At 46.6% G+C, this 144179-nt stretch overlaps 3 protein-coding genes across 3 annotated transcripts; 1 reads left to right on the top strand and 2 right to left on the bottom strand.

Moving 5' to 3' along the window:
• Positions 1-32786: 32786 nt before the first annotated feature.
• LOC119461862 (histone-lysine N-methyltransferase SETMAR) lies at positions 32787-34193 on the bottom strand. Its single transcript, XM_037723232.2, has 2 exons — positions 33827-34193; positions 32787-33560 (listed from the first exon to the last, which is right to left on the bottom strand). The coding sequence occupies exons 1-2, from the start codon at positions 33923-33925 to the stop codon at positions 32889-32891; spliced, it is 771 nt and encodes a 256-aa protein (XP_037579160.1). The 5' UTR covers positions 33926-34193; the 3' UTR covers positions 32787-32888.
• Positions 34194-36635: 2442 nt separating this feature from the next.
• On the top strand, positions 36636-46504 carry LOC119462591 (mucin-17). Its single transcript, XM_037723925.2, has 2 exons — positions 36636-36809; positions 38983-46504. Exon 2 carries the CDS (start codon positions 39061-39063, stop codon positions 42619-42621), a length of 3561 nt encoding a protein of 1186 aa, XP_037579853.1. The 5' UTR covers positions 36636-36809; positions 38983-39060; the 3' UTR covers positions 42622-46504.
• A 33292-nt stretch (positions 46505-79796) lies between these two features.
• On the bottom strand, positions 79797-131761 carry LOC119461859 (THO complex subunit 7 homolog). Its single transcript, XM_037723231.2, has 6 exons — positions 131527-131761; positions 128048-128171; positions 124812-124939; positions 114281-114367; positions 105377-105571; positions 79797-79995 (listed from the first exon to the last, which is right to left on the bottom strand). Exons 1-6 carry the CDS (start codon positions 131543-131545, stop codon positions 79949-79951), a joined length of 600 nt encoding a protein of 199 aa, XP_037579159.1. The 5' UTR covers positions 131546-131761; the 3' UTR covers positions 79797-79948.
• Positions 131762-144179: the final 12418 nt, after the last annotated feature.

The raw sequence follows: 144179 nt of genomic DNA, 5'->3' as shown, positions 1-144179 counted from the left end.
GTTATCTAAACGATCGTTTAAGAGAGCATGCCTATAGCCTTCGCTCCGGTACTGGCAGCAACTTGGCCTTACACTATAGTGGATGTGATGTGTGCCGTACTCCGGCACTTGACTTTTCACAGTCGCAATCCGCAAACGCTACAATGACGCTTGTGCACTGGTAATCTTTGAGGCTGCTGCTATCGCAAGGAATGGTGTGTCCTTCGTCCGTCTTTGACCTTGTCTGTGAGGCAGAGCTAACATATCTTAACAACCAGACTTGAAGAAAAAAGTAGCGCAAAAGAGATGAGGACGAAAAGAAGACAGGCGCTAACTTCGGAGGTTAGCGCCTGTCTTCTTTTTGTCCTCGTCTCTTTGGCGCTACTTTTCTTCAAGTATGTTACACCAACTCGCCCACATAAAGCTCCTGCTGCTTCAGGTTAACAACCACAATAATTCGGGGGAAATCTAATCGGTGTCTCACCTTTCTTTTCTTTAGGTATATAATTGTGTCTTCTAAATAAAGAGTTCAGTCGTCAGTCAGCGCTTGTGTGTGTCTCCCTTCTTGTCTTTCATGGTTTTTTGCGCTGTTCCCCCTGTCGAGAAGAAATGAACCTTTACCAACTCAGTTCAACTTAGTCATTTACAGTGGCATCAAGAAATGTCACTTTGGTGAGCCCACTGTTGAATGGAAGCAGGCCCTTCTGAGACGGCAGACTGCAAACACTGCTAGCATGTGTGCGTCATAAAAATAAAAATTTTTAATCTGAAAATTGGATGCTGCTAACTCCATTGCCCCAATAATCTCTACAATGGCTTGGTCTGCACATTTTCACAAGATAATACAGGCTCACAGCTGTAGTCTACACCAAAATGACTCGACACATAGCTGAATACACAAGGTGTTTTATGTTCTTGGTGTATTTCGGTAGACCTCATCGTATTTGATCTGATCATCGTATCTTGCCCATATTGGAGAAACTACACAATGCTCTCAACACAGCCCACATTCATGTGTTTCCCTGTGTATCATTTTTTGTGAAGCACTGATTTGCACGGTCAAGATTTCCAAGGCATAAGAAAACCCAGATGCAATCTAAGGCAAGACAACATGTGCAGCAGTGCAGATTTTTCTTGTCAGACCACTCTCTGAAGTGAGTGCGCTTTCAATGATGGATAAAGGAAAGCAGCACAGACAAGCAGTGGGACAACTTGCCAAGCGTCTGAGAGGCTCGTACTTGTGACATATGCACTGCTTAATAAGGCACATTGGTAACCTCTCTTAAAACACTGGCACCTTGTCCGGCTCTTGCCAATGTGCTGGAAAGCAGTAGTTACAGATCTCACCGTGGGGTCCTGTTGGTGTGGCTCAAGAGCAAATCATCTACTCCCCCAGTACTCCCTCCCCTCCCAGATACAAAAGAAGCCAACTGTGATAATATATTGCACGAGGGAGTGGCAAACAAACATATGAAAACAGTGTGCCGTGCGGTGGCGAAGAGGACACCGACTCTTGGCCAATACCCATAAGTGGGTATGTACTTTAAGGTCGTCATCATCATCATCGACACCCATTGGTGAGCGTCGACAGTGGCGCCTCGAAAAGCGTGGCTCGAGAGAGGGTGGCCCGTGGCGTGAGCAAAGGTTCGGCGTTCGATGGCAGAGCTTCCTCGCTGGGCGTCCGGCCCATAGGAGCTATCGCCACCCGCGCCGCTACGTCTGCACCACAATCAAAGCTGTCACCAGCTGAGGGGCCACCTCGTCCAGTTCTTGCGCTGGGCAACTGGTCCAGGAGGGCTGGCGGTCCTGAGCCTGGCTGATCGAGCGTTCGGGTGAGCGGTCACAGGGCTACCTCGTCCAGTTCTTCCGCTGGGCAACTGGTCCAGGAGGGCTGGCGGTCCTGAACCTGGCTGATCGAGCGTTCGGGTGAGCAGTCACAGGGCTACCTCGTCCAGTTCTTCCGCTGGGCAACTGGTCCAGGAGGGCTGGCGGTCCTGAGCCTGGCTGATCGAGCGTTCGGGTGAGCGGTCACAGGGCTACCTCGTCCAGTTCTTCCGCTGGGCAACTGGTCCAGGAGGGCTGGCGGTCCTGAACCTGGCTGATCGAGCGTTCGGGTGAGCAGTCACAGGGCTAACTCGTCCAGTTCTTCCGCTGGGCAACTGGTCCAGGAGGGCTGGCGGTCCTGAACCTGGCTGATCGAGCGTTCGGGTGAGCGGCCACAGGGCTACCTCGCCAGCTGTGGACGTGATCCGGTGGGCTGCTGCAGTGTGCTCCGGGGCGCAAACCCCGCCATCGGGTAACCGGGCACGCGGAGGCTCCGGTACATCAACTGTGGCACAGGGCCACCTGAGTTCCACGAGGTGATCCAACCCTGTTGTCCGACACTGCTGTTCGACACCGGCTCCTCGACGTCTCTGACATGGCGACACCTGTTTCGACATGAACTGTAGGCAGACTGCATTTAACTAGCCTATATATATATGCATGTCTTCTAGCGCGCATTTTGGGGAACTGTTACGTGTGTACCGCTTCAATGTATTATGGGGGGACGCGGCTTTCGGTACCAACTTTCTTGTTTCTTGGTGGATGTCAATGAAAATTGGTACATAGAATAAGAATGGCTCTATGATGCTTTCATAAAAATTTCAAAGCGGTACCATGAAAACTTTTTGCTAGACAAATTATTTCTTTCTTGAACCTCGTGGAGGGACTGGAGGATTTACGAAATCAAGTGAAAAGTTTGTTAAATACTGTATGCACAGCCAAATGTATGCAGAAGGGGATAGCGTTCTCGAAATAATTTTTTTTCAACACTAAAATTTGTAGTTTATGTTTTCTCCAGTCCCACTGCAGTGAGCACGCTTACACTGCAAACAAGGAACCCTACTACAAATTTTTAAAACACTAGGATAAAAAATTAAAGAAGAGCGCTATCCCCTAAAGTACAGTTCAGTGAGTCTGACAAAACAAACGCAATCAAAATGTGTAAAGTAGTTACCAAGATATCTGCTCCACGAGCTGAGCAACATGCCAAAAAAACTGTACTGAGAAAACAAGGTTCAAAGTTGTCAAAATTTAATAGGCACCAGGGTTATAGTCCTTTGTGTCCTTTGCGATGCGGCATCGCTTGACCATCTGACCTGATGGTCTGATGAGCTTTTGCAGCTTTCTTTTTCCGCATTGCATCTTTTTCGGCTGGGTTCCTGAACAGTTTCACCAATACGCGCGGACGATATTCCATCCGTGCTTGAGGTGCTCAGCTGCACGTCCGCGTCGCGCTGCATGCCACCGTCATTGTCACTGCTGAAGTCGCCGGAGCAAACCTTGTTTTAGAGATCGGTGGCTTCGACTTACGAGCACCAAATTGATGCGCAGTCTTGCGTTTCTTCTTGAACAATCGCCGGCCCATGATAACAGACGAGAGCCGTTCTCCAAGCTAAGAAGGGCTGAGCTTGACAACGTTTTTCGTTTCTCTAACAAGCGAGCGCCGGTCCGTTATCATAAGTGAGATACAATCTCTAAACCACGCCGCGACGACTTGAAAGAAAAGACGCGAAATCGGCTCCTCAGCGCCGTCAGCGCGGCGATTCTAGCCACCGTAGCGGCGAGCAGACGACCTTTCCGCCGGTTGCTAAGGGCAACCGCCCGGGAGACCAATCCGGAGCCGCGTACAGTCACGTGGCGCGCGCTGCCGATCAGAAACCGCCGCGAGACCTTGAAACTTTTGCTTGCTGTGCGCTTGCTCTTGCCTGGTGCAGCTGGCCGAGGCGCCAGATTTGAAGACGGAGAATCGCGCTATCCATAGAGACCAAGATGGCGGCGCTAGGTTACGCGGTTGCAGAGATATCGCGGCTTGAAAAATGCCGTTTTTTCGCTATTTTCGAGAAACTCCTCGCCACCTTAGCTTCGATAAACATTTTTTACATCATTTCCGCGCGATTTTCCGTGACGAAATTTTGAAATAAAATAGAAAAGAAGTCATACAAACTGAAAATGTGATTTTCAAAAAATCGGTTTTTTGGCCAAATATCGCGATGCGAAAGCCGCGTCCCCCCTTATGTGTCCAATACAAGTCTGATGAGTGCTTGTGCTTCTGCGTGCTGCTTCTATCTCTTTCTGGAGTGATCCTGCACCCAATAACATAACACCAACCTCAAGTACAGCAAAAGCAGTGCCAAAACACCCCCTACAATTACCCCAAATTTTCATTTAAAAAGAATAACATCGATAGCAATGTACCAGACAGGCCCATGCTTTGAGTGTATAAGTACCCTTGTATAAACTTTGTATTTCCAATGAAATCCCCCCTTCCTGTAATGCCTTAATGGCAATGCAGGTACTGAATAAATAAATAAAATATCCACTTCCGTAGTGACAAAAAGTTGTCCCACCAGATGTGTCAAGCAATGCACTGATAAACAATGGCATCTCGCACGAGCCACCACAGTGCGAGCTGACAGACCAGCGGATCACATGTCGCAATCATATGCATGGCACAGGACATGTGATGACTGAAGTGAAGCGGCTCAAAGAGCAAAGCACCAATTGTCTGGTGTTTTAATGCGAAGCATTCTTTGCCAACTTTAGACACTTGCACCACTGTGATGCTGTTATGGTCGTTTCTTTAACTGGATAGTATATATCAAGATATGCAGTATGACATGACATGAACGACATGGCATGACATGCATGACAAGCATGTCATGACATATGACGTGAATCCCATGACATGTATATCCTGACATGAATGACATGGCATGACATGCATACCATGACATGAATAATGTAACATGCAGTCATGTGCACTTCCCATCATGTCATGACATGATGTCTTGCTTCTATTGTCACACACAGAGGCTCGCGCACAAGTATGTTCACCTATCTGGCAACTCTTTGAAGAGCCCCAAACAACGCTGGATAGCCAGCTGCCTGCGAAATGCTTCGCACAACATCGATTCTCACAGTGCATAGGATCGGCATAATGTTTTTGTAGTTTGCCCAGATTAAATTAGTTACTGTGGAAACAGCTGCTACATCGGTTTGTTGTGTCTCTGGTTAAGGATGATTCCAATCTCCACTAACATCATAAAATGTAACCTCAATGATTGGAATCGGTGTAATTAACACCAGCACCCCTAGTTAGGCCCTCTTGATTTGTCCAGACAGTTAGTGTGGACACCACTGCATTGGCCACCAAGGGCTGGTGTATTCCCCGAGGATGCCCTGCCACGGTGACACATTCATGGACCGGCTTTGAGTGCATCGGCAGATTTAACACAAAGACATCTACGTCACGCTGAAGGAGTCGGTCACATATCAAGTTGAGCACAATGCCAGCAGGTGGAGAAAAGAAAAGGAACATGATGAGGAACAAAGCCAGTAGGCCGGTTGGCTTTGGGAGCCGACGGTAAAACCTCAAACGAAGCAGTGAAGGGTGACATGGGTTGGGCCTCTTTTTGAAGTCAGAGAAGTGCAGAGCAAAGTTAGTTTTGAAGAAAGACTCAGAAACACGGAACAAAAGAAATGGGCGGCTAAAGTGCACAAGTTTCTGTACCTGAAAAACGTGGACGCAGAAGGGAAGAAGAGGTCAAGAAAGTTGGCAACCAAGTACAGGGTAATTAATTGAAAGTGTAAATAGACAACCAGGAGTGATCAGAAAGAAAGTGAGAGAAACGGAGATAGTAAAGCGGATGCAAAGAATGGAAACAAGAGAAGACCATGGAAATTTAAAAGAATGGGAAGAAAGAAATTAGAAAATTTGTACAATAACACAAAGCCTTGCTATTTGATAAGATTCTGTGCAACTTCCACGGCGATCTACCACGAGGCTCGTAGATTCCTGCCCCCACGAGCAGAACACAAGGTCTGTGCTTTGCAGAGGACACCCCTTTCCCAATGCATCCTCAATGGAAAACTCTGTTCCATCCATCTCCGATCCAGTGCTCAACTCCCATCATGATTTGCTTCGCTCATCAACTCGCCTCTTCAAGCATGCCATGGTGAAGTCTCTTGACTAAACCACACTTTACTATTGGCTTTCTTGCATACTATTACATACTTGTTATCTGTCATGAATGTTCACTGTTCATTTAACAGTCTCTTACTAAGTGTCTAGTTCCCTTCTTTTTGTGTGTGTGTGCGCATTAAATGTTTTGTGTGGCAGGTGTTGAAACACCTTTGTCCTCTTTTGGGCGCTCTGAGGTTTTGCCTAAATGACACGTTCCAAGACAACCTGCATCACAGAGTGCACAAATGCTCCCTGTATGGCAGAGTGCAGCACTTGTGCAGACGCTGCTGTTAGGCATCAGACCTTGCGGTACACTGGAAGCAAGAATGCATAAAAGCGATGCATGGTGCACTGCAGACTGGCTTAGTGAGACTGCACTTGAAACAGTGAGAACCTTTACGAAACTGGAAAGCCTTCAGCAGCATGACTGGTTGCCTCGCCCATTTCTCTGAGACGTCGTCTGCCAAGCCCGAGTCAAGAATAGCGATCTGCGGAGGCAAGGCCCAGATAACTAAAGGCCTCCCACAAGATGAGGGCAGTGACAACAAGACGTTCCAACTAGAGTGTACTAGAATACGGCTGAGTGGGACGAGCATGCTTTGCAGTGAGGTGCCCGACGTGGACGATTAGGCCGCACCGTCGGAAACTTTATTTATTTACATATACTGCCACCTTGCATATTGCAGGAGTGAGTGCATATATATGTCAATCAATTGAAGAATACATTTTAGTGGCAAAAAATAAAAACACAATATAGAAAAATCAAGTTGATTAATGAACATAATTAGGAAGTAGGTCGGCAAATTTATCACTCGATAGCTCACGCAAGCACCCCTCAAGGCCGTTCCAAATCGCAATTGTATGTGGAAAAAAGGAAAACCTAAAACAATCAATCGATGAGTTCAAAGGAACAATGTTAAGACGATGACTTCTTCTGGTGGGCCGAGAAGAAGGTTTTGTGAAAACAATAGGTGCATTGACATAAGTTTTCCCATGAGCAATTTCATGTAGTCAACACGGTCACAAGTACGTCTATGTGCCAGAGGTTTTAGTAGCAGCTTACTAGCATGTGATGTCGGTGAGAAATAACGATTATACATAAATCTTATGGCTTTTTTTTTTCTGAATAGACTCAAGCATATCTATATCTTTGGAATGATTTGGTGATCACACTACCAACGCGTACTCAAGTAGAGGCCTTATTAGTGATCTGTATACCGTTAATTTACATTCTTTAGTTGCATCTCTTATGTTTCTTTTAAGAAAACCCAATTTTCTCAACGCCTTGTTGGTTATAGATTTTATGTGAGCATGCCATTTCAGATCAGGGGAGTAAGTAACACCAAGGTATTTGAACGTGTGGACGCTTGCAAGCTTGTGCGCTTCATTAAAATATGTAAATCGTAATGGTTGTTTTTTATTTGAAAAAGTCATTGAAACGGTTTTCTTAAAATTAATACCTCTGTCACAAGAGCATGCAAAAACTCTTTTACACAAGCGGTCTTTTACCAAGTTGAAAGACTTTTGAATGAAGAGGTGTTGCGCAGCAGACACACGGCGCCGACGATCTCATTTTAGTGTTTCCTTCTGGACAAGCTTCCGAAAGCGGGGCGCTAGCGTTCGAAACAATATCGGCAAAAAAAAAAAATTATTTATCTCAAAATATAAAGTGAAAACTTATTGTTTACACGTCTTACAAATAAATTTAACATAAGAAACGTTAATATAAAGATTTATTGTAGTTTAAAGAGCGTCATCACGTGACATCCCCAGCCCCTTCGAACTGCTTACGGGAGTATACAGAAGAAAATGAGCATCACTGGGTTTACTACACTTCCTGCGAGACATAAATTATTTTTTACGATGACCTTACGCGGCAGAAAATTACACATTTGCTTATTTTCTTTAATATATTATAATTTCTGGTGCCCACTGGTTTTGAGGCTACTCCTTTTCGGCCCGTAAAGGAGATCGGCGAACTTCTCTTCCAGAAAAGACTGCTTCTGAAAAAGAGATCGCTGCCTGTCGTGTGTCTGCGGGCGAAACTCTTTTTTGGGAGAAGTCTTTTTGCTCAAAAGACTTTCGAGTGCCCGTGTGACAGGGGTATAAGTGACATTTGCCATGTTCTGCTCCATTCGCAAAAACGGGCGAAGACTTCATTCAACTCTGACTGATCATGATTACTGGTTATAGTAGAATAAAGGACGCAGTCATCAGCATATAGTCTTATTTTGACAGAAGTGCCCATAATTACTTCAACGACATCATTTACATAGACAATAAACAGCAAAGGACCCAAAGGACCCCCGTGGTACACCGGATGTAACATTGACAGGAGATGAGAGAACATGGTTAAATGCAACAAACTGGGTTCTTGTACTGTATCCAACCTAGCCCTGTATCCAACCTAGTAGTTTATAATCATGAATTAAAGCCTTGAGTTTAACGAGAAGTTTTTTGACACACTGTATCAAAAGCTTTCCTGTAATCAATGAAAATGGCATCAAGCTGTCCTCTAAGGTTAAGCGTGGTTGCAATATCATGGGAGAATTCTAGAAGTTGTGTTACCGTCGAGAATCCAGAAGGGAAGCCATGTTGAGCATGCGAGAGAACATTATGTTCAGATAAGTACTCAATGATATATTTATGAATAATGTATTCCAATAGTCTGCAAGATGTCGATATTAAAGAAATAAATCTGTAGTTAGACATTAACTGCTTATTAACGTCTTTGTGTATGGGAACAACCTTAGCACATTTCCAGAGTATTGGAACAGTAGATGATTCTACAGACTTTGAAAAAATTAGGGATTAATACCGTGAGCTCCGTTCAGAATATCGCCGTAAAAACATATCTGGTATATTGTCTGGCCCAGTACTTTTCATAATATCGATCTTGAGTATAAGGTTATGTACACCAGCTGAAGTGATTACCATACTAGGAAAAGGTGATGCTCAAGGAACAGTGCAAAGCTTGGGGGTGCGTCCATCATCACAGGTGAACACTGATTTAAAGTAATTATCAAAGGCTTCAGTGATGCTAAGATTATCTGCGCATGGTTGGTTGGCAATAATGAACGAAGGAGAGCTCTGGCTTGGTGTACTGATGGTTCGCCAGAACTTTGATGGTTTGTTTTTAATGAAGGATGACAAAGTGCTATTGCGAAACTACTGGCAATACTGCTCAGCAGGGTCATTCGTACTACTTCACACGCTGGTATTGGCATTCAGACCGCTCAAATGGTGTTCATAATTGCATATGACATGTATTTATGCCTTAAGAATAAACTTCTTTCTTTGTCTTCTTTATTTCATATTATTTTTAATGCCGCTCGGTGATTGCGCATGCATTGCGGCCGCAGTGTCGGCTTTCATTCTACTATATTATTGAACGGTTCCCTTTGGAGAACAAATATTTTTCTCGTTCTTCAAGCAGCATGTATCTCTCGTGTGTATTGTTGCGCATATAGTTTTCCATCGGTGGGTCTTGCGAAACGTAGACGATGAAACATATGTAACCTTACTGCTTGCCGCTCCAAGCAAGTAAAGCATATCTGCTCCATTCGGCGCGTTGTACTCAGATTTACGGGAAGCATTGTCATAGATAAAAGAAGAGTAAACTGCAGCGCAACATTCCATTCAAGTTTCCGCCTTCCTCGTGTAACAGAATGCGGAGTAATTGGTACAGGATCATTTATTGCGGTCAGACCTTGAGCACCGAAAACGGTTTTAGTTAGTCATTCTATATACTATAATCATTGGCCGTAAGCCGTACGTGGAATTTTTTTCCAGTTGATACTTCAAAAAAGAAAAAAAATTACACCATCTTCCCGAGGGGAACCATGGGCTGATGCGGAGCATCGCGGTCGTTATAACGGCGTTAATTACGTTGTTATTACGGTGTTATTAAGGTTGTTCACTTGGTGTTATTACGTTTTTATAACGTGTTAACTTGCGTTGGTCACCATCACATCGCGTGAACGCCGTGTTGCTGCTCGACATTCTCGAACCGACGCTGCTTCCCGTTGCCGAAGCTCAGGATCCGCTGCTCGACGTTCACGAACCAATGCGGTTTCACGTTCTCGAAGGTCGGGTTACGCCGCTCCCTTCGTACGTTTACGTTGAACTTCACGGTCCCGAACCTCAGGTTCTGCTGCTCGACGTTCACGAACCAATGCGGCTTCCTGTTCTCGAAGGTCGGGTTCCGCCGCTCGCTTCGTACGTTTACGTTGAACTTCACGGTCCCGAACCTCAGGCTCTGCTGCTCGACGTACACGAACCAACGCGACTTCCCGTTCTCGAAGCTCAGGATTCGCTGCTCATTGTTGACGTTTCAAAGCGGCTTCGCGTTCTCAAAGTGTGGAATCCGCTGCTCGACGCTGACGTTTCGAAGCGGCTTTGCGTTGGCAAACTGAATCTGGATTCGCTGCGCGTCGCCGACGTTTACGTTCTGCGTCGCGAGCTCTTCTCTGCGCAGCCTTGTCTTCAGAGGTGCTCGCGGTTCTGTTAATGAACTGGCTGCTGCTGTTTGAAGATGTGCCAAACAGTTCGTTGACAGATTCGTTGGCGTCCATTCAGCGCATTGGACAGCGCAGCGTGACTAAACCGAAGCAGCAACTGAGGCAGCGGCACATGCACCGGGTTTATATAAGCAGCTGGCGCGGAGAGGAGGAGGAGAGAGAGAGGCGCGCATGCGCGCAATATCGCACAGGTGGCGGATGAAGACACGGAGGGAGAAGCGCGTTATCGAACAGATGGCGTGGAGAGGGAGAGAGGAGGAGAGGCGTTATCGCACAGCTGGCGTGGACAGAATGAGGATAGGTGCGGACGGACGCCGACGCCAACGACGCCGCGGGACAGGCCACCGCTATAAGATGCTCCGCATCTAAAAAAACAAGAAAGAAAGCCTGCGCGGTAGCCTCATTAGTGGCTATATAGTAGATACGGCGTTGCGCTGCTAAACTGGAGCTCACGGGTTCAATCCAGGTCGCGGAATTCAATGGGAACGAAATGGAAAAAGACTCGTCTACTTCTATATAACAGTACGTTAAAGAACCTCAGGTGGTGAAAACTAAACCGGGTGCCTCATAATCATATCGTGCTTTTCTACGTACGTAAAACCGAAGAATTTGTTTAAATTAAAAATAAATAAAAACGCAGGTGGCTGGGTTCTTCGGCTTTTTCTAGGGGTGTAAACAAAACAAATTATTCTCGAGTCTCATTTTCGAGAAAAACATGTTACGCTTATCCTATATTTCATACATAAATGTAATGCCGTTCCCAAATGCATGACCGCTCAACTCAGCAGCTTGTATATTATAAACGGCTGCTTTGAGTTATACGGTGCACTATCATAACGACCATAAAGAAGCAATTAAAGGAACAGCATGTCTCACATACACTTAGATATATGTGCACCTTTGTTGCATTCGTTGAAGAAGATGAACATTGTGAGACTCAAAAAAACTTTCCTTCTCTGAATCAAGTTAGCAGATTTACAGGCTGCCACAAAACAGGACGTTTATATTGAATGAGAGCTAGGAACTGGTTAAGCAGGACTTATTAACACCCGTGCGTTAATTCTCTCAGGAACTGCACCTCTGCTCAACAGCCGCGAGTCTCTGGCAGCACAATCATTCCGAATAAAAGACCTCACTTGTATCGGTCACTCACCTTTGAGACTTCCATAGTGCGTTACATTCGAACGGAAATGACTATTCTGCGTCGTACAGTGTATTAATAACACTTGCATATATATATTGCGATGTAGCGTTAACACGACCTTTAATACGCTGCGAAGTCGTGGCGGACCGATCACACTCAAGGCACAGATCAGTCTCAAGATGAATCCCCACAAGCGATGAAGACGAAGAAGCCGATATGATGATAAACATGTGCAGCCAACGAAGAAGTGACTGAGAAAGGCCCACACTAATTTCCCCCGCATGCGAGCGGCCAGCCTGGCCGCAACTTAAAGGGACGGCGAACGCCTTGTGAAAGACTTCATGTGAGAGACGTGGACAATCTCGGCAGCGCGACAGCGGCGGTCAGTGGGAACCACAATAGGTTGGACGAGATAATTAACGGGAGAAGTCTGCTCCAAGACTCTGTATGGGCCTATGAACTGAAACTGAAACTTGTCGCACAAGCCAGGAGTGTGAACTGGTGTCCGGAGTAGCACTTCATCGCCCGGGCGGAAGAACACTACGTGATGGGATGCGTCATAGAGGTCCTTGCGGTCCTGTTGCCGTGCTTCAGTGTTGATGTGGGCGAGCTAGCGACAGTGGAGGAGGCGTGATATATATTGTTCACAAGAGGATGCAGCTGGAGTGACAGGGGTGGACAAGAAGGAGACGTCAAGAAAATAAGAGGGCAAACGGCCATAGACGAGGTAGAATGGTGAGTAACCAGTTGTGTGTTGTACGGCGGTATTGTACACAAAAGTCACGAATGGCAAAATTGCGTCCCAATTTGTGTGCTCTGGTTGAATATACATGGCTATCATGTCAGAGAGCGTGCGATGAAAGCGCTCAGTTAGTCCGTTGGTTTGAGGGCGGTAACTCGAGGTTGTCTTGTGGGTGGTGCCGGAGGCTCGGAGCGATTCGGCTACGATTTGTGAAAGGAATGCCTTTCCACGGTCGCTCAGGATGACACGAGGAGCACCGTGACGCAGGATTAATGCTTGAAGTATAAATGCAGCCACTTCAGAAGCCGACGCCGAAGTCACGCAAGCTGTTTCGGCGTAACGTGTCAAGTGGTCGACGGCTGTCACTATCCATCAATTGCCGGTGAGAGTCATGGGAAGGGGACCATACAGATCAATACCAATGACTTCGAATGGTGCCGACGGACATGGGACTGGTTAGAGCTCTCCACTTTGACCTGATGTTGGAAGCTTTCGGAACTGGCAAATGGCGCAGGAAGCGACGTACCGCACTACACTAGTGGATAAGCCAGGCCAATAGAAGCGACCTTTGATGCGGTCGTATGTTTTCTGAAAACCAAGATGACCAGCAGTCATGTCGTCGTGATAGGCCTTAAGAACATCAGCGCGAAGAGAGCGAGGCAGAACAGGCACCCAGCGTTGATCATCAGGGTGATAAATATGGTGGTACAGGCCGTAGTTGTCGAGTTTGAATTGCGTGAGCTGTCGACGAAGGCGAGCGTTGGGCGGGCGCGAAGTTCCCTGAATGCGGTCTATGATGCGTCGACAGTAGGGGTCAGCGAGTTGGTGAGATATGAGCAATCCATGGTCATCAGAAGGAATCTGGTCAATAGCGGTTAAGGACAACACATGCGGGGAAAGATGGTACGAAAGCTTGACACGGAAGGCAGGAGCGGAACCATGGCATGACATCGTAGGAAGCGGGCAGCGAGAAAGCGCGTCTGCGTCCTGATGCTTTTTACCACACTTGTAGATAATAGTGAAGTCGTATTCTTGCAGACGGATAATCCAGCGACCAAGGCGTCCGGTCAAGTTCTTGAGCATGGAAAGCCAACATAAGGCATGGTGGTCCTTAACGACGGTAAAATGGCGGCCGTGGAGATATGGTCGGAATTTCTGTACCGACCAAACGACAGCTAGGCACTCCTGCTCAGTGATGGTATAATTCTTCTCGGTGTTCGTCAGTACGCGGCTTGCGTAAGCGACGACCCTCTCACATGAAGACTCATCTCGCTGTAGGAGAATACCACCGATGCCATGACCTCTAGCGTCCGTATGCAGGAGCGTGGGTGCGGTTTCATCGAAATGGCGAAGTACTGGTTCAGATGTGAGGGCGTTTTTCAGATGGGTAAACGCTGATTCGCATTCGGGAGACCACTCAAAGGCAACACCAGAACCGAGTAATTTGTGCAACGGTGAAGCTATTGAGGTGAAGTCACGTATAAAGCAGCGAAAATAAGAAGTGAGGCCAAGGAAACTGCGCAAATCTTTGGCCCTTTCGGGGCGAGGGAAGTGAAGAACCGCTGAAACTTTATCGGGATCTGGACGAATGCCATCCTTGCTCACAATGTGACCCATGACCTTAATTGTCTTGCTGGCAAAACGGCACTTTTTCGTGTTCAGCTGTAGGCCAGCGTTGGCAAGGCACGTGAGAACTTCGGCCAGGCATTGCAGGTGTTGAGAGAAGGTGGAAGAGAAAACAACAATGTCGTCCAGATAGCACACGCAAGTCTTCCACTTCAGGCCACGCAGAACGGTGTCAATCATGCGTTCGAATGTTGCGGGTACATTGCAGAGGCCGAATGGCATTACATTGAACTCGTATAGCCCATCTGGTGTTGAAAACGCTTTTTTCTTTATCGTCCTCATGCATAGGTATTTGCCAGTAGCCCGAACGCAAATCAAGACTCGAGAAGTACTGGGCATTCTGCAGTGAATCCAAGGCATCGTCTATGCGAGGCATAGGGTATACATCCTTACGCGTGATCTTATCGAGTGCCCGGTAATCAATGCAAAACCGCACAGAGCAGTCTTTTTTCCGAACTAGAATGACGGGGGATGATCAAGGACTAGCGGAGGGGTGTATTATCTTCCGTTGCAGCATGTCGTCGACGTTTTCTTCAATGACTTTCCGCTCGGCAAGAGAGACGCGATATGGTCGACGGCGAACAATGGACCCGCCATCTGTCTCTATCCGATGCGTGATGACGGAAGTCTGTCCCAATGAAGAGGCATGCGCGTCAAACGAAGCTTCATACTTTTTCAGCAAAGCAAGCAACTGTTGTGACTGTGAAGGGGTCAGGTCGGAACTGATGGCAGCTTCAAGGGCAGAGAAAGATGCGGAACGCCCAACAGAAGGAGCTTCAGAGGAAGCCGCTTCAATAGAAACAACAGAGAGATGCTCGGATTTAGTGACGCAAGCCAACGTAGTGCCCTTAGGGATCAGAAGTTTTTCGGATGTCGGGTTGGTAGCGCAGACGAATGCGGAGCCATTCTCAAACCGGACCAGTCCTGACGCAAAGACTATCTCTCTTATGAGACAGTGCGCAGATGGTTGTACGAACACGTCACCATGGTCAATGACATCCGACGCGATTGCAACAATTCTCTGACGGCAAGGAAGTAGCTCGGTGTCTTCTGCAGCAAGCAAGCGAAGCGGTGAGTCATCTGTATGAAGTGAATGGGCGGTGTCGGTCATGTGGAGAACATGTTTCCGACAGCAGATGGAAGCGGACGCCGTAGAAAGAAAATCCCATCCTAATATCAGCTGCTGGGTACACGAACTTAGCACTGCGAATTGTATATAATGCAGAATTCCATCAATGTAGACACGAACAGTGCACATGGCGGCAGGTCGAATGGCGTTCCCTTGAGCAGCGAGTAGCATAGGTCCATCATAAGGAGTGGTGACTTTCCTGAGGCGCGAACACAAATCACGGTGAATAATTGACAAACTAGCACCAGTGTCTATTAAAGCTTTCACGTGCACTCCTTCAACGAAAACAGATAGCATATTATGCGGACGCGCTGGGAGAATTTCTGTCCTGTCGAGCAATGCAGCTTTTCCTCCAAAAGCTGCATAATTTAGTTTTCCGGGTGACGATTGGCGAATGGAGAAGCTGGTCGAAGTGGAGCCATCACGGAGGTTGCAGGTGGCGATGGAGAGCGGTCGGAATGCGGAGCATAAGGAAGGCGTTGGAAAGAGGCCCCAGCAGAAAAGTCGTCCCGTTCGTAGGTGTCAAATCCGCGACGCTTGTCTTGCTGCCACTTGTGACAGAAACGTGCGATGTGGCCACGATATCCACGGTAGTAACATATAGGTCGGGTTGGACACCATGGTGGAAAGTAAGGTTGGTGAGGTGTGCTGGTAGACATCGAAGCCAAGTGTGTCTGCGTTGGTTTGGGAGGCATCGATGGCACGAGGGCTGGGGTAACTGCGGCTACCTGCGCGTACGTTGGTGGGGGCCTAGGGACTAAAGGGTCCGTATACGCAGTACCCGCCATAGACGCCAACTCCTCCTTGACAACGTCACGCAAAGTGGTATTGGGGGTGTGGGCAGGAATGGGACCTGCCGAGAACCCAAGAGACTACAGCTCTTCTCATATGATTGCGCGGACCATTGCGCGCAACGAGGGATCGGCGGTAGGGTTGTTGTCAGAGGTGTCCGGGGGTGGCAATCTGACAGATTCGAGTTCGTCGAGGCGCTGGCACGTAGCTACAATGTCAGCGACGGTAGCCGGGTCCTTGATGGCCAACGCATTGGAGGCGAGAGGTCCAATGCCTTTGAGTATGTGGCGTACTCTGTCTGATTCGGCCATGGAAGCGTTGACGCGACGACAGAGAGCGAGGGCATCCTCTATATACGAGGTATATGACTCGCCGAGTTGTTGTTTGCGAGTGTCGAGTGTCTTCTTCGCGATAGCAGAACGAACAGCCGGAGTACCAAAAACTTGTCGGAGCTGCTGTTTGAAACTACTCCAGTCGGTGAGGTCGATCTCGTGGTTGAAAAACCAAGTCTTCGCTATGCCCGTGAGATAGAAGGAGACATGGCGTAGCTTCGTCACCTCGTCCTAGTGGTTAGCAGAACTCACCCGGTTGTAGTTGTCAAGCCAATCCTCCACATCTTCACCACGAAAGCCAGCAAACAGATGGGGGTCGCACTGGGGCCCACTGACGATCCAAGATGGAGAGGCTGCGGCAGGTGGATCCGAGATTGTAGAAGTGCCAGAGTGCTCGTCCTGCGGCATGTTGGCGGACAGCTGGCGCAAACGGCGACCTGAGCGAAGCTCCAGGAGGTAGAGCGGGCGAGCAGAGGACGGGGGACCGAGGAGAAACCTCCACCACTTGCGACGTAGAGTTAACACAACCTTTAATACGCCGTGAAGACGCGGCGGACCGATCACACTCAAGGCACAGATCAGTCTCAAGCTGAGTCCCCACAAGCGATGAAGACGAAGAAGCTGATATGATGATGAACATGTGCAGCCAACAAAGAAGTGACTGAGAAATGCCCACAATATATATATATAAAAGATGCTTTTGCCTGCTATGAATATTATTTCTGCGAATGAGAGTTTTATGTGCAGTATTTACAAGTAAGTGTGTTTGTTACTGCAAGCACGTGCGCGTATTCCCCCCCCCCCCCCCCCCCTGGTCGGGAGTTCTAACTTTTTCAAGTAGTGCATTTAAAATATTTGTTATTTTTTTCCTTACTTATATATCGTGAATATATATGTCTATGTACCCTTTGATTTATTTACCTAGAAATACATTCGTCATTCTTTGCGCCACGCAGTTAATAAACCTGGTTTATTTCACTCTAATATTGTTTTGTTCGATCATTGTCCCTGATCAATGTCCACCAACAAGAAGCGCGCGTAAAATGACAAGATATCAATAATAAAATGCTCTTACGTAGCTTCATGTTGCAGAGATACCAGTTAGTTTTAGAAGACAGTGGTAAAAACAGCAGTTCACCTGGCTAAAACTACATTTGGTACCGGCCGTCAAGAGTCATGGGCGCACCAAAGCAAGTAAAACATTAAAAAAATGTACTGCACAGACGTTCTGCGAGAAAAACTGGGTGTCCGCCAGCGTCCGCGTAGCGAATGCGCACTCGCTAGCAGACGACGCACTTGACAACGACAGCGAAATTGAAGATGTCGCATTGCATAATCCATGCCTCAAATATATATGTTTGGCAAAATGGTGTAAACATAAATTTGCAGTTGAAATAAATCACTAGTTTAAGAGCGTACTATGCACAATCGGCCTCGGCGCCCGCAGCGAAAGTACGTTGAATATGCCGCGGAGCAAGTCACCACCCCAATCCAGTTCGCTCGCAGCACTCTCGCACAATTTTTCCACACACGGCGCCTCAGCGGGAGAGTACCGTTCGGCCCACTCGACCATTGTCTCATCATCATCATCATCAGCCTATATTTATGTCCACTGCAGGACGAAGGCCTCTCCCTGCGATCTCCAATTACCCCTGTCTTGTACCCCTGTCTTTAGAGTGTACTAGACCATTGTCTAGTACACTCTAATGTTGCTCCAAAATTGCGAGTCATCATCAATGAATTTAAAGCAACTACATTGGCAGACACTGGTGCAGGCAATTTACGCACAACTTGCCTCTAGCAATACACAAAAGACAGGTCAGTAAATTAGGTGCCCACGACATAAACAATAAGGTGCACGGATAACTGCCGCTCTTTTAGGCAAAAGTCTGTGGTTCTCAATGTCAGTTGTTCAAGACTTTCTGTGGTAACCTTTAGTGTGCCTCAGGGATCTTTATTGGGTCGCCGTTTGTTTTTTAGTGCATAAAAATGATATCACTAGGGGTGTTACATCGCAGCTTAGAATGTTCACAGAAAACTGTGTGGTGAATAGAATTGTAAATAATGCAGCTGATTTCGTCAGCCGTCAAAGTGACTAGGAAATTTATTTATTTAATTAATTTATTGAATAAATAAGTGACCACAAACATCTTGGCGCCTTTAGTGTGGTGCACTACAGCACAAATTGAATGGTGTATGTAGCAGCAAAAAAGCACTATAAACACATAAAAAACACACATAAAGCATAATGAATGCAATGCATGGAGAAAAACAAAGGAAAACACAACGACAGCATTTCACTGGCACAAGCCCATGACATAATGCATACATGTGAACAACTGCACCACGCAAGGACATTTAAAGGGAAAGAATGGTAGAAAGAGAGAGGGGTTGCATGTGGTGAATAGAATTGTAAATAATGCAGCTGATTTCGTCAGCCGTCAGAGTGACTAGAAAATTTATTTATTTAATTTATTTATTGACTAAATAAGTGACCACAAACATCTCGGCGCCTTTAGTGTGGTGCACTACAGAGCTCAACACTGGCATGAGCATAACAGAAGTGTTTAAATGACATGTCAAGGAGGCTGCACACGATTTGCCTGCAGTTCAACGGGTTCTTGCGGAGGTTGTGGGACGCTTAGCAGTCTATGGCCCCATGCACTAGCTTGTGCAGGAAGCACATGTCATGGACAAGTTGCCTCTGCTATAGCAAACCATAATCTTCTTATACCTAAAATATACACATCGGTGCAGGTACTGATTGTAATATATACCGATGAATTTCCTTTGAATGCGAAGAGAGATACTGAGGCCAGATAAGAGAACTACTCTAGCTTAGAGCCCACTAGTGCACGGTAAGGTAGCAAGCTGGTTTGTTCAAGCCTTTGGTGATGCAAGTAATTAAGTCTTCAGAGCACTGTTGGTAGTAACTTAGCGAGTCATCCATATACGCCTCCAGGTCACGGATCACTGATGCCCTGGCAATACCCAGGCTATTTACCATATACAATTGATAAAGCAAGCTGTGACGGCAACTGAATGATATGACACAGGTCTCAGACAGGTTGTCTGATCTCATCTCCATCTCACCACGATGATCAGTGGAGCGATTGCTACGAAACAACTTAATCTCATCAGCAAAGAGTAACACTTCACAGTATTTGACATGCAAGACTAAGTCATTGATAAAAATTAAGAAGAGTAGAGGGCCGAGATTGCTGCTGGAGGGAGGTGCCGGCACCTATGGTTGCTTAGCTTACCATGGCTGGTCGAAAATTGCGGCGGCGTGCAATGGGGAGTTGAAAATGGCGCTAGAACGGATCCTCAGCGAAGAAGAGCTGGCAGAACGATGTCGTATACGTGCCAAAAGGGCTTGACAATGCTATACTTTCACAGTAAAATTTTAGTATACGCAGAAAAATCGATTCTCCCTAAGAGCCAATGACAGAGCGATCGGCGAGCAGCCATCTTTTATTCCTTTCACAACGGGGCAGTCTATGGTTATTGAAAAAAGAAAGCAGTTTTGTTTGCCATATAAATGCATCTTAGTGCGCACACATCATTTTGTTGTGGTGAGTTTTTGCAGTTTTGTGACGTCACATGGCAGACGGGCAAAGTGGGCGCAGCTCGAAAAATTTTGACAATAGGCTAATGGCAAAAGAGGTGTAGAATCGAAAATAATTCCTTTTCGTTTGTTTGGCCTAATCATGTGTGGCAATTTGGCCTAATCAGTGTGTACACATCCTATCAGTTCGGGAGTTATTCCAGTTTCCGTGGCGTCTCACGAGAGATAGGCGAAGTGAGGGTGGCCCAAAACGTATTTGACCAATCGTGGAGGGCTAGTGGCAGAAATGGATTAGAAACTGATGGGAATAGCTTTACGTTAGAGCGCCCCAACGTGCACTAACTGGTGACAGCATGCAGCTGTTCTCGGAGCCGAATATAGTTCATGATTGAGGCTACTAGATATGGGTTTATTCAACAGACTTATCAAACAGCAGTAAATGTAAGAATGCAAAGAATGTGGAAAAAGTATATCGATTCTAGTCTGAGATATTGCTTCTATTAGTGAAATCGTCACTATGTCCTCGAATATCTCGTCCACCAAGTATATCGATGCAAAACTGCTTAGGGGACAGGGTCCTCTGTCAGGCTACGTGCCCATGCTTACGAGTCCTCTTACGAGTGCATGAAGAATCAATAAATCACATCAAATATAATATGGGGTCTGCAGTGTTCCAAGAGCTAATGACAACAGCGATGAGGAACACATGAAGGAAGAAAGCATTAGTCTAGCTTGCATAGGTCTTTTAAAGGCTGTGGAAAGAAAAAATGCCCACAAAAGCAAACATTCTAAAGGCTCTGGGCTAGATATTAGGGCTGCCAATAAGTCCCTCAAGGATGACATCATCAAATTCTAAATGAACTTGTACGTCGACGGAACTGCAAGAAATATGTGGCATTTTTTGCACCTCTTTTGTTCTTTTAATGGTGCAATTTGGACGCCTTTCTGTGTGGTCACAAAATATAGTACTCATTGCAGCAAGGCTTTTACCATATACATGATATGCAGCAAATTCCGTTTCTAAAATTACAACTATAAGTTGTAAACTGAGGTTTGTTTGGGCATATATGCCTAAACAAAGGCTTGTCCAACTTTTTCACAAAGAAATGACAATTCACACATGGCTCGTCTCAGCCATGGAGATGAGCTGCTTGATCATCCTTTTGTAGCAGCCAGCTAATGTGAGCAACTTACCAGAGCCACCTTCTCGGTCTCCCATTGTCCACATTTGCCGTTGTGTCCCACAGCGGCCTGTACCCAACGTTGTGTACCTGAGGTGACAATTGGAACCCACTGTGGTCCTAACTAAACACAAGCTGTGGGTTCCGGATCACAGCTTTGATTGCGGGGACTGCCGTGCTGGAAAGTGACTGCTGCACGGCTGGCCCGGTGTGATCCAGAGAAGGGGCACATTGCACACCACCTTAGAAGTCACTGTGTATAAGAGCCACTGAAGCTATTTGTGCTGGCGCTTTATGAATCCTCAACTACCTATGGCACACTTTAAGTGCAACGCTTTGAGCCCAATCGTCCAGATCGTACAACAGCAATTCCCCCACTACATGCACAGCTATCTGGAAGGCGCAATCGTTCACCACGCGCAAACGCTACCCACCAGCACAATGCCATCCACCTGTGGTGGACACATGCCGCACATGCATTCGAAACTGCGCTCACCTTGGTCTGGCAGACCAAGCAAGTGCTGATTACACTAACACAGCTGTGGTGCATCCAGCTAGCCGGATCCTGGTCTGAGCAACATCGCATTCTCTCCCTGGGGCTGCCTGTCTATCTATGTTTGTATCTCACCGTTTTCCCGCCACTGTGGGTCGAATGGTTAGGGGCTGCCCCTGCGCTGGAACAAAGTTCGGACACCAACCGACCGAGTGTGTGCCAATGTGCTGCTCTCCAGCGAACATGCGGGACAGGGTATGTACAGCTCTTCAATGACTGGGTATGTGTGACTCAGTCTGTGCTGGTCTTGGTGCATAACGAATTACATGTAATTATTACTTCTAATCAATTACATTTATTGGTAATCTGTAATTCAACGATTACACTGTTTACTCGAAAGGGTCTGAAGGCGAGCTCATTGGTATGCATTCATGGTGTAAAAAACAGCGCTAAAAACACGGACACAAGCACGGGAAACTTCGGAAACCTTCGCGATGATGCGCATTATGCGCGTTATGCGTCAGCTCCTCTTCACTCGTTCTCACCGACAAGGAATACAGTTATCTACTTGACTAATCCTGCAATGTTTGTTAGTTTTAGCTTCAGACCAAGTGCCACTGGCATCTAAACCACTCCGCCCTCCACTCTTTTTTCTTTCTTTTTTTTGTCTCCCTTTCTCCCTGCCATTTCAAGCTATATATTTGTGCACGCACAATAAAGCAATCATTGGCACTCAGTGTTCGTCCTATATTCTTCCATCTGTCCGTGTTTTTAGCGCTGTTTTTTACACCACGATTGTTTACTCAGTAATGCTCACTGTAATTTAATAACCTTTTTTCAGTAATCAATTACATTCTGACGAAACAAGCTCTGATAGACGACGCTGCCTTGAGCACTTTAATTTGGCGGGAACAACAGAGTCCAATGGGATGAAAACATGTACATAGGTTACCTCCTTCCCAAAATCAGCATCTTGTGGCTATGACCGAGTCACCTGAAAATGGCAGACTCTGAGACGTCTGAGCTTTTCTCTTATAATATCCCCTTCAGGTGCCGTGACCACAAACGTGGACACCAACTTTGCATTCGCGTAGTTACAAACACAGATTGAAAAATGCGATTTGAAAAGCGCGGGAACGAACGCACCTTTCCTTTCTCTATTTGACAAGTGGCGCCATCATTCTGAAGACATACGAAATAATGATCAGAAAGCGCGGCAAAATTCAAGCTTCTACGGTGCGAAGCATAAGTAGCTCTTCGTTTTCATGGTATTAAAGTTATTAGAAACACCCAAAAGCCATTTAATTATAAAAGGCAATGCTTCGTGATTGTCAATTACTACCTTTTCTTGGAGTAACAAGTGTAAGAGTGCCGCACGCAACTAGCGAAAGTTAGTGTCCACGTTTGTGACAGCGCCCCTCAAAGCCGCCTTTCCGAGCGAACTGCCTTGTATAGCACATGACGCCCCTTCGCTACAATAATCAATACCGCTTTTTTTTCAGCTATTTCTAAGCATGCGGTAGAGAGAAAGAATGTCGATGACCAGATTGTCGACGAACTTTTAGCGAGAATTCAAAATGGCGGCGTATACGATGCAGATCTCTCGGATGATGAGTGCGCGAAGCAAACGATGTCTCGTGAAGGTGACTTGTCATTTTCTGTGTTTTGCGCTGAGCAACAGCTGGTTAGAGTACCTGAGGAACGCAAGCGCTGAGAAGCTCCTACAGAGAAACACCACGGACATGATAGCGTTCCAAACAGACACTGCGTACAGCCTGATCACTTGCAACAAAAACACTCCAAAAAAGCGCGGTAGGCCAATCAATAACAGCTCTAAGCTCGTTGTCAAGAAGGCCACACCGCAGTCACTTCGGACCGCTGCGATTAGGTATGACAGGTACAATCACTGGCCGGAGCACGTGCACAGACCAAATGCACAGCGTTGCCGCCGTGAGGGAATGCGCAGCGAAGAGCCAAATTCGCTGCCGCAAATGCCACGCGTTTTTGTGCCTGTTGGCTCAGAATGATTACTTTCAACTTTACCACACAAGGTAGATTGCAAATGTTTAGTTAATCAAGGAAGAATCACAGAGAAAATGTTTTACCCCACTTACCAGCTAAGCGAACTAGAAAATACAGTGCAACATTTTTTCCAGGGTTAAGGCGCCCTTGTCCACAAATGTGGACACCACAGCAGAAAACTATGATAAAATAAAATTTATACTTCCGTCTTTTAATTAAGTAATTAATTAAATTATGGGGTTTTACGTGCCAAAACCACGATCTGATATGAGGTAGTGGGGGACTCGGGAAAATTTGGACCACCTGGGGTTCTTAATGTGCACCTAAATCTAAGTACACGGGTGTTTTCGCATTTCACCCCCATCGAAATGTGGCCGCCGTGGCTGGGTCCATCGTTTAATGATTCTTTTATTGAAGCATGGAGAGCCGAAAATGATGTTAAGATAATTTTTTTCATTGCCAGATTTAATTCGCGCCTGAAGGGGATAAACTTATCTCCCTCTCTTCGGGAAGCGTTTAGAGGCAGCATTTACACGTGGTAAGAGCTGCTGTTCAATTCTTCGCTTAATGCAATCTACGACTTTTCTGATATAAAAAAGAAAGAAACATTTTGGCCATACAACTCTATCGTTTCTATCCTTTTGATATTACGCGACTTATACACACCGATTCTGTGGATTGTAACACAGAAACAGTATTTCTAGGGCTGAATAGCATGCATCATCGTAATGAATTACATTACAAATTTGGCCAATTTTTCAAGAAATGTTTGCTGCCGCCCATTACAATTAGTATTTCAAGTCTAAATGGCTAATGAGTGAAGGGCGCCCCAAGAGGAGGTCCACCAGATGACGGCAGTCAAATTAAAACAGCGCTTGTACGGCTATTTTCGACATTCATGATCACCGAATACAATTTTCACTGGCCCTGTCGGGAGTGCCTTCGTTTAGCCCCGGCAACATCGAAGTTCTGTGCTTCCTAACAACTTAGGAGACTCGAGCATCGCGGCATTGAGTAACCACAATCGTTCGAGCGAGGCGTTTGTATGTTACTACACAGCCTTTCTCTCCAGTGCACTCATTGAGCAAGTTTCAGTGTCTGCAGATGTCCTCACAAGAAAACGAGGGAAGATTACCGGATAAAGCTTTGACAAACAATACTTGGTGAAGATAAACAACGCATGAGGGGCCCCAGAGGACGTATTGAAAGGGCCAGGCCAGCTCGTTCTTTTTGCTGCACATGTGCAACGGTAATAAAAAGGAAAGTACCGTAATGGATGCCTTTTTAGTAACTGCTCAGTTACTTTCTTGGGGCAGTAATCGGTAAATTTTTTTCTTTAAGTTTGGTAAATGGGTATGTGCCACAGGGAATGAGGAAAAAGATGCTTTAAATTTCTCCTACGATAGGTTCCTCAAGGACCCGATGCATTCGCAGGCACAAAGGAGTTCAGTCACGCCAACGCTTCAGCGAGAAGGAGCTCTTCAATGAACCAACTTGGGTGTGCGGGGCAAGCGAGGGAACGCACGCAGCGGTGCGCCCCGCATTCAGATCTTTGCAAGCACCATGCATTTCGGAGACCAGGTGCGACCTAGATATGGCACCGAGTGTTCTTAGAGAAGCGCGAAAGAGGAATCCTGCTATATAGTACACACCTCACACATTACTCGTTTCAACAGTAGCAATACCTTGTGTCACTATCTTGATTTAATGCTAAATGCATTACCGTCGACAGTCATCGTGAGATGAGTCGTTTTTGTATGTAAAAAAAAAGGAGTTTCCTACTACTACTACTTAGTTATCGTAAAATACCCTCAAGGTAGGTATAGTGCATTATAGGGGGGAAGGGCAAAAACATAATGATACAACATAAAAAACATAGTATTGGAAGAAGATACAAAATTAGAAGGCTACGATAAAAGACACAAGAAGCTTAAACATCTACCACTATTACTATTATAATAAAATGGCATACCAGGCACGTACAACAGGCTGAATATGCTTCTCCCATCTGGCATACTGCAAAAGCACACTTGGTCTGAGATCTAGAAGCTGTGCAAGACTGTGTTGTTCACTTTATGGCTTCCAAATGCTCAAGACACACCAGTGTCACCAAGCCCTGCTGCATCATCACCACCACACATCCCGTCCTTTTCACTCCTTCCACACACAATCAAGACGTACTGCTGCAAGTATCATCATGCATGCTTTCTTGCATTAGCCAGGAACACACCATTGCACATGCAAGTGACCATACAAGGAAACGCCCTTACCAACCATGCTCTGGCCACAAGCACAATTCACATTAAATAATACTTGTAGAAAATTCTGACTGCACCCTATGCTGGGGTGTGACTAGTAAAACATTTCCTGCTTGCTTGAAAAATAAACTTGTACATTAAATATTGTCAAACCTCAACATAACGAAGTTGTACTTGCAGTAAAAAACTTGGTTAAATTGCGAATTTCGTTAATTCAAAGTTTTGAAGTTTCAGCATTATGAACAACTTCACAAATTCCCAGAGCATTCCCGGTGTTGTTAATAAGCACTTTTATAAACAAATCGCAAGGTCGGTCTATAATAGCGTGGTTAGGAGTGCGTGCCGTGCAGATCGCGCTGAGAGCAATGCATCGACAAGGCTCACGGCGTCCGAGATTTGCGTGCGTGTGCTGCGTTGCGTGGCGCCGTGTACGCCATGGCTGACTGCGCCTTTAATGCGGAAGGACACTTGAAGTAACTTTTGCCTCGGCCGACATTTTTACAGTTGTTTGCTAGATTTACTAACCACACAGGCTCCAAGTACATGCATGAAATGGCCGAAAACTTCAATAAATCGAAACAGTGTCACGAAATTACTTCATTAAATTGCCAAAAAGAATGCATAGTTTTCAATGCAACTAAGATTTGAAAATGAAAATAGTTTGTTACATCGCTAATTTTGTTAAATTGAGGTTCGTTATATCAAGGTTTGACTGTACTTCTATTTAACTTTATTTGTTACCGGGTCTTTATACTACCTTGTTTTCATTTCTACTTGTACTTTTGTGCTCCTTGAATCCTGTGACAACCAACCCCTTTATATGCACCCCCCCTCCCGTTCTACCACTTGCAAGGCCCAAACCACATCATGCCTGCATCTTTTCCCAAAATAAAAATACTTAAATTGCACTTAAATGCAGTTGTGTGTGAAGTTATAACAACCAAAATCCATTTCGCATCATTTGCACCAGGATTAAAATTGTAGGCATGTTACAAAAAAACTGAAAGGGGCATCTACTGCGAAACAATTAGGGGGTGCAAATATTTGAAATTTTGAACACATATTTAATATCTTTGCTATTGGATTTGTATTCACGATTGAACTATTGAAAGTTGTCAAACATTTCTTTGTATAGAACACTAAAGGGATAATAAGTTGTTGGAGTGTATAGAGAAAAATATCAATGGTAGTGGATACTTTCTTTAATGATTTTGCTGCAGAGAAGCGGTGGTCGCAGTGCAGAGGCAACCCTTGCTGGATCAAGGAGGTCACTTCTACACAATAGTTACCAGCTGTTGAGTAAGCATGTCTCAACTTAGGTGGCCTATGAATTCAATGTCTCGATTTAGACAAATTAGGAATTAATCGTTTGGCCAAGCTCACCATGTTTGGATTCCTTTAAAACAAGAGTAGTATCCTTCAATGAACATAACATTCTACTAGGTGCACATAATGACATTTGTCTCGTTGCTATTGGTGTCACAGAGCACCAGACACAATCAGTTTCCAGTTGTTCCTCATTTACAGGCTCTCTTGTCTTATTTTATTCAAGGAATATACCCACGAGGGCGTTACAGCTACAAATAAAACAATTTCATTCACACACAGTGCACTTGCTCTTAAAACAAAAAGTCGCAGTTTCGCCCAAAAGGCGAAGCATCGATTGCGATAGCAACTTCATAGACAGCTATACAAAGTTTTATCAGCCGTATAAGCTTTTAAACATTCGCTTACTAACCAAATTAACAAGCATGGTGTAACACGTGCACAAGCAAACATTGAACACATCTGACGCGGCGACCATGGCAACCCGCTGTCAAGACGCTGGAGTGAGGAAGTGTGGCAGCAGCAGCGAGCGAACTGACCTCTCGCTTCAACGCCAACTAAGCGGCGAAAACACAATGGATCTCTTTCCAAATAGAGCCGTGCCATACGCAGCAGCCACCAGAGCCTTGTGCGCTTTCCTCCCTTGCGTGATTGAGCCGCCATCACCCTCGCACGCTTTCACTCGCACACACACTTTATATGGAACATCACAGTGACTGCAGAAATGCGCCTGGTGTGTCCATATAATTGCTATCGCAATAAAGAGAGAGCTAGCATACATGTTCATCTTGGTTTGGTAACCTTTAGTTGATCCGACTTACAAATGTGTTATTACAGATGTGGCATTATTTGAATCAATTAAATTATGCAAAAAAAGCATTTTTTTTACGGTAGGACTGGAGTCCTTTTGGCAAAAAAAGAAAGGCTTATTTGCATTTCACTAATTCGCAACCTCAACAATTGACATTGTCTATAGAAATTAGAAATATTTAGTATTCTACTGAATCTGAAGTTTCTCTAATACCTGTATTAGATTAAGCAATTTAGCTATTAAAACAACCTTAATAAAATTGCTGCTCTATCATATGTTTTGTCACCGTCCTGTCATTTGACTTAAGAAGGCAAACTGTATCACATCTTATGGTATCCTGTAGAACAGATGGTATTGCAGAAATGACAACTGCAATTTCAGCACCTTAATAGATGCAGCCACACAAGTTTCTTGCAGTTTATATCCGGGCAAGAAAAATGTGTAGAGCATTGTTTCTTTAAATTAGAGATGGTGACACGTCAACATGTTTCTGTGATTTTTTTCCCTGGCTTATGCATCCCAATTCAGCTTAGGAGCTCGACGTGCAGAACACGCCGCACATTCGGTACATGGTCTGCAACGGTTCGAAAATAACCCACCCTGTGTGTTGAACGAATGTGACATGTCAGGGTTTGGACATCACTCAGATAGGGATGTTGGATTTCGCTTCCTATTTTGTGAATGGCAGATTTGTTTCCCAAAGCGTTGTTCAGTAGTTGGCACACTTGTCGCTCTCGCCTATATGCATCTCAAGTTTTTTGTCGACACTACCTCTTCTTTAAAAATGTTTCGCACCCCGACATTTTAGCCCACAGATGCAGGTTTATATCTCATGTTTCTGGTTCTACTTAAGCTGCATATACTTGTGCTTTCTCTCCTCTCAAGGCAGATGTTTTTTTGATCTGCCACGTCATCAAAGCTGTTGTAAAGAAGTTGAGAATTGCATCAACAGTTCATTGATGTCTTCTGCTGAACCACCTCCATTTATTTGTGTAAATAGAAATAAAAAAAGTCTGATTTGATATGGGAACCAGTATGTTGTGAAAATGCAACAATCAGCTCAATGAGGTTAAAGTATCACAGGGCACTTATTCGTAATTTCTTTTTCTAACAAAATGTTTCTGAATGTGCAACTACCATGCCCCTTATGGTCACTTCTGTGGTGTTTCAAGGTCTGCCATCACGCCAGCGCTTAAGGATGCCAGCCATGCTGCACTCATAGTCACAGCAGCATGACCTCTGAGGAGAGACTGATCTCAAATGCCAGCAACAGTGATTCCTTCCATGACCAGACTACGCCATGTATAAGTGATTAATTTCCTTCAGCTTTCTTTTTCTGCAAAAGTTCCGCCTTTTAAGGAAGAAAGACAAAATGGCATCGATTCGTTTTTCGCCACGTAACACACACGCCCAGTGCCGTTTATGAATTCATTTGTCAAACTGCAGTAATGCCATTTACACATAACACTTTCTACATCTGTGCAAATGTGATCCTGTACCATTCATGCATGCTTCATTAAGCATTTTGGCTGCCCATCAGAGCATCAAGCTATGTGTAGCCACAATTCCATTCAACATATATATATATATATATATATACATATATATATTTTAAATTATTTGCTGCCCACTGGCAAATTTACAGTTCAGAAGCACTCCGTAACAACATTATATCAACTTACACATGCCTCATACCACCAGCAAACTTCAGTAATATATTAGGCTTTCTGCCCTTGGAAAGCTTTTAAGAATGTGTTAAATTGTGAAAAAATTTCGGCTTAACTCATCTCATGATGCCTTTCCCTCCTATTCTTACTCTACATAAATGATATTGCGAAAGAAGTTAATGTTAAAATCCGGCTGTTTGCAGATGACTGCATGCTTTACCAAGAAATCCTGAACATTGATGACCAAATTAAACTCAATAACGCATTAGGTCAAATTGGGAAATGGTGCAAGGATTGGCAGATGTCCATCAATTCAGAAAAAAAAAACTGTTTCAATGACGGTTACAAAGAAAAAATGAAAATTGGTATATCCTTATTCCATCGTTATTGTTGCTTAATACTCATCATTTCTTCTGACTTGACGTGGACTGCGTATACCCAACACGTAACCAGGAAAGCAATGCAGAAACTTTTCTTTCTCGAGAGTCTTGCATCATTCGACATTTGAAACTAAATAGCTTGCCTATGTCGCACTTATTTGGCTGATTTTAGAATATGCGAATATAGTCTGGTTTCCGCACACAAAAAATAACGTTCACACACTCGAAATAATTCAAAGGAAAGCCGTCCGTTTTCTTTATAACGGCTACAAGCGTACCGACTTACCAACTGAGCTATCACAATGTGCAGGCCTTCACACCCTGGCAAGCCGAGCAAAACAACAGCCTTTCAAGTTTTTACATATGTTACTCCACAACTCATTGAAGCTAAGCTACTCAGACTTTATAAACCTTAAGTCCACTCTCCAGACTCCACAGATGCACCCACATAGACTAGAAGAGTTTTCGTGCAATAATATCGCGTTTTTGTTTTCCTACTTCCCACAAGCTGTGTGAGAACAGAATGAACTGAACCTGTGTGCCACCGCGCAAACAACATTTTTCAAATTTGTTGAGCTTGCCGAGAAGGCAGTCCTCTCTTTTACTTAGTGATATTATTTGCGTCTCTGTATGTGTTCCCACCTATCCTCTATTTTCTTAAGCCAGGATTGCAAAAGAAAATTAAAGTATGGGGTTTTACGTGCCAAAACCACCATCTGATTAGTGGGGGATTAATTTTGACCACCTGGGTTTCTTTACCGTGCACCTAAGTCTAAGTGCACAGGTGTTTTCTGCATTTCGCCCCCATCGAAATGCGGCTGCCGTGGCCGGGATTCGATCCCGCGGCCTCGTGTTCAGCAGCCCAACACCATAACCACTGAGCAACCACGGCGGGTAAGCCAGGTTTACAAATGTACATATATGTGTCAAAATTGTTAACCCACTCCTGTTTCCCATGGGGTTGACAGCATGTGAAATAAATAAATAAATAAATAAATAATGCGAATGGAAATCGAGCAATGCAGCAACAGGCCCCCTATTCCTGAAGCCACGTTCATTTCAGTGCACAGCGTTAATCCCGAGAATTTCGTTGATTCGGCTATATGCCACCCCATACACCGATATTGTCCCACTTCGCTATGGCACTCACCACCCATGAGCTGTAGGGTCTAAAACATGCTCTTAGGACAAAGGAACGACCACACAGTAGTGCACACAATCAAAAGGGCATTTATTACACCGTTCATACCCCGCCTGTAGCCGAATTACTGCCCATAGAACATTCCAATGGGTGCGCGACAAATCGAGGAAGTCAAACTCACCACGACTGGATAGCAAGCGAATATGTTCCCCCCAATGCTGAGTCGTTCGCATGTATGGTAACGCAAATGGTGGTGCGTTCGAACGATCGTGTTCGTCCATTCGGGTGCCCCGTTCCCAAGCCTCGTAAGACAGTCTCGCAGAGATTGTGTGCGCTAATCCGTCTCGCAGAACGTCTGTGCCGATCCCAAGCCAAAGAGGCACAGCCCCTTTACAGCCGTGAGGTGCATTAGCAGAGCAACAATCGCGCCATCTCTCATACTACTGTGCAACCACACCCCGACCGCCGCCAGCGTAAAGCCACGCAGCAAAGCCGGATTACAGGAGCCATGCGGGAAAAACAACATAACGTGAGAGTTGCACATCCCCCCGAGGCATGACAACTGCAGTGACGATGGAATGACAAAGGCATACAATGACATGTAGAGTGATGACAATGGTAAAACAACTGTGTGACGATGACGGCGTGACAAGATACGGATGACAAAGCTGGAATGACGACAACACGACGGCATCACGCCTCCAAACACAGTCACCCAAGCTATTTGGACTACTGGGTTGGAGTAGAAATCGTGACGACAGCATGATGAGAGTCGGATCACGACGCTGGAGTGACGACGATTGAACGACCACTATGGCGGTGTGACGACGACATGACGAGTGTTGGATGACAAAGCTGGAATGAAGATGCAACGACCACAATGGCATCACGACCACGAGCCCATACCTACTGGCCTAAGCTATTAGACAACTGGGTCAGGGTAGAAGCCGTGATGTCGATGGCCTGACGAGATCACGAGGCTGGAATGACGGCCAGAAGCATGTACCTAGCGGCCACTGGGTGGGTGTGACAGCTCAAGCAGGCAAAGAATGCTATTCGCATTAGTGCCTGAGGAGCGATTGCAAAATTTAGACAAAAGCCTGTTGATCGCAAAAGTGTAGATTGCACAGTAGCCCTTCTGGCTAACGTGAAGGAATACGTTGTGCCAATCCGCAACTTGGAGAACACAACTGCCGGCAAAAGACTGCAATGAGGATGCTGATTTGAAGTGTGCTGGCACAAGGATAATTTCTCACACAAAATGATAAAGGAGGCATTCTACGGTATTTAATGCAAAACCAACTGCATTAGCCTTCCCTCCAAGTCTGTGACAGATATGGAGATGCCCTTTATAGAAAATGTGCATTATCGCTCACAGAAGCAACCAATCAAATCTCATTCACCCTTTTACAAATATTTGGCTTTGTTGGCCTTATTCTTGTTGAGTCTTTTTGTCGGGCTACTTGCTCTCCGAACCTTCTCTTTTGTTCTGTGACGAATCCTGCGTGAATATAAACAGTTCTTAGTCTGCACTTGTTATGTATGCACACGTGTGCTCATTAGTTTGCTTGTTTTTCATTCTACTTAATGCAGTTATTATAATTTTACTAACACCAGTGTCACACAGGGCACTTTCGATTGAGATCGATAACGATCAAAAGTGTGACACCCGTATAAAATATGCTTTTATATAGTCTTAAGCCATAAACGATTAATGCAAACAATCAGTGATAAAAAAAATGCCAATATCAATAATGCATGCTACAGACGTCAGCAGCCCAACACTTGTTTGTCCCGGGGCAGCCAGCCCATGCACCGTTTGGCACCACAGGCGCATCGCGTGCAGCTTCTCTCCGAGGCGGAGCCGTCAGAGTAGTCGTAGCTCAGCTCTTCACCCGCACAGATGTCTCTCTTCGCAAACAGTGCGAGCTCGGGTACGACGCACTCGGTCCGGACAGGCATAACGGCCAGGTTGGGCTCACACGAGTGATTCAGGAATCGGCCAACACCACCAACACTGCTGGGGTCCACCACGAGTGTCACCACGCCGTTCTCACGCAACACCATGACATAGTTTGGCTCACACGGGTCCCGCTGCGACACCCTTTGGCGTGCCACCTCGAGGCTGACGACTTCGCCCGCGTACGAGCAGACGAAGCTCCCGCGCGGGACGGGCTCCAGGGCGCGCACGGCGAAACCTTTCTCCCGCGTCTTGCACACCCGCAGCCGGTAACGCAGCCCGTGCTGGACGTCGCGGATCGGGCAGGCGGCTCCGCACGAGCACAGCGCCGAGCACTCGATGGCGGCCAAAGAGGAGGCACGGCTGCTGCGCACCACGCAGGGGCACTGCGAACCGCAAGCTACCTGGCAGCTGCAGCTGGCGAACACTTCACTAAATGCTTGCTCATCCGATCCAGGGCCAGGCACATTTGTGGTGGTGTACTACAGCGTGGAACAAAAGGAGCCAGTCAGAATGTCAACAGCACTCGAGCAAAAGACAAGGTGCAGTCAAACGTGTGTGGCCGCGCGTATGTTGACGATTCGTAGGAAATTAAAGTACTTGAACAAATATCGGCTGCTGCGTGCCATTTCGACATCGCTCAACCGACACTTGGGACGCTCGTTGCAGGCCCGCGGAAAGTCTCGCCCACTGCGAATGCCAAGGCCGAAAAACCGGTAGACGCGATCCCATATTCAAGGGCACTCACCTCGAAGTAAGGAAGGTGTTCGGCATCCACGTCATTGAGAAAAGACACAGGCGTGCGCTCCAGCCCGCCGCTGATGTCGGTGCATGCAGGATTCGCCATCACGTAGACCGACTAGTCGACGAATGCCAGACGTAACTTCACTTCGCAAAATACTACACGAGCAAGGGCAATGGCAAGGGGCGCCTTGCAACAGCTAGAGCTCTAGAGCACAAGATACTGCTTCCACCATACCAAAATTCAATTTCAAGTGGGCAGTGTAGACATCGTGGCATATTTTACGTAAAATGCAGCCCGCCGCTCAAATAATTTTTCAACGCTAACATAGAATAAAGAACCTGACAACTCAGAACGCCGCCTCAAGCGTAGAAACGAAATGCGAAACCGAAATGAGGTTGAGTGATGACGTCATGAACCATGGATGGATGGATGGATGGATGGTATACGCCACCTAGCCGTGAAAGCCCCTCCATCCAACGTTTATTAGAAAAAGTATCTATAAACGTTGCCTCCATCCGCCACCGCCGCTTTTGCTGGTGGCGAGAAAACGCGTATGGAGGGCCGTGACTACCGGCGCGGTGCACCAAAACATGGTACACCGCGCCAATCGTGGAAATCGAGAAACAAAACCACAAGTGGACAGTGAAATAATAAAAAAAAAAGAAAACTAGACAAACTCGTGTTATGGCACTCAAGTCATATGTAAATGCACAACTAATTACTAGCACTTGTGACGAAACCTCTCCCTTTCAAAAGGCAGCGTCATGGTAATAAAATTAAACTTCCAAGACCTCATTGCCACGAGAAACTTTAATATTGTCACCTTTCTTTTGCAATTACTGTCCCTTCCCTAAATGCAAAATCCGATCTGGCAAACTGGCCTAAATTTAGGCAAGCATACAGTTAATATAACCAATCTAGTACACTCTAATATAACTATACTAACTCTATGTATACGCATATTTTGTACGCATATATTTGAACGCGCTGTTTTCGCCATAACTTTATGCAAAGTGTAGCGCCATCTTTTGCGAATAAATTTAGCTTAACAAAGCACCATGGCAGTGGAATACGACAAACAAGCTTTTTATTCTTACTAATAGGTGACGCGACCATTTGTTAGTATTCAAATTTGGCACAACAGGCAAACTATGAAACAAAGTTGTGCCCATAGAGTTTCTCACACTATAACACATTCCTAAAAAAAAAAAAAAAAAAAAAAAAAACTACTTGATGATGATAATAACCGAGTTTCGTCCACCGTGGGTTTCGTTGCTGACATCCTCTTCCATACCGTCATGGAGGCACGCGCCTAACGGTGAGCTTCTCTCTCGGCCGGGCGACGATTGCCGGTGTTTTATATAGGTTCGAGCTCTATATAGCTGTTATGCACGCGGCGCGCAGCATGCCGCCAAACTCCGAGGATGAATACTGAGGTTAAATACTGTTCAGTGCAGGAGTCCCCATTTTGTCTTCTTTTTATCCGCAGACAAAGGTATCAGCTAGGGTTTCCTGCGATATTGCAAGACGCGGAAGATTTACATTTGCATAAGCTATGCCGCAACTTTCCGGGGGAAAAATCTCTATATGTATAACGATGCGCTTTAAGCTAGGTGTATCAAGAATGGTAACGATGTCAACGGATGTCTTCTCCTTTTCAATTTTTGTCGCAGCGTCGTGAAACGTGTACACACGCGCGGACGTGCTGCACAGCTGCTATTGAGCGTGCGGCATCGGTGGCATTACAAACATTACGAAAGTCCACTGGCCTCGAAATTTGCAGCTATTTATTGTTACTATAGTTCTGTGTGCTACATCTTGCTAGATATATGTGAAAAACAGAAGTTGCATCGCTCGCGCATATATATTTGGGTGTGCATTGTAAAGCAATTGAGGGTCAAAAGGAACACGTACATCGTAATGATTTTCGATGGCAGATAAATAATACGCAGATAGATGAGCTGAAATGTCGACAGAAAACGGACGTTGGCATTATTATTATTTTTCGCGACAATATGTCCAGTTTCTTAGTTATGCCAGTGTGGCTTTTCTGCACGGCTTGAGAGCGCAAGGTGAAGCCTGCTTTACAAAACTAAGCTAGCGCTCTCTCTCGATCTCTCTCTTTAAAGAGTTTTTCTTGGGAACGAGGCGGCGTAACTGCTTCGAGTTCGCACCAAGACAAAGAGAGTCCTTGCCGCCCCCTGACTACAGACAAAGAGAAGCGCACCAGCTATTGTGAGCTGACGAGAAAGCGTCGATAAGGCAGCGCTGCTAGCTGTACCTTTGACTCGGACGTATATGCATATTTATGAGAGCTTTTGCAAGCATAACAAAGCGGCGTGGCCACTGATCGAGTTAAAAATATATTGAATTGTTTCAGACCGCAGTGCAGCGCTCTTAAAAAATGCAATAAGCCCGGCTATCCCGCTCTATGGATATGCAGCAGACGTTAATGGTGCATGTGTGCATCTCCCCCTCCCCATTTACTTTTGTCCCGCATATGCCGCAGGAGCATTTGGCAGGCCGTTCGCGTACGCGGAAAACACGGCCGGGGCCCGTGAGGGGTCCTCACTTTTGTAGTGCGTACCGCGACAACTGTTGTAGTTCAAATGAAAGAAAAAGGGAGGGAAAAACAGAACGGAGAAATAACGAGAAAAAAAAAAAAAAGCGAAATTGCAGTACGGGGTCTGACACGCATAGAGCACACTGTGGCATAGAGCTTCCCAACGGCCCCCTTTCCCAGCTACGGCAGAAGAGCCACGTGATCTCCGCGCAGCCAATCGGGGCTCTGCAAATTGACGTTGGCGTCCGCGCCGCCGAGGTTCAAACGTGAGCCAGCGGTCTGTTGTTTCCACCGTGGTCGCGCTCTTCTGTGCCTTTCTAGCTCCTCGACAACGTCCGAATGGGAAGAAAATATCGACTAACGAACGCTCGATTTCTGTCGGCGTGTTGAAGCCCAGCCGTACGCCGCCGTGCAGTGCCGCAGGTGAGGCACTTTCGTTGCACGTTCGGTGGGGCTGCGTGCAGCAGTTGTCGGTTTGTTCTCTGCTTTCTGTTAAGCCAGCGGACCGTGCTTCTGTCGCTGCAGCAGATGCATGCGTGCACGTACGAGCTTCCATTTCTTCTTGTCCTGCAGTACAAACGCATGCCACTGCACGTGCTGCTCGCAACAGATTAGTGCCACGATCGATACAAGACTATGATATAACGACGGCTATATTATATGTCGTCGGACCCTCTGTGCGTGCGATTTTCCGATATCCGGAACTTTCCCTGCGTTTGTGCGGCGTGGCCTGTTGCTCCATATGACGCGATATTGCTTGCTATATATCGCAGGTGCGGCAGACGAGTCGCCGATCTGTTGGTGCATGCGAATTCACTCGGATATTCGGACAGCGGGCTACATCGTAGCCCACAAGCTGCTGTCGGGGAATGTCCGGTCCGCATGTGCAGATAGCGCAGCTCCGAAAAACGCAGTGCTAAACGCGCATAGACGGCATAATGGACTGAAGGCGTAAAAACGGAGTTCTATAAGTGAATGTGCTGAACAGGTGCGGGGAATTAAATGGGTATAAAGATTTTAAAAAATGGCAATACGGGTTGATGAAGGACAAGGCCTGCATAAACCAAGAATGTTCGAACTGCATCTGAAAAGGGTTCTTCGGAAAGTGCAATGGTTTAAGAGTGCTAAATCAACAGGAGAAGGAGCACGAGTGGACTGACTCATTCATTTTTAGTGACTAATTTCGCAGCTTTTAGTAATTACTACATACTTGCAGCAACACTGGAAAGCCACTGCAGGTAAATTTGTCAGTTGAAAACCTCTGCAATCACGTGGGTGAGCTTACAGTCCATTTTTGTCACAGGTCCTCTGCAACATGTAACTTTCAACTATCTCACCATTCAAGTTGACTGATAGCACACTTTATTTCAGCCTATAAAAACCACGGTATACCAGCAAGGCTGGAGCACTGCACCAATATGTCTAACATTTCACTCCATACCATTCCGTTTTTGCTAGTTTCTAGTCATTTTGACTGACTGTAGGCTAATAACATACATAGCAACTGAAGTGCATGTCAACAAAAATGTATTTCATTTGGCATGGTCCAAATACATATGGCACGGGCCAAGGAGTTGTTCACATTTCATGCAGAACAGCTTGCTATTCTAGAGGCAGTGTTCTGTAAGTTTCCACCTAGTGGACTGTCGATTTCGACTGCCAGTGATTGGCTGATGCTGAACGAGCTGGAAGGCCCTGTTTCCTTCTTGCTGGTACCCCACCCCAGCATTTAAGCTAATGGATATGGGTCAACATCTACTGGCCAGCTGTCCAAAACTACTGGGCAACATTTCTCTGTTCACTTCATCACTCATCCTTCAATATAAATGTTCATCATAAAGGGGCATAGCTAATGGACACTCAATAACTGAAGGTAAGCTGTAACAGGTTTGGAAGCAGAAGCTGCTCAGGTGTGGATGATACTGGTAGCTTGCAAACATACCTGCAACATTCCACACATTTGATCATCTCGCAACAATTTGTTTATTTAGTGTACAGCAAGCCTAAACACCAACTTGCCGAAGAAAAAGTTCACTTGGGACTTATTTGTTTGTTCATGCCAAGTGTACCAATCTGCAATAATAAAAGTGATTTTCATTTGTTCTTGAGATAGAGAACTTCATATTATAAACAGAAAAAAAAAAAAACCACAGTGCCAACTAAAGTGGTGTAGTCAGAAGGGTTAATGTTTCGGCTTCTGCGTAGAAGTTGAAACGTCCAGTAGTGTTCAACATGCAAGGGAAGTCATCAATTTCAAATGCAGAACTTACTGTAGTGTGACGCTCCAATAATGTGTGTTGTCCTTGCGCACAAACAATAATCCACCAATGAACGATTACTTCCAGCTTTTAGGAGAAACTGCATTTAGCCGATGGATACTAATAGCCACAGCTACTGTCCGATATGCTGTCATTGTAGTGTATAACCATGCGCCATGATTTTACGTACAAGTGAACCCGTCAGCATTCCTCCCTCAGTTTATTCACATCTTTGAACAAACAGTTGGTGACTGCGGTCAACAGAGTGGATGGCTCATGAACAACACAATGCAGTGGCATTTGTGACAGCCATATTGTTCTGCTTGCCTGTTTTACAGAGAAGTGGCGTGGGCCTGCTGCCAACAGGATGAACCCTGGCCAACAGGTGCCAAGCATAGAGCACTGTTGCTGCCTTCATGGACGTGCTGGGGGCTTTGCTCACTGTCCTCCTGTCCAGCTCATGCACTGCTGTGCCGCTGAAGCCAACCGTCTCACTAGAAGCCCTCTCCACCGACCATCAGGGATTGAGCTTGCCAGAAGCAGGACGATTAATCAACACCAGTGTGGATGGCAACCCACCAGCACCGACAGAAACAACAAAGTTAGCTAATGATGCTTTCTTGCAGAGTTCTGTGCACACAGCCGACAGCGCAACTTCTGAGCCTCACCACACTTCAACGTTCCCTGCATTTGTCCTCAGCACGTCTGAAAAGAGCATTACAGGGGACCCTGTTTTGTCAACAGTGAAGATGATAGGTAGCGAAGATGTGGCGAGCGCATCAAAAGACAAGCACTCCATGGTGTTAGAAACACTCTCCCATCTGCAAACTACCACACAAGCCTCTTTGAAGTTGGATGTGCTTGATTATCAACTAAGCTCCCTCAAGAACAAGTCAGCGGATAGACAGGTGACCACATTCCCTGGAAGCATGCCTTCGGCCTGGGTGACAACTGGACTTCCAGGTGCCACTCAGAAAAGGGTGCTGAAGCCAAAAGTAGAACCTGCTGTCGGTAAATCATCAGTTGTGTACAAAGCACCCACATCACCATATGCTGTTGGTGAAAAGGAGGCAACTGCAGTTCCTAGGGTTGCCAGTCACAACCAAGCTAATAATGAAGGCCTGCATGTTTCAGTGGAAGGACCAACCATTAAAGAGCTTACGAGTCAAGTTCCACCAACTGCAAACCCTAATGTACCAACTCACAACTACTTTAGAGTACAAAGCCTGACATGGCCCACCGCAGAGAATTATGGAATCACTGATGCACTAAACATTACAACCACAGAGACAATGCAAGCAACCACAGTGCTGTCCAGCACTCTCCCACCTTGGAACAATGTGGATTTCGTGCAAACTTCAGCACCTACAGCAACAAACATTAGTGTGGAGCATGAATATAAAAGCAATGAAGCAGTAGATGTTGAACGTCAGTTAGAGAGTCTTGTGTCAACACAACGTCCAACCAAGAGACCTTCGACTGCCCAAAGTCAGACCATCCAGCCTTCAACCACAGATTCTTCATTCTCATCAAGTGCCGACTTAGTTAAAATTACAACCAAGCAGAACAACACATTAAATGAGCGCCCTGTATCCCATTTGGTGACCAACACACCACAAACCAAGGAAGGCTCAAGTGAAGGCAACATGCCACTACCAACATTGAGTGACCCAGTGAACTGCACATCAGTGTTTTGCACAGCTGAACAAACACCACACTCACTAATGGGCTCTTCTGATATGGCTGCTGCGGTTAAACACAGTGTTACATTTCAGGAAAATACAAGCCAGAATGCAGATGATGGTGCATCTTTGGGCACTCTTGAGAATATTGAATCAAGTGCCACTGCTGTCACAGTGCCTGAACCTATTCTGGAATTCAACACAGCCTCTCTGGAACACCCTGAGATTGCCAACTCGTCAGTGGCGACTTTTCCTCTGCAAACCAATTATGTGACACTAGCCAAGATGACAAGCATGCCACCCACCTCTATCCCTGCTGGCACATCAACAATGGTTAATTCAAGTGAAGCATCAGTGAACCCACAGAATGTGTCGGATCCAACAAGCATGCTGACAGAACATGTCAAAATGTCCACAGAGGCTACTGACTATCGTCACGAAGCATTCCAAACAACGCCGTCAGAAGAAAGCAGCATATCAACTGTTGCAGCGATAACAACATACGGTTCCTTTGATACTATGCTCACATCACCATCCTCTCATCATAGCAACACATTTCCTTCGGCAGATGACCACGACACGTTGTCTCTAAACTATGACAGAGAAAGCACCACGGAGCTGACACCATCGCAACCCATGGAAAATGAAACAGTTATGGATATACTTCCCGCTGCACCAAGTACTCCAGTAGGCTCAGTATTAGGCACATTTTTGGAAGACAGTGTGACTAATTCTGACAATTCTAAAATGCCAAATACAACTAGTGCTGTTGAGCATGAGGAGAGTTCAGCAGGCACAGGTGACACTGCAGAAAAACCAGGAATGATTTCTGGCACTACTGCTGCGGAAGTAGAGGGGCAGGAAGTGTTGCCGGAACTAACACATGAAGGCCTGCCGACGCAACTGCTTGTGAGTGAACCAACAGAACATTTTACATTTTGGAAGGAAAATGATACTGCTCACGAGAAGCTTGAAACAACTCGAGCTTTGAGTGCTGTCACAGAAAGCAGTGCGTCGTCCGATTTCTCGCACGTTTCAAGTGATGGACTCACTAGTGTTGTTTCAGAAGTGACAACTACACTACCCGCAAACCCAGACAGTTCAGAGGAGAGCGAGCCAGTTTCACCGCATACTCCAGCAAGTGCAAGCGACATCGCTTTGGAGGTGACTTCACCACATGTGGAGCAGAGTACCTCAGAGAAGAGCACTGTTTCTGCAGCTGTGCCTTCTGAAGAGACAACGGTGATGCCAAGGCACGGAGCCTCGGAAGACGGCACTTCGGCTGAGCTGTCGACTCAAGCGCCTGCCATATCAAGTTCCGAACAAACAGTGAAAGGCACACTGCCAACCTGCGTGCCCTTGGAGCCGCCGCGGAGTCCAACGCACGAGTTCCGGCTGGTGTTCAACACTTCGGCCGAGTTCTCCTGGGAGCAGGTGGAAGCCCTTGAGAGGCGCATCCAGCACTTTTCCAATGACAGCACTTGCCCGCGCCGCTTCGCACGCACTGCTTTTGCTCTTGGACCCCCACACGTACTCAGCTGGACAGACCCATCGGCCAATGCGAGCTGGTGCGATCGTGACGCTGTAGACTTCCTGCTGCGTTCCATGCGCGCCAACACTGGCCACCCTACACCCGAGGTGACAAGGGCCTTCTACCCAGAGTTTAAGATCGTCGCCATCGAGCTTCGTTACCGTGGTGCATGCGCGGATCGCCGGGGCACCACGCCATTCCCAGTTGCGGCCACAGCCATCGGCGTTGTCCTCGCAGCAGCGCTTGTGGCCGGCTTAGTCCTCTGGAGGGCACTGCGACTCGCGTCCCCGCGGTCACGCAAGCTCAATGTCACCAGCAGGTCCTCCGCGACGCAACAACAGCCACCTGGCAACTCATTTGATCTAAAGCAGCGTCGCCCTGTACTCCTTCCGGGAGAGAATAGGGCACCGGCCGGCGGCGCCAATGGCACTCCGAGCAAGAGCCCGCACACTAAGCCCAACCCCCCATTTGTGGTCGACACGGACTTCTGCTACATCAATCCCAACTTCCTGGAGGTGGTGAAGCCTTCGCCGCCGCCACCACCACCATACCGGAGGTCGCTCGACAGGCGCGTGCGCAGTCTCGAGGCTGTGCTGCCTGCTCCACCCCCGAGGCCACCGCACGGTCCTCACTCAACTCTTGGGAGCCGCAGCAAGAGCCAACTGCCGGCGGAGCAGGATGAAGGAAATTGCACATCGTCCAGTTCTGGGGTCGAGTCGGACGCACAACCGTCTGGGGAGGCCAAGTCCAATGAGAGCAGCTGAAGTAGTGCAGCCATAAATGATGGCACAACAACACTTCAGGATGTATTTCGTATGAATTTGCCTTTCCTTATTGGCTATTGGCCCCAGCTTTCTCTCGGCACCACAATTTAGAATGACTGTATTGCTGTTGAGTTTGATATACAACTTTGTGGTTTTCCTTGGTGGATACTAAATGACTTGGCATGAAATTGTCCAATACTGCATTCAGCCAAACAGGAATATGCAATTTTCTACCCATGTGTTGCTCCAAACTGGAATATACTATCAATCAGATATGGCACACGTCAGTACACAATGAGCTTGGCCAATACAGGACAAGGGCACTTGGACATCTCTGGGTGAGAGAGGCCTTTATGCTTAGACTCAGTCAGTAACTTCCAGAGCACATTCATTGTAAAGGGACAAATCACTCCAATGAGGCACTGTGCTGGCTCTTACATTCTGCAAAAGTAAACGTGTCAATTAAGAGCTTCAGCTGCCCCTCAATAATAATGGTGTCACGTGGTCAATTTCGATCGTAATCAGGCCCTATCCAGATTGAGTGCTGCTACACGGTCACTTTCGATCACAATATTGCTCGATCCAGATTATTGCAATCTGTGCACCACGAATGAGCTTTAATTGCCATCACAGGCTGTACCCGCTAGCTCATTGTGCTAGGAAATGCTAAAATCAAAAAGTAAAAGTAGAAAAATAAAAATACCCAAAAAAGATTTTTATAAGCAATAGTACATATTTTCTTTTAAAAAAGGAGCTTTTACAGCATATTAGACAAACTTTATAAGTGCTTTGGACCCACTAACAACACCTGCTGGGCTCACCCAAACTTGATCTGGATCATTGGAGTGTGTAGCAGCGATCAATGTCGATCGTGGTCAAGAAATTCAATCCGGATTAGGCTCGATAGAAATAAAAAATGACCTAGAACACCAGTATAAACTTTGTTGTTTCATAGGTCCAGCCCTCACAAGCCTTCATTGTTTAACTGCGCGAACAAACGGACCACACAAACGGCAGGAACAAGGACGGGCGCAGTCCTTGTTCCCCGATGTCTCTGTGGTCCGTTTGGCAGTTAAACAATGTTTGCCAATATGCACCAACAACAAGTTCTTCTAAACCTCACAAGCCATCAGTTTGTATCATGTCAATGCAAACCTTTTCTTTGGATATATTAAAATGAGAATGTAAGCAACAACAAATAAGGACACAAAATTAACACACCCAGCCACTTCCGATGACTTAAGTCATTGAAAGTAACACAAGACTATGCATATTAATATAAAAACCAATACAGGAGATTTTCTATCATCTCGGCGATCCAGGCTCGATACCACTGCGTAACACGCATTTTCCGCCCCCAGAAATTCCAATAAGTCTGTGTATGTCGGCTCATCATTAGGCGTCCTTTGGAACTGCACCAGCCTCGCGATTTCATAGGTGCACTGGTGCTTAAACCAGAACGCACAACGAAGTCGCGTCAAGTGTTGCATGGGCAGCTGCAACATCTTGCTTTTGTGTGCGGGATGTCTAAAACTGCATAATCCTCAAGCATAATTGCTGGCAAATGTTTTTATTCTGAACAGTTGAAGCCCTTATGTACTGATTTTAAAACTGAATTTATGACAATTCATTGAGCATACTTTTCAACCAAAAATGTGCAACTCTGGTGATGTCTGTAGCTTGGTTGGTCAATCGTGAGTTGTTTTGCAAGACAAACGGGCAGCTGGCGATGTGCTCTGCGTCCATAAAGCGTGAGTCGGCCATTTTGCTGTGAAATGAGACGTGCGGGTTGAGCATGCTGCACTTGCAAGAGCAAGTAGACAAAAATACGTCCACAGCCAATTTATAACCATGTTGCTTCAACCAAGTGGGCTTAGTGCTAATGTGCAAGCTGATGCCATCCTTCTCGGCAGGTACCCCAGAAAGTATCTGTAGTGCAACTCGATTGAATTCATTTGTCACTGCAATAAGCATTTGTTTCCCGCTGTGCCACTCCTCAATGAGGCACACAACTTTCACTGCCATTCTCTGACTGGGCTGCACCCTTATGACACCGACTTTTGTTTGAAAAGCATGAGAAGCGGGCACTTGTACAATGTATTGAATGCTGCGTAAATAAGAGTGCTACGCAATAGCATTATCACGACAGAAGGGGTCCTTCCTTGTGTGAATGATATGGTTATGCACGAACCAACTAGGGGCCAGGTTCTGCTAAAACACCGCTCTACAATGCAAGCAATGTGAAACAGAAGGCCAAGTTATTTCGCTAGACCAGTCCTGGGGCACCCAGTTTGTGTGACTTATTTCACCCGTGATAACCAGAAATGCGCATGACATTGGCAGGCAGACTTAGCTGCAACAGCCATCCCATCATCGTGCATCTGCCATTGTTAAGGTGTGGCATTTTGCTGTTTCAGTGAGAGACTGTTCTGCTGCAGTGAAATTTCCGTTTCTTTTGTTGGCCATGTAGGACGCATACTTCTCATTTATCATTAAATGGATAGCCAGTTAATTCACCCACACATAGCTTTAAACTAAGAATAATTGACAGAAAAACTGCAAAATGTCGCCTCCAAGCGAAATTTGGCTGAAATTTAGCCAAAATAGCTCCTGTCCTTATTATTTATGCAACATTCTGCACTTACTGCTACATCTAGTACACAGAGCCAAGTTCTGAAACACATTATACATGACGTACAAACTGTGTGACATTATCTACAACTTTATTCTACACGTGTTTTCAGCATTGTGCAGGTAGAAAAATCCAGTCTTGCAGCAAGTTTTGCCAATAATGCTGCAGCAGCAGTAGTGTGCACTACCTTTGTTGTCAGGGAAAATTTCTGGTTATCTGTAAAAGTCTGCGCATGAAAAAGCGATTGCGTCATCTAATTTATTTTTCTTATTTTTACTGTTACGGACTAGAATTATGTTTGCCCAGTGAAATTTACGAGCTGTGCATGGTATTCACTTTTGTGGCGTTCAGCTCGCTCAAGAAGCTTTGTGTAAAATTGTTTTCATGAGCTGTGTTGGTCATGCATGATCATGGCAATTGCTAAGCAGCACAAACATGTTCAATTGTAAAACAAATTGCACCAACTTGCCCAAGAAGAAGTTTCATTATATAATACTCAATTGTGATGTGGCAGCAGTGGTTGAAGCCGCTAGATGATCCGACTTGATTTGCAACCACTTGCATTGTGTGATGTCTGCTGACAGGCCTCTTGCAGACTGCCATCCTAAGTGAAGACCATCAGCACAGCTCTGCCAACTTTTATGTTATCATAACTGTACATAGCATGATGACACACAGTAGGCCAGTGCCTACAGTGCCAGCCAGCATTATAAGAGAAAAGGCTAGCACACCTGCATTGAACAACCAGCACTTAGGCACACGTTCATGTGACCTCTGGCATTGGATGCCAACTGCTTAAAGTTGCACTCTAGTATATTCTCCTTTCAACATGCAACGGCAATCCCCATTCTGTGCAAGTAAGAAGGAGTCAACACTGGCCAGCACTATACAGACACTGTACTACCGATGACTATGCATTCCAGAGTTACTTTATTTCCCGTGACTAGTCCCTGTGCTCGTGTTAGCCAAAAAAAGCATTATTTATTGAGATGTCTCGGAAAACATTAGTGTGTGCGTGTGTGTGAAGTTGTGTATTTGTGGCTTGAATGTAACTGACTGTGTAGAGGGCATTGCTTCAGTAAATGCCAAGACTCTTGCGTGTATTATATGTAGTAGTGCCTCTCGGATTGTTTTCATGCCTTTAAATGGGAACAATTGCGTTTAGGTTCACAGAAACATTTACTGCATGCTCTGTCCCGAACAGCAGTGTGCCATCTTTTGTTTTGTTTGCAATAAATTTTAAAGAGTCTGCATCCAGTATGTTTATTTCCTCTCACCCTCTGGTAGTCTCTTTCAAACATATGCGAAAATACACTAGCCATACATGTTGCACCAGCTGTGTCCATTATGCTACTCTGAAAAATTAATTAAGTTCTGGGATTTTACATGCCAAAACCACGACAGGGTTCGTACAGGTTCCCAAGGCAAAAATTCAAGGATATTCAATGACTTTCCAGAACCTGTCACAGGTTTTTCAAGGACTCAAAGCGGCATCCAAAGTAGGATTTTTTTTTACTCTACCATTTCCAAAAATGACTAGTTTTATTGCACTTATAATAAATAAATGTATATCACAATTATAATAAAAATGTCTAGCCTTGATAACTTTTCAAGATCACAACACAAAATGAATGCTTACAACAGCGGCTGAGATTTCTCCAGTATAGGCTGGGTAAAGTTCACCAAACATATTCAAAACATTCAGTATAGTGTTATTGCAGTAATATAAAAATAAATAAATGTACATCCAAATGATGTTAATAATGTCTAGCCTTGATCACTTTGCAAGTTCACAATACCGAAAGAAAAGTTCACAATGAATGCTTCTAACAGCTACTCTGGCTTCTCCAGTGTTAACTGAGCAAGTTTACCGAACATTTCCAACACATTCACTGTAGTCTTGCTACACATCCATTGTATTATAACAAATAGATGCCAGCACCAAAGGACGGCACGCGTCTCGCTCTGTTTGTGGTTTGACGCGGTGAAGCCTTTTATTTTTTCCGCGCAGTTCTGCAAAACCATGAGCACTCGTGCCGGTGTATTGTTTCTGAAATGGGGAGTTTGTCAGATAGACGCCGATCTACCACAGAAAGGAGGTCCCAATGTCGATATCACAGTGCATTGTTCACGAAATTCAAGGATTGTCAAGGAAGGAAAAAAATTCCGGGACTTTTAAGGGCCTTTAAAACGCACTTTTCAATTTTACGGATTTTCAACGATTTCAAGGACCTGTACGCACCCTGCACGATACGATTATGAGGCATGCCATAGTGGGGGATTCTAGGTTAATTTTGACCACCTGGGGTTCTTTAACGTGCACCCAATGCACGGGTGTTTTTGCATGTCGCCCCATCGAAATGCAATTCGATCTCGCAACCTCGGGCTTAGCAGCACAACACTGCTTTGAAAGAATGACGTAGCTGTAGTAGGGGGAAAATGCAGCGCAGCCGCAAGGTGTTTGGAGAAACCTTGGAGTTGCCCTTTAATATCAATTCACTGCAGGGAACATGACAGCCTAGCTTTACAAACAGCGAGTATGAAATCCAGGCCCGCTATTATTACAGAGGTGTAATGACCACATCAAAAATTATACAAGGATCCATGATGAGTATTGCATGATGCTGTACAGAGCAAGCTCAGCCAAGGATGTGGAGGCCTGGGTTCAGTAATCACTGCCTCCACTTTGCAACCAAAGAGAGTGAAGCCTTGCCACCACTGCATCGTTTTACACAAGGGGGGATGCAGAGAAGCATTCTTGCTGTGTCACCGTAACTTGGCAAATGACGAAGGCTACGAGACCTCCAAGCTGCTTTGCAACATAGTTTGTATGTTATTTCGTTTAATGCAAGTCGCTTTGTTCGAAACAATTTTTGTCGTTCTCATGACTCATCAACAGGTACCTTTACTGACACATACATGTGGCTTTCCAATTTGGAAATAAGAAAGTTGGGCTATGACCTCCGAGATTGGGCAGCACATGCTGTTACGTGCCGCCCAGAGGCCATGGTTGGGCTGACGGACAAGGAAGCGGGTGTGCCAAATATGCAGGCACACGTGGAGACGTGCGTCTGGAATGTCTGCACTATGGCTCCAGCCCCTTCGGCCTGTCCTGCCACGGCCAGCAGAATGATACACTGGGAGAAGTCGCTTGGTGTTCCACCATTGGCCCACAGCGGCCTGCAGCCGTTTGCCAAGTTAAGGTGGAACAGAGTGTACGATCAGCCTTTCAGCTCAGCAGCATGGTGGCCGAGTGCAGCAAGTTAAATCTCCACTTAGGTTACGATCCCAAATGCAGCACAAGGCACAGCTGGCAACCACGAAAATATTCGTGTACGCATCCCACAACAATGCACCTTGCCTTCCAAAGCCACTGATGTCAGCGTACAGGACAGACAAGATCAGTCAACGTGTGTTGTGTCATTGTTTTGCACTCTCCCCAAGTACTCTCAAAAGATATTAGCCAACAAGCTCAGCTTTCAGCCCTTTTGTCAACTTTGGCTTGCGCCTGTATAAGGGAAAAGTATTGCTACTGTATTACATTTATGGGTCATATATACACAAATATTGTTCAATAGCTCTCAGTTACTACAGCATTCACTTAAATACAACGAACCATATTTATTGGCAAATTACCACCAAAACCACACCAAGAATCGATATGCGGCAAGTTACACAAGACAACCGAGCCATGCAAGAAAGTCAGCTTCTGTGCTAAAATAAAATATTCTTCTTTAATACTACAGCTATGGTTCATCTTTTATATATATAGGTAATTTTTTTCCCGTTGGTTGTCTCAAACTGCCTCCCACAATTCTGTATTAGGCAATAATGGCTCTGTCACTGCTGGTCTGTTCAAGTTTGAAGTAGCTTGCTTCCTCATAAGAGGAGTGTGAACCTCCTGAAATTAATATTTACACTTTATGACTGAACTTGAAGCTGCTAGCTTTTCATTCGACAATCCGCTTACCCCAATTTAAGAAACACACTCAGTCATAACTGAATGATTGTCTTTTAACAGCATCCACACAACCCTTTAAATGCAAATCAAGTGAAATTGCAGTCGGTACAAAAATAATTTCATTTGCCCTCTTCATTCTTTTTTTTGCTTCTGGAGACACATGGGTCTGACATGAAGAACCAGTTTTCCACCAAGTGTGGAGCAGCAGTGTTCACAAGTTGCATGGTAGACTTTTCGCTGTTGAAACCTCGGCAGTTGTCAGGCCAGGCATACCCATTAGACTCTCAGAGTGTCACAAATTGGACAAACAATTGATCAGCCCGAAATGATTATTGATACTGTGTGTATGTGAATGCTCAGAGTTGCAGAAAATGTCTGTAACACTGAGCAAAGGCAAGGAAAGAATTGCCACGGAACAGGCGAGACTGCTAAAGCTGACATGTCAACATAAGTCACGCACAAAGTCGCCGGGCATGCAAATGTTGTGGGAAGCAGGGTCACATGACGAAGGCGTGTCGACTAATCAAGAGTAGATGCTTCAAATGTGCACGACCAGAGCATTTAGCCAGAATGTGTGCCGTAAACGAAAAAACAAGCAGAATGCTTGTTTTCCCCAGGCATATTTAGATGATGTGTTGATAGCTGAGAGCGGCGACGCTCAAAATGAAAATCTGCAAGCTGTGTTACAGCGTTTCCGCGAGAACGGTATCAAACTTCATTCGGACAAGTGCAGGTTTTGTGAATCATCCGTGACGTGTCTTGGCCATCACATTGATGCTGAAGGACTGAACCCACTGGAGAAGAATGTTGACACAATCAGACTGGCTCCTTTGCCACAAAATGTTGCCGAGTTGCGATCCTTTTAGGAATGGTTACTTTCTACAATAAGTTTTTGCCGAATCTATCCACGATGCTTGTACCTTTGTACAGTCATCTTGAAAAAGGTGCGAAATGGACTTGGAATGCAAAAGAAGACGCGACATTTAAAAAGGCAAAAACTGTTTTGTGTTCGGCTCCCGTGCTAACGTACTTTGATCTTCAGCTGGAGTTGCTGTTGGAATGTGACGCTGCGCCTTACGGTGTCAGTGCCACCCTCTTTCACTGTATAAATTGCGAAGACAAGCCAGTTGTTTTTAGGTCGCGAACGCTCACTTCAGCTGAAAGAAAGTACCCTCAAATTGAGCCAGATACCTTTTGGGACATGAGTTCACACTCGTAACGGATCACCGTCTGTTGTTGGGTCTTCTCAGATAATACCGTCAAACTTCTGTCATGGCAGCCGCCCGAATTCAGCGATGAGCACTTTTGCTCGGGGCGTACAAATACAAGCTTATATGTAAGCCTGGCAAACAGATGTTGATCTCGGATGCTCTAAGCCGCTTGCCTCAATCATTGCAAACTGGAAGCAGAAACAGAAGATGTGACGGAAATGGTGCTTGTCATCGACCAATGGGACCAGCCAGCGGTATCCTGCAAAGAACTTCAAGCACTCACAGCAGCCGATGGTGTTTTGCAAGCGATATGTAGGTACGTGATTGAAGGATGGCCCTTCGTCGTAGAAGGGGATAGCAGAGAGATGGAATACTGGAAAGGGCGACATGAGCTGTCCAAGGAGAAGGGGTTGTTGTTCTGGGGCCATCGTATACTGATACCAAGGGCGGCGTGTGAGAAACTGTTGAAGACGTTGCATGAATCTCATCAGGGCGCATCTACAATGAAGGGCGAGGACTAGTTTTTGTTCGCACGGCCTAGATCAAGACATTCATAGAATCGCTTTAGACTGTCGAAAATGTCTGCAAGCTTTGCCTATGCCCCCTGCACGGAACCCCATCAGTTGGCCGATTTCTCGGGAGAAGTGGTCTCGGTTGCATGCAGATTACGCAAGGCCTATCGAAAACAAGATGGTATAAGTAATTGTCGATGCACACAGCAACTAGATAGAAGCCATTCCAGTGTCTCGCACAACAGCTACTGTAGATTCTATGCAAACCTTGTTCAGCCGGTTTGGATTACCCCGGTCCACACACCATAGTACGGATAATGTGACGCCATTTACCGGGTGACACATTGCTCAATTTGTACAGAAAAATGAAATCGAGCGTGTTTGTACCCCGCCTTACCACCCTCAAAGCAATGGACTAGCCGTGAGAACTATCAAGGATGGATTGAAGAGAATGCCTCGAGCAGAGCTAGCAACTGCTCTGGCCAGAATTCTTTGTAATTACAGAAATTCACCACAGGCTTCTGGGTTTTCACCATCCGAACTGCTTCTAGGCTACCAGACTGGATGTGTTTTCCTCCCAGGAGCCACGAGATGCCGACGAATCCAGCTGGTGATTCCGCCAGCTGGTACTTCGCCCCTGGAGAGGCCGTATACGTGCGCAATTACGGCGTGGGAGACATATGGACACCCGGCAAGGTGAAATCGACGAGTGGAGCACTGTGGAAACTGTGGATGGCGTCGTTCGACGTCATGTCAACCAGATGCACAAACGTTCACCGAACACATATGCAAGCAGAGAAGTACCGACCGCAGAAGAACCACCTTGTATGACCGGAGAGGCACCAAAATACGAGGCTGACGACCTTTCTGAAAGCCCTGTACCCAAGCTACGTAGGTCCACAAGAATCCGAAATCCAGTGGAACGCTATGGCTACTAGGGGAAAGGAATGCTGCCGATAACAAGTCTGGGCCAGATGACGTCTGTTCTCTCTCCCTTCTTTTAGATATATTTCCGAGCTGGGAATAAACGGCATTCTTTTGGTGCCTCAGATATCGGTCTCAGGTTCATCTCGTAGCTGCTGGCCTAGGGCCGGCAACAATGTCTTTTACAAGACATGCTGGCAGAGCTGGAAACTAGCGCAGCGCATTAGAAAAGTGCCCCAGGGCCTTGTACACGTTCAGAAAGTCGACATTCAGTTTTCTCTCACGCGATTATCCAGGCCGCGCTGATATCGTGACCTAGGCCAATCGCACGAGACGAAACCTAACGTCGGCTTTTCGAATGCGTACAAGACAGCGGCCCAGTTCTGTATCACCACACTTGATCAAAACAATGCATGCTGGTCCAAGTTAGTGCTGCTACGGCTGCGACTTCCAAGTCGGCAACTTGTTTCCACAAACACTTGGCGTGCTTCCAGTATAACAGATGTTCATGCACCAAAAATCCTTGGGCTAACTGGTTTATTGTGATGCAAATCTGGATGACGATATCATTGATGCTCACAGGCATTCGTTTTCAACTTTTATTTCCAGACTAGTTTACAATATTTGAATTCTGGGGTTTTTACATAGCCAAAACCACGATTTGATTTTCAGGCATGCCATAGTGGATTATTTTGGATTAATTTTAACCACCTGGGGATCTAAAACGTGGCCCCAGTGCACGGGACATGGGCCTTTTTGTATTTCACCCCCATTGAAATGCAGCCACAATTTACAATATGCATACGTGCATTTTTTAATGCTCTGAAGTCGACACGAGAAAAAAAGACACACACAAGTGACAACTAAAAGACTTTGTCATAGAATGGAGAATGCAGGGAGGAATATATTACTGTGCTGTAGCATTATTTTGCGACTTTAGTCAACCGATGAAAGGGCCTTTCCCGAGCATCACTTTTGGCTCTGTGAGGCCTGTTGGCAGTGGTTTGCTAATAGTAGGTCATATACTAGATTTCAGACAAGTAACAGTGCAAGACACGGGACATAAGAAGGAGACGGACAAAGCGGTACAACACGTACCAACCAACCTGAATACGCACTTTATTACAGGCCATATTGAGTGAGAATTTTAACAGCAAAGCTGTTCTAGCTAACCGTAAAAAGACGCGCCTGCTGTCGCAACACCTCGCCGAGCTATGACGTCACTGCGTTGATTAGCAACTACCTCGCGGAGCGGCGTGTGCCTCGCCTCCTCTCTGTGCCGTGCACATGTTGCCTTGGCATGGGACGTTAAGGAGAGGGAAGGAGAGCATGCTCGGGAGAGGGAAAGAGAAAATGAGAGTGAGATAGAGAGAGAAAGAAATTGTAGCAGCACCAACGAGGCAACGCACAGAGCTGCTGCCGACGTCGCCCGTATTGCCTAGCCGCGCATGCGCTGAAGCAGTAGGGATGACGTCACCTTGCATTGCCTAGTAACTGCCGGCGCAGGTGCGCGCTTACTTTGCCCAACACAGACACGGCTCCTGCCTGCCTGCCTGCCTGCCTGCGTGTGTGGCATGCCAGGAACGCTGTTGCTCGTAGGCACCAACACGTCCAGCGCTAGTCACGTGAAATGTCATGAAAGGGAAGGTACCTCCTAAAATGATCGCTCCAGAATACCTTCCCTACATGCATAGTTAAGTTAAACCAAGTTCAACCCTAGCAGCAACCAAGTTAATATCTAGCAGTAGATATTCTCTTCCTTCTAGCAGTAGACGCTCTTTCCTTTTGCCTGTCTTTTTCCTTGGTGTGTTGCGTCTTTTCGTTGTATGAAGTAGCAGCCAGTAAGGCTCGAGGATTGACACTTTCACTGTGCCTAAGCTTTGCACAACCGAGTGCAAACTTGACCACTTTTTTTTTTTTCTGTTATGCAGTTCATATATATGTAGTAAACTGGTCTGGAATGGTTGGAAGTTAGTGCCTGTGTGTGTCAAGTTATGCGCTGCAGTTACATGTCACTTTAAAATTTCATGTTAGAGATGCCCTTTGTTTGCAACAATGCAGACAATGTAGTAGCTGCAAAAGCTGCTGCGCCCACTTGCTTGCTTCTGTGAGTGATTCTACAGCTGGTGACGTCAGCGAGACAGTAGATGCACGTGTGGTTCATGAGCACTAAGATCAACGAGGGCAGGATAGAGCTACAATCATTTGGGACAGTTGTGATGGGAGTAAAACTATAAAGTTTGCACTATCTCCCCAAACACACTCAGACGTGTACTCACTGTACGCTATGCAAATGTGGTTTTGTCACCATGACAACAGCTGCAGAATAAAACTGCATGGCTCCTAATTTGCGTTACAACAATGGTAAGGAGGCATTGGTTGTCTCAAATGGCATTGCTCATCCGTCACTCTCTTGCTAGTTATTCATGAAAGGAATGAGCAGTTATCACCAGCACCAAGTTTCTTGTATGCAGCTCGCTTGCACATTAGTTTTTATCCAGAGTGCCTGAAATCGCTGTAGCCGTATGAGAACTAAATGCAAGAAACAAAGCATGAAATGAACACTTGCACTGCACAAGTAGTAGTAGTAGTAGTAGTGAAACTTTATTATAATCAGAAACCGGACAGGCTCCTACCCCAGTCCACAGAGGAGGTAGGGGGTTAAGGACGAAGTTTGTCCAGCAGGGTGGTGCCCCTATTCCAAGGCCCCACTAGCACCGGCCATCCGCTCAGCTCGTTGGATCAGTCGTAGCTGATCTTCCAGGGCCAGGCTAGGCAGCAGCGCCTCCCATTCATTCCACGTGCCGTTTGTTTCGTGTTCTTCTCCGTGTTCTGCACACTCCCACGTGATGTGAAAGAGTGTTGGTGTTGCTCCACACCACGGGCATATGTCTCTGTATGCCGTGGGGTAGATCAGGTGGAGTGTGTGCAAATTTATGTAGGTGTTCGTCCGTAATCTTCGCAACACGGTTGCCTCCGCAGCGCTTAGTTCATATATATGAACTATACATATATATATATATATATATATATATATATATAGCCACATAATAATGCTAGAGCACAGTAATATATTCCTCCCTGCATTCTCCATTCTATGTCAAAGTCTTTTAGTTGTCACTTGTGTGTGTCTTTATTTCTCGTGTCGACTTCCGAGCATTAAAAAATGCACGTATGCATATTGTAAATTGTGGCTGCATCTCAATGAGGGTGAAATGCAAAAACATGTCCCGTGCACTGGGGCCACGTTTTAGATCCCCAGGTGGTTAAAATTAATCCAAAATAATCCACTACGGCATGCCTGAAAATCAAATATATATGTTCATATGCACAAACTGAAAGAAACTCGATAAATAGCTCTGCCTGACTTGCCACCTGAAGTAACTGACAATCATTGTGCGCAATGAGATTGACTTCACATGGCAACGCTATGGCTTCACATTAAAGGAAACAAACACGATGGTGCCTGTTAACGACAAATCGCTTTTTTAAATCGGCACAGAGACAAAATGACATATGGTGATGCTCAGTGACAGTGTTGACCCCAAAAACCTCTAAAACCCACAATACAAACACCCAAAATCCGCTAAAACCCTGCTAAATATTCGCAATAATCAGAATCACATTCAAATAATGTTTCAGAAAATAACTACACTGGACAGAGAAGTCTTGTTTCTGTTCGTCCATAATGGAACAAAATACATAAATTATCAATATTAACGGGCACTTTTTTGGGCAACTGGAAAGTGCGGAAACATATTGCAACACAAACAAGATGCCTCGGTCACTGCAGCTGGAAAACAGGTTGAACTACCGGGCAGTGATTAAAATCTTGGTACGGCCGCACAGTCTCTGTGTTCGCTGCGCCATCACTGACCACTTGGGCTTGCCATCCAATTGTGCGCACTCAGGCAGCGTGTAGCTGAAACAGGATTTATGGTTTCTTCGGGAAACCACCTCACACAGGCATTTGTCATCTCAGTGGACATTCTGTTTCTTAATTTAGATTTAATCATATGATTTCATCTGGCTGAAAACATGCTCAATTCTATCTTGCTTCAAAAGGGCCATGGATAAGCTACATGTTTGCGACAACTGAAGCACGAATTATTGTAAAAAAAAAATTATGTTCTTGTACCGCCAAACAGAAGCCAACATTATATAGAAACCACTAAAAAAACATGCCGCCTGCAAGAGAACAAAATTTCCAGCTAGGTAGCGCAATAAAATGCTAAATTTTATTGCTCACAGGCAACATTGCTCTGTGATGGACTGTACCCAGTAATTAACTGTGTATATGGACAATAAAATCAGACATTGAAATATATACTAAAGTCATTGCTAGACAACTTTAGGCTTTCACAAAAACGAACATTACAGCCTAACTTGAGGTACCATTTAGTTCACTGCAGATAGATTTTTGTTGAGATGGCAGTTATGAAATGGAGAGCCTGTGATATAATGATGACAAAAGATAATGCCGACCAAGCAAAAAAGACATTTTAGTGAGAAATAAAAAAATGTTTTTTGGCTCCCACACGGGAGCCTATTGCAAACAAGGCTCTTGTGGAGGAGTGGCCGAAACATCATTTTGCTCCTTGGCTGGCATTTTTTCACCATGCCTCTTCCCGACCAGACAGGACAAACCCTGGATTTCACTTGTGATTTACTGTAACGTATGGCAGCACAGCTGGCATCACACCTCTGTATAGTGGAGCCATATAGGCTTGTGATGTACGCATGACTGCCCCAACTGCAAGACAGTGCAACTGCACAAAGCCAATGTCATAGTGCAAGTCTCTGCAAGCATTTGGTCACCAAGACATGCTGCCCGAGATGTGAGAAAAAGCAGCACTGCAACTTGCTCCCCATCTCTTGCAGTTCCAGAAGCCCACCTAGCTTGCATGCAATGTGACGATGTACTTTGCTGAGGCTGTGACCACAAACAAAACCTGTTCACACACATCACGTCCATCTTTTCTTGCTCAATTAAGAGTTGTGTGCCAAGCATTTCTGTTATCGGCATGGCCAGCATCCACACATGAGATGGCAGACTGTGCCTTCCAAAGCTTTGATAACAAGTGCTTCACTGAGCCATAGAAAAGGGGCCTGTTGTCCGTACCTTTTATTATCACCCTTCAGTGCAGAAACAACCCAATATTGTAGGCACAACATACAGAAAAAAGCTGCCGTCAACACTGTGCTGAAGCTTGGCAAGTGTTGAACACATATCGTGCACACTTATAGTCATTTGATAAATGCCAACCTGTGATAGTTAAATTCTTGTCTTACAATTTATGAGAAAACATATTGGTTTCAAGAAGAAAATTCAGGTCTGGTAGAGTGTGTATTAACCGAGACTTCTATAGTGCGACAAAAAGCCTACGAAAAATGTTATTCGCGTATTGTGGCAAGGCTAGTCGTAAATGGTTTTCTATTCACTGTAGCAAATATTGCATCAACAAGAAGTGTCTCTTGTACTCGCAATCCACTGACAGTGTATTTATTTATTTATTTATTTGAACGTACCTTACAGGGCCCGATAGGGCATTGAGTACGGAAGTAGAAGTTACATAGGCAATGGGCGGGGAGAATTCCATAAAAAAACGCACACAAACAGAAATGGTAAACATGCAAAGCATGCTACAACAAAGCAGTAGGAAGACTATCGAAAATAGGATACATATGTGGGGGGGGGGGGGGTAGCGCTGAATAAATAAGTCAGTAACATGTAACACAAGAAGATAACGTCATAAGCGTACATATATAAAATATAACCAAACAATTGAACGATGAAGACAAACTGATAAGCTAACACTGGTAACAATTTACTACAGGAACACAATGTGCACATGTGTAGCTGCACTGGCAACCGAACAACCCCAGGGAACAATTCACTACACATGATGAGTTAGGAAGATAAAGGGTTAGCTGGTGATATGAGTGACTGGCCGAAATTTCCCTGGGTTAGCTTCTGCGACTATGCTATCGAAAGGCTATTCACCAATGGGTCATGAAAATCCGCTGGACATATATCCGGACGTTCATGTCCAGAGCCGATTTATCCCCAGGATTACCCAGGGACGTTGCGTTCCAGTTATTTTGAATGTCCATTCTTTAAAAATCTCGAATGTTCTAAGGACATCTGCACTGGATTTTATGTGGACGTCATGCTTCAGACGACAGAGGGACATCCATGGGACATCATCAATTTGATCATTTCTTAACAGTTTTTGCACTGTGTATGGTGCAAGCGACATCTGCAATGGACATCACATAAAATCTCGATCGTGAATTCACAGAATTTTTTGCGGCAATATTGTACGCTTCCACAAGAAAACAAAATAATAGTGCCCACAGTTCAAGTGCCCCGAATATGCAACATGTACATCGCTGCAGAAGTTTCAATAACTGTGTTCCTGTGGATGTCCGATGGATGTACTGAAAAGACCCAGGTGCATGGTTTTGCATGTCCCTGTAACGTCCGAATGTATGGTTCTGGCAGCCGTCGGATGTTCGATGGACTGCCAATTTTGTTGCGCATAAGCGTCCTATGGACGTACGTAGTAAATCCGGTGGATTTCTGTAGATCTCTGACAGACATCCATATGTCCAAAACTGGCAGACCAGTGGATGTCCACCGGACTTTCATTGCCCATTGGGTCCATAGCCGTATGGCACGTGGAAGCGCGATGAGGTAAATGCGTCAGTATTACTGTAAACGGGCATGCAGCTTAGCTTATTGTGTAGTCGTGAAGTGTGTGGTGACGTTTCTATGCCTAAAAGATTTTGGTTAAACTGATACACGTATTTATGAAATAAGCACAAGAGGGCTATGTCACGGCGATAACTTGACTGTGGTAGAGAAAGAGTGAGTTTAATTTGCGTTACACTTGAGTGGCGATTATAATTTAGAGAAATGAAGCGAGCGGCTCTATTTTGAGCTTCATTGGTGTATGTGAACTGGGACCAAACAACAACTTTGGCTCGAGTGATGTACCACCTTTCGTCACATCAGCTGGCCCTTACAGAATGCAATCCTAACAAAATGGGCAATATCTAGCTCTTTTCCTGGAAGCATTTTGTTCTTGTCTAATGCTCGGAGCATTACTAATAAGTGCGACACTAATTGTCGCCTGTTCTTGATGCGTGCTTGGCAGACGACATAGCTAGCTCTCTTCAAATATCAGAAGTAATAAACTTTTTGACTGAGAAAAACCATACTATCACCGTGACCACACTGTCAAATCCGAAAGCTGTGTTCTCATCGCCGTAACTGATGAGCTTGTGTTATTGTATTGCTTCATTCCTCATTAGAATGTTTATGCCTTTGTATTCAATTCAATCATCACAGTATTTTAGAAGGTGATCTTATTTACCGTAGAATTGACAGGTCCACCTCTTATGCTGTCGTCACTCAGCCAAAAGGACATCATTCATTCACATGCATAGACTTTAATTTTACCAACTAGAAAATGCAAAAACTTGGCAAACATACCAGCATCTTGACTGCACCTAGCCTACTGAATCCACTGTACCATTGTTTAATTCACCTCACCCTAACACGCAAAACTGCCACTCGAAAATCAATTAGGAAGGAGCGAGTGGAAAAGATTCCTTTAAGAGCAAGCTACAGATTAACAATAGTTTTCGCTTGTGTGCATTCCATAACAATATTTCAGATTTGTGTACTGCTAGCACAAGAGCCTAGCACAATTATCTTAACAATACACTGCCCTCACTGATGATCTGTCTAAGTTTACGAACATCATCAAACCTGCAAAACAAAGTGTCATATTGCTTACCAATACTGATGATATCATGTTTTGAGCAGTGCAGACTCGTTCTGAGCTAACAATAATTTTGCAGTGGCTTTTTCCTATTCAGTTTCAATGCCGCGCCTGTAGGAGGGCAATTTTTATTTCATGGATTTGATTGTAAATTGTGCGGATTGTGGTGTGTCTGGCCACCCTTTTGCGCGCATGTTCTAGAAGTCGTCCCTACACCTCCCTCCCTCTCTACCCACAACGGTTGTCGGGGGTGGCTTTTTCAACAAAGCGATTTGTTGTGATGGCGCGCGTGCTAACAGTCGTGGCGGCAAGATCGGTCTTCTTGGTCGGGACAGCACCAGGTGCGTACACATTTTTTCTCTCCTCCACCGGCCTCTTCGGACTCGTCTACGGTGCCTTGAACCCATGACGAGCCCTGGTGTTGCTCCTTTTTCAAACGCTAAGCCAAAGAGTGGTGCCTGGTCTTATACTGAGGCGAGCCACACTTATCGGAGGCCCATGCCGATTGCCCATTGTGAGAGTACACAGCATAGTGGCATGTTGTGGGGAGTGACATGCTGGCTTTTGTCTGCATTTTCGGCCTTGGTGTGCGAGCCTCTCAGCTTCGCGCGTCAGCCCAGCACCAGCGTTTGTGCAGTGTTTGGGTGTCGTCAGAGGCAAATAAACTGTTTCCATTAACTCAGGACAACACTGTGCGAAGAAAAAAAAAAAAAAAACGGGGGGGGGGGGGGGGGGGGCAAGTATTTAAAGGCAAGAACGAAAGGAATGAGTCAAAGCAAAGGGAGGTTGGAATGTTATTGACAATCGAATAACGAAAACAAAAAAAAGCAAAAAAACTAAGCAACTGAATTAAAACTAATACAGTGCTGTTGCCTATGCTTTGACGTTTAGCATAGCGAATAGATTCTAAAGCTCCCTTTGAAACGTCCATGCCTATTGGTTGCAATGCCTTGAACTTATGTATGACATACGATTCTCTATATTTTCTGTCTCGCACAGAACGGAAATTTGACTGTAGTATGTACAGTTTAAGTTCCTCAAAGTTATGACCTGGTTGGTTGAAATGCTCGGCGATGTCTTTATGAAGCTTTTTAGCTGCATCTGCACAATGTCCATTTAACCTGATGTTCACTGATTGTCTCGTTTTGCCGATATATTGCTTCTTACAGAAGGAACACTCAAGCATATAAATTACATCGGAGCTAGTGCAAGTAAAGCTAGTTGTCAGGCGAGAACATGCTTTTATTACGGGGGAATGATGTTGGCTGACTTTTGCATGCACTAACATGAATTTAAAGTTTCTGTTGCGACGATAGGTAACCCTTGGTACATCCGGGAACGCTTTTCTCAGACGCTTGTTACTTGATAATATTGGGTGGGATTTTCAATGGATGTTGTTAATGTTTGGGAGGGCATTAGAATACAGTGTAGACCGCTTATAACGTAAGTAGCCGGAGTCGCAAATATCCGCACTATAAGCGGTACCGCACTATAACCAAAGCAACAATTTTCAAGGCCTGCACGTATGCAAAACATGTGCACCGAGCCGCCACATATATACGACAGTCGAGGAATGCGGCTAGAACGTTTGCATTCAATGTACAGTCGAATTTCGCGAATTTGAAGCAAATCACGCGGCGACGCCTCCGACCGGCATTGCTCCGGCACCGCCATAGAAAAAAAGCTTAGGAGAGACCCCTCAATGTCACGCCCGACCAAAACAAAAAAAAAAAAAAAAAAGAAAGAAAAAAAAAAATGCGGCGGAAATTTCACCCTCTCTGAAATGGCAAGGTCGCCGATTCTGCGTTGCGCCGGAACATGAGTGTACGTGCCAACGTCTCAGCCACGCGTAGAAAATGGTAGTGAACCCTTCTTTCTCCTTTATACTTCCTTTTCTAGTCATGTGTTGACCTTGCACGCTGCGGCTACAGCCGGCGCAGAGGAAAGCAGCGGCGCTGTCCCAGGCCGGCCAACGAATCTGCCCACGCCGGCAAACGCCTGCTTCCCGATAACGGCAGAAAACGAAACTTCGGGGAGCTGGCGCCGGGCCGGCTGGAGTGGCGGTGGGCGCGCATAGTAACAGTCGAAAGTGAGGGAGCTACGAGGGGAGCCACCGAAGCAGCGGAGTTGCCGAGGCGAAATCCGCTTCCCTGCCGCCCTCCTCCCTCACATTCCGCGGTCACCGCGTGCGCCCTTCGCCGTGCCGTGCCGGCACCGCCCGCTCCCTGAAGTTTCGTTTACTGCCGTTATCGTGAAGCGAGCGTTGGCCGGTGTTGGCAGTTTCGTGGCCCTCGCTCGCTATGCGCGCCGTGATATTTCACCTCGCATTCACGATTCTGGTTTCAGCCTCACTGGCTGTTCGTTCGCACCACGTGCCCTTCTCCTCCACTTCGTCTCTCTTTCTTCCTCGAGCACTCCTTGGGGCGCCCGTTTGAGGGGAGCGTTCGCCGTCTCCGCTGACTTCTGTACTCCTAGGCAGCCGCACTGTAACCAGTATTTCGTTTCCCGCAACTGCACTATAAGCGATACGTCTATACATGGAGTGCTGTGGGAAAATTAACAGGAGTCTGAATAGACTGCACTATATTCGGTCCTGCGCTATATGTGGTTACATTATAAGTGGTCTATACTGTATTTTGTTATAAAGGCTGGTGGTCTATCAGATTCTGGTGTAGGTTGTTTCTTAGCTAATGCCTCTCTAATCTTGATGCAACGTCATAAGCCTGGTCGAGAGGAATTTATGGATGGTTTTGTTCCGCTAGTGTTACTTTAAGGTCATTTAGGTGGCGGATATAATCGTTGTCTTCGCTACAGATTCTTCTTGTTCGTTTCGCTTGTCCGACAAAAATTTCTCGCTTGCAGTGTCGCGGGTGATGACTGGTGTAGTCTAAATACTACTGGCTATCCGTAGACTTCCGGTAAAGTGTTGTTCTCAGTTTTCCATTTTCTATGTAAACCGTCGGGTCGAGGAAGTTGATCTGACTAGGAGAGTGGTGAACAGTAAACTTAATACTCGGATGAAAGCGGTTGAAATGGATAATTAGGTCGGTTAGTGCGTTTGTGCCGTGTTCCCATATTATGAATGTGTCGTCAATGTAACGCAGGTAGGTGTGGGGTTTTAAAGGGTATTATTTTATCAGGTTTGCTTCAAGCTGTCCCATGAAAATGTTGGCATATGTGGGAGCGAATGGTGTTCCCATGCTTGCGCCAAAAGTTTGTAGGTAGTGAATGTAATGTGATGTGTCGAGTTAATAACAGAGGCAACTACATGGTTACTGGAACAAGAACAAGCAGGGTTTATTAGCATGTCTTTATATAGGTGATGGGGTGGAGCAATAGCAGTGCTAAGTGCACAGCTTATCATAACACCGTCAACATGATAAGACAGCCAACGCGCTGTCACCATAGCGCAGACAGCGCATGCCTGATACATCCCCCTGCGGGGTAATGAAAATAACAAAAGTTCAGGGTACTTGATTAAATGCAGCATAGTAATGAAGCCTTTGCAGTGGCTTGACTGTACGAGCCGACCTTCTTAGGACCGGTGTCGGACCAGGAGAAGTTAGTGGCAAGTGGCGCACAGCACTTGCGGGCGCTACGCTGTCCGGGGCGGACTGTTGTCGAGGCGAGCGAGCAGGAGATTGTGCTGGGCCAGCAGGCGAGATGTCTGAAGCAGATGGGCCAGGGTCAACTGGCTCAGGCTCGGAAGAACAACTGTCGTCATCGCTAATGTCTGCTGCACACCTCTCGCGTGTTTGCAGAAGATGTCCCCTGTTGCGCCTGAATACCCGACGATTCTCGGTTTGAATTTCGTAGGACCTGGGAGCAGCAGTGGCGACAACTTTACCTATTTTGGACCATGTTTTGTCCCCGAACCTCACGACCGATCCTTTAGCCAACGGTGCTAGATGCTTACCACTACTTTTCTGATGGTGCTTCTTCACCACAGTTGTTGGCACAGCAGCAAAATCTGGAAGATTGGCTCTGCCTTGAGTCTGGAAGATTGGCTCAGGCATCTGCCTTGAAGAAGTTCCCCAGGCGATCGGCCATCCTACAATGGCATACAGCGGTAGGCCAGCAGACCTAGCCAGAAGTCCTCCTGTGAATGCTCACTTTTCTTCATAATACGCTTCACAACCTGGACACCCTTCTCTGCTAGGCCGTTGGATTGCGGGTAGCGAGGACTGGATGTAACGTGAGTGAAGTCGTATCTTCTTGCAAAGACTGCGAACTCGTGACTTCCAAACTGTGGCCCATTGTCGGTGCACACTTCAATGGGTACGCCGTACCTTGCGAACATGGAACTCAGTGCCGCGATTGTCGCCCTCGCAGTGGCATCTGCAAGTTTCTCAACTTCTAGGAAGTTAGAAAGCGCGTCGAATGCCACAATGTACGAACTTCCGCCAAAAGAAAAAATATCGACACCAACTCGATAACACGCACATCCAGGGACTGGGCACATCAGCAGTGGTTCCTATGGTTGCTTGCAAGTGGGGCAAGTGGGGCAACTCTGGATCAAAACAGTGATGTCACCGCTGAGAACGGGCCAAAAAACAAGATGACGAGCCCTTTCTTTGCATTTCTGCAGTCCCAGATGCCCAGCATGAATTCTTGCTAACATGTCACGCCGCATGCTTTTTGGTATTACCACTTTCGTGCCTTTTAGCAATACATCATTCACGACGGAGAGCTCAGACAAAAACGGCTTTAGTTCCCCTTCAATGTTCTTGCCAGTTGACAGGCAGGAGATAACTGCCCGGAGGTAGTCGTTCTGTGCCGTTGCATTTACCAGCTTTTGATGTGTCGCATCCGTAACCATGTAGCCCAGGACAGCAACTGCGTGTACTTCCACATCGTCCGTGGCGCCAGTGGTGTCGTCCCGAGTAAGCGGAGGAGACGATCGCGACAGCATGTCTGCCAAAATGAGGTGCTTCCCTGGGACATACTGCAAAACAAAGTCGTAGTTGAGAAGGTTTAGTAAGAACCTTTGAAGGCGCGGAGGCATGTCACAAATTCCTTTTGCAGCTATGGATCGACAAGAGAGGTTTATGATCCGTCTCGATGACAATCTTCTTTCCGTAAACAAATTGATAAAACTTATCGCAGCCTAATGAAATGCTGAGCGCCTCTATTTCAATTTGTGCATAACGCTGCTCTCCTTGCGTTAGCACACGGGATGCAGATGCCACTGGCCGCCATTGCCCGTTGTGACACTGCAAAAGCGCTGCATCCACGCCGTCTTTTGAAGCGTCGCAAGTTATCTCGAATTCCTTCCGGGGATCAAAGATGGCTAGCATTGGTGTCGTGCTTAGAATCTGTACGACACTTTTCCACTCTCTCATGTGGTTTTCAGTCCACTTAAACTCATAGTGCGGTTTGATAAGCGCTCGCAGTGACGCAGTCTGCTCAGACAGGCGCGGGACGTATTTACCAAAATAGTTCAGCACACCGAGCATGTGCTGAACATCGGTTTTGTTTTTAGGCACAGACGTTTGCAGTAAACTTTTAACAAGTTTTGGCTTTGGTGAGATGCCCTTGTGAGTAATGATATCACCTAGGAACTGCACTTCAGTGACGCCAAACTTGCATTTTTCTGCGTTGAACGTCAGACCAGCTTTTGCAGCAGCTTTCATGACTGCCACTAGTCTTTGGTCATGTTCTTCTTTGGTTGCACCCCACACCGAAATATTGTCGATGTACACATGTACATCTGGAATGCCATCGAAGATTTCACTCATTTGTTTGTCATAAACTTCAGGAGCCGATGAGATGCCGAACGGCAACCGGAGATAACGGTATCTTCCAAAGGGGGTAGCAAAAGTACATATTTTGGACGTGTTCTCGTCAAGCGGTATCTGGTGAAAACCAGAATTTGCGTCCAAACAGCTAAAATAGGCTGCGCCAGCCAATTCCCCTTCCATGTCCTCATGCTTTGGGAGCTGATAGTGCTGCCTTTTTACGTGCTCGTTTATTTTCCTTGGGTCCATGCAAATACGAAGTCTGCCATCTTTTTTCTTTAACAAGACCAAGGGGCTTACCCAGTCTGTGGGGCCATCCACTTTTGCGATGAGGCCGGCACGCTCCATTCTTCACAGCTCCTCACGAAGTGGCTGTCACAGGGGAACCCGGCGTGCTGACTGGACGACTGGCATCGCCGACAGTTGCATGACCATGCTGTAGGGTTTCTGCAGGCAGCCTAGCCCCTGGAAGACAAGCTTGAAATCCTTAATTGCTTCGTACTCGGAAGCATGTAGTGTGGCGACCGTGCGTTGAATAAGTCCCAAGGCTTTGCTTGCTTCCAGTCCTAGTATGGCTTGACGGCCATTCTTTACAACAAAAAAATTCACGGTGGTGGAAGCGTTACCGACAGTTATTTCCTGTGTCGTCGTTCCGAAGTGCGTTATCATGCCCCCAGTGTAAGCTCACAGCACAGCACTTGTAGGTGTTAAATTTCCCGCCTCACCAATCTTGCGGTACACTGAGAACGGTAGCAGGTTGGCCTGCGACCCAGTGTCTAGTTTGAAGAGAATATTTTTTCCAGTAACTCGAGCTTCCACTTTCCAGTCTTTGCTGCTTCCTCTGTCAGTTACAACATCCAGAATGTCAAAGTCGTCACTGCCGTCCTTGCTGACTTGGCCAACTCCTGACATTCCTCGACAACAAACCGCGAAGTGGTGGAGCTTGCGACATTCATTGCACCTTTTCCCGTAGGCTGAACACTGTCTGGGCATGTGCTGTCGATTGCACTTTTTGCAACGGTACTGCTTGCTGCAGTCATCACCACTTTTGCTTCGCGATGGTGGTGCGTGCCTTGAAACAGCATCGACGCGGTTGTCGGCAGCCCTCCAGACCTCTTCTCGTGCCAGTGATTCTGCGAGCTTGCACAGTTCTTTAGCTTTCAGCAACGTTAAAGACTTTTCTCAAAGCACTTTTCCTCGTAGCTTCGAGTCGTTCGTGCCAAACACGATCTGATCACTGATCAAGGAATCTCGCTGCTCTCCGAAATTGCACTGCGCGACTTGTCTTTTGAGGTCCCGGACAAACTTCTCGAAAGGTTCTCCTTCTACTTGCTTCCTGGAGCGAAACACGTAACGTTCGTGAATTTCGTTGCTCACCTCGGCACAGTAGGACTGGAATTTCCCAACGAGCGTTGTGTAGTCGTCCTTGCATTCTGCTTCCTCAAACTTGAACGTGTTGAACACGTCGAGCGCTTCATCGCCGGCTATGCTTAGCAGCAGCGCGGCTTTTGCAGCTTCGCTTCGAGGATGCTCCTTCGTTGTGGTCGGCTGCAGTAACAGGTCGAACTTCTGTTTGAAGCGTCTCCAATTTGCAGAGAGGTTGCCGGTCAGTTGCAAAGGTGGCGGAGCCTTCAGAAGTTCCATTGTAGTCGCTAGATCCCACTACTGACACCATGTAACGTGATGTGTGTCGAGCTAAGAACATGATGACTGGAACAAGAAGAACAAGCAGGGTTTATTAGCATGTCTTTATATAGGTGATTGGGTGGAGCAATAGCAGTGCCAAGCGCACAGCTTATCGTAACACCGTCACAACATCATAAGACAGCCAATGCGCTGGCACCATAGGGCAGACAGTGCATGCCTGATACCGTGAATAGAATCGAATTCGAAATAGTTGAGAGTGAGAACTAACTCGAGAAGTGACAGGAGGACTTCCACACGGCTTCAATTCCTTCCCTCATGGGAATGTTAGTGTAAAGAGAAGAAGCATCTAAAGTTACTAGAATAGCACGGTCGGAGACGATTTGGTTAGCGTTAATCGAGTCGATAATTCAAAGGAAGTCGTCAACAAAAGATGGTAGGGTGGTTGGGATGTTTGACAGATGGTGATTTAAGAATTTAGATAATGACTCCGTAAGTGTGTTGTTATTTGACACTATAGGCCTGCCTGGGATTTCTACTGTAAATATTTCTTCTACGGGAATCTTATGTATTTTAGGAAGAAGGTAAAAGCGGCTGGCTTCTTTGTTATTGGGCATCATAAAGCGATATTCAGACTGGGTGATTAGTTCCTGGGACAGCAGTTGCTCAGTTGTTTGAAGGACTCATTTTGTACTTTTCTATTGGCCAGATTACGATACTGCCGCCTTTGTCTGCTGGTTTTATTACATTCCTTTCGTTTTTTCCTTTATATATCCCCCCCCCCCCTGTTTTTTTTTTCTTTTGCTCATGACAGGATAGTTCACCGACCTCCAGCAAAGCAGATACCCCCCCCTCCCCGTCGTGCTGGCCCCTTCCACAAAAAGAACCTACAATTACACGTCAACCGGCTAACACACGGCGCTGCCTCAAATTCCGCCACCGACTATCAGTAGCACATTAGCTTTCTTTTCAATTTTACAGCCTCGCCGCTAACGCACTCTTGCACCTCACCTACCTGCCTTACCTTCTCTCCCTACCCTACCTATATATACTGTGCCGAGGAGAGCATATGCACATAAGTCCATTTGTTGAAACGTTGGCTCCTGCTCTCACCTTGTTCTCGTGTTGCTCATCATATTAACAATTTTGGTGCCCATTAAAGTTAGTGAGTGCTGACGCCACTTGATCACTAGAAGTGCTTATAATGCACGAGCTTAGCAAAAAATTGTCTTGCAGTTTAAAAGAAAGGTGTGGGAGAACAATATAAAGAGTATATAAAGTACATTTCTTTGTGAACGTTGGGATAGCTGTTTCAGTACAACAAAAATATTTTGTTGCACTGTATTTATTACTTCTTTAAATGATTATCAATTTAGTGTTTGTGCAATACTAAAGTGGCATTAAATCAAGGGCTTGACAACAGCTCATCTGGTTGGGAATTAACTTGGTACAAGAAACACACTGACCACAGTCTAAGTGAAAATTTTACTGTGGTTGTTGCCTTACTTGTGCTTTCATAGTGACATGTAAAATAATTATACAATAAAAATTCAACCTTTCAGGATCGTAAACATGGGTAAGTATAGTTAACTATAGCACCTGTGAAGCTGAAACAAGCCTGAACATTGAATGTCTACACCGCAGCTACAGCAGGGCTTCCCAACATGGCTATTAGCTGTAAGTGGAGGGAGCATTAGCTGAGCTACCAGCTGGCTAGTAGAGGTCTACGTCTAGAGTACAGCTTACAATAGACAGCTACTAGCTAGCTGCGTGCTTCCTGGGTATTCACCAATATAATACCATTCCTAGAATCAAACTCAGGTTTTAGTGACTTTCAGTGTGCTTTTCACAAGAACTACTCTTGTGAAACTTAGCCTCTTTGTTTCACACACGACACACCCGTAGATAAGGGAGTAGAGGTTGAATGCGTATGTTGTGATTTTGTGAAAGCATTTGGCAAGGTGTCCCATTAGTTAATTTTCATTAAAATGAGAACATAAAATATTTACCCAAGATCTTAAACTGGATTTCAGGCTAATCGTACTCAATATGCAAGGGCTAACAATTGTTCTTCACCCCCTGTTTCATCAAATCTGATGTTCCTCAAGGCTCTGCCCTTTGCTGTTTCTAATTTACATTGACTCCTTAGGCACTTTGGACAAGCCTAGCTCAACCACGTGATACCGGGGCAAATTCTGCTTTGGATGAGTGTCCACGACGTGGACGAACAGAGTGTGTCCACTGAGGTTTTCTTCTACTGTAGATGGCGGATTTTGTCAGCACTGAAAGATCCTATTTATTGTAGTCTGTGTTCTACTCACAGATGGCCACACTTCGTCAGTGCTCAAAGACCCCATTGCTGAAACTGCACTCTTTGGGCGCCTTTTGGCCGGTATTGAAAGATGGTGTTTTCTGCTTCCCCAATGGCAGTGCACGTAGGTCGTGCATGCAAAATAAAGCCGCTGTTTGACTCTGAAAGCGAGAGTGACAATAAAAGTGATGCACTGGAGTTTTGTTCTTCAAGCGAAGAGGATGATGATGGTGTTCTTCTGGGGCCGCAAGTGATAATTTGCAAAGTGAGGATAACAAGGGCAGACCCTCACGCACTTTCCAGAGCTTGGGTCACCTGGCAAGATGTTTCACGTTGAGTGCCCTGGCGACCCGCTGGACTGCATTGAAGTGTTCTTCAATGATGAACTATTATTAAGCTAACTTTTGCAGAAACAATTCAGTACGCCATACTGTTCTTCCTCTCGAAGAAGTTGAAGGAGAAGCCGCGCTTTGGTGCCTACAGTTATTTCTGAGGAGATCCGCCTTTTTCTAGTGCGCTATATATATATATATATATATATATATATATAGCTACAAAGAGCGCTTCTACTACGCGCTTGGTGTTGGTTTATTTATTTGCTCCAAAATGCAATTTTGTCTGCTCCAACTGCTCCAAAAAGCAATTGCACTTGCTCCAAAAATTTCTCCAAAATGACTTCGGGCAGTCCCACCTCTCCAAAAATTTTTCCAAAATGACTTCAGGCAGTCCCACCCCTCCAAAAATTTCTCCAAAATGACTTCGGGCAGTCACACCCCTACAGGGGTGGGATTGCCCGAAGTCATGGGGTGGGACTGCCCGAAGTCATTTTTGAGAAATTTTTGGAGCAAGTGCAATTGCTTTTTGGAGCAGTTGGAGCAGACAAAATTGCATTTTGGAGCAATTTGGAGCAGATAAAATCTGATTTTGAAGCAGTTTGGACCAGGCGAATCTGAATTTTGGTGGAATAATGGAATATGGCAGCGCACTTCGAAACCGCGATGAAACACAACATAAACCAACACCAAGCGCATAGTAGAAGCGCTCTTTGTAGCTATATATATATATATATATAGCGCTAGAATATGGAAGAGTGGGTCGAGCGGTGGCATGGCGCGTGTTTTCCTGTAAAGCCGAAAACATCACAATCGAACTATATATACACATGCCAACGCTCATGATAGCAGAAAATGGTCTCAAATTATGGTGTCAACATGGTTAGTAAGTTTTGACAGCGAGTTTCCGCAGTCAACGAGTGAGATGTGTTCACGTTTCCTTGTGTGCACGTGACACCATGCTTGTTAATTTAGTTAGTAAGCGAATGTTTACAAGTTTATAAAAACTACCTACTATCCTTACTTCGTATAGCTGTCTACTAATTTGCTATCGCAATCGATTGGTTCGCCTTTCGGGAGAAACTGCAACTTTTTATTCCAAATCCGCCATTAGCCCTTCGCGACAGGTCAACATGGCTCGGGCCTCACCCACATGAGCATAAAAACAGCTTGGAATAGCTTTACGTTATTTCGTCCCTGGGGAGAGAGACGTCCGCTTGCTGAACCCGCTGCAGCACGTGCCTCCCTAATGGAGAGGTCTAAGTCGTCTATTCTGTGCAATTATAATCGCACAATGGCAGGGTGTTGACAAGATAGATCAGTTCATCGCCTCCTACCTAGTGGCACGGAAGCACAAAAAAAAAGAACTACAAGGAACTCTTCAGGCAATGCCTTGAGTTCATTTCATTTTTATTGCTCAATTCATTTTTATTGTACCAGAAGGACCGGGGAAAGTTGTCACAACTTGAGCACAGGCTAGAAGCGATCAACCACAAGAGACGAGAATTACCAGAACCCATCACAAGTTGAAAAGCATGGCTGACCGCGCAGTGTGTTGGGAAACGAATGTCTCACATGGCATGGCAAGAACTTTATTTTGGTCCTGAGAAAATAGGGCCTGAGGGCAAAAGCCCCCAGGCTAAGTCGGTGGCTCCGCCCTCGTAGGCACCAGTAGGCTTTCCCGATGTCGTGAGCTCTCCGGACGGCCAGGAGTTGATCTTCGCTGGATATGCGCCAACTCCAGTCCTCCTCACTGCTGAGATCCGAAGCCCGTTGGTTGGGGCACAGCCAGAACATATGATCAAATAGACATGGAGTGTGTCCACAATTTTTACATTCCTTAGAAAAATCCTGGTCAATGTCGTTAAGCCCAAAAGGTGTGGGATAAGATTTGGTTTGAATCATTCTTAATGTGACTGCCTGAGCTCGGTTGAGCTTCTGATGGGGGGGGGGGGAGGAAAAAACATCCACAGTGCACCATTTTTTATCGTACTAGCCTGCTATGGAGAAGAGCCAACACGACCCAACAGGAAAGTGTCTCGGGAAGGGGCCTAGTGCAAGCCCAGTGACAAAGCTCTGCACACCGTTCCATGCTTCATGAAATTTCACACCTCATGACCTGCCTTAGCATTTGAAGAAAGGTGAAAACTTTTGATTGATGCTGAACTTTGCTTTGCAGAATAGTTGACCTTGAAGCACAGCAAAATAAAGGATTTTGCTTGTTTTCGACTGTACCGTTTTAGCAAAGACAAACACCAGGTGCTTTATTTTAGTATTAACAGAATTTTAAAAAATTGTCTGTGGTACTTAGCACAAATTTGCTTACTGAGCTGGAATACTCAAAGAGGCATACATTACTTAGTGTGAAAATCAGTACGCATAATTGACTAATTAACACAATTAACTAACTGATTTTTGAAGTAATTACTTTAGTGCACACATTGCAAGGCATGAATTGAAACCAGTGATTTCACAAGGCACATCCACTTGGAACAAGTTTTGAAACTAGCACCAGTTTTGAGATAAGCACAGTAAAATTTGCCGTAAAGATACATTGTTGTTGAGCTTACCTTTAGCGCAACAGCAATTATATGGACACTTCAGGCGCATTTCCGCCGTCGCCGCGCACCGTATGCCGTAGGCGTGAGTGAAAGCGTGCAACGGTGAGCCGAGGATGGTTGCTTGATCTATTACGTGCGCAAGGAAGGAAGTGCGCCATCTTTCACCACGCGCTAGGCACCGGGAGGGGGGTCTGGTGGTGGCCGCGCAGGCCCTATCTTGAAAGCGCTCTGCGATAAGTACAAGGTGCCAAAAGCTTCATGTGCGCTCGCCGCTTATTTCGCGTTGAAACGAGAGGCAGCACGATGCTGCTGCCGCTCTTCCTCATGCCAGCGAGTGTCCACGCTCATCGAATGAGATGTGTTTATGTTTGTCTGTACACTCGTGACACCATGCTCGTTAATTTAGTAAGTAAGCGAATATTTACGAGTTTATATGGCTGCTAAAACCACTATCCTTACTTTGTATAGCTGTCTACTAATTTGCTATTGCAATCAATGCGCCGCCTTTCGGGCAAAACAGCGATTTTTTTTATCAAGACGCCTTTTTTTATGCATCAAAGCTAAAAAATTACTGGAACACCAATGTATTTTGTTGCAAACATGGAAACACATTATCTCAAAACTGGTGTCATTCTTAGAGTTTGTTCGAAGTGCATATGACTTTAGAAGTCACCGACTGCAATTAGTAAATTGCAATCAGGGGTGTAAAGTAATTACTTTAGAAGTTAATTAGCAAACATGTGTTAATTAGTCAAATATTCACTTTCATTTTTTGAGCAAATAATGTCTGCCTCTGAGAGTAATCTAGCTCAAGAAGCATAATTGTGCTACATGTCACGGGTGGTTTTAAAAAATTCTGTTAACGATAACATAGAAAATCCTGTATATTGCTTAACGAAGAGGTAAAATGAGGTTTGCATGCCTAAAGTATGAATTGGTTAAAAATGGTCTAGAAAATTTTTGGACAAAGGAAGTTCGGAGGAAACGAGTGGAAGCCACTCGTTCATTGCATGTATGAGTGCTCAGTGCAACAGGGCCGAGTGACAACCCTTTGGGCAGCTGTGTTGCACCAGGCACACCCTGGAATAGAAAAGATGGTGGCAATGAGCCATGTGTGGTGTCCAGGCTTAGATGCAGACATCGAAACAAAGTTTAATGGCTGTGCCAGGCGTATTGATGAGGTGAAAAGCCAACGCAGCAGAAACCATAGCCTTTTCCGGGAAGTGCCAGGTCATGCCTACATGTTGACTTCGGGGGACCTTGGCAGGATGTCTAATTTGTAGTGTTGGCTGATGCACTTTCCAAGTGGGTGAAGGTGGCTCGTGTTACCAGTTCTTCAGTGGTGGCTACAATATTGCTACGAAACAGTTATTTCAGTAACCAAGAGCAAGCCTGTCATGATTGAAAGGACGAAGAGGACGATGTTTTAACCTGGCACAGGCTCTTCGTTCTGGACAGAGCTACATGCCTATGCGCTTGTAAATATACCTGTATATAGTCATTCCCGTGCATCTTTATACGTAACAATATATTGCTTGCCACCCATGGCTTTCCAGATGTTGTGGTAAGTGACAATGGTCAGCAGTAAATAAGAATAATTCTTGAAAAAAAAAAAAAATGGAGTGCGAGCAAACAGAGTTCCTCCATACCATCCAGCATGTAATGGCAGTGCTGAAAGGGTTGTTCAGACAAGGAAGATTATGTGTAACATTATGAGGCCAGAATTTCACCGTTTCTGGGTTCAAGCAGCTACAGTGTATAGGGATCGAGGTGCCTTCCTGCGCCTCGTCCCCCAGCTCGCGCGTGGCGCTCAGCTCGATCTCCGGGAACCGCCGTCGCGCCGCCAACATGGCGGACACGGCTAGCACGCTGGAGCTACTTTCCCGCGCAAACCGTGCTTATCTCCCCCCCCCCCGGGATTGGACTTGCCCCGCGAAAAGACGCCACCGGGACGCGCCCTGATTGGCCTCCCGAGCGGCGGCCCCCGGGCACCCTCTCCACCCGAGCTCTCGTCCGCTGAGCGCTTCCTCGCCGCGGCAGATGCTCACAGGGCCGCAACGAGGTGGTTACATGAGAGCTTTGTTCTGACGACTCCTCGTTCTCCCTCTTGGCGGACCGCTACCTGGTTAGCCCAAGCGTAGCCGGCGCGCATACTCGATCGGTCTGGCGGTGAGCCTTGGCCCGTAAGCGCCGTGACTGTAGCACTGAGCTGTATCTTGGGTGAATAAACCCGTGTTTGTTGGCGATCTGACTCTGGAGCCTTCTGTGTGCCGTGTCGGAGAGTCGACGAACCCTGCCGTAGCGCCTTTGCGCGTTGCGGAGTGAAGGAGCGCCGTACCCTTTCCTGACCGTCGCTCGTAGGGTAAGCCTTGTGCAAACCCATCTCCACAGGTGGAAGAACAAGGGTGCCAGAACTACCTCAGCTTGGCACAAGTGTCTAGGTACGGAACTTGAGACCTGGACCCCGATAGGTGGCCACAAATTCTGAGAAATCAGGTGATAATGACCAGAAGCAGGCATTTGTAATGCTCTACGAGCACTATCGTCACTGCAAGTGCAAGCATGCTGATGGACACTAGGGTTGGCAATATCAATGAACGATTAATCGATTAAAAGTATCCCGCAAAATGCTTAATCTTCATCGATGTCCACCTTTAATTTAATCGATTAGACATGTTCGATTAATCGTTTTCGAGAGTTCGACAGGAGCTGCGCGAAAATACTGAAATCATACTAGAATGGCGGAGCGCGAGCAGTGACTGTGCGGCTGTGGTAGAGCGACTGTTTATCCGAGTCCCCAGTGATGTCGAGCCAAATGCTTCCCCTTTCTTTACCTCCACCGCACACGCCACCCGAAGACGGAGGCTGAAATACCCTCGCAATTCAAGGCATACTATACAGTGAAATCTCGAAGATACGAATCTCACAGGGTCACGGAAAATATTCGTATTAGCCGAAATTCGTATAATCGAAACACAATTAAAACTAGCTAAATTAAAGAGTCGGAGGTGAACTCACTTAGGCACGCGCACATAAAAAGCATTTACAGTATGGATCACTTATAACGTAACTGTTTATAGCGCAGAACTGGCTACAACGCGGCCTTTTCCGACTCCCGTTTACCCTCCCATAGAACTCCATGTATGCGCATACCGCTTACAGTGCATCCGCGTGAGATGAAATACCGCTTATTATGCGGCTTCCTCTGGAAAATCTCGCCGACAAGGACGGGAGCGAGCACGCTTCTCAACGAGGTGCGCCCACCGACGGGAGAGGAGATCAACGAAGGCGATGCGGAGGAGGAGCATGAGATGTGGAGCATGAGTCCAAGGGCGATAAAATCGTCACCGCACGCCGTATGTGCGAGTGAAAGCGCGCCTTTAGCGCGGGGGACGCGCGCCTTCACGCACGGAGAGCGAACGCACAACAGAGAGCAAATGCGACTTCCCTCACGGCTGGGCGCGCCAGTCGAGCCCGGCCCTGCTTCCGTCGCGCGACAGGCCGGGGGTATGGGAGGTGGGGGGGGGGGGGGGAGGCGACACTATGCTGCGGGGCACCAAATGCGTATCTTGCAACCGGGCGCAAGGGTAACTGGCGACGCAATCTCCCACCGAAATGAGCAAAACAGGAAGGCAGCGCAGGAGGGAGGCAAGGAGGGAGGCGGGACTTCTACTCTGCCAAGAAATGCGTTCTTGTACTTTGTGCCGACTGTCGGGGTTGTCGCGCGCACCATATCTTGAAAGCGATCTCCACACGGCTCTGACCTTTGTATGCGCTGTGCTTACGCCGCTCAGTTTCTGTTGAAGCGATAGACCGAACGAACCTTCGCTCGCTGCGGCGGGGCAGCTGCGCGCAAAAGCAAGAAAAGTGCCACCGCGTCAGCGTCAAACTCTTCGCCCCCAGTCGCGGCCTCCGCGCTGTCCGGCGCCGCATCCGCTCCTCCGCACCAAAAGAGAAAGGGAGAAAGCGCGTGACTGCGCGCTGTTCTTTTTCGCGGCCGTCGGTGGGGCGGCGTTTATTCGTATCAACCAACGCGGGTCGAAAATCAATTCGTAACAACCGTTCTCTAGCACGTTGCAAAGTAATGGGGCTCAGCCGGGACCACAGAAAATTTGTATCATCCGGAAAATCGTATTAGCCGTGATCGTATCATCGAGATTCCACTGTAGCAACCTAATCGTTGATCGTCGTGCCACTCCCAGTCCACTAAAGACGTGGCACAGCATGTGCGCCGGTTTGGAGCACGTATTTGACATGACGATGAAGTTCATGTCGATTCCAGCAAATCTGCAGCTTCCGAGTGTCTGTTCTCGCATGCTGGTTGCGTGGCCATTCAAAGAAGGTGTTGGTTTCACCCCAAGATCCCAGCCAATTGACATTCCTTTGCTCTGTAGAAAAGAGCACGGGCCTTAAAATCTTAAACTATGGTTTTTGTGGTGGTGGCGGTGGTGGTTTTGCAGGAGGCAGGGTTAGCTTGGCATACATAGCCGGCAATTGTCTCGCCCGAGCCTCCTATGAGTCGAGATCAGGGGTGTGTCACCAGGGGTGTGATCAGGGGTGTGTCACTTCTGCCGAGGTAGGCTAAGATGTAATCATTGTAATGCTGACTTGAGTCCGTCAGCACCACGATCTCATGGTGCTGACAATATTCATGGTAGAATAGACCCTTAGTTTCCGCAAGGCCGTGGTAATTGCAGTACTTTGTACTGTTGTAGACGAAATTACGCAATCCAGGTGGCCAGACCATGATACATCAAGGGAGGGTAAACAGATAGCCGCTGCGCAGCTATCTGCTTGTGCACACACCGCCCCGTCTGTGCACGCTTGTAGGTGGCTTTGATACACTGTGCTCAAGTGGTCCAGTACAAGGAACTTGGCTTCGGCAGTTGGAATGGTGCGTTTTGACGGTAGCTGGGGTACATCAAGCCTGCAGGTAACGTCCGAAAAAGACCATGGCGGGTTGAGACGACTCCGTTTAGGCCATTCCAATCCTGAAAATGGCAAGGTGTTCAGCGCCGCATGGAAATGGGAGCGAGTTATTGCTCTTAGCCGCCGGAGAAGTGCCGTGGCTGCGCGGGACTCGCAGAGCCTTAATAGCTGCATGAACAAGGCGTGAGATACCAAAAGGCGGAGTGGTAGAGACTGCTTCATTAGTAACTTGTTTGAAGCTCCCCGAGGAACTCCCATCGCCAAGCGAAGTCCCTTTCTATATATTGCCTCCAAGCGCTCGAATTGACTTGGTGATGGTTATATGTGAGCGGCAACTCATAGAGAATGTGGCTTTCATAGAGTGCAGCGTTCAATGTAAGCATGGACATTGGATTGTTTTCCCAACATACGCCTGCCAAGTGACGAAGTGTGTTGTTTATTTGCACTGATGCAGCCACAACACTCTCAACCACACGTCCCCGCAGTATCTTGCTGTCTATGGTGACACCCAGGGAACGAACACTAGTTGCACAACAAATTGGATGGCCTCTGAAATCCAGCGTTAGACATGTTCACTTCTGCCTCACTCCAATAATTCTTTTCTCCTGTGCTTATTTAAAAAAATTTTATTTGTACATACGCAGCCCTATCGGGCTATTGCAGGAGTGGGTGTGAAAAGCAGAGCAATGACAAATAATAAATACTAAAGGCAATACGAACAATACAAGCCAATATAAACCAAAACTATTCAATGGTTGCTAAGAATAAGTTTAAAGGAAGAGAACGAGTAGGACCAGGCAAAGAATTGCAGTATTCAATTACACAGGGAAATAAACTGTATTTAAAAGTGTCCATACGGGCAAAATAAGGCGCAATGTTTAGGTAACTTCTAGTATTAGATGGTTTTGCAGGAGTCTGAAGATACACTGCAAGAGGAGTTAGTGCAATGCAAAAACTTCAGTGCGTCGACGATCTGAGAGCGGTTGTAAGCCGAGGGATGAAAGCGCTGGAGAAGGTGAAAAATCCCTATCGTACCTACGGCATATGAAGTGGATCGCTTTCTTTTGGATAGCCTCAATCTGATTAATGTTGCATTGTTTATGCAGATTCCAGACATATAATTGCAATTCCTTGCATATTATAGTTCAACTTCACCTTTCCCTTGTGCCATTTTTCTTATTTCTTGTTTAACTGTATTGTACAGGAATTCACTAGTGCTATTTATCTTGTTTAGTGCTGCTCTAAGTGTCATTTAATAACACATGTTTATATTTTCAAAGGCCACTAGTGCCAACTCTATTTAGTCTTCAACAAATTAAAGACTAAACTTTATACACTTGTATTTCTAACTTGGTTCCACCTCTCAAACATTAAGATAGAGTTCTAGAAAAGTAGATAACTGTGTTTCAACCTTTTTAAGGTGGCCGGCAAAAATTTCGATTAATTGATAAAAACCCTGCATCGAAAGTGATTAATCGATTAAAGGCTAAAATGATTAATGATTAATCGTTAACTGAATAAAAAAATTAATCGACCATCCCTAATGGACACCTGTACCAACACTGTGGAGGACTATTCCAGAGGCACTCAGATATCTAAAGGCACAAACTCCTTCACAGGCAAAGGGAACCTTGCGAGTGTGGACTGTATGGGTATGTGTCGCAGGTAAGTGGCAACAAGTTCATCACCTCTGTCAGTGATACTGCTTTGAATGGATGTGCGACGGTGACTTGGGGCCAGAGTTAGCAGCTAAACCAGGAGAGAAACAATGAGACTGGCTCAGATGTAGCAAATGTGCAATAATCACAAATGCCACCGACAACAGAGAGTTCCAGCGAACAGGTACCAAAAGCCGAAGCAGAACCTACTACACCACCAAAACCCAGTGAGTGGGTAACTGGCTTGTGGCCCAAAAGTCGCTTCATCATCTCCATCAAGGAGGTCAACCAGGAGAATGCATCCAGTATTGCATTATTCCCCTCGAGGCATGAACATTACACTTTGTGTAAAGGAGAGCAATGTTATGATAAACCACGACCCGCTGGTGGTGGCGCTGTTACAGTGAAGAAGGTCAACCAACAGTTTTGTGTAAGTGGGCATCATGTGTTGCTCTTTCATATCACCAACACACGAGTGGAGCGCCATGTTTATGTGAACCACTCCCCATGACCAAGTATGTTGCATACTGGAAGCACAAATATGTGAAGTCGGCAGAAAGCGTTGCGCATCAAGGCCAACTGCAAACATGCAGAGGGAGACTCCCGTTTTATTTGAAATACTGCTCAAGGGCACAGCCACAGTATACTAGTACAGCGTTGCCTACCACGTATGAAACATCGCATAGCCGCGTTGGGTGCAAAACAAATATACCTGAGCACCATCTTTTAAAGTTGTTCATCACTTGTTGGCTACATGACATCAGGCTTGCTGTCCCCTTTAGCAGATTTTTGTTGTAAATGGCATTTCACCAGATGTGAAGCTTGAAAAAGAAGATCTGAATTAATTCTGGGGTATTACGTGCCAAAACCACTATTTGATTAAGAGGCGGTGGGAATAATTTTGACCACCAGGAGATCTTTCACCTGTCCCCATTGCACGCAACAGGAAACAAAAAAAAAAAAAAAAAAAAAAACCTTCATATCACCACATTTATTTTTGAAACATAATACTTTGTTTGCTTCTGTACATTGCTAGGCTCTACACCTTCCACATAAAAATGATGTTTTGTTGCAAAACAGAAGTGAAGTCCCCAACCTCTTGGGATGTGCCCATGCTGCTGCCGTCACATTGTGTCCATGGCTTGTGATTCCACATCTCCATTTTCTTCATCTGCGAGGCATAAACAACCGACCAAGAAAATGAGGCTATTCACGTTACAGAATGAAATACCAAATTATCAACCAGAAACACTGCCACCCCCAGTGCTACGAAATTCCCAAGAACCGATGACATCTTATGGATCGTCGGCTGCAGATGATGATTTAGTGTGGAAAAAAAAAAAACAATGAAAGAAAAAGAAACCCAGGAATTTGTTTTCTCTGGAAAACAGATTTGGTGCCGGCAAGGCAACAAACCACAGCATCTTCAACCAATTGCAAAGTTTTAGAAGACACAGCTGGACCATGAAGTGGGACTGAGGAGCAGGTCGGGGTTGTTCAAGTGATCGTGGCACACTCCTTCAGTTTCTGACCAGGTGACCAATGGCCAGGTAGGTTAACCACCAACTTGGTGGCCTAACGCCGCAGTGGGCGTATGACGAGTACGATTGCAATTTCTGTAGCATGTGATGAAAATCTTACTTCTGGTGCAATGAAAATTGCACCATGTGAAACTGCCTTAGCACTGCATTGCATATGCACTAGACAATCTCCACTGATAAAAAAGAAATCCTTTCCAGATGTACGCCAACCTGAGCAAGCGATACATCGAAGCTGTATAAGGGAGTTCTCGCATCCTCTGTTGTTTGCTGGCTCGATCAGCTCTCGAGCATGGCCGTCTCCCACGCAGGTGGTGTTGCAGCACCATAGCGCCAGCGTTCACGACCACAGCCGTACAAACTCCTAGCTGACCGCCAAGGTGCGACAGAACAAAAATTTGGGATCACTAGCTGCGCACATACATTGTCTATTCAAATGAAATATGTATCTGCAAGGATCGCTTTTATTTTACATAGTCATTGGCCATTCTGTTTTACACCAAATTTGAGGCTTTGACACAGGTTTTACATTTGATATGGACGTTGCACACCACTGTACGAAAACTGTTGCGGAACTGACTTAACAGCTTCATTGTATATTGCTATGCTGTGTTGCTGTATTTGGTGCAGCATAGTGGAGTGGAGTATTATTTAAATTAAAACATATTATATAAACTGTGCTTTGATGTTGGTGCCTTCAAGGCACATCCACATACTCCATAGCATGCAAAATAAGAAATATGTGTCACAACTTGTTGCTGTGCTACATGGTGCAGCTCGTGCTTCCCTGCCTCTCTTTAGCACATGTGACCAACCTGCATCACAAAGCCCCTTAACAGATGCACCCAAATAGTATGTTGCGACAGAGAAAACGAATAACATCAGGGTTTCGACAAGCACGAAGCAGCGTGGAAAGGGAACCATTACAACAGGTATCACGCAGCACTTGCAGTCAGCCATTCTTCTTCTCTGCATCAATCACTCTTTGTAATGTAGGAAGACATCGGCGAATATTCCAGAGCAGGGCATGTCTCTTCAGTTGTAGCACGTAATGCAAACCCACTGCTACAAAGCCACTGAAAAAGTGATGATGATATATGTTGTTTTTTGGCGCAAGGGCCAGCTATGGCCAAAGAGCGCCAAGGCATGGTGTACCGAGTGAGGAATGGTGTGAATGATAGTGGGTAGGTGTAGGGTGGCTGTGAAGGGGCCTAAAATCCTGCGCACTAAAGGTGGGTAAAAGAAAAAATTGATAAGATCATGACAATGACGTGATAGGGGCGCAACGAATGTAACATAACATAGTATAAAAAGTTAAGTGATACAAGGCACTACTGCCTCACACAGACCCTTAGAAGCAAGGGCCTGGAGGAGAGTGCATTCCAAATACGCTGTCGCAGCAGCGTCCTCTGGAAGAGGATGCCGCTACGAATCTTTCGGGCGAAGAACTTGCAAAATGTCGATGTCATTTAAAAACGCTAAAACTGAATCGTGCTGAAATACCGGGTCATTATGTAAAAACATCACTGGGTGAAGGGGTATATTCTCTTATAGGCTTGAAGAAAGTGTTTCTTTCTTTCAGGTTCTATTAGTGGACGCTGTACTAGGATGTGAAGCACAGTAAGTACCTCCCCACATCTAGTACAGGTCGGGGGTTCGCCTCCAGACAACAGGTAATTGTGCCTGCCGTAAGTGTGTCCTATTCCAAGCCTACCCAGAATAGGACATCATTTCTTCTAAATTTCGTGATCGATGGCCAGTTCCCTAAGCGAGGCTTAATTAAATGAAGTTTGTTATGACTCTGGGCGTCCCACAAACGTTGCCAGTGGACTCCAAGTCTCTTGCGTAGATATGGCTTCATATCGGGAACAGGGACGGGCATAGATGTGTTTCCAGCTTTTGCGTCAATGGATGTGGCAATCTGGTCTGCCAGTACATTTCCCTCGATGTCTCGGTGTCCTAGCACCCAGCACACACCACAACATGCTGCCCAGATGCATAAATATTACATATTAATGAATAAAGCGATACTATTACTGAATTTTTGTGCCTTTTAAGAGATTTTTAGGTTTTTACTACGCTCAGCGAGTCTGTGCAGATGATTGCTTTTGGTATTTTCAATTCTTTGATATGTTAAAGAGCCGACAGTATTGCATAAGCCTCTGCTGTGAAAATGCTCGTTTGGGGGTGCAGGGTGTCGGCATCTGAAAATGATGGGCCAACCGCTGCATAAGAGACACGAGCATGGGACTTTGATGCATCGGTGTAAAATTCCGGACAGGAGTATTTATGCTGCAGTTCGAGGAAGTGCATTCGAATGTGTGCAACTGGGGCGTGCTTCGTAACATGTAAAAAGGACAAATCACAGTCTACAATCTGCCACTGCCACAGTGCGACCTGTATAGTGGGTGTCATTAGACGATGTTCAAAGAGTGGGACATCCATTTCCTCAGCCAGACTACTCACACGCAACGAGAAGGGCTCTCTTACTGCAGGCCGGTTATGAAATAGGTGGGAGCTGGACAAATAATTTACGGTGGTATATGAGGGATGTTCACTGTTTGCGTTCACTCTGAGGAAATACATGAAAACTGTGTAGGTCCTCTGCAAGTGGAGTGACCACTCATTAGATTCCACGTAAAGGCTTTCTACAGGGCTTGTCGTAAAGGCACCTGTAGACAAGCGAATACCTAGATGGTAGACGGGGTCCAGCATGTTCAACGCGGTTGGGGTGGCTGACTGGTAAATTATGGCCCCGTAGTCTAGGCGTGTTCGTATGAGGCTTTTATACAAATTTAACAGACACTTTCTGTCACTACCCCATGTAGTGCGTGACAACACTTTTAAAATATTCATTGTTTTCATGCACTTGTTTTTTAGATGTTTTAGGTGTGGTATGAATGTTAGCTTTGCGTCAAGAATTATGCCTAAGAATTTATGTTCCGTTTTTACAGGTAGACGCTGTCCTTGCAGGTCAATGTCGGGGTCGGGGTACAGTCCTCTCTTTCTAGAAAAAAGGATGCAGGCGCTCTTTTGTGGATTTAGGCAGAACCCATTCTCGTCTGCCCATTTAGCCACCTTGTTCAGACCAAGCTGAACCTGCCGCTCACAGATTGCAAGATTGCACGATTTAAATCCAATCTGTACATCATTGACGTACGTTGAATAAATTAACATGTTGCGTGGGATGCATAGACGCAAGAAATTCATTTTTATAATGAAGAGAGTGCAGCTGAGCACCCCACCCTGTGGCACTCCAGTTTCCTGCACAAAAGGTCGTGATAATGCATTGCCAACTCGAACACGGAATATGCGATTCACCAGATAACTTTCAATGACATTTAACTTATTACCACGTACGCCAAAGTGGGAGAGGTCTCTCAGTATTCCAAACTGCCATGTGGTGTCGTAGGCCTTTTCCATGTCTAGGAATACAGATAAAAAGAATTGTTTGTGAACAAAAGCTTCACGTATCTGTGCCTCAATACGTATCAGATGGTCAATGGTGGATCGACCCTCGCGACAACCGCACTGGTATGGGTCAAGCAGCTTGTTTGATTCTAGGAAATGTATCAGACGGTGGTTTATCATTTTCTCGAAAGCTTTGCAGAGGCAGCCCGTTAGAGCTATGGCCCAGTAACTCGATACGGACGATGGATCCTTGCCCTGCTTCAGGATAGGGATCACTATGGCCTCTTTCCAGGCAGAGGGGATCTCGCCGGAGGTCCATATAGAGTTATACAGACAAAGAAGGGTTTTCTTCGTTTCAGAGGGCAGGTTTTTCAACATGTCATGCAGTATGCGGTCAGAGCCTGGGGCAGATTGGTTGCAACAGGTTAGTGATGCATGCAGCTCTGCTAGGGAGAAAGGTAGGTTATACGGTTCGTTCCCAGTGCTCTTTCGGTCATTTTTTTTCTTTCTATTACTGATTTGTATCTTGTAAATGCTGGAGAATAGTGTGAAGAACTGAACACATGTTCAAAATGTGCAGCCAGATGGTTCGCTTGGTCCTCCAGGCTGTCTCCCTGCGTGTGTACCAGGGGAGGTGGATGTGTTTGTCGTCTTCTTACTCTTTTGACCCTGTTCCAAACCTTGGCCTCATCCGTGTACGAATTAATACTTGATAAAAATGTTTGCCAGCTGTCTCTCTTGGCTTGTCTGCACGTTCTCCTACTTTGGGGCTTGATTTTCTTGAAACTGACAACGTTTTCAGCAGTAGGAGAATCGCGATGCTGCCTCCATGCTTCGTTCTGCTGCCTACGCGCATTCCGGCATTGTTCATTCCACCACGGAACACGGCGTTTGCTAGAAAGTCCACCTGTTTAGGGAATACACTTTGATGCTGCATCAATTATAAAGCTAGTAAAATACTCGACGGCACCGTCCACTCCGAGCGAAGACATGTCATCCCATGAGATCGTACTGGTAAGTGTTTGGAATTTCTCCCAGTTCGCTGCATCGACCTTCCACCGGGGGGCATGTGGTGGAGACTCGTATTGTCTTTGTGCTCTCAGCAGTATTGGGAAATGGTCGCTCCCATAAGGGTTTTTTCTAACTTCCCATTCAAGTTCAGGTAATATGGATGGAGAAGCTATGCTGAGATCTATGGAGGAAAATGTTTTGTTTGCGAGACAATAATATGTAGGTTCTTTTTTGTTTAGCAGACACGCATCAGATGACGAAGGAAAGTCTTCAATTAGACGGCCTCACGCATCGATGCGAGAGTCGCCCCACAGACCGCTGTGTGCATTGAGATCCCCAAGAACAAGGTAGGGTTCGGGGAGTTCATCAATGAAAGACTGAAATTCTTGTTTGTGCAGCTGGTATCTCGGCGGTATATAGAGCGAGCAAATGGTTACCAGTTTATCTGAAAGGACAGCACGAACAGCCACGGCCTCCAGTGCGGTTCGCAGTGGAAAATGCTGACAGGCTACAATTCTATCAAGTATTATGGCCACACCTCCAGATGATGCGGCAGCATCCTTGCGATCCCTTCGGAAAATAATATACTGACGGAGGAAGCTGCTGTTTCTAGAGTTAAGATGAGTTTCCTGGACACACAGCACTTTTGGATTAAATTTGTGTAAAAGTTCTTGAATGTTGTCTAGGTTATGGAGTAGTCCCCTAACATTCCACTGAATTATTGTGTTCACGTTGGAAGGAAAGGTGCTGTGTGTCTTAGTCGAGTACTTGGACTTATCCTACAGAGCCTTTTCAGGCCCTGTAATTGGAGTTTTCTCCTTTTTGGGGTGCTCGAGAGAGCCTCGTCGCACCCTGGGCGCTCCATGCGCCATTTCGCATGTGGTTGTGTCCATTGCCTCATCCGAGGCTTTGGACACTCGCTCCAAAGAGCGATGTGTACGTACAGGCTTCGTCTTTGAGGACGAAGCCTTTGCCCCCACCGGTGTGGAGGTTGACGGGCCCTCCTATGCCTCTTTGCGGCCCTGGCTGCTGCCAAGGTTTGTAGAGGCCACTGGTGTGGCTGAGTTGAGGGAGGGTAGGGCAGCCTTGGCTGTTCCCACCGTAGGGGCGGTTGCCCCAGCCGATGCAACCGTGCGCCCTGACGTGTCGCTTCAGCGTATGTAGTGTTGTGAAAAGGCGAGCACCTTTTGCGTGCTACCCTGAATGAGATGTTCTCACGGACCTTTATAATTATAATTTCTTTTTCTCTTTTCCAGCCTGGACAGGAGCGAGAAAATGCCGGATGCTCGCTGTCACAATTTACACAGTGAGGCGTGGCCTCACACTCCGCACTTGGCGCAGGTGAGTCGACCACGGCAACACTGCGAACCGTGTCCGAACCTTTGGCACTGGTAGCATTGTCTCGGATTTGGGATGTAAGGTCGCACGTTCAGTTTGATGTAGCCTGTTAGGATCGTCTGGGGCAGAATGCTTGATGAAAATGTCAGAATGAGATGTGTTGGTATTTCTTGATGGACGATGACTATTGTGGTTTATTGGCGCAAGGGCCAGATGTGGCCAAAGAGCGCCAGGACGATGGTAATGGCTTGTTAATGGTACATGAATGGTGGACTATATGAACATTAGATGTGACATGGCTGTAAATGGGCCTAAAAACAGTCGCTGTAAAGTACGTAAAATCTATACGTAATAACATTATGGCAATGACTAATTATGTGCACTATGGACATGAACAATGCATTGCGAAGGAATGATACGACTTACAAAATATTAAAGATGCGAAAATTAGCCAGAAGCACAAGTGCCTAAACAGAGCTCTTGAAACACAAGGGCCTGGAGGCATGTGCTATAAAAACTATCACAGCAACATCCTCTCGAGAGAGGATGCGCTATGAACTTATTGGGCTAATAACATGTAGCACAACATCTTTCAAGAATGCGAGGACTGCGTTGGTGTTAAAAAGCGGTTCTTTACCGAGAAACATAGCAGGATGGAGAGGGATACAATAGCGATATGCTAGCGGAAAATGTTTCTTTCTTTCTCTTTCGGCTTCCCGACACTCCAAGAGGACGTGGAGGACGGTGAGCCTCTCGCCACATCTACCACAGGTTGGAGGATCATTACCACTCAATAGAAAGTTGTGAGTACCATATGTATGTCCTATTATGAGACGACAAAATAGGACATCAGTTCGCCGTGTTCTCGTTGCGGAGGGCCAGAAACCTAACTGTGGCTTAATCAAGTGAAGCTTATTATTTGTTTCTGCATCCCACAGACGTTGCCAATGGCTTCGCAATTTCTTACGCAAGAAATGTTTCAAATCTGTTGCAGGAACAGCAGCTGTAGGATTAGTAGCGTGCGATGTTATTGACGTAGCCATTCGGTCAGCTAGCACATTACCCTCAATGCTTCTATGGCCAGGCACCCAGCATATAATGATATGCTGGTTAGATACATACGCTCTACACAGTACGGAATAGAGCTCAATGAGTATAGGATTTTTCTGTTTACAGGGTGACTTTAAAGCGTTTATGACACTTGGAGAGTCTGTAAATATGATTGATTTTTGAAGTTTAGATTTCCTTATATGCCTCACAGCTGAAAATAGTGCATAGGCCTCAGCCGTAAAGATACTTGCTTCCGGGTGGAGTACACCGGATTCCGAGAAGGATGGGCCGACGGCTACATACGACACCCCGTCACGTGACTTAGAAGCGTCTGTATAAAACTCTGTGCATGTGTACTTGGACTGGAGTTCAAGGAAATGCATTTTGATATGTGCCTCTGGTGCGTGCTTAGTGACCTCTACGAGTGATGTGTCACACTCTATGAGCTGCCACTGCCACGGCGGTAACAGTTTCGCTGGAGCCATAAGACAGTGTTCAAGCAACGAAACACCCATTTCCTCACTAAGATTCCTCACACGCAAAGAGAATGGTTTTCTCGATGCAGGTCCATTTTGGAAGAGTGTGGCAGTGGTCATGTCGTTTATGGTTGAATAAGAGGGATGTTCAATGTTCGCGTGTACTTCAAGAAAATATGTAAAACTACTACATGAACGCTACAGATGAAGTGACCACTGATTCGACTCTACGTAGAGGCTCTGGATCGGACTTGTTCGGAAAGCACCGGTCGCGAGGCGGATGCCCAGATGGTGAACGGGGTCTAGAATTTTTAGTGCACTTGGCATTGCGGAATTATAAATTATAGCTCCGTAATCAAGGCGTGAGCGGACAAGACTGTTGTACAAGTTCAGGAGGAATTTTCGGTCACTACCCCATGTTGCGCGCAACAAAATTTTTAAAAGGTTCATCGTCTTCAGACACCTTGCCTTCAAATATTTAAGATGGGGGATAAAGGTAAGCTTCGAGTCTAGAATTATTCCCAGGAATTTATGCTCACTGCTCACAGATAGTTCCTCTTGATTAATCGTGAGATTTGGCACTGGTGTCATGCCTCTTTTGTTTGAGAAAAGTATGCACGTACTTTTCTTTGCATTTATTTTAAATCCATTTACATCAGCCCATTTAGACAGTTTGTTTAATCCAAGCTGTACCTGTCGTTCGCAGATAGCAATGTTGCATGATTTGAAACCTATCTGTACATCATCAACATACACAGAATAAAGCATGCTGCGTGGAATGACTGTATACAGGGAGTTCATTTTTACAATGAAAAGTGTGCAACTAAGCACACCCCCTTGCGGCACGCCAGCCTCCTGGGTGAATGTTCTAGATAAAACATTGCCCACTCTTACGCGAAACGTGCGGTTAGACAAGTAGCTTTCGACTGTGTTTAACATATTTCCGCGCACCCCCATCGCAGAAAGATCTCGCAGAATTCCAAAGCGCCATGTCGTGTCGTACGCTTTCTCTAAATCTATAAATACAGAAAGTAAAAACTGTTTATGAATAATCTCTGATGTTTGCCTCGATGCGAACAAGGTGGTCTATTGTCGACCTGCCTTCTCGGAAGCCGCACTGGAAGGGGTCTAATATTTTGTTATTTTCTAGGAAACTGATTAAACGCCGGTTTATCATTTTTCATACAGCTTGCACAGGCAGCTTGTTAAAGCTATTGGCCTGTAGCTGCTGGCTAAGGACGGGTCTTTGCCTTGTTTAAGTATCGAGATGACTATGGCTTCCTTCCGTGAGGACGGGATACAACCAGCCGCCCACATGGCATTAAAAAGAGATAAGAGTGTTTTCAGTGTTTCAAGGTGTAGGTATCTAACCAGTTCATACATAATACGATCGCCACCTGGCGCCGAATTGTTGCAACATGTGAGCGATGCTTTAAGTTCGGCTAAGCTAAATGGTCGATTGTAAGCCTCACTCGAAGAACCTTTGCGGTTAAGGGGCTGCCGCTCTTCTCGTTCTTTGAACTTCGGGAAAGTTTGTGTATAATGCGATTCACTTGATACATATGCAAAGTGTTCACCTAGACAATCTGCCTGGTCTTCCAGGCTATCATCTTGGCTACTTACTAAGGGTAGGGGATGTGACTCCCGGCCTATTAGTTTATTTACCCTACTCCAAACTTTTGTTTCGTCGGTGTATGAATTTATACTGGAAATGTACCTTTCACAATTCTCTCTCTCTTTGCACGTCGACGCGTTCTTCTGCACTGTGACTTTGCTTCTTTGAAATTTATCAGGTTTTCAGCTGTTGGGGATTTGCGAAACAATCCCCAGGCTTTGTGTTGCTTTTTACGTGCTTTTTGGCATTCATCATTCCACCAAGTCAGGCGACGTTTATTAGCCATTAGTTTGTTGTATGCACCTTTCAGCAGCGTCAATGATAAAACCTGTTATGTACGCCACAGCATCATCTATGTTAAAAGAGGCAATGTCATCACGGCTTAAATATGTTATTTGTCGGAAAAGTTCCCAGTTAGCCGAGTCAACCTTCCATCGGGGAACGTGTGGCGAGCATCTATCTTGTTCTGTTAAGCCTAGCATAATTGGGAAGTGGTCGCTCCCAAAGGGGTTCTTGAGAACGGACCACTCCAGGTATGGCATTAGTGTACTCGATGCTATACTTAGGTCAATAGATGAATATGTGTTATGTGTAACGCTGTAATACGTAGGCTCTTTCTTGTTAAGTAATGATGCCGCCTGAAGAAAACAGAAAATTTTCAATTAGGCGACCTCTCGCATCGCAACGTGAGTCTCCCCACAAAGTGTTATGTGCGTTGAAATCTCCGACAACTATGTATGGCTCCGGAAGTTCATTTATGTAGTTTTGGAATTCGGTTTTATGTAGTTGATAATTGGGAGGGATGTATATAGAGCTGACAGTGACCAGCTTGTCAAACAACACCCCTCGGACAGCAACTGCCTCTAGGGGCGTACAAAGCTTTAGTTCCCGGCAGGCAATACCTCTGTCGACTACAATAGCCACACCACCGGAAGACACGACTGTGTCATCGCGGTCCTTACGAAAAATGGCGTATTGTCAGAGAAAATTTGTTTGCGTGTGTTTCTTGGATACACAGCACCTTTGGATTATACTTATGTAGGAGTTCTTTGATGTCATCGAGATTGTGGAGGAGTCCTCGGACATTCCACTGTAATATTTGTGTATCCATGTTGAATGCGGTTTTGTGCTGTGTGTTAAGAAAGAGGAATTGCTTCACAGAGCCCTTTCCGGGCGCCGTGATGCGGTGTTTTTCTTGTTTGGAGCGATCGCGAGACTCTCGCGGCTCCTTAGGCGCAAGTGGCGCCGTCTGGCTGGTTGTTGTGTCCATAGCCTCTTGCGAGGCGCTGGACACGCGCTGAGCGGTTGGTTTGACGAGAAGGCCTCGCCTCGAGAGACGAGGCCCTCGAGGCCACCAGCCCGGAGATCGATGGCCCCTTCTTGTGAGTTGGCAGAGCAGCGCTAGCTGCACCTGCCGAGGGGGCTGATGGCGTCGCCGCCGGCCCCCCACTGCGCGTGTGCCAGACAGCCGCTGGGAGCCGATGTGGCGCTGCCCCCTGACGCGCCACTTCGGCAAAGCTGGTTTTTGGCAGGTACGATACCCGTCTGCGTGCCTCCTTGAAAGTTATGCTTTCCTTTACTTTGATCCGTGACTATTTCTTTTTCTTTCTTCCAAGACGGGCATCACCGCGAGTATGCGGCATGCTCGCCATCACAGTTGACACAGTGTGGAGTGTTTTCGCACGTTTCAGAGGCATGGTCACCGGAACTACATTTAGCACATGTTTGTCGGCCTCGGCAGTTCTGTGAACTGTGGCCGAACCGCTGGCATTTGAAACATCGTAGAAGGTTTGGCACGTATGGCCTGACACGAAGCTTGATGTATCCGGCCTCGATGGTTTCGGGCAGAACACTTGAGTTAAAAGTTAGTATCAGGTGCTTGGTTTGGATTTCCTTGCCGTCGCGCCTCATCTTGATCCGTTTAACATTGATTACATTCTGCTCACTGAAGCCCTCTAGGAGTTCAGCTTCGCTCAGCTGCAACAGGTCATCATCTGATACAACGCCACGGGTGGTATTCATGGTACGGTGCGGGGTTACTGTTAATTGAGCTTCTCCAAATGCCACTAGGTTGGGTAGTTTCTCGTATTGTTTCAGATCATGGAGCTCCAAGAGGAGATCCCCGCTTGCCATCCTGGATGCTTTATAGCCTGGTCCAAAATTATCAATCAGAGTCTTTGACACAAGGAAAGGTGAGATTGTTCGTACTGATTTGTCTGTTTTTTTTCTGAGTGGATCACGTGAAATCGGGGAAAATTCTGTGTTTGGCGTCCAAAAAACTGGAAAACATCTTCGGTGCGCCCTCGTTTCAGACGGTGATCAGTGAGTGGGGGGAAAGAACTTGCCATAAGTATAGGTGAGTGTTCGGCAGCAGCGCCAGCCACACACCATGGAGCCCAACTAGGGGACGCTGCAATACCTGGAAGAGACTGGTCCTGCAAACGCTAGCTGTACGCCACTACTATAACCAAATATGGGATATCCAAGGTTGGCTACCCACACAAGGTTAACCTAGCTGCCTGGGAAAACGGAAGCAAAAGGAAGTGAAAAGAAGACAGGATAGATTGAAAGTGAGAGAGAAAGACGATGATTTAAGAGGAGGATAGGAAAAGGCAACTGCCGATTTCTATGTCTATGTGAAGCAGAGGCCGAAGAGGTGTGTTGCCTCCGCCGGGGGGCTGGCCACTTGGGCTTTCATAAGACCTACGACCGCATCAAAATGCGTTGTTTCTGGCCGGGTCTTTCCACCTCTGTCGCCAAATACGTTGGATCCTACGCGTCATGCCAACACAGAAAACGCTCGACATCCCTTCCAGACGGTCCTCTGCAGCCTCTACCATGCCCATCCACCCCCTTCGAAATTGTGGGCATAGACTTGTACGGACCCCTCCCACTCACGCCTGCTGGTCACCGCTGGATAGTTACCGCAGTGGATCATCTAACGCGGTACGCCGAGACAGCTGCTCTTCGCTCTGGTACTGCCTCCGTAGTCGCCGAGTTTTTCATGCACAGTATCGTTTTGCGCCACGGCGCACCTCGTGTCCTCCTGAGTGACTGTGGCAAGACGTTCCTATCTCATATCCTTCGTGAAGTCCTCCAGGCTTCTGACACCACCCATCAGACCACATCATTGTACCATCCGCAAACAAATGGTCTCACAGAGCGTTTTCATCGAACTTTGTCCGACATGATGTCAATGTATGTTCGACCCGATCACACCAACTGGAACACCATCCTACCTTTCGTGATGTTTGCATATAATACTGCCGTCCAACGTACAACAAATTACAGTCCCTTTTTCCTTGTGTACGGTCGTGCGCCGTCTTTCGTCTTGGACACTACACTCCTTTCAGCACCTGCTGCTCGCATCTCCCGCTGCAGTGAAATTGCCCGTGCCAACACCGCTACCATTCAGGGCAAAAGGAAAATTCGCTATGATGCGACGCGTCGCTTTGCTTCGTTCCGCCCAGGCGACGAAGTTCTTTTGTGGACATCTGTTCGTGCACCGGGGCTCTGTGAAAAATTTCTCCACAGATATCTCGGCCCCTGCACCATTTTGCAAAGAACTTCTGCCGTTAACTACTGCGTTACAGCTGTCAGCTCAGCTACTCACCGCCGCCGCCGCACTACGGAAATCGTTCACGTATCTCGCCTGAAACCCTACATGCGCCGTACCTACCCTTTCTAGCTTGCGGTCTTGCTGACCGCTTTCTTGAAGGGGGGGGGGGGGGAGTTAGTGTGAGCGCATTTTGCGCATATCGTCGTCGTCATCTGTACAAACGACTCATCATCTTGTGTGAGCGCTATTTGTGCATATCGTCGTCATCTCTACATACCACTCATCATCATATTTTGTCTCGTGCGGTGCTTCGTCTCTGCCTTGGGCGACTGCTCGTAAATAAAGGCATTGCATCGGTCGACGTCTCACAATATATATAAAACAGAGAGAGAGAGAGAGAGAGAGCGAACACTTGTTACTGAGAAAGAAAGCTTCGCAGGTGAGGAAAAATTTGCCCTGGTCTGGGGATCGAACCAATTTTTTTTTTTTTTCACGAACCTTACTCTACCTTGTGAGATTCTAAAGTACTGATTTGCCATATTCAGTGTCCCTGTGCTTCAAATAGTCCATGAAATTGCCCTTGCTCGGCGATCTGCTAGCCTCGTGACAAGCTCCAATGGTAGAGCGACCGTCGTTCCCAGGTTCGATTTCTAGACCAGGACACATTTTATTTTAAATGCGAAGCTTTCTTTCTGGGAGAACGATATATTTTGCAGCTTCGTGCTCCACCTGGGTGGATGACAATTTCTCCCTTTTGAGATAAGTTTTGCGATTACAGCCCTGTATCATCCTGTTGTAGGCTTATGCCTCAGGAGCAAAGGAAAGACACGACTGACCCGAATCGACGCCAGAAAAGAACCGTGAGCCGTGCCTTCACGTGCCACGGCCAGGCGCCGTCATTTTTTTCTCATGCGGGCGCGCGCTATCCGGGTTCAATGCGCCGCCCAAAGGAGGGCGCTACAGTGTCTAGAATTTCTCTTGAGACTAGATTTCTGTACTGGGCATCATTCAGTATCTGGCGACCATGTGCGTGGCAGTCACAGAGCATCAATGTTCAAGTCTTCCCGAGCTTTCCTTATCAAAAAAGAATTCCTTAATGCACATGTGCTTTGAAAACTTTCTTACAGTCGCCGACTGCCAATTCGGATGGACGGGCAAGTTGTCTGTAGGATGACAAACCCCAGCTGCTATCGTCATGAAGGGTGCGCGGCCAACGAGATGTTGTGCATGTTAGTAAACGCAACATGAAAGGCTATAAAGGCACAAATAGGTGCGAAGCGATCCTGTCGTTCACGTACGAAAATGTAACCAACTCTAGAGGAAAAGCTTCCCATGCACTGAAATCTGTTAACTGCAAGGGTTGCTGCTCCGAGCTCAGAAGATGAGATGCAACTCAGACAAAACGCACAATTACCACGATTCTGAGCCAGTATGGTAGCGCCATCTAGTTCAGGCACCTGCAAACGCATCCTTTCACACACCATAAATATTACATAAAAATTTTACAAATAGCCCCTGGATCTTTCTGAAAAATACACAGAATAGACTTTACACGTCACCCACATGTGCCCTATTTCCGTGTGTATAACCCACACCAAAAATTCAAAATATTGTTGCGAGGCATCTGCAGCATGACATGGCACTCCCAAGCACCGTTGTCACCATTGTGGATAATTCTACTTGGCTTCCCGTTCTCCAACTTTGGATGTGTTGCACATGTTCTTCCCAGTAACATGACAATGGCCCATCAGACACCTGTGCACGAGTGCCAGATATCTCCGCTCGCGTCCGCTATTTCTGCCTCTGTCAGCCTTCCACGACGTCGATAAGATGATTGCTACTGACCTCTCTCCAGTTGAAACTGAAGACCTAAGGCGCATACTGTTCAGTTACTGCAATATTTTTGATTTCGATGATCGCCCACTCGGCCAGAAAGCCGCCGTCACTCATCGGATTCACACCGGAGACGCAAATCCCGACCATCGCTGCCCCTACCGTCTGTCTGCTGCAGAGCACAGCATCATTCAAAGTGAAGTCGCGAAGATGCTGAAGAAGAACATCATCGAGCCTTCCGCTAGCCTGTGGGCCTCGCTAGTTGCGCCTACATGGGGCGAAATATTGTTCTTCGATTGACCTCCGCTCGGGCTACTGGCAGATCGCTGTTGATGAGAAGGATCGCATGAAGACAGCCTTTATTACGCCTGATGGACTTTTTCAATTCAGAGTCATGCCCTTCGGGCTTTGCGATGCCCCAGCAACGTTCGCGAATGATGGACGCTCTTCTCCGAGGCTTGAAATGGACAATCTTATCTCGATGACGTAATCATTTTTGCTCCAACATTTGCAACCCACCTTGAGCGTCTCGCAACTGTCCTTGCTGTGTTTCGGGCTGCGAAACTTCAGCTTAACTAGTTGACATGTCACTTCGGTCATTGTGAAATAACCATTCTCGGGCACCTTGTCATGACAATGGAATTCAACCTGACTCGGCCAAAGTTCGAGCCGTGCAAGACTTTCCTGTGCTGTGCTCAGTTATGGCAGTTGGCAGCTTCATTGGCTTATGCTCGTACTTTCGTTGCTTTGTTCCAAATTTTTCCGACATTGCTCGCCTTCTCACCAAGCTTTTGAAGAACGATGTCGCTTTCACGTAGGGACAATGGCAGGCCGAAGCCTTCACAGCACTCATCAAACTCTTGAGGAGTTCCCCAATTTTAGCTCATTTTGACCCTTCATCGCCCACTGAAATCCGTACAGATGCTAGTGGTCACGGTATTGACGCTGTTCTTGCCCAGATCCAGTGTGGTCAAGAGTGCGTTATCGTTTATGCAAGCTTACATGGCCGAGCTTACATGACGTTGTGTATGCAATACCGTTATCTTGTGGTAATGAGTATGTGGGCCAAACAAAACGCTGTGTAAACGTACGAATTAGGGAGCATGAGCTCTCTCTTCAAGGGGTTGAACCACGTCATCTTCCAGTACATTGTAACTCATGCGGGTGTCGCCCCCTTTTTGACAAGACTTCTATCATCTTTAAACACACTAACCAGTTGACAAGAGAAATCGCTGAGGCATACAATATAATGATTAGGGGCACGGGATGCATCAGTGAACCGTCGATCGCTCTTCATGACAAGGAATTTCATTACTTCTGCAACTTTTAATTATGCCTAGTTTGTCGCCACGGCCTTGATGTATCACTGTGTCTTGCGCAAGTCATGGTTCTTTGAAAAAAAATTTTTGTATATATATATTAGACGATCCTTCAATAAAATATCAGTTGAGAGTCAGCGCCGTGTTTGTCGTTTTTTCCTTCCTTTTGTCCCTGTATTGTTTGCGCTGTTACGATACTTAAGAGATGGTCAAATCGAAACCTGGCAAGCATTCTAACACACTAGCTTGCCCACGAATAGTTACCATATCGGGCTTCTGTGCAACAATCCCGGCGTCGAACAATTTTAATAATGATTATTTAATTACAGTCAACGTCCAATTTTTCTGACTCCCTAGGGGGCCGCAAAAATGTCCAAAAAAATGAATGCATGCCTTTTACTGCCCCCGAGGGCTCAAATCGCCACAGGCACGTCCGAAATAGCTCCGAAGGCCTGCCAGTACACTTATTCGCGTATTAGTGCTTGCACTGTGATAGGAGACTACAGTTGCACGCGTGTATAATCAACGAATACATATCGTGTCCCGTGACAATTGCCCCTTCCCACTCTTGGTATGCTTCACCGCAATACTTCGCGTACGCTTCACCGCGTAACACAGCTGTATTGAGGCGAAGCTGACTTTTGAAAACCGGCATTAAGCTACGCGCCGTGCTTTCCGAGCTTCGAAGCCATTGGGGAGGATTACAAAGGTGGAGTCGGCATCATTGCTAACAGTGGTGAATTATTTTAATGGAAAACACGGCACCGAACATCAAGAAGCTTGTTACCGAATGTCGAAATAGCTAGTGCTGCCCCAGTGGTGACTACGGCTGCCAGCGGATCCGCGTGCGAGAGTTCCTGCTCGAGGCGGCGAGATAATCAAAATGGCGGTGGTGGTGGCTTCGATTAATGCCGTTTCGGACCTGCGGTCATGACAAAAAGTCCTGATAATCAGACGACAAAGGTTTGTTGTGTCCGAAATTTCAGACGTTCTTAACATTGACTCTATGGCGCACATGGCTGTGCCGCGACGGCGTCCGGAAAATCGTTCGTTGACTGTACTTACAACGCAGTACTTTGTTGAATATGACGAGTTTCTTAAAGAGTCACGAAGCCATTTGAAGCCAGGAGGACGAAGTTTAGGCAAATCCACCATTCCCATGCTGGCTTGCAGCTCCTTGTAGTAATTATTGTTTGAAACTAACTTCATAAGGCCCCCTGACTACGGCAATGCAGACTTCGGTCGGATGCTAGCAGCATTTTCGATCTTGTGTTGCACATGTGCCGTGCTCGCCCGAATTAATAAGAGTTTAATACCATTAAAGGGGCACTAAAGGCAAATACTAGGTCAAACTAAAGTGATGAACTAGTGCTCGAGTATCCCTAAGGCGTCAATATTGTCGTGAACAGAGCCTTAGTAATCTAGAAATTGAGGTAAATGCAGGACACGATTAAGAGACTCCCTCGGGACATTGACGTACTTGCCTGATGATAAAGGCACTCCTCATTTAAATTCTGTCACTAGTACTCGACCACTCGTTATAAAAACATCATGTTATATTGCATTACTAGACAAAAGAAAATGCCACTTGACCATTTCTATTTCATTTTTAGAAACAAGAACTCACTGACGTTACACTGTTGATAACGACGCGGGTGGTCGAAAGGTTTCGTCTTTGCTCAACTCTGCGCCACTCGTGCTTTCGCGTTTCAGCAGTTCCGCTATCACGTAGTGCTGTGCTGGTTTTGCTGGCTCGTGAAACTCGCATAAACTGCAAGTAGTAGAGAATTCCACTTCCATGTGATGTTGCGGGATGCCCAAACGGTCCACGCCACTTGAGCAAACGCAGCTGCAGCGGCGCATCGTACCGCCATCTTCCGGGCGCTGTTTTACTCACTGACAGCAGCAAAGGGCGGTGATGGCGTATGCAACGTCACCACTCCCCAATTGGCGTGGCGGGAGATTTGAATTGCCATGCAGGTATTCGGGCTCTTCAGATGCAATTTTCTCGTAAACTAATTCTTTTCTTTGCATGAAACAAGCGTTGCGAGGTTTCTGCAATGGTATTTAAACATTCCAAGTCGATTTAGTATTTGCCTTTAGTGTCCCTTTAAGTAATGCATACGCTTGCCACGACCAGAAGAGGAGTCCAAATTATCCACTTTTCCAAATTAACGAGAGCCAAACTCACAAGGTTTTAATGTACTATTATATAGGTAGGTGTTTGTGTCAAAGTAGTGCACATTCTGGTTGTTCCATGCGTTTGTTTTGAAGGTGTTGATTCCTCGTCCGTGTTTGTTGTCTTAACTTGCGTGTGTTGCAGCTTGTGTTGCAGGTTTCTGGCATGTCATGTTCAGCTTATTGGGACGGCACATTAAATTGTGATGTTGGATGCGTCTCTTTAAATGTGTTCCTGATCTTGTACCTCACATTCACGAATATCACTGCGACGCCAGAGTAACTAGAGTGTACAGCATCGATCACTTATAACGTAACCACTTATAGTGCAGGACCGGATATAATATGGTCTTTTCAGACTCCTGTTCCTGTTAATTTTCACAAAGCACTCTATGTATACGTGTATCGCTTGTAGTGCTGTTGCAGGAGACGAAATACCGGTTGCAGTGCGACGGCCTGGAAGTTCGGGCTTACCCGAAAGCCCGAGCCCGACCCGGCCCGTGGGTCGGGCTGGGCCGGGCCGGGTGGGGCAGTTTTACTTACAGGCTTGGTCCGGGCTCGGGTATTTTGACGCGGGCCCGAGCTGGGCTCGGACATTCTGGTGGTGTGCATGTAACGTGCAGCGAGTTATCCTCGCGCATCTGAACTCTGAAAAACCTGTTGCCTCGGCGCAGCTGGAAGCTAGCAGTGCTACTCCTGTGTACTTGCCTTTTCTTCTTCCGCCGTATTTTGTGCTGTTTGAACAGAATGTAAAAGTCCAGAAAGACCGAAGTCACCTCAAACCAAAAGATGCCATTGTATTCCTTACCAAAATCAATGTAATTAATGCTTTCAACGCGGTGTAAGCGCGTTCGCAACTTGCGGATTCTTCAAAGGCGAATTGGTAAAACGATAACTGGTAAGATAAGATAATTCGTCACACGGCTGAAATATGGCACTGCGTCCATCCATGATTGCACGCATGTTCTCAACCGGCCGCCTAGCAGCAGCGCATTACGCTGCACTATGGAGGAACGAAAAGCTTTCTTTTTCCATTTACTCCATCCATGCGCTGCTGCGCTCCCGACCGGTCGTGGCTGCGCTTCGGCTAGAGTGTACTAGAATACGGTTGAGTGGGACGAGCGGCTGGGGTGGCGCATGCTTTGCAGTGAGGCACCTGATGTGGAAAAATGCTGTAGGGGCACTGCGATCGAAGTGGATTGGGCCGAATCAAGGGCACGCCGTTGGAAACTGCTGGCGATACTGTTCGGCAGGGTCATTCGTACTACTTTGGGCGCTGGTATTTGCGTTCAGACCTCTCGAATGGTGTTCATAATTGCATATGACATGTATTTATGCCTTAAAAATAAATTCCTTTCATTCTCTTCCTTATTTTAATTTTTTTAATGCTGCGTGGTGATCTTTTCCGGTCTCGGGCCGGGTTCGGGCTGGTTTCGAGCCGAGCTCGGCCCTAAGGTAAAGGGGTGGCGGGCCGGGCAGGTAACGTAGATTATTTCTGGGCTTGGGTCTCGCCATAAAACTTTTGGTCGGGCTCGGACGGGCAGCCCAATGTAAAAACAGGCTAGGGCTGCAAAAATCGGCCCGTGCAGTGCTCTAGTCTATACTCCAATGACACGACGCAACTGACGTGTCTGGCGCCGTCGGGCGCGTTCCAACGTTGCTGGCGCGTGAATGGCTCCGTTCCTATTTTTCACCTGCCATGCTGAGCTGCATCAGCCACGCATCCTAGCATTCCCCGCACGAAGCAGGCAGAATGATGCAATGGCGGGAGTGCGCGAAAGTGCATCTGCCACCGCTGCTGTCTACACATGTGCAGATTGCTGCGCATCACCAAGCATGGTGTCACAAGCGCACATGCAAACATGACCACATTTCACTTGATGACCGCAGAAAATGCTGGAGTGAGGAAGCGTGGCAGCAGCAGCGAGCGAATTGGCCTTCGTGCTGCGTCTCGCATTAACGCAAACCAAGCCGCAAAAGCCTTATGCGCGACAAAAGACTTCCTTCCCGCTTTCCTCCTTGAGTGTGCGAGATTCAGCCGCGATCGCCGGCTCACCCTTGCACGCTTTCACTCGCACATACAGCATATGGCGGACAGTGACGATTTTATCGCCCTTGGACTTTATACGGAACCTCACGGCGACAGCGATATGCGCCTAGAGTGTCCATATAATTGCTATTGCTATAAAATCGTTGTTTTGGTTATGTAGTGCCGTACCGCTTATAGTGTGGATATTTGCAACTCTAGCAAGTTAAGTTATAAGGTGTCTACACTGTAGCTTGTCCCGAATAAGGAGAGTGTTGGGGTCCTGGTGCACTTCGGCAGGATGAATAATATACCGTATATACTCGCGTAATGAACGCACATATTTTTCCCCAAAATCCAAAGCAAAGTTGGGGGTGCGTTTATTATGTGGGGCAAATTTTATGGGAACTTTTTTGAAACAGCAAAAATTCAAATCATTACCAACTTATCGTTGCAGTAAAAATGCACGTATACTATTTGCAAACCGTACCAGCATTGTTATTGGAACCACCAGACCTGTCGTCCTGGTCGCTTCATCCACATCGTGGATCCACAACAGCTCGTCCTCACAGCCCCTTGCGACAGTTTGCCGTTATTGCAAGCATCACAACAATGAAGCGCTGCGTTTCGCCACCTGTTGTTTTGACAACCACACTGCCTGTGTCTCTTTCCTCGACCGTCCCGCTCATCGGCTTGTCAAAGTTTATGGTGTCCGATCAACGTTCCCATTTATTTTGTGAGCAGATAAACTCTGTCCCGCAGCAGAAGTATAACTCGACTTGGGGCCCATCGCACACAGCACACCCAAAGATGGGCACAAAAGTGAGCAACAGACACGCGAATTCGACACTATGCACGACTAGTCTGACTATGCCGACCAAGTGTCGGCCGCCCCTTCATCACATGGACTCTCCCGTGTGTCACACCCCCGTGCCTGGCTATGCATTGCGTGCGATCTATCTGCTATTACGCCAGAGTAAAGTCCGTAAACTGCATAAAACAAATGTTGCAGAGAGCCAGTTACAATTTTTTTCTCTCTAGAGTCTGCGAGGTGCCTTTGCGCCGGTACTGGTGGCAAGGTTCTGGTGAGAACAGGCTGAGCGTTATCACAGTCAGCCTGTTCTTACCGCCAGTGTTCTCTTGTCATGGCTTTGCCGTCATCAAACCCTGCCGGTGCACCACCACGGCATGTTTGCTGCTAGCGTGGATGTGCGGCCTACAGAAGTTAGCTGCACAATCTCGTTTACGTGATCTTGGAATTTTTAACGTGGCATCATTAAGTGTTTCCAACACAGCAACGGGCATTGAGATTAAGTGTGCTTGCTCACACATGTGCGAGAGTAAAGGATTCTAGTCCCTTCGGAAAACTACAGCATGGCCATTCGATTGTGGGACTGCACAGTAGCAAAGCTTGGTGTGTGTTCATTACGCGAGGAAAAAAAACAGAATCAAGATTTTTTGCGAACAACCTGGCTCATTACACTCATTACGCGAGGGTGTTCGTTATGTGAGTAAATACGGTATTCAAGTTTTCATGGAAGTGGACAATGTCTAGGAGAAAATCACTAATTTCAAGTGTCCCTTGGGCATGAGCTAGGAGTGCACTGTATTTACTCAAATCTTAACGTGCACTTTTTTTCGATAAAACAGGTCCAAAAATTGCATGCACGTTAGAACCAAGTATGACCCTAAATCTGTGTTACCATATAACCGTCGGCATTTCAATACGGCCGCCTTGCACGCGCTTCGAGCCTGGCTACACTCTAGCCTATCTGCCGTAGCTTCCTCCATGTGTTGCAGTACACGTGCTTAGGCATTAGTCTACCGTCTGTCTTACTGTTCTCTGCGTCTGCTCTATCAGCATGAAGTGCCGAGTTCATCATGATGCCGCATTTAAAAGGAAAGCGATCATGTGTGCGGAGACGGACGGAAATCGGGCCGCATCACGGGTGTTCGGAGAATCCGAAACTTGCGCAAACCGAAGGAGAGGATTTTCGCCAGCAAAGCAACGCGGAAGGGTTTCAGTGGACCGAAGCAGGACGTATTCTGCAACGATCCAGTACGGCGATATGATCGCCTTGGACCTATCTTGAAAGCGATCTGCGACGCGGAGAGTCTGTCACGCGGAGAGCTGTCGCGCGCTGTGTTTTTGCCGCTTATAGGTCGCGTTGAAGTGAGAGGCATGCTAGCACGAAGTTCAATTCGCTCACCGCGCTTTGTCACTCCAGCGTTTTGACAGCGAGTTTCCGTAGTCAACGAACGAGATGTGTTCATGTTTGCTTGTGCGCACGTTGCAAGTTTATACGGCCGATAAAACTGCTATCCTTACTTCGTATAACGGTCTACTAATTTGGTATCGCAATAGATGCTTTCCTTTTCAGGTGAAACTGCGACTTTTTTATGCATCGCAACTTCAGTGCATTGGGAGTAAATACTTGTTTTTCCAAATGAGAGAAAGTTGTACAGTCAAACCCAGATATATAAAACCCGGATATAACGAATTATTGTGTATAACCAACAGCTGCAAAATCTCCTTGAAAATTTTTGTAAAAAATTTTTATTTTGTATATCGAATTATTGATATATCGGACTATTTCGCGATCCCCTTCAAGTTCGATATATCTGGGTTCGACTGTATTTCTGTATGAAAGCATGAGGTGCGTGGTACTGTAAAGGATCCTTGTTTTGTCACGGAAAACAGGTGTGCGTTACAATCGAAGGTGCGTTAGAATCGAGTAAATACGGTATGTGCTTGTTGAACAGGTGGATTGTGTTTGTTTGTGATCCTCGTAAGTACTGTTGTCAGGGTGAGTGTTGTGTTTGGTCTGCTGCTATGCAAATCATTTAGCAGTGTTTTTATGGCCTCTATTGTGCCATCACCTGTGTTGTGTGTGAAGTCATTAGACTGGCAATGAATAAAAGGTGCGTTGTACTGTGGTACACCGGCACCACTCTTAAAGCTGATATGTGTGCACATTTTTCTTGTGGAAAGTGCTTGTGTATGTATCTCTAAATGTAATAAAGAACAGGAACCTAATAGTAAGAGACGCCATGGAAGCCTAACGTCATTCAGCAGGGTCGTCCAAGCAAAATTCTGCCGACTCATAAAATAATCATCCATAAATGAGTGAGCATAACTGGAATATTTCCAGTTCCTGTTAATTATTGCATCCTGCACAATTCTAAGACGTTTGGAATGGGTAGTCACATCAGTGTCGATGCACTACTCGGGGCCACATGAAGTAATTTAATTTAGGCAGGCAGACAGCAATAGGTGGGTAAGTACATGTAATCGTGCAGTTCTGCTTGACTGAAGCAAGACGTAGCCACCCCAGCATGTGAAGTAATTAACTTGGAAGCAGTTAAGCTTCCCTTTATAAGTGAATAAACGCTTGTGTCGATGCATTTTATCTTCACCGCCAAGAGGCTTTACAGGGAAGACAGAACATGTGAATTACAGTAGAACCCCACTGATACGTTTTTCACGGGACTGCAAAAAAAAAAAAAAAAAAAAAAAAAAAAAAAAAAAAAAAAACATAACAGCCGGGAAACGCAAGAGCCGGGAAACAGGAAAAATTGAGAAATGGGAGTAGTGTTGAACTGCACACAATATTATTTTAATTCTTACGTGTGAAAAAAAGTTGTACTTTTGCCTGACAGCCAAAGTATCGATTGCGATAGCAAATTAGCAGACAGCTATACAAAGTAAGTATAGTAGTTTTATCGTCCGTATAAACTTGTAAACATTCGCTTATTAACTATATTAACAAGCATGGTGTCAGCGCCCACAGGCAAACATGAACACATCACACTCGATGAGCGCGGACAAGCGCTGTCAAATGCTGGCGTGAGGAATTCAAGCGCCGCTGCAGAAGCGAGCGAAGTGACCTTCGTGTTGTTGTCTATCGCTTCAACGCAAACTGAGCGCCCAGAACACACAGCACGCACAAAGCTACGAGCCGCCAACGCACCTACACTCCATAGAGTCTGCCCCCAACGCAGATCACTTTCAAGATACGCGCGCCGACGCACAGTACGCAGTTGATGCCAGAGTACAGTACAATGCCGCCCGCTATCCCTCGCCGGTGCCTCGAGCGCAACGGACGAAGGCGCGCTTCCTCCCCGATTTTCTTTCTTTGGCGCGCAAGATTTAGACGCGGTCGTCGGCTTCCCTCGCACGCTTTCACTCGCACATGCAGCATATGCCGCGCGGCGACGGCGTTATCGCCCTTGGACTTCATACGGAACATCTATGAGCCAAAACCAATTTTACGGACGCAACGCGTCATAGACACCATCTTTAGATAACAAATACGGATCTCGAGGGCCATACTTTTGCTGGCAGAAACCGAAAATACATCACAAGTGTCGCCCCCGGCATTTTGGGGCAGCCAATGCCATCGTCAAGCAACCAAGCCAAGCGACAGGAAAAGTCAAAATGGCTGCTCGGGCCGGCACGGGGTGGCAGTTCGCAACGTATAATGCGGGAACGGTCCCACAGTTGCGACGTAACAACGGGGTTTCCAATGCATTGGGTTCTATGGGAGCTGTGCCGGGACCGGCCGAAAACGACGTAACAGCCGGGTTCTACTGTAGTACAAGACAAGTGAGAAACCGCTCGAAAAATTTTTTTTCATTGCTTATAACAAAAACTTACTTTGAAGAAATTTTGGCAGTTTAAAAACAATACAATGTGCTAAGAGGCCACTTCACAGGACCAGGACACCTCAATGTTAAAATGGCTAATAAGCATATTTTTTTGGAAACATAGTTCATTGTCATCTTTGTGCACGGCTGTGCAATATCTCTATCTAAAACATTTTTGGCTCACACTTAACACCTTGAGCATTTGGCCGACAAAAACTTAAAGCTTTTGCAGAAGACCAGTTTCTCGAATAAGAAGAAATCCCAGAAATGAACCATATTTAATGGCCTATCAAAATCTAGGAATGGCAAACAATCGTCGAACGCAATTTTTTCTGTAAGGCTAGCCTATATTTTCCAGAGAAAAATTAGTTTTGCTCTCATAATGAAGCAACTGGTTCTTTGGCAGCACCTTTTATGGTGCATAGTTTGGCACTCACATGGTGCTTCCACCGGCGAAAAATTTTTTTCAGGAAAAATACTATAATCTTTTGTCTCAAAGGCCTCTAATTAAAAAAAGTGGTCCAGCATCAAGGATGTGAATCGAAGCTCACCCTTAAGGATGCGGCCCAGCTCGCAGACGGATGTAAGCAGCACATGGAACTGCCGCCGCCGATGCTCCAGGCGAGAGTCCAGTGCCTGCTGTGACAGCTGCAGTGACCGGATCTCCTTCTCCAGGCACTCGAGCTGGGACAGCATGCCTCGCCTGTCTGGCTGCTTCGCTATCACCTTGGCCAAGGCATCATACTCTGCATGTGTGAAACATCAGGGCTGCAATGTTACAGCGATGCCTACCGCTCGATTCTGTGCTACTCTTACCATCCACACTATGCACGACCAGCTGAGTGATAGCGTGGGTGGAGCGTCGCTCTGACCACTGGCGAAAAACACGAAAAGCATAAGAAAAGTAATTGATACAAAGTGTATGGCTGTTGAAGATTCAGTTGCCGTTATACATGAGTTTTATCGGTTCATGTCTCTGCCGCCTGGGTACGCCTGTACGATCAATGGGTTTAAAAAATTGGGCGATAACATAATCGCTCAGTAACTATTTGTCGCTGCTTTAAAAGCTGTTTTTGGCCAAACGATGCACAAATGCAAACCTTAAAATATTTGTGTCAATACGACAATCATAAACGAGTGATCAAAATTGGGCATTTTACGAAAAAATTATAAAAGTTGGGAGGTATACACATTTAAGAACTTAACAAAAACAATTGAAAGTATGTGACTTTTGTTATGCTTGTTTCCATCTTAAAGGGCAACTCCGGCGATTTTTCGATGTCAACGGATGTCGATGAAATTCGCTGGGTCTGTTCCTCTGAATACCTCCGCCATGTCCTAAAAAAAGCAGGCTTGTGAGTTGCACAGATTTTTTACAAATGAATTTAATTTATTGCCTCGAGCACCCTACATTACCTCCTCCTCAGTTATAGGCCACATTGTGTATGACGTCAGGAATAGTCCACGCAGAGCATGCCGGGATCATGCAGACGACAGCGACGAGAGCGTGCAGGAGTCGACGATCGTGAGCTAGGGCTTGGCGTGAGATGTTGCTGTCGCGAGAAGTTGCATTCCCTGTGGATGGGCAAGTGATGCGGGGTGGCAAGCGGTGTTGCGTTGTTGGCTGCACGAACTTCAGCCCTCGCCATCCGCAAACACAGTTTGAGCCGATGCCGATCGCGTTCAGCCGAGGTTAAGCCTATCACAGTGGCCGAGTTCGTGCGTCTGCTGCTGGCGGACCAGACCCACTGATATGAAGCTAATTAAGCTATTAGGATGAGGAAAGCTGCTTCTGTACAGTTTTGACCTTACGGGTTTGAAATAAACCATTCCTCATTTCGTACAGTGCACACGCAAAAAGCTAGAAGCGACAACACGACGCGCAATCAACATCCGTATACGTTGCCGTTCTCGAATGCGGCCAGTCGCATGCACTCGCCGGCGCTTCCCTAAATGAAATGTGACTACGCAAATCCATGGGTGTATTATTGCCTATTGTTATGCTGACTAATTATTTAGCTTACGAGGTGCACTGTTTGCTTCGTATCCCAAATGGGCAGCAAGCGGAGGCCCCTTCGATACAGCATGCGTAAACAACCGTCTCGTTCAGCTGCCAACGATGTCATACTTCACGACATCGGCGTTTCTGCGAGAAAACTATACAATCTCTAAATGAACGATCATATGTGCAATGTCCTAATCTATGTCTACTTTACGGAACACTAATTGTGTGCATGAAGAGAATACGAAGAACGATAAGCAGGCTGCAGAACGCTTGCCTACTACGGTCTCCCGCTCGCTGTTTCCGAAGGTGTGTGGTCGCACGTATCAGCGCGACCCAGAGTGATGTAACGGTGCTTACATGCACAAAATCTACGTGTTTTGATATGTTCTTACATTAATTGATGTCACCGATGAGCGACTATCTCAAGCGAACGACGTACGATTGGTCGCTGTACCTGCAGATGTAAACAAATGCACCGGTCGGTGCTTTGGACTGTCAGCGGCGTTCTTGTGGGATACAAATGCGGAAAGTCGTGCTCCACATTTTACAGTGAGCATGCGAAGCGGTTCCCTGAGAGGGGTAAAACACCTAAAATAGCAAGCAGCGCGTATATCAGTGGTTAGGGCTACCCTTGGTCTTGATGTCGCAGCGCGATATATGTTGCGCATGGGTGCTGGCTCTAGTGGTGGAGGACGGCGATTCGTGGCTATTGAATTCGTCTGAATCATAACTGTCACTGTTTGACAGATCCGAATAGGTGGTGCAGCTTGCAATGTAACCCGAAGGTCCCCGAAAGTCCGGCGCGGTCACGAATAAGCTGAGCGTCTGCTCTTCGCCGGTTTCGTTCGCCTCGCGGGCGAGACCGGCATGCGTTGCGCGCCTTCCCCGCCGGGAATACATTCGTGACGTCACACGCAGAGGTTCGCTCGGCTGCTTGCTCAGGTTTTGGTTTCGTTTTTGCGCTTTTCTGCTTATTTAAAATTATTTTCGAATTTGCGGAACAATTCTCCTATCAGGTGCGTCACAGGAGGGTCTCGGGAAGCTAAATATTTTATTACCTCGACATGGTCAAAAAATCGCCGGAGTTGCCCTTTAATGAAGATGCAAGAAACATATTCGAACTAAATTTTCAAATGCCCCAAAGGATAACAAGCCTAGACCAATTCTATACAGCTCAAGCTCCAGTAAGCACGACATCGAAAGGCCTGGACCCGAAGGAATAAACAGCTAAACGGCATCTTTTCTTTTTTTTTTTTGCACATGGAAGTTCTTCCTTGCTGATGTTCTGAGCAATCAGTAAAACACGAAGTTGGATAAAATGCTGCATAACATTCAGACTCGTTAGAGGCAGCAACCAGGACTAAGCATCCAAAGCAGACAAATTCATGAGGCAACAATGTAATCCCACAATTGCTGTGCTCACAGTGAAATTGCATAGCACATCAGTGATGAATACTCATGACAGCAGCAACAGCCATAAGTTTCATGAATGGGGAAAAAAAAAATTGGCAGGAACCATCGACCATGATTGCCAACATAAGCAAACGAGAAGGCAAGAGAGAGAACAAATGAACAAAGATTTTTCTTGCAGTGTTCAACCAAGACAACGGCCGAAAGAGCCAAAGGAAACTACTATATTTTGTTGTAGCCAGGAGGGAAGAGCGAGACGGCCAGACGAGGAGTCACATACGCATGGTCTCCAAGACGTGTTCTAGCTCAAGAAGAAGAAGAGCACGCGCTGCCAGATTGCCGACCATGCGCAGTCACGGGGAACTATGTCTCCCCGCTTTCACTAGATGGCAGCATGTACAACATCTCCCCAACAGAGCAAACGAAGTTCGCTGCAGCAGGCGGCTTCACGCACCTCCCACTTCTAGTATGCATGTGGGAAGTATCTTGGAAACATGAATGGGCGTCTGCTACACCGTCACTGATACAGACACTTTCTGCATTGGTTTTAGCAGGGGAATAGCGAACTAGCTAAGTCCTGTTCCTGCGTCAGCACCAGTGCTTGTACTGTCACTTTGCGCTTGAGGTGTGTCAACCTGACGTCGTCTCCGTGAAATAGCTCGGGCAGGTCGCGGACTCCGTGATATCTGTCGAAGTCTTTCCTTTGACGTTTCCGGTACTGTTCTTCGAACTTCCGAAGGCTCTCTTGGTCCAGGAGTTGGGGTGTCAGCTTGGTGGAACTAAGAGGAAGCTTGGTTCTTAGCCGACGACCCATCAGTAGTTCCGCAGGGCTATAGGCACCTGGCGGCCGTCGTAAGGCGCCAGCGGCGCGCCGGCGATATGCTGGCGAACAGCGCCGCGAACGGCAGCTGTCAAAGCACCGGCATGTGAAGCAGACGATGGGACGAAGGCGCTCGGTGCTTCCAGTGATTTGGCACAGCGGGTTTTAAGGGCTGACGCACCGGAAAACGCATTTTCGTGTGTCTGCTTTTGAGAAAGGTCGTCACTTGTACGAGGCAGATCACATTCGTGGCATCAAGTAGTACATAAAGCAGAAAACGAGCGCAAATTGCGATGCAAATATGCACCACGCGAACGGAGCTCACCGCGGCAAGTTAAGACGTGGAACTCCAGCAGTTATATTCCAAATGTTAATTTGCTTTGCGCTTTAACATTACCGCGTATTTAATCATGGAAATATGCGAATGACACAAAAATTATGGACAGAAAAAAAAGGAGACGTACGCCTTCCTTATTCTGTTTCTTGAGCTGCTTCGCCGATCGCACATGTGTCAGAAAGTTCGCGCTCTCTGTCCGTTGTAGTTCTTTTATGTTTGCAATGCTTCCCCATTCTTAATTGCTTATAAATTAGCCGAATCTTCAGTCACGGCCCATTTTAAATACCTTAGCGCGAGGGGAGCCGTCGGTGGCGGTGAGTGTAAACACGCCACTGCATTGGCGTTCGCCGTCGATGCACAGCACAGTCGCGTGCCGGACGCACCAGAGTTGGGAATTGCTAGGAACGAAAATGTACATTAAAGCAAGACTGATACACTGATAAGACGGCAAAATGACTACAAATCTGAGTGTTCGCCTTCGGTGCCCAAGCTCCGGAGCCGTTACACTGCGGAGGCGAAGACAGGCAAGTGGCACATGAAGCTCTTGCGTATGAACGGCTCTTTTATTAACGTTAGAACAACTACATCATAGCAAATCAGCGTCGTACATGTACAGTGCTCAGTGATTGAAGCGCTGGCAGCGCGCGGCTGCCGCTTTTTTTTTTTTTTTTTGTGCCACAGGTGAGCGCCGTGGGACCAAATGCAGTCATAATGCGTTACGAAGGTTCTCGCTTTCACTCTATACACCACAATGCATCAATTTGGTGTCCCCAGCGCCTACAGTCAGTGCAAAAAGCGCTGGCGACCATGTGATTCGAGTATCGCGTTTTAATTGCTGAGCACTGAGCGCGCTAGCTGTTGCCTACAGACCACACATATACAGACTTTCCGCCTGAAAAACGCGATGCCGCGATGAACAACGGTTAAATTGAATGGCCTAACCAGCTTAAGTCCTGTTTCAGTAACTGTTTGTGCACCCAAAAACGCAACATGTTTGATCAGACTTGGTTTCACGGCAGCGCCTGCTGCGCGCGGCCCGGCCGCCACATGCCATTCATTCGCGCGCCGCCGCATGAAGGCGCCACCGGTCCAAATTCATCCCGCGCCCGGTGCCTATACCCATTCTTCAAAGGAGTCGACCTGTAAGCTAGAAACGTCAAGTAAGGGTCTTTCATCTTTGTCATGGAAGTCATGATGATTTTTACTGCAGCCTCCGCAAGGCCTAGAGGTAACGTGCTTGAAGGTGTAGTCCTGAGCGAAGAGTGAAAACGCAGTCGACGAAAACTGCGGGCCGTTGTCGGAAACTACTTCCTCAGGAATCCCGTGGCGTACAAAAAAATGACTTGCAGTGGTTGACTACAGCTGCGGGCGTAAGCTTCTCGAGCCGAGCCAGTTCAGGGTATCTTGAATAATCTGTTGCCATCAACCACCACTGGCTCTTAAAGTGAAACAAGTCCATTGCAATGCGTTGCCAGGGTCTTTCTGGAAATTCAGAACTTTTTAGTGGCATTTTCCTGTTACTTGTTGTTTCGATGCATTGCTGACATTGCTTCACCAGGGACGTGACATCAGCTCCATTAGTGGGCCACCAGACACAATCTCTGGCTCGAGCAAGTGTCTTTGTTATGCCGAACTGTCCTTCATGTAAGAGTCGTAGGACTTCCTTTTGGCAAGAGGCAGGGATGACAACTCGAGCAGCGTAAAGGAGTAAATCGTTCTACAGAGTGAGCTGGTGTCGATGCTCGTAGAAGGGTTTTAGGTCCACTGGTAAATCTCGCCTGGAGGGCCACTTTTTTTCTTGCTCCACCGGCGAAGTTGTGCACAAACAGAGCCTGTTTGTTGGGATGCCTTTAACCATTGAAGGCAGTGTTCCTTTATGGGAAAAGAGGTTTTCAAAGAGCATATGAAAGCTTCCACGTTTTCTTCGAGCTCTGTGTCTTTTATTTTTTGGAGAGGCGCTCTGGAAAGAGTGTCTGCGGCTAGGTCTTTGCCTGGAACGTATGCGATCTCGTACTGGTATTGCATCATTCTCTTCTTTAGCCTCTGTAATCTGGGTGTCAGGTCATCAAGGCTCTTCGAAGTGAAGATGGGAACTAACGGCTTATGGTCCGTCTCCAGCTTGAACAGCTTGCCGACAAGATAATCGTTGAACTTGTCACATGCCCAGACTAAAGCAAGAGCCTCTTTCTCGATTTGAGTGTAACGCTTCTCGGTCTCTCAGAGTAATCGTGAAGCATAAGCGATGACAGAAAACTTGCCATTCGTTTGCTTCTGCCGGATTAATGCACCAAGTCCGAAGAATGATGCATCTGCAGTGACGATCGTTTCTCTTGATGGATCGTAAACTCCAAGGACAGGGCGAGACGAGAGCACCGACTTCCATCTGTTGAACGCCTGCTGTTGTGGAGCATCCCAAGCAAACTCTTGCTTCTTTGACAGCAAAAGAGTAAGTGGTTGCAGGACTTCAGAGAGATTGGGAACGAATCTGGCGATGTATGTTGCCATTCCGAGAATTCTCTGCAGCTCGGTCCTGTTTCTTGGGCTCTCCATTTTCATAATGGCTCCAACTTCCTTTTTGTCGGGTTGTATTTCGTCTTGGTATAGCCAAAGTCCAAGGAACGTGAGGCGCTGGACATTAAACAAGCATTTGGTTTCATGCAATGTCACTCCAGCCTTGATGAGTAGCTGCAGCACATTTCTGAGTATCTCATTGTGCTCACGCTCATTCGAACCCCAGATAAGAATGTCGTCCATGTGACAGACAACCCCACTAACGCCTTGTAAAATGCATGACATCTGTTTCTGGAAGTGTTCAGGAGCAGACGCAATTCCAAACGGTAACCGGTTGAAATACAAGTGTCTAAAAGGTGAGATGAGCGTGGCGAGCTTTTTAGAACCTTCACAAAGTGGAATTTGCCAAAATCCAGAGTTAGCATCCAGTTTGGAGAACACTTTAGCTCCATGAAGAAGTCCGAGAGTGTGCTCTACGGAAGGGATAGGATGCCATTCTCTCAGAACGTGGAGGTTCTGTTCTGTGAGGTCCACACAGATTGTCACGTCTCCGGAGGGCTTTGGGACGACTACCATTGGTGCACACCACTCAGTCGGCTCATCAACAGGTGATATGACGCCGAGTTTCTGCATTCTTTGTAGTTCCAACTTTGTCCTTTTGTATGAAGGAATTGGGATGCGCCTCGGAGAGCTGAGCGCGAAAGGTTTCACTCCTGCTTGCAGCTGAATTCGGTGTTCCTTGTGCAGCTTGCCTAGTCCCTGGAACAACGCTGGAAATTCTTCTTTTGGGTTCACTTTCTCAGCAATGGCATTTACAAATGTCAACATCCACAGTTCTTTGATCGCTGGCTTGCCTAGAAACGGAGTGCGGACCTCATCTAAGACATAGACATCCCGAGTAGTCGTACGGTCGCGGTAGATGAGCTCGAGTTGTGCCACTCCTGCGGCTGGAAGAAGCTTTCCGTCTGGACTACGTAGCTGGCGAGGAGGAGCCGAGAGAAAAGGTCTGTCCTTGAGCGTCTGGAATACTTGCTTCGGGAGGACTGTTTTGTTGGCGCCAGTGTCAATTTTGAAATGTACTGGCTGACCTTGAACCAAGACTGTTGCCTCCCACATTCCAGCATCCGACGTATTGATTACTCTGAGAAATCCTGCTTCTAAATTGACTTGTTGCGTTTTGACACAATCGAGGCGCCGCGACATGCATACGAAGGCATAATGACCCTTTTTCCGGCAATTCCTGCAAACTTCAGAGCGTGCGGGGCACAGAGCACGAGGGTGACGCTTTTGACCGCGCCAACGGCATGGTTTCTGCATGCTGTTTTTACCGGAGGATGTAGATGGCTTGTTTGCCCCACGTGAATAGCTGCCGCGTTTGTCCTGTTTCGAAGTACGCCAAGTGGATTGGGGAGCAGATGCAACTTTGTTCAGACGTGGCACTTCCTTGTGGAGCTCGGATTGTTGCTAACGGGCGCTCTCGATCTGGCGGACGGACTCAAGAGCCTTCTGAAGAGCGAGGTCTGCATCGGGCTGTAGCCTGGCTGCTTATCTTTTATCCCAACTACGAGGCTGTTGCGCACGAACTCTTCTCGAAGAGCGCCGAACTCGCAGTCTTTCAAAAGTGTGTGAGGCGCAGTAACGAAATCTTCGGCAGACTCACCGTCTTGTTGCACTCTGGTGTTGAATCTGGCTCGTTCAAAGGACTAGGAGCCGATGTCCATTGGTAGAACCTGTTCTTCTGACACCATGTTATAGCCAGGAGGGAAGAGCGAGACGGCCAGACGAGGAGTCACATACGCACACGTTTAATGGTCTCCCAGACGTGTTCTATCTCAAGAAGAAGAAGAGCACGTGCTGCCAGATCACTGACCACGCGCAGTCACGGGGAACTATGTCTCCCCGCTTTCACTAGATAGCAGCATGTACAACATATTTAACTAATAAAATGTGAGTTTCTTTGCGTAAATAATAATTCTTCCTGCCCTCCTTTTTTGCTCCCTCCACTATGGCTGCCCTTAAAAGTCCGGAGCTCGCATTAGAATCGTAATACTATCTTTTTTTTTCTTAAGGCCGCAAACTCCCCCCTTGCGTCATACTCGTGTAAATACGGTGATCGCTTTAAAACTGCTATCCACCCAAAAGTACCATGAAGCTACATAGAAAAAAAAATTATATACACACACACACACACACACACAACTGCAAAGCTTTCTTTCCATGGGTTTTCCTTGTGCTGCTTATGGGAGGACGAGTATTTTTTCTTTACATTAAATTTTCATCCAGCTTGCAGATTTTTGCATAGCTGATTTGCTTATTAAGATGCACATTTGTCAAAGCTGCCCTACCAAAGGCATTAATGCAGGCACGCTAACCTTGTTTGTTCTTGCGGATGCTCTTGGCCTTCTGCAGCTCCAACTTGTTCTCCACAATCTTTTTCTGGGCATTTGCTATGCCAACCTCTGAAACATCAAGCACAAGCTCCAGCAGTGTAATCAGAATTAGCAATAAGACATTGCTCAAAATAAAGCCCCTCTGATAAGCATACATGCCAAGCAGAAACAATATCGAGCATAGCAGACAGGCACACAGCTACGAAGGCCAGTGCAAGGTGGACCTACTACAGTAAAACCCCGCTGATACGTTTTTCACGGGACCGGAAAAAAAAAAAAAAATAAAAAAAACGTAAGAGCCGGGAAACGCAAAAGCCGAGAAACAGGAAAAATTTAGAAACGACAGACAGACAGACAGAAACGTTATTTACATCATTAAGATGATGATGGGGACGTAGACAAAAAGCCTTTCACAGGCTTGACGAGAGTCTACGCCCCCTACAAAAAACTTGGCTTATGCAAACATAAATAATAACTATAAAGTGGCCATTTATACAGCAACAACAAAGAATTAAAAAAAAAGAAAGAAAAGCATCTTACAACTTGCTCTCTAAGGTTGATTTACATGTGCAAGCAAAAAAAAAAAAAAAAGAAAACAGATAAGTTATACCAACTCTGCAGCTATCTGCAGTTATACCCCCCCAAAAAATCACTCTTCTATAGGGCATTGCATGAATTTAGTAGAGAGGGTAGTCAATAAGAAATCATTTGTCAACCATAATTCGTACGTGTTTTTGGTATAAACCAATCACCAGCAGCTCGGGAATCGTATGTGTACGTTTTATGTTTTAAATTAGATAGCTTAACAAGAAAGGCATTTTGCTTAATGCTAAATTTATATCTTTTTAGCAGCACATTATTGTACAATTCTGTTATGGGTATTATGTTAAGTGCTTCAAAAATAGGTTTGGAGGAGGAATCGAACGCAGCACAGGTAATGTTGCGTACAGCCCGTTTTTGGATTGTGCAGTTTGTTAGTGTTGGAAAAAGAAGTCGTGCCACATACCAGAAAACAATAGTTAATGACAGAGTAAAAGAATGAGCAATATAATAGTTTTTTGATACATTGAGGAAATAAATTTCTGAATTTCGAAAGGATCCCTACCGTTCTTGAAAGTTTTACTGCAACAAAATCAACATGATCATTCCACTGTAAGTGTTCCTCAAAGAGAACACCTAAGCTCTTTACACGAGGTACAGTTTCTATGACGTCAGATCCTATTTTAAGAACAGTAGCATGAGGTTCAACAACCTTGTTCCAGGGTCTAAACAACACAGCTTTTGTTTTATTAGTATTGATGGGGAGCGAATTATATAATAAGCGTAAACAATCATCAGCCTGGTTTCGAATATCCGACAAGCATGATCCTCTAAAAAATAGGCTCGTATCGTCTGCATATATAACGAAAGTAGGTTTATCACTAATGTTAACAATGTCATTAATATATAAGTTAAATAGCAGTGGGCCTAATATGCTACCCCTGAGGAACACCTGCAGAATAGCTTTATTATCCGAATATTGATCATTGACTACTACCTGTTGATGACGGTATGTTAAATAGGATCTTATGAGATTAAGGAACACACCTCGGAAACCATATACACGAAGTTTGGCGAGTAATGTATAGTGGTTAATCCTATCGAATGCTTTATAAAAGTCCAAATATATCATCATCATCAGCCTATATTTATGTCCACTGCAGGACGAAGGCCTCTCCCTGCGATCTCCAATTACCCCTGTCTTGCGCTAGCGTATTCCAACTTGCGCCTGCAAATTTCCTAACCTCATCATCCCACCTGACTTTCTGCCGTCCTCGACTGCGCTTCCCTTCTCTTGGTATCCATTCTGTAACCCTAATGGTCCACCGGTTATCCATCCTACGCATTACATGGCCTGCCCAGCTCCATTTCTTCCGCTTAATGTCAACTAGAATATCGTCTACCCCCGTTTGTTCTCTGATCCACACCGCTCTCTTCCTGTCTCTTAACGTTACTCCTAAGATTTTTCGTTCCATTGCTCTTTGTGCGGTCCTTAACTTGTTCTCGAGCTTCTTTGTTAACCTCCAAATATATACCCAATGCTAATTCATTTCGTTCAAAACAATGTAGAATAAGTTCTGTTTGAGTTAAAAGCGCCGTTTCAATAGAATGGAATTTTCGAAAACCATGCTGGCTGAGTGTTATCAAGTGATGCTTTTCGCAAACGTTTGACATTCGTACCTGTATTATTTTTTCTAGACACTTTGAAAATATTGGAAGTATAGATATTGGGCAGTAATTTGCTAAATTATTTCTGTCTCCACCTTTATAAATTACAGTCACTCTAGCATTTTGCATACTCTTGGGAAATATACCATCTTTGAAACAGCAATTAAATATGTGAGCTAAGATAGGGCTGAGAATGTTAATAGCACGCTTAAAAGGGAGAATCTGAAAATCACATACATCTCGTGATCTGCTGTTTCGAATACCCAGAAAAATGCTTTGGATTTCATTGGAATTTGTAGGGAATAAAAATGCACTTTGAGGGTTTTGTGGGCTTAGGTAGTTGAGACAAGCAGGATCATATGTGCTATGCACCAAGGACACAAAATAATCATTGAAACAATTGGCAAGCCTTCTGCCAGAAAGCCTTTCATCATTAATATCAATTTCCTTATTAGCGCTGTCTTTATTGGGATTTAAGATATGATTTAGTCGATTCCATGTTAAATCACTTCTTTTTAGGACATCGCTGTTAAACAGCTCATGCAAGTAGTCGTTCTTCACTCGTCTCAGATGTGACGTAACCTTATTGCGATACAACTTAAATAGGGCAAGATCATCTAAATTTCTGCTTTGAAGGAAACGCTTATATAGATGGTCCTTTCTCTGTATGAGTTCCAAACATTTTTTATTTATCCATGGTTTACGTGCCTTTCTGGGCTTTTAAAAAAATTTGTAGGGAAAACATTCCTCATATACCGCTCAGCCTCTAATAGTGGTAATAGTGGAGTAGTGTTAAACTGCACACAATATTATTTTAATTGTTACATGTGAAAAAAACTCGTAGTTTCACCAAACACCCGAAGTATCGATTGCGCTAGCAAATTAGTAGACAGCTATACAAAGTAAGAATAGTAGTTTTATCGTCCGTATAAACTTGTAAACATTCGCTTATCAACTATATTAACAAGGATGGTGTCAGCGCCCACAGGCAAACATGAACACATCACACTCGATGAGCGCGGAGACGCGCTGTCAAACGCTGGCGTGAAGAATTTAAGCGCCGCTGCAGAAGCGAGCGAAGTGACCTTCGTGCTGTTGTCTATCGCTTCAACGCAAACTGAGCGCCCAGAACACACAGCACGCACAAAGCTACGAGCCGCCAACGCACCTACACTCCATAGAGTCTGCCCCCAACGCAGATCACTTTCAAGATACGCGCGCCGACGCACAGTACGCAGTTGATGCCAGAGTACAGTACAATGCCGCCCGCTATCCCTCGCCGGTGCCTCGAGCGCAACGGACGAAGGCGCGCTTCCTCCCCGATTTTCTTTCTTTGGCGCGCAAGATTTAGACGCGGTCGTCGGCTTTCCTCGCACGCTTTCACTCGCACATGCAGCATATGCCGCGCGGCGACGGCGTTATCGCCCTTGGACTTCATACGGAACATCTATGAGCCAAAACCAATTTTACGGACGCAACGCGTCATAGACACCATCTTTAGATAACAAATACGGATCTTGAGGGCCATGCTTTCGCTGGCGGAAACCGAAAATACGTCACAAGTGTCGCTCTCGGCACTTTGGGCAGCCAGTGCCATCGTCAAGCAACCAAGCAAAGCAACATAAAAAGTCAAAATGGCCGCTCGGGCCGATGCAGGGTGGCAGTTCGCAGCGTATGATGCGGGAACGGTCCCACAGTTGCAACGTAACAGCAGGGTTACCAATGCATTGGGTTCTATGGGAGCTGTGCTGGGACCGGCCGAAAACGACGTAACAGCCAGGAAAACGCAGCACCCGGGAACGTAACAGCGGGGTTCTACTGTAGTTAGTCTGAATACAAAGGCCACGAGAACTGCTGTGTGAAAATAGCCTATAAATCATGATCAGATGTACTAGGCTGCACCACACTATTGGATAACTGACTTTGCTATCAACACTGCAAAGTTGTTCCTCAAGCTTTGGAACACAAGTGCACCTTAAATTGGCTTTCACATACAGTGGTGGCACCTGGTTTGTTTGTGAGCCAGCAACATGATTATTGGCCGATGTGGAACGGGCTGTGGTGCCAGCAACTTGCCTATCAATGCCGTTCCAAAGTAGGCAAATAGTCAGATGCTACAAAAACACACACAGCCTTGGAACTGCTGGAACATGCCTGTGCGTCAAGGGCTTCCTTGTACGTATCTGTGAGAGAAGGTAACGGAGCCTTCATTGACGAGAGGAACGAAGCCATTTGCATTTTCAGTGACTATTTTAACACAATGATGAAAGAAGTGAAAGTAACCGCATGGGATAAACACTAGAGAAACTTGCAAGTACTGCACACTTGCCTAATACTAGCCAACCAATATACTAGTCCCACACCGCATGGCATGCACTAGGAGCGAACAGCAGGTTAGGCCTGGCACAGTCTGGTCCCGGACAACTAATGGAGGGCTGCAATTCGTCCCCGTCCAAGTGGAGTGGCCGGCTGCGGAATCGCCAGGTAAATGGAGCAGCCAGGCAGCAGCTGGGCTTCGGGACCATAACCCGACGAGCTCCACAAGCTTCTTCCAGCACTTGTTTTTCCTTTCTCTTGGCATGTTAATTCGCTATTGGTCGAATTTCTTGGTTTGTCATTTCCTGTGTTGTTCTGTTCTCCACAAGCCAGCATCATTGTCTCTTCGTCTAAGCACCACACCGCGGTGCACAACATGACAGTATCCCAGCAGGAGATGAGAGAAGAACTTGCTATTCAATGAGAGACTCACACTCATGTATCAGAAAGAGAGGAAGCCTGTGAGTGGACATTCAAGAGAGCAGTGACAACCATAAGATACACACTTCATCACTTTGCCTGTGCTATATACGGTGGAGCAAAATGTTTTATGGATGCCTTGTGAAGAGGATTTCCACACAATTGTGTGCAGTGCTTCAAGAAGGCCCCGAGATCAGTCAGAGAAATCAGGCATCTTCTGCTTGTGTTTCTTTGTGACAGTGGACTTGCAGATGGCAAAACAGGCAATAGATAGATAGATAAACTTTAATTCAAATATAGTTTTGTCTTGCCCCAATGGGGCATCGCTAATGGTCGGGGCCCCTAGTCCAGGGCTCCGCTGGCTCTTGCCATCTTCTCTGCTCTCTGGATCAGCTTGAGCTGGTCGTCGAGGGCCGAGCTGGACAGCAGTGCCTCCCATTGCTCCCTCGTGGTGTTCGTGTCATGGTGTTCTATGTTGTGTAGCGTGCACTCCCACGTAATGTGGTATAGGGTTGGTGTGGCCCCACACCACGGGCATTCGTCCCTGTAGGCTGTGGGGTGCAGGCGATGTAATATGTGTAGGTTCGTGTAAGTGCCTGTCTGGAGCCTACGCCAGGCAGCGGCATCCTCCATCTTTAGTATTCGATGGGGTGGGGGATATCGCAAGCGACTCCCTCTGTGGTAGTTCAGGATTGCTGAATACTCGGGGTCAACTGGGTCAGGGTCATCTGCAGTCGGCGTGATGAGTGCTCGGTTATATGCAAATTCTCGAGCTGCTCTGTCGGCATACAGGTTACCCGTGATGGCAGCGTGACCCGGTATCCAAATGATGGTTATGATGGTGTTGTCGTCAGTGTCCTCCTTAGGTATTTGGGCTAGGACTTGTGCCGCAGGTCTTGCAATTCTTCCCTGTAGGAAGTTGCGGCAGGCCTGCTGGGAGTCCGTGAGGATCGTCAGTGGTTTTTTTGCGTGTTGACCTTCGCGGATGGCTAACGCGATGGCCAGTTCTTCCGCTTCCGTGATCGTGCAGGGGCGGGTCGATGCACTGGAGGTGACGTGGCCTCGGCGGTCGCATACCACTGCCACTGCGCCCTTTTTATTCGTTCCGTACATAGCGGCGTCCGTAAAACGGGCCGTGGTATCGAACCTGAATGTTTTCTCTATGTATTGGGCCCTTGCTTTCCTCCTTCCGGAGTGTAGGTTAGGGTCCATGTTGCGTGGTATTGGGGCAATGTGATACCTGTCCTGGACGTGACGAGGTATCGTGCAGGTTTCTTGGGTTCGTGTTGTGGCTTTGAAGCCCAAAGTTTGTAGGACCTGCCGGCCCGTGTGAGTCCGCGCAAGTCTCTGTTGTTGTGAGACGTGAAGGGCTTCTGTGAGTTCGCTGAGGGTGTTGTGTAACCCCAGCGCCAATAATTTCTCAGTCGATGTACTCATCGGCAGGCGGAGAGCGGTCTTGAAAGCCATCCTCAAGAGCGTGTCGGCCTGTTTCGTCTCGGATTGTGTGAGATGGTAGTAGGGCAGGCTGTATGTGATTCTGCTCACCACCAGGCTTTTGACCAGTCGGAGTGTGTCCCCTTCCTTCATGCCTCTATTCTTCGATGTTACACGGGATATCATGCGTGATATCGCCTTGACACTGGTTTTGAGGAGCGTAAGGGTGTGTGTAGCACGCTGGTTAGACTGCAGCCACATGCCCAACACCCTGAGCAATGACGTTTCTGGTATGAGGCTCCCGTTGAGGTGTACCTCGATTTTTCGTGTTGGGTCTGTGGAGACTGTGTGGTTACCCCGGCCTCGCCAGACTCGTATGAGTTCAGATTTCTCGGGCGAGCATTGTAGTCCCCGTTGGCTGACGTATTCTTGGATGAGGTCAGCTGCAGTTTGCAGCCGTTCTTCTTTTTCAATAAGGGACCCTGTTGTGGTCCAGAGTGTTATGTCGTCTGCGTAGAAGGCGTGGCGGAGGCCTTCTACGTACTGCAGTTTTCTTGCGAGGCCGATCATGGCGACATTGAAGAGCGTGGGTGAGATGACTGCTCCTTGTGGTGTGCCCTTGTTGGGAGGGTGGTATACTGCAGTCTGGATCTCCCCAATCTTCAGCTCTGCCGTGCGGTGGCTTAGGAAGCTCTGAACGTACTTGTACGTTCGCTCACCGCAGTTGGTGTTGGCGAGCCCTTCTAGGATTCCTTGGTGGCTGACGTTGTCGAAAGCTCCTTTGATGTCGATTGCTAGGAGGGCATGTTCGCCGCTGCGGGGAACGTTGCTGAGGACTTCTTCCTTGATTTGCAGTAAAACGTCTTGTGTGGACAAGCCTCCGCGGAAACCAAACATGGTGTCTGGCAGGTGCTTGTTGTCTTCTAAGTGTCCCTGTAGTCTCTTTTGTATGATTTTCTCGTACACCTTGCCGAGGCAGGATGTGAGCGAGATTGGTCTCAGATTTTCAATTGCCAATTTCTTCCCCGGTTTGGGTATCATGATTATGCGTGCGTGTTTCCACATCGCCGGCACCGTACCTTGTTCCCAGTGTTGGTTGAGAAAGGCCGTGAGCGCGGAGATGGACTTGTCGCTAAGGTTTCTGATCATGGCGTTCGTGATACGGTCCGTGCCCGCCGCTGTGTTACGGGTGGTGGCTGCGATGGCCGCTCTCACCTCGTTTTCTGTGATGGGTTCGTCCAAAAGTGGGTTGGGTTGTCCCATGTATGGTGTTGTACATGGTTGCGTGGGAGCTGGATCTCCATAGCACTTGTTCTTGATGGCGTCGATGAGGTCTTGTTGGCTGCCTGGGTAGGTGTGTAGTAGCCGCTCCAGGGCCTTGTGCCCCTCTCCTTTGGTTTTGGTGGGGTCCAGGATGGCTTTGAGTATGTGCCACGTTTTGGCGGTACCCAGGGTGCCACCGAAGGAGTCGCAGAATCGATACCAGTTCGCCGAGGCGAGTTGCATGGCATATTCTTCTGCTTCCGCTGTTATTTGTGCTATGCGTGTCTTCAGTTTCCTGTTGTACTTCTGTGTTTTCCAACGGCGGGTGAGACCTCGTTTGGCGTCCCACAGGTGTAGTAGGTGGGGATCCACTTCTGGGGTCTCTTCCGTTCTGGCGATTTCCTTTGTATGGTGTTGTTTCTGTCGACGGAGGTTGTCGCACCAGTCTTCCAGGTTCGTGATTGTGTCTGTGTCCTGTTCTTGGGCTTCCCTAATTTTCCGCCAGTCAGTGATTTTGGCTGTGCCGATCTGCCTGCGTAGGCGTCCAGTTTGTAGCGTTATGTTCAGTATGTAGTGATCGCTGCCTAAGTTTTCGAGTGTGTTGAGCCATTCGGCTCGCGTGGTTTGTGTGATGAAGGTGAGGTCGGGAGTGGTGTCGCGTGTTACGCTGTTCCCTTCCCTCGTCGGAGTGTTCGGGTCTGTGATCAGTGTGAGGTGACTCTGTTCCATTAGTGTTTCTAGCTGGAGACCCTTCCAGTCCTGCCTCTGATACCCCCATAGCGTGTTCTGAGCGTTGAAATCGCCCATGATTACCAGAGGGCGATCTTTGGCAAGGCGGAGAGTGTCCCTGAAGAGTTTGTCAATGTTTGCCCGCCTTTGGCTGGGGGGGCAGTAGACGTTTAGAACAAAGGCACTCTTTGTCTGATTGCCTTTGTACACGAATTCTAGGAGTACATGTTGTACGTCTACGTCGTGTATAGATGTGTGTTGTATAGTTGTTATGTTTTTGTCCACGAGTGTGGCTACCTTCCATTTGTCGTCTTGACTTGCGTGGTATTCCTCGTAGCCATGTAGTGTTGGTCGGGTACCGGGCTCTTGTAGGGCTATGACCCCTGGCGGCTTTGAGGATTGAGCGATCAATTGTGTCAGTAGCCCTTTTTTCCTTCGGTACCCACGGCAGTTCCATTGCCAAATTTCAAAACAGGCAAAGCAATTGCCAGCTAAACTGCCGTCTAGACTGCCAGGCTAAATAAGTACGCCCACTTGTTTCAACATCATGCCCACCAGCACCATCATGTAGCCAAAGATTGAGTGAGACAGAAAGAACGCCCTCTCTACAACACAGTGTCAGATGGTGCTGGCACTGGAGCACTTGCACCATCTCTCTTGGTACTGCTTAGCTAAAGCCCCGAATTCCTTCACCACGTGTGCGTGTTTGTAGATGCCAGGAAAAGCAAAAGGGTCCAGTGTCCCCACACTACCCATGTGCCACAAAATATACCAGAGAATTGCAGTGCAGTAAACTTGACTCCTTCTCCAATCATGCACATTCCAGCAGCACAGAAATCAAGTCACTGTGCTAGATTGGCACTGTACCACACAAGGGCCATGAAAAACACAAATCCGCTTTCCCACTGGCTTATTATGTGCTTAATCATTCCAACCATCTGTAGCCACACGAGCCATGTTGCAATGGTGAGATCTTCTACATACTGCATGTTCAAGGACAAGAGACAAAGAGAGAATGGCAGTGCTGCATGCATATGGGCATTCTACCTTTGTGACTTGTGTGCGCGGTACATAGAAGACCATGAATCACCAACTCGCCCAAGCCTCCACACTAATATGCAATGGAAAACTAGGATTGGGTGTAGGCGAGCCTTCCTTGAGAACATAGCTACAGTGCAATTTAAGGAAAACCGACCAGAGCACTGTAGTCACCGTGATGAATGCCCCACAGTGCTAGGCATGCCCGTATCACATGGCTGCTGGACAATGTGCTAACACACATGCAGGTCAAACAGCAGATATTGTATGCACTGTTTTTCAATTACTTGCGTTTTCTTTGTACATGCATCACATCTATGCTTCTGTTCAGAGAGGAACGAATAATTTACAAGTCAGTGCTGTCCTTGTCCCACTTACTGTCCTCATCTAGTCTGTGCTATTTGCAGTGCAAAGAATGGTGCAAACAAAAAGAAGCTGTCGCGTGTATTCTATTTGCTCTGTTTCTTTTGCACTGGGAACAGTGCTATCTCCCACCAACTTGCTTAACAGCATACTCTAGTTTGTAAGCATGTTTTGGTCACTTAGAATACAATGACATGGTGCTTGGAGGTTAACAAAGAAGCTCGAGAATAAGTTAAGGACCGCACAAAGAGCGAGGGAACGAAAAATGTTAGGCCTAACGTTAAGAGACAGGAAGAGAGCGGTGTGGATCAGAGAGCAAATGGGGATAGCCGATATTCTAGTTGACATTAAAAGGAAAAAAAATGGAGCTGTGCAGTCCATGTAATGCATAGGATGGATAGCCGGTGGACCATTAGAGTTGCAGAATGGATACCAAGAAGAGGGAAGCGCAGTTGAGGACGGCAGAAAACTAGGTGGGGTGATAAAGTTAGGAAATTTGCAGGCGCAAGTTGGAATCAGCTAGTGCAAGACAGGGGTAATTGGAGATCGCAGAGAGAGGCCTTCGTCCTGCAGTGGACATAAAATATAGGCTGATGATGATGACATGGTGCTGCGAAGCAGTTTTTGTCTAATCATAACAGCACACAATGACCCACGCTTCACTCCCAATTCAGTAATGCTCACCCACTGTTCTTCTACATGCACACAATGCCGGTTCCACTGTCATGCACAACCAGCTTACCTATTTCGCTGTACAGCTGTTCGTAGTTCTTCATCTCGGCATCGTTCATGGCCAAGACATGCTGGGACTTTGATATGGAGAACTCACACTGGGCCAGTGTCATCAGCATGCGCTCGTACACCATCTTGCTGCATGCACGAGAACGAGAGGAGATGGACGACAGACAAAAATAGAAAAGCGCACGCACGCACACTCATTCATTCTGAAAGAGCGGTGTATCCAAACACCACAGAAATACCACTGCATAATCACTTAGGCCACACCATGGAAATGTATGGTGACATTAAGTGGTGACAAAGCACATTATTAAGCACAGCTTAACTTTTCATGACCTTTTTGAAGGAAAATGCTCCCCTCATTTAACGCCACAGTTGATCCTTGTGTGCTTACACGGGAACAGTCACAGGTGTAAGGAGAGACAGAGCTTTTTGCTGTTCAAAGCGGAAAATTCTGCCAGCGCTCATGTAGTAGATTACATGCTGCTTTGCATAAATAGGGATAGCGGGAACAAAAGGCCTTACAAGAAGAACAGAGAAACAAAATATAGCAAATGTCATAAAAAAATAATAGAAAATCTCCAGCTTGACAGTCTTGAGCAACAAGTCCTTAGGCCTAGTACTCTTACTGGCTAGAGTAGTTCCTCGGAAACCGAGTCTATGCCAGTAAGGTTGCCTTTTCAGAACCATCATTTATCAACCCCTAAAGACACCTTTCAAGGTATTACATAAGCAAGGGGGGGGGGGGGGCTAAGGCATCAGTAAACCCTATGGTCACAATTATACAAGGAAAGAAGTAACAACAAAAGAACTTGGTATACATGCTTGAAATCTGTGAGCAAAACGACAAGTGAAAACTCAAATTTATACAAAGAAAGCTCGAGTTAGCACATCGATATCATCCCTTTAAATGCTAGCAATCCCAACAACTGCTCTTAATGCTCTTCAGTAATCACAGGAAGGGACGGTGGTTAGCCTAGACAGCAAAGAACTGGTGAACATGGCAGCAGATGTGGAAGTTTCAAATTTAGAGATGCATCAATCAAGTGAAAGTGATTCTGATAAAGCAAGGCTACATATGTGGTCCCTTTTTAGGTGTGCTTATATTTAACTCTTCACCCATTCTGGTTTGCTGGAAGTGTCATCTTCATCACGGCCCTTAACATAATAAGAGCTAGCCTACAAAACACTTATCCATAAAAAACTAGAGAATGCATCAGCCATATGGTGCCCGCCTCAAGCAAGCCTTGTAGTGACCTTGAACCCGTACAAAATTATGAGGCCAGATTCCTTCATTCATCTTATTCTTGTAAAGTAAGTGCTACCAAATTCAAGTAGATTCTGGGTTGCAAACATTGTCTTTTCACCGACGCATAGCCCCACTTTGTCTGTTTTACAACTTTTTCTATTCATCGCTTAATAGTGCTCCTTACATCACCTCACCCACATACATAATTAGGGCTATTTGTTTTCGGGTTTTATATATTTTTTTAAATTCAGGGGGTAAAAAATGAATGCTATTTTTCAAGCTGATACTCGGGGAAAAATCGGATTTCTTGTGGAACCCCCCATTTCGAAATCCGGGTTTTTTCGGGTTAAATTTACAAATGTACTAAGTAATACATTACATTTGATTTCTGTCTCGCTCGATTTTTAAATTTTTTTATAGGAGGGTATCACGAGCTCCCGCTAAAGCGTAAAACTAGGGCTCTGTTTCAAGCTGGTTATTGGGGGGACCTCAGGGTTTTCTAGCAAATACTCCAAAGTTCAGCGTTTGTTTGGATAATGACAGTAAAGAGAATTGACAACTTCTAGGAAATGCTGGTAATATATTTTTACACATCCTTTTACACAGCTAGCCTCCGTAGAATGACACGGTGAGCTACCAACTCAGAGTTACGTGCTCGTTGGGTAGTTGTTTGAGAGCACTCATGTTTAAAAACAATTTCCCTTCAGAACAAACCTTGCAGCAATGTCACACTGGCAGCTGTAAATTACACCAATGAGCTTGCACCACAGTTTGCAAGGACACATTAGGACAACTGTTTTATTTATCATCATCATCAGCCTATATTTATGTCCACTGCAGAACGAAGGCCTCTCCCTGCAATCTCCAATTACCCCTGTCTTGTGCTAGCTGATTCCAACTTCGCTCCTGCAAATTTCCTAACTTCATCACACCACCTAGTTTTCTGCCGTCCTCAACTGCACTTCCCTCCTCTTGGTATCGATTCTGTAACTCTAATGGTCCATCGGCTATCCATCCTACGCATTACATGGACTGCACAGCTCCATTTTTTCTTTTTAATGTCAACTAGAATATCAGCTATCCCCATTTGCTCTCTGATCCACACCGCTCTCTTCCTGTCTCTTAACGTTAGGCCTAACATTTTTTGTTACATCGCTCCCCCCCCCCCCCCTTTGTGCGGTCCTTAACTTTTTCTCGAGATTCTGTGTTAACGTCCAAGTTTTGTACGGGAAAAATAATGACTTACAGTGGAGGAGAAGAACTAGGAAGCTTACCAGCTTCCTTAGTATACGCAACCGGTATACTAAGTAACGTCTGGCAACAAAGAATGTCAAGTGCAAAGTCAGAGAGACAGAGACAAATTTCATGGGCGGCGGCAATGGAAAGGAAACCTTCTATGAGGAACTACTTAAGAGGAAAAAACGAAATCAGGAAAGAAACAATTTATGATAACTAAAACGTAAGCTCTCCACTTTTTGAAGCGAAATGAGGATTCCTTAGAATGCATAACTATAAAGTGAGGTGCACCCAGGAAGAAGCATGTGCTTGCTCCAGCAAATCTAGGTAAACAATGGAACACGTTTTAATCAAATGCGATTAGATTAGCAAAAGGCAGGTGGATGATTGGTTGGCCAAAAAGTATAGAGACCACTAACAAAGAAAGCGTACAAAAACAAAGTTCCCAATAACGGCTCAGAAAGTTTGATGCTGAGAATTTTTTGTCTGTTAAAAAAAAAGAAAGCAAAAAAAAAAGAACAGAAAATGAAGGAACGAGGTAGGGAATTAGGCAAAATATGAAAATGTGGCGCAACCCACCGCCCCCGTTTCAAAGGGGACGCTCCATCCAACCATCGACGGCACTTCCTCGTGTGTAACCAAAGCGAAATAATACTTCAACTAAAGCTCATGGAGAGGCTGACGCTTGCTAACGAAGCTATGCTATATAAGGCCCTCTCTTGATGCAACTGTATAATACCAAACATATCACTCACTTCTCCTCTTCAGTGTCATCGTCAGTCATGCACCACTTTAGGAAAACCTTGAGCAGCATGTTGAGCCTTCTGTCGTCGCCCATTCCATCACCGTCAATGAGAAGTTTCCTGCGGATAATCTCATCTGGAAAGTAACACAGCGGATGTTTGCAACACCTACAGCACAAGATGCACACAGTTTAACAAATTTGCAAGTACGTGCATCCGCTGCTAGGTCACTAAACGATACGAAACAATGCCAAATACGCAGACAACGGGTGGTAAATATGAATAATCAGCATTCGACTGTCAAGCTGGCGCGTCACCTTAGCCGCTTGATGATGATGATAATTTGTAGTCAATGAACCCTTTGTAACGGGTGGACTCAATACATTAGTGTCCTAGCCAAACGAAAAAAAGAAAAAAACAATCCATAACCACATAGTCAAGAACTATACCACACCCGGCACCATTCACGACTGTTTTACGGCTCTCCACCACTGCTCTAGGCTAGCTTTAGTTGTGGCTACACCCTCGAAGCAGTGGCCACCTTCAGCGTCGAGAAATCCAAGGGCCTGAAGCATGGTGGTGCCCTCTTTTGGGGTGGGAGGCAACTTTGCACAGTGAAGGATCAGGTGCACCGCCGTCTCCCACTCACTACCGCATACCCTGCACACAGCGGCCTGTACCTCGGGGGCGCAGTCAAAACGGCTACGATAGTCGAGAGTTCGGAGTGCGCCCACGCGTGCCTCGAATAGGAGGGCGCTGCCACCACTATTGTTGTAGAACGGCTCCGTTGTGATGGTCCCCTTGTTGTCGCAGTACAGGCGGAGCGTCGTCTTCGAAGCCATAGCCGATTTCCACAGTTCTTGCTCTGTCTCACGCACATGGTCCTGAACTCCTTTAGTTGTCTCATACCTGGCTCCTCCGGTTTCTGAATAGTTCAAGAGGCCATATTTTCGCCTCAGGAACTGGACACGCGCCCTCCATTGTGTCCGGATGCCTTTAAGGTAGACGTATCGAAACACCCTGCGCGCAGCGCCCACCTACTGTCGTCCCTGTTGCGCAGACGGCACTCAAACGCAATTTTACTCCTGGCCTATCGAGCCTCGAAGGAGGACCAGCCGACATTGCCCTGGTAGGCCTCTACGGCAACTAAGCCATGGCAGCCCAGGGCCAGGCGGCCCACCTCTCGCTGCCCACGTTCTAGCCAATCACGGGTTGGCGCTGTGAGACATAGTTCGCGAAGGTCAGTCCAGGCACATGCATTGACTTCCACACCTCGTGCACCATGAGATATCGGCTACAGCCCCATAGGCATTGACGGTGCAGAATGCGACTGGCCCGCTGTGCCGATTGTCTCAGGTGCGCCTCGTGTTCAGCGTTGACATCGTCTGAGGCACTAAGCACTACACCAAGATAACGGTACTCTTCCGCTGCCGGGATCCTGTCGCCATCTGGGAGCACCATAGCTGGCTTTTCCCGGTCCCCAGAGAACTGTACTACCGCCTGTTTCCTCGAGTTCAAGGCTAGGCCCAAGGTACCAAGGTGTTCGGCTGACGTCTCAACCAGCTGCTGCAGTTGGGCTTCATTTTCGGCCAGTAGTACAAGGTCGTCCGCAAAAACAAGTCCAGGGATCGTCCAAGTTGTTGGGATGCCGTCAAGTTGAGCGTGAATGCCACGTCCAAATTTAGAAGGGTGTGCTCAAGGCTCGCTGAGCAAGGCTCGATGTATATAGCATATACAGCAATGGGGAGAGGGCCCTGCTTCAGGCCTCTCTTTACCTCCACTGGTTGCGCGTGCGTCTCCCCGAAGCAGGTTTCAATGGTGTTGCCAGTGTAGAGTCGACAAAATAGGCCGATCCACACGGGCGGCATGCCGAGGTCATCCATGCGAGATAGGAGGAGGTTATGTGGCACGCTGTCGTATGCTTTGGCTACGTCCAAGAAACAGGCAAGTAAACCTCGCAATTCCTTGCACGCAATTTCGATACACTGCATAAGCACAAATAGGTTGTCCTCAACCCGCCGGTTCTGCCGAAAGCCATTCTGCAGCTCCGTGAGTGTCCCGCTCTTCTCTGCCCACGCGCTCATCCAGCTCTTGATGACCTGCATGAAGATTTGGTAGAGCACACTGGTAACCGTGAGTGGCCAATAGTCTTGTAGTTGGTCACTGCTGCCTCCCTTCTTAGGTATCAGGCATACTCTACTGCAAAGCCAGTTTTCAGGAACAGGGTCACCTGCAATAATGCCGGTGAAAATTGAGGCCACAGTGTTCCGTGCTCGCTGCCCAAGTTGTTTCACCACAACAGGGGAAATATTGTTAAGACCTTTGGCGCTGTGGGACCCAATATGAGATATGGCCCGGTCGATTGCAATGCGTGACACCTTCCACTCGCAATGCGCTGAGGTGCTGGTCTTCTTCTGTTCTTTGCTACAAGGCACACTCGACCTTACCTGTTGCACTGGGCACGGGCTATTGTATAGCTGTTGCATCTAGGCTGTGAGGTGCTCCTCAGCGTCTGTGACCCCTTCACCTGCTGCGTCGCGGAAAGTAGGGCGAGGGGCCTCGCGGTCAAGTGAAGAGATGTACGCCCAGAATTTTCGCGGTCCGTTGCGGCCAGCTTCTGTAATAGTCTGCAATTGCTTCTGGTTATTTTCGGTAATCTTCCTTTGCACCATTTGTTGCATGTCTCTTCTGCGTTGCAAGAATTCCTGCCACACCTCGTGACATTCTTCGGTCGAGAGAAACCTCACCACGTTGCGATGTGCGCGATTCGCCGTGCGTCGCGCCTCGAGGGCCGTTTTCACCTGCTGGTCCCACCAGGCATTGCGTTTGGTGCCACCGCGGGAGTGGACTCGCTTCTCGTAACGGCGCATAGTGTAGTGCAGCTCATCGATGAACTCGGTGTATGTGGTTTGTCACATGTGTATACCACTCCTCTAATATCACCCGCCACTCTCTCAAAGGACGTTGCCGGCAGATACTGTCTGACTGACTTGCGACGATCTATTCGGTGTACTCAATGGGCAAAATGTCAGGGCGATGCGGTTGTGGTCGCTGCCCAAACTAAACTGTCCGCTCTCATCCACATGTACTCTTGTCATATGGGCTGTCAAGTTTGGTGACGTGAGGGCATAGTCGATGCAGGAGCGGCTATTTCTAGCGCTCCATGTAGTTTCGCCTATGCAGTCGGGGCGGAGGTTGGAGACTTCAAGGGAGAGCCTTTCTGCTAGCTGCAGCATCAGCCCACCGTTATGATCTTGGTAACCATCGATAGGTTGGACATGTCCATTAAAGTCCCCCACACCAGAACCTCCCCCAACGTCCAACTGTTGCAAGTCAGCGCTGTGAGCGTGTCGCTCTCTCGTGTCCGTGTCTTTTTTTGCGCTGTGTTTTTTCCAATGTCCAACGTCTTCAGCGATACACTGGATGATGCCCTGATTTTCAACGTTTTGCCCTCGATCAACGCTCAGGTATACACCGCCACGATCGCTTACCTTCAGAGACAGGCGCCATTTCACTTCCGCACGTCGCTCTGGCAAACTGTACCAGCAGGACACCACAGCTGGTCTGGTGATCACTAATTAGCCACGCGTTAACACTACAAGCTGAACGAAGGGCAAATGAGAGGCGATAATAATTTTCTTTGAATGCGACGCCACAAGTAGACGAAAGCTACGAAAGCGACAAGAGCGACATAGCACAAACATGACGATGGCGATGATGATCGGCCCAAAAAGAAAATAAAACTAAACGTCGCAAAAGTCCAAAGTTCTAAAAAAAAAACAAAAAAAAAAACACTGTAATTCACACTGCCCTTCTCCGCCAATGTCAGCTTGTCTTTCTTTTTTCTCACAAAGGTCGTGGTAGAGTGCACTAGAATGGGGGAGTGGGTCCAGCGGATGTCTTAGTAGAGTGTACTAGAATATGGTCGAGTGGGACGAGCGGCTGGGGCGGCGCATGCTTTGCAGTGAGGCGCCCGACGTGGAAAAATACTGTGGCGGCGCTGCGATCGAACTGGATTGGGCCGCATCAAGGTCGCGCCGTTGGAAACTGCTGGCGATACTGCTCGGCAGGGTCAATCGCACTACTTCGCGCGCTGGTATTTGCGTTCAGACCTCTCAAATGGTGTTCATAATCGAATATGACATGTATATATGTCTTAAGAACAAATGCTTTTCTTTATCTTCATTTTATTTTTTAATGCCGCTCGGTGATTGCCCGTGCATTGCGGCCGCAGTGTCGGCTTTCATTCTACTATGTTATTGTACGGTTCCCTTTGGAGAACAAATATTTTTCTCGTTCTTCAAGCAGCATGTATCTCTCGTGTGTATTGTTCCGCATATAGTTTTCCATCAGTAGGTCTTGCGGAACGCAAACGGAGAAACATATGTAACCTTCCTGCTTGCCGCATCAAACAAGTAAAGCATATCTGCCCCATCCGGCACCTCGTACTCAGATTTCTTTCTTCTTTTGGGTTTTTTTTTTTTTTTTACGACCCGCCGGGGTGGCTTAGTCAGCTAAGGCGTTGCGCTGCTGAGCCCGAGGTCGCGGGATCGAATCCCGGCCCCGGCGGCCGCATTTCGATGGAGGCGAAATGCAAAAACGCCCGTGTGCTTGCGTTGTAGTGCACGTTAAAGAACCCCAGGTGGTCGAAATTATTCCGGAGCCCTCCACTGCGGCGTGCCTCATAATCAGAACTGGTTTTGGCACGTAAAACCCCAGAAAGAAGATGGGGTTTTTTACGTGCCAAAATCAGTTCTGATTATAAGGCACGCCGTAGTGCAGGGCTCCGGATTAATTTTGACCACCTGGGGTTCATTAACGTCCACTACAACGCAAGCAAACGGGCTTCTTGCATTTCGCCTCCATCGAAATGCGGCCGCCGCGGCCGGGATTCCATTCCGCGAACTCGTCCTCAGCAGCGCAACGCCTTAGCTAACTGAGCCCCCGCGGCGGGTACTCAGATTTACGGGAAGCATTGTTATTGAAAAAAAAAAAAACTGCAGCGCAACATTCTATTCAAGTTTCCGCCTTACTCGCGTAACAGAATGCGGAGTAATGGGTGCGGGGTCATTTATCGCGGTCGGTGTCATTCTGGAAATTCATTTCAAGTGGATGCGTTTTGCAACCTCACCGGCTACAATTCGTAAATTGCAATATGTGTCGTAAAGTAATTAACTAAGAAGTTCGTTAATCAATTTTGTTAATAAGTTGAATCGGTGTTTCGATTCTCGTGCTACTAATGTCCGCCTCTTCGAATAACCCAGCTCATCAATGAGAATTGTGCTAACTGCCACAGGAGATTTTTAAAAATTCCCTAAACCTTAATTTCGAACACCCGGTATAGTGGATATACGGTGTTGCGCTGCTAAACTGGAGCTCGCGGGTTCAATCCGTCGCGGAATTCGATGGGAACAAATGAAAAACACTCGTGTACTTCTATTTAGGTGCACGTTAAAAAGCCCCAGGTGGGGAAATCTAAACCGGGTGCCTCATACTCATATCGTGGTTTTGCCACGTAAAACCCACAAATTTGTTTGAACTAAAAAAAAAAAGACAGCTGGCTGCGTTCTTCGTCTTTTTGCTAGGAGTGTAAACAAAATAAATTATTCTCGAGTCTGATTTCCGAGAAAAACATGTTACGTTTATCCTATATTTCATACATAAACGTAATGCCATTCCCAAATGTCTGTCCGCTCAACTAAGCAGCTTGTAAATTATAAACGACTGCTTTCAGTTATTCGACGCACTATCATAACGACAATAATGAAGCAATTAGAGAAACGGCATACCTCACATACACGTACAGATATGTGTAGATCTGCTGCGTTCGTTCAAGAAGATAAGTGTGGTACCACATGGGGCACCCAGTTTTAATGGGTTGCAAAGATGGTGAGACTGTCAAAAAGAAGTTTTCCTTGCCTGAATCAAGTTAGCAGATTTACAGGCTGCCCCAAAACGGGGCATTTATATTGAATGACAGCTTATTACACTTATTAGCAAGACTTATTAGCAGCTTATTAGCCGGACTTATTAACACCCCTGCGTTAATTTTCTCAGGAACTGCGCCTCTGCGCAACAGCCACAACTCTCCGGCAGCACAATCATTCGGATTAACAGTCCGCACTTGCATCGGTCTCTCACCTTTGAGACTGCAATAGTGCGGTTATGCGTTACATTCGTACGGAAACGACTGTTCGGCGTCGTACAGCATATCAATAACAATTTCATATATATATATATATATATATATATATATATAGTTTTAATTGCCTGCTATGAATAATATTTCTGCGAATGAGAGTTTTATGTGCAGTATTCACTAATAGGTGTGTTTCGTATGTAAACGTGCACGGTCGGGAGTTCTCACTGTACCATTTGTACCATTCTCAATGTACCCTTTGATTTAATTACGTAGAAATACATCGGTCATTCTTCGCGCCACGCAGCTAATAAACCTGGTTTATTTCACTTTATTATTGTTTTCTTCGATCATTGTTCCTGATCAATATCCACCGACAAGAAGCGCGCGTAAAATGACACGCTATCAATAATAAAATTTTCGTACGTAGCTTCATGTTGCAGAGATGCCAGTTGCTTTTAGAAGACAGTGTTAAAAACAATGGTTCACTTGACTGAAACTACCTTTGGTACCCGCCGTCAAGAGTCATGAGCGCACCAAAGCAACTAAAACATAAAAACAAATGTACTACACAGACGTTCTGCGAGAAAAACTGGGCGCCGCCAGCGTCCGCGTAGCGAACGCGCGCTCGCTAGCAGACGACGCGCTTGACAACGACAGCAAAACTGAAGACGACGCGTTGTATAATCCATGCCTCAAATATATATGTTTGGCAAGATGGTGTAAACATAAATTTGCAGTTGAAATAAAGCACTATTTTAAGAGCGTACTATGCGCAATCGGCCTCGGCGCCCGCAGCGAAAGTGCGTTGAATATGCCGCGGAGCGCGTCTCCGCCCCAATCCAGTTCGCTCGCAGCGCCCTCGCAAAATTTTTCCACACGCGGCGCCTCAGCGGGAGAGCGCCGTTCGGCCCACTCGACCATTATCTAGTACACTCTAGTCTTAGCAAGCGTCGAGGTGAATAAAAAAAGGCAATAAAAAAACGCGGAAAATGTGGCGGCGCTGCCGTCGCTTTTTTCTTAAAATCCCTATATAAGAAAAGTACCGCCATCCTTTGACAAATGCCGCTTCGCTCTCTCCTGTGTTATCCTGTATCTCCGATTGGACGATGATAGCGCGCGCTTTTCACTTTATATTTTCTTTTTTTCCGCCTCAGAGCCATGTTGAAAGTCCTCTGCGCAGCCGCAGTTACGGTGGCTAGATGGGTAGGTGTGCCCACGACCTACTGAAACTAGTTCAGTAGGTCGGTTCCGCAGCGCGCGTCGTCTGCTACAGGGGGCTGGCGGACTGGCGGCGAGCAAAAAAAAAAAAAAAAAAAAATAATAAAATAAAAAAATAAATAAAAAATAAATAAAAATAAAAAAATAAAAAAAATAAAGCCCGTATTGGAATAGTTGTATGTCGTCTGTTCGTGTCAGTTTCAAAGGTGAAGAGCTCCGCATCTCTCGTACTGTTTGTAAGTTCCTAAGCGATGTGGAATGTTCCAGGTCGGAAAAATGACCGGCGAGATTAGCGGCGGCGTTGCTCCACCAATCAAGACCACCAAGGAGACCTACGTACTGCTTCGCTCCGAACTGCAAGTCGGGCTCTAAATTTGTGACAAAGACAGCGGAATTGTTCCACTGTCTGACAGCGGAAATGTTCACCCCGAGCTGCTCAGTATCGGTACGGTGGCTAGATTGTATCGGTGACGTTAATGAGCAAGCGGTACACCGAAAAGCGTACGTCCATGAGCTCCTCGACGTTGGAAATTTTCAAGCCGCACATGAGGTGCTCAGCGCCTGCGACATCGAGCACCGCTGCGCTGCTACAGGGAAAAGAAAAGTGATTCTAGGCTAGACTAGGAAGTTCCTGCAAAGAACCAATTGAGAGCTCCGATTGCTCAGGGACATTACTAAATTCAACAGAATGAGTAGGTCAGGGCTGTTGCTCCCTTCTGAAGCACTAAAAAAAAACTGGTAGCATCGCTCGAAGACGCCTTCAAGCTGTGCTTCAGTTTAAATGAGTTACGAAGGAACAGTGCATCGCCGACTTTGCATCCTTTCTGCAGCTGAATCCCCCGAATTTGATCGGCTGTAAGCGGCACAAGAGCTCACAAACGATGTTGTGAAGTTCTATTCAATTATACGCGTTTACTTTCTTGTCAAGGGCAATAACATGGCGCGCGAAAGCAACAGAGAGAAGAAGAATCACCTGAAGTGGAGGCGTGTGCTGTGAATAATGTTATGATGTGGTGGACCAACGTTGCGGCCTTGCTGGCGCTAGGCTATTTATGTTGGTGCGTTTGCTGACTCAAGTTACGAGAGCGTTTCTTGTATTTTAAATATATTCACAAATTTAGCCCAAGACGTATTACTCTATTTTATTACAATGAAACAGTGAACCATATGCACTTACCTACACAATTATTCTCGCACCAATTTAGATACCGTAACTGACGCAGCAATAAAACAATAGCTGGATTTCTCGAAATTGAAACATTAGAACTCGCTAAATATCATGTAAACACGGTTCCACATACCGTATAAAACCATTGCAGTATTGTTTTATGCATGGAAAAAATGCATTTACGTCTTTAATGCAATGGGCTAGAGCGCCGCGTTTATATCAATAAATGGTGACCGATTGCCAAGCTAGAAAATTTACTTCAGCATTTCGTTTTTTCTGACTAGACGACAACAACAAGTTCCTAATTCTGGCTTGGCCTACACTGCTCAGAACGGTATTATAACGCGCACTTCAAAGACACAATCAGAGGCAAGCGATACTATCAGACAGGCAGCTCGTCTACACAGCGCAGCCGCCGTTGCGCGCCGCTGAACCGTTCTACTGTCCGCAGCGCCAATTTTGCGTCGTGATGCGGAGAAGTGATGAACTACGCTCGGTCGGCCACGGCCGGGCTCGACTGGCGCGCGAGCTCGCTCGCGCGCCAGTCGAGCCCGGCCGTGGGTCGGCACACCTACCCATCTAGCCACCGTACCTCAGTCGCCGGCGGCGGCGGCGGCGCGCGCCCGGCCTGAAAGCTTCAACGTGGACTTTCTAGGTGCGCCCCCGTCGACTTGGCTTTCGCAAGCAAAAAGTAAAGAAAAAAGCAAGCGCTTTAGGAGAGGAGGAGGCGGAGGAAAGAGTAGATGACGGTACTTTTCTTATATAGGGACTTTACTTTTTCTGATAGCGTCCTCGATCACCTTGCCCCGGGGTTGCCCCGAAACCAGAATGGTGCGCTGTGCACCGCGGTGGTGGCGCACTGCGGAGGGTCAACATCGAGGACAAAACTGCACTCCGTGCAGTGCTTGCATGAAGCGCCACTTCGCCCCTGGCGCCCAAAACGTGCGCAAAACGCGCGCGCGCACGTTTTTTTTTTTTTTTTTTTTTTTTTTTTTGCAGGTGCAGAGAGATACGCGGCAAGCACTCGAACCTTGTCAAACTGCGTGCTCCGACATACCTGGTTACAAGTACACACCAATGGATTTTATAGTTAATGGCAAGAGACATAATGTGGCGATGTCGGTGGATGAAATGAACGATTTTATGGCGAGTATTCGTTTTTAGCAACGCACGCGCGGGGAGTCAGTAACACAGCGCCGTGCGCTTCTGCGGCCCGCTTCCAGCAAGTTCTGGTAGCAAAAAGATGGGGAGCCAAATAATCTCCCTACTCCGGTGTCGTCGAGGCGCCTGACGACCCGTTCAACGAAGCTGTCCACTTTCGGCCGCTCTTCACCACATTGTTTTTTTGGACGAGATCGATCAGCATGTCGTCTTCGCTGTCAGCCGAACTGAAAAAAGCTCATCGATTGCGGCAACTAGCAGCGCTTCCTTTCTCATTGCCGACATCTCGACTAGTACCTCCATCAACTCCGTGCAACCGCAGCTATCGGGCCAGAGCGTGCGCGGTTCCGCAGTCGGCGGTGCGCGCGCGTCCCGCAGTGCTTACTGGGATTGCACCCCGGCGCACCGCCGATTTTCTCGGTGCGAGACGGGGCAACGGAAAACCGCCCCAACCGGGTGCGCTTCCGGTGATCGAGGATGGTCGGTGCGCACCGGTGCGGTTGATCGAGGATGAAAGTGCGCACCAAGGCGCCCCGGTGCGCACCGGTGCGGATGATCGAGGACGCTATGAATTTCCGGCCAATAAACGTTGGCTCCGGCTGTTTCAACAGCGCTCATGCTAGAACTTCTAGTCTTTATAGCTCATTGGCGAGCTCGCGGGGTGAGTAGCTGTCGTCTGCTTGACGCACCGTCGTTGTTGCGTCGTTTGCGCTCTTTCCGCCGCTCTTTTTCTATTTTATTTACAATAGATCGGTGGGGAATAATCTCAGTGTTACCGCCACCGAGTATCCGCCTGTCAAAGCTCCATGCAGCTGCGGTAGCCTGTAGGGCCTCACACGCGACACGCGTCCGGCCGGCGCGCGGGGCCGCTCATTCGGAAGTGACGGTGGCGCCACCTGGATTTTCCATAAAAAATGTCTCAGCGCAGAGCCCTCGTTGGACCCACTCCCCCAATCTAGTACACTCTAGTCGTGGTTAGAGTGTACTAGACCATATTCTAGACACTCTAGTCGTGGTGTACACGACCAACTGTACTACTGACCTGACCAGCGAGCAGAACGCCAGCGCGCCTGTTCTAGCTCATATTTCTGCAACTACGAGCCTTATGGCGCTACTAGTTACCCCATCGGCCCCGCACTTTTGCTGTCGTCTGCTTGCGCCAAGCTGCGATGTTTGCGTGGGTATGCACTTTGTACGACTAAGAAAAGGAGCAAAAGTACGTTGATTGAGCGAAATAAACAATAATGCCGCACTGCTACGTGACTTTGTGTAAATAACGGCGAGGTAAGACGCCTGGCATACGCATTGCATTGAGTTCTTGCTTTACGCAACTGGGTGAAAAAATGGATCAATGCATGCAGTTTATAGAAAAAGGGAGACTGCCCTTGTGTTATTTGACGTGCAGAAAATGCAGCTACATGCCTTAAATTGTTATACAGAGGTGTTCTATGATTAGAGAGATGTGCCCGTACATTTATTATGACTTAGTGGTATTTCTCGAATAACTTCGCCACCGTTATCAAATTTACATTGCGAGCATGCGAGGCAAGGGCTGCACGAAATATTTTGCAACAAACATTCCTGCAAATAAGTTGCGCCGCAGTAAAAAAAAAAAAAAAAAAAAAAAAAAAAAAAAAAAAAAAAAAAAAAAAAAACGCCATTGGTGGCTTGTCGCTAGGGCTCCGTGTTTTCGGTGTTTATTTTTCTTGAAAAGCGGCAGGTGTTTATCGGAGTTTATATGTCTGACGGAAATTCGGCGTTTATCGGAGTTTACTTCCCGTAAATTCCAAATTCTCCGAAATTCGGAGTTTTGCATTATTCTCTAAACCCGAAAATCTTAGATCAATTCATATCTAAATACTAAAATATCAAAACACACGAAGCATATTTTATTTTTCCTAGAACGTTTGAATGGACAAAAACGCATATACGCACAGGCGAAATACTTGAACACAGAACCTTTAATTTTGCGTATAATAACCTTAGCATACAGCGTATTGTAAAACACGCAAACATACTTTGCGAGATTGCTGTCAGTAATCGAAGCGCGCCCCTTTCTATTGACGACTCTCAGCTTTGAAAACGCCGTTTCAACGTTAGCGCTAGAAACAGGAAGCGCCAGAAGACGCAGCGCGTAGCGAGAAAGCACTGGCCACTCGACATTGGGCCTCTTCGATTATTCGTTCCTGACAGTCCCGGACTGCCCGAGACGGTGCTTTCAGCCAATGAGCGTTGCGTATGCAGCCTTTCTGACAGTCCGGGACTGTCAGAAACGGATAATCGAAGAGGCCCATTGTGAATCTCCAAAACGACAGGGGTTCAACAATGTTACGTATTTAACAGCCACTGATACCTCGCAAAATCATTCAGGAACTGGCTCAAGTCGTCAGTTTCAAAAGCACTAATTGAAAAATAGGCGCATAGATTTCGAATGTGAATTCCCATTTGGGTTCACAATTTCTCTTGAAGGGCGGCAGCGGTAGGCGCCCTAGCGCCGCTGTCGCACCTTGCCAGGGGACCGTATTCGTTGACCAGTTAACGTCTCTCGCTTCGTGCGCGACAATGCCGTTATTAAATGTGCGATGGGTGCGGTCTCCGAGGTACTGTCGACGCGCGGTAAACTTTAAATCGGTCAAACCAGAAGTTGTATAAATGAGCGCTTAGAACATTGCCCTTTCGATAAAGAACGGAACCAGATCATATTGTCCCTTTAAATCGGAGTTTATCGGATAAATACGTGTTGTCAAATTATACCGGCGATTGTTGTAACGTGCCGTAGTTTTAGTAATACGACTGATTACGACCGATTGTGTCGGGAACGCACACGGGTTTATTTGTGCTACATCGCAGCCATCTTGGAAGCTCCCGTGCTCTCTACCAGGGTTGCCTTCCTACATTAAAAAAGGTGCTATGCATGGACACTACATCATCCCCTCAGGAAAGGAAAATTCAGTTTTGTTCAAACACGTAGTAGAAAAAAATGACAGCAGATCCACGAGGTGAATGATGATGAGTGGGCGAAGCTCCGGAGGGAATCATCGGATCTCCCGCTTAAGGGGACGCTAGCACAAACGCGTTAGAAACGTGCAGTACTCTCTAGTAAGGGGGAGCGGCCACAGCGTCTTACGCAGCCATTTACACATGCCGGAACGTGCACCGCGTTTGCCGACGCCATCACATGACTGCTGAGAGAGTATACCCCCCCCCCCCCCCCCCCCGTATTCATAAACGCTCCTCGACTTGAACTTGACTTGCCACCGCTTTGGGCAGCGCGTTCGAAACGCGTTGAAGGTAAGGTGGGAGGCCACAGCGTCTTACACCAGCTTCTTACACGGGCCGTAACGCGCTAGCACAAACGCGTTAGAAACACGCTAGAAACGCGGCCTTTCGTTATTGTTGGGTATTTATAGCCATCGTGGTGCGTTTGTCCATGTCCGCTTCGTGGCGTAGTGGGCTAACGCCGCGCGCTCGGAAGCGAGGGGTCCCTGGTTCGATTCCGCGCTACGGACACAACTTCGGAATTTTTTTCTCATTTTTCTCAGACTGGTTACACACTACTACTACTACTACTACGACGGGGACGGAACGGGTGCCGCTATAAGGAGCTTCGCCCCTAAAAGAAAAATGCACTTTTGTTCACACATAGTCTTTCAGGCGCTCAGGTCGTTGCCTTGTTCTTTGGGGGTACCGCTGTGAGGCGGTCTTGGTAGTTGCTGGTGGAGCTTCACGAGGAGTAGCTGTGCTGTGGCTTGGAAGGTCACTGTCACTTGGCACAGCTGCATCGTCCAGATCTGGCATGTCGGGCTGGTCCTGGTGTCGTTCCATTTGAACTGTGCTCGCATCTTTGAAGAAGTTAGAGTTGCGACAAATCGACACTCCATCTCTGGACGCTGTGATTTTGGAGCCAGTGACTTTGGTGATTGCGTATGGGTGGGGGTCATAGTAAGACAAGAACTTGTTTGACCTGTCTTGTTTGCAGAGGACTTGTTGTCCAACATGCAGCTGGTTGTGACTGGTGCATCTCCGAGAGTCGACGTACTGCTTGTTGTACGCTTTTCTTTGGGTGTCATTCTGTCTCGCCTCAGAGTGAGCTGAGTTCTGAGTATCGGCAGCTAGTGTCGGTAGAAGATTCCTCATGGGTCTCCCAAATAGAAGTTCAAACGGAGACTTTCCTGTGGAACCATGGGGTGTGGACCTGAAAGCCAGGAGGAACGACTGAAGCTCATTGGTCCAATCCAAGTGGCTGACACACTTGCGAGTATTGACTTCTTGAGGGTGCGCATGAATCGTTCGGCTTCTCCATTAGCCTCTGGCCACCGTGGAGTGATGTGGTGATGCTTGAATCCAAGCTCGCTAGCAAACTCTGCAAAACCCTCACTCTGAAAGGGTGGGTCATTGTCTGACTTTACAATTTCCGGACAGCCGAACTGAGCGAATATAGTGCGCAGTTGCTTGATGACTGTAGGTGCTGCAAGAGTGTGTAAGATGCTAACGACTGGGTACTTGGAGAAATCATCCACAACTACCATGGCATACTTGCCATCAGGGAAAGGGCCAGCAAAATCTAACGACAGTTCTGTCCACGGGCCTTGAGGAAGCTCCTGAATTGGCAAAGGGTCTCGATGGTGTACTTGGAAGTCCTTTAGACAGCCCACTCCATTGAAAAGGTCTGGGTAGGCCACTCTCGGATCCAGTCTGTTTGGCACCTCTCCCACACTGTACGTGATCTGGACTAGTCCTAGACGGGAAGCTGCAGAGAAACTAAGTAGTGGGGTACAGTCTCCGGACACAACGTAGAGAGTTTCATGGCTGCTGCTCTCCTTGTAGGTGGTGAGAACGTCTAACTTTCCAAGTAGCGGTAAAGAAGAATTTGCGCCATAAGCAAATACTTTCTTAGACGTCTTGGACAGCATTTCCGTGCTCAAACGCTTTTTTAAGCTATTCGAACCGATGACAGACACTGTAGCGCCAGTGTCGATGGTAAAACGGACGATCTCACCATCCAGTTTGAGATCCACTTGGGGAGACGCCGTGATTGCGTGACAGTGAGAGGAATTCATGAAAACGTGTTCATCACTGTCAGGGCTGCTTTCCCGTACGACTGCATGCACGGTTTTGCGTGTTGAACGACACACACTAGCAAAGTGTCCAGTTTTGTGACAAGCATTACACTGTTTGCCAAGAGCGGGGCAACTGGAGCGTCCCTCACTATGAGGCCATGGTTTTCCGCAGTTGTAGCATGTTGCGTCTGTCCTTTGATGGCGCAGAGGCTCGCAAGGCCTTGACGGCGCTTTCCCGTGGTACTTTGGTTGATGAGGTCGCGAGGTGCACTTGGAGTTCACTGCAAGTGTAGACGCTGACGCTGAGTTTTCTTTGTACTGCTGACGTTCTTGCTCGATCACGGAGATGTTGTGCTCGACCTCTTCAAACAACCTGCCTTGTTTGAGAATTCCTTGAAAGTCGAGGTCATGCTGCATGGCATACCGGCGTAGACGTGTTGACACTGTAGACAGTAGGATTTGATTCTTGATGTCGGTGTCGGCATCGGCGAAAGCACAGTGCTTAACGAGCTGTCGTAGTCTGGCGTGGAACGCGTCGAGTGATTCGTTTTCCATTTGCTTGGCTTGACGGAAGTGGTAAATCTCGAAGGTAGTGTTCAATCGGGGTGCAAAATAGCCATCGAGCTTCTTGCGTGCTGCGGTGTAGAGAGGCGTTGCGTTGCTGGAGCCATCGGTGCTTGAAACGGTAGACGCAGTTGCGGCTGCGGGAGGATCAGGTAGCGAACAGTACATGTCATAAACTTCCTTCACCAACGTAGTGTAGTAGTAGGGCCGTCTTCCGGGCGTCGGCTGTGATGCCGCAGGCTACGATGAAGTTTTCGAAGCGTTTCACCCACTTCAACCATTCGGTGCCGACGTTGTTGGCGTCAGTGGCACGCGCGTCGAAGAAAGGAAACGAGGGAAGCATGCTGTGCGCCATACCGCAAAGTAGAAGTTCCGTCGATGTGTGCCGATATCTTCGTTCCGTTTAAAATAGTTGCTTGGCAGCCTTCACGTAGTTCAGACGCATCCTCGTCGCCATTGTAACGTGTCGTAGTTGGAGTAATAAGACTGATTACGAGCGATTGTGTCGGGAACGCACACGGGTTTATCTGTGCTACATCGCAGCCATCTTGGAAGCTCCCCTGCTCTCTACCAGGGTTGCCTTCCTACATTACAAATGTTTATCGCATTTTTTCGGTTAAAACCGAAAACACGGAGCCCTACTTATCGCGTACGTCTTCATTATTTATTCGTCTCGTTTAACGGCCCGAAATCCCTGCAATCAGGTTGAGATTGCAAGGATATAGCCTTTACTTCACTTGAGATGGTTTTAGGCCAAAATATGACATAAAGACTGAGGGCAAGATGTACTGCTTTCAATACTTCTATCCATTGTACCCTATAGGTGCACGT

The sequence above is a fragment of the Dermacentor silvarum genome, chromosome 8 (genome assembly GCF_013339745.2).
Source record: "Dermacentor silvarum isolate Dsil-2018 chromosome 8, BIME_Dsil_1.4, whole genome shotgun sequence".
In the NCBI taxonomy this organism is placed as follows: domain Eukaryota; kingdom Metazoa; phylum Arthropoda; class Arachnida; order Ixodida; family Ixodidae; genus Dermacentor; species Dermacentor silvarum.
The sequence above is the reverse complement of the archived record's forward strand: the minus strand, read 5'-3'. Positions and strand labels throughout refer to the sequence as shown.

Bases quoted from the DNA above. Each gene is read 5' to 3' on its own strand.
- LOC119461859 (XM_037723231.2), bottom strand. The intron at 114,368-124,811 runs GTAAGCTGGTTG...TTGATGTTTCAG, and splicing joins ACAGCTGTACAGCGAAATAG to AGGTTGGCATAGCAAATGCC. The intron at 79,996-105,376 runs GTGAGCTTCGAT...TATGCCTCGCAG, and splicing joins GCTGGGCCGCATCCTTAAGG to ATGAAGAAAATGGAGATGTG.
- LOC119462591 (XM_037723925.2), top strand. From the start codon at position 39,061: ATGGACGTGCTGGGGGCTTTGCTCACTGTCCTCCTGTCCAGCTCATGC.
- LOC119461862 (XM_037723232.2), bottom strand. From the start codon at position 33,925: ATGGCGAATCCTGCATGCACCGACATCAGCGGCGGGCTGGAGCGCACG. The intron at 33,561-33,826 runs GTGAGTGCCCTT...TCCACGCTGTAG, and splicing joins AACACCTTCCTTACTTCGAG to TACACCACCACAAATGTGCC.